Source organism: Sebastes fasciatus, chromosome 12, assembly GCF_043250625.1.
Source record: "Sebastes fasciatus isolate fSebFas1 chromosome 12, fSebFas1.pri, whole genome shotgun sequence".
Classification (NCBI taxonomy): domain Eukaryota; kingdom Metazoa; phylum Chordata; class Actinopteri; order Perciformes; family Sebastidae; genus Sebastes; species Sebastes fasciatus.
In genome coordinates, this window is record NC_133806.1 from 13,266,866 (window position 1) to 13,391,376 (window position 124,511).

Here is a 124,511-nt window from a genome sequence, read left to right on the forward strand (position 1 = left end):
CTAAACAGCATCATATTCATTTATAACTCTTAGGGTTTATTTTAGTTCCCTTAACAAAAGCCTGTCTGTCTTTCAGATACAGACGGCACAGTGATGTGTGATTGAAGGCGACGAGGTGAGCTTAGAGTTGGTTTGAGGCTACATCTTTGTAGTTGAACGTTTTTGATTAGTTTGTTGATTTGATAAAAGAAAATGCATTTAAACAAAATCAACATGATGAGAACGACAGAGCACTAAAGTATCATCTTCAAAACACTTTCTCACTCACATACTGTAGGGTCTACCCTGAAGACAAGCTCAAATCATCCAGAGATGTTTCACCTTCATCCAAAAACGCTGCTTCTGATGCTGAAGATGTCACATGCTTCAAAGTGAGAGAGAGAGATGTGGACTAAAGTAATAATGAATTCTGTCTTTTACTCTTAAAGTTGTTGTACTGTAAATTGCATTAACCACCATTTTGGGAACATTTAGTAAACTTGTCATCACATCCTGATATAGGTCAATCAACTGCTCCTTAAAAAATAATAAGGCCCATGTTATTCTATATTTTTCTTATTGTCAACAAATCCCATCAAAGGAACAAAAGCAATAAGGTGTTTTTTTTAAGCAAATGTTACTCAAACATGAATAAATGGTGCATTTGTTGGTAAAGTATTTTCAGCTGCGGATTAATACACTTTATTTACAGTAACATGTCTATGTGAGTGAGATTGACTCAAAATAGACAATGCCAGTGTTCATTATAATGTAGGAATATGTCACACAGCGCAACAGTGTGGTTAAATTCTGTCTTTATTAGTCTTTATGTCGGTGCCAACAGTAGAAACAGCGGCAACAATGCTGACAGAGAAACAGTACAGGTTGTGTTTCACGGAGTTGCTCAATTGTAGGAAAAAGTCAGCAAGAGTTAGCACACAAACCAATTTACTCCTCAAAACCTTCCTCTTCACCCAGGCTGTTGGTCATCATTAACTACAGTTATTGGGCTTTCTTTGCTTTTTCTGTACTTGTGTTTAAATGCTCTGTTATGTTTTGTCTCTCTACCTCAATGTAAAGTGTCCTTGATTTTCTTGAAAGGCGCTATATAACCGCAAGTTATTATTATTAAACTATCAAAGACAAGAAAGACAAAAGTTGACAACTACACAACCAAAAGGAAACTAAACTGGGTAAAGCAACGGCCATTTAAATTTATGTGGGAAACCAGATTCTAGATGCCCCTTGTAGTTGTTGTTGTTGTTGTTGTTGTTGTTGTTGTTGTTGTTGTTGTTGTTGTCGTCGTCAACTAAACTGGACATCACTCACAATGTTTGGCAACTAAGATGTTTACTTCTCTTACTCAGTTGCTAGCCAGTGTTTGAATTTGAGTCTTATTTGTTGTAGTTGCATCTACAACAGCTTTAAAACCCAAAAGATAATTGCATATTATGATGGAGAACTGTACTGCATGTATTATTTTCCTCTCACCCTGTAGTCTCTATACAGTTTTGTGTATGCTCTGTGATAATGTCAGAATCCTGTACGCAGATGTTAAAGTCTAAGTATGATTTATTATACCCCAAAAAATGTGACAAAATGGTTCTTAAAGATGCTATAAAGATGCACACACATCATCACTGAACATTACCAACAGTCAGGTTTTAATCACTTGCTAGTTTCCAACCAGCGTTTCCTGACAGTGTTATTTGTGGATGTGAGATAATAACTTTTCAAAAACAAGTTACAAAGTGCTTTGCAAAGCCATGAAACCAATATATACCTGATACATTTGGAATTAAATAATTCAATAAGGTTAACACAACACATTCAAATGTGTTACTGATAACATTTTTATGTTGACGAATAATTAAAAAAAAAAAAAAACATCCACAGAGCTTTTAGAAAGGTGCCGAATAAAAGAATTGTTTTTTCTCAAAAAATGATTGTGAATTATTCATTTAAAAAAATGTTGACGGGTCCGGGACGATTGTTTTGTTGATCTCTGTGGAAGATGTCTGACTGTCCATTCCTACTTCTAACAAGGCTTGTCAGCCAATAGTTAACAATGTTGGTATCATGTGGTATCTCTGGGTCGGCAGCGATCAAGTTGCCAGTTAGTGTGGACAAAAGCAATAAATAGCTGAGTTTGATGCAGTGGGCTACCTCCGAGGTCTGAGAAGTGAAGCCAATGCGGAAGTGCCTTAAACTTTCATTCTTTCTAATTACCAGCAGGGGGCGACTCCTTTGGTTGCAAAAAGTCTGATTATGTTATGATTATATTATTATTAGTAGTAAATTATGGTCCCATTTAGAGTCAAATAGACCATACAGCAGGGTATGCTTTAGGGCGTGGCTACCTTGTGATTGACAGGTCGGAAGTTGGAAGTTGTCCATGTTTTCGTCTTCTGTCAACTTCAACCCTTTCACAGTGTGTCTTCAGTTCATGAAAGTTAATCATAACCTTTTTGGTCCCCTGAAAAAGTCTTATTCAGGGTTTGGTTGTACTTTGTTCCACCCTCTCATGTCACTTCTACCTGCAAAAAAATATCATGTTGACGGCCAAATACCAAGATGGGGACGACAAAAATACCAAACACGAGGATTCAAAACCGTAGTCCACAAACCAATGGGTGACGTCACGGTGACTACGTCAACTTCTTTTATACAGTCTATGATTTGACGGTAAGCGTCCGGTACCAATCCCAAGTGCTCCTATTAGCTCTCTTAGCATAATCATCCAAACAACAATAACCCATAAAATCACAATTCAGCATATTTAAACAAAACCAACAACCTTAACTAATGCGTCACCGGTTACATTGTCAAAATGAGAAAAATAACAGCTTCAATCCCGAGGAGCTACGTTAGCATCTTAGCAATAGTGACGGTTGTGTCAAAATGAGATTAAAACATAAATGCACATTATAAAAACAACAAGAACAGTTCGATAGAATGCAATTCAAAAATAATGTGTTTTTTAAGAGAGATTTAAACAAAGAAACAGAGCAGGCCTACCTGATCTCCACCGGCAGGTTGTTCCAGAGTCGAGGGGTCCTCTTCTTATGTCCGGTACTGTCATGGAGGGGAGTGTGACACAGCAGTTCAATGATTAAGTGACAACAGTGAAGATGCAAAGGCTTAAGAGCATGGGCAGAAGGTCCAAACAGAAGTAAATGATAATCCACTGGAATGAGGCAGGAAAAATTTGCAGGCAGATACAGGTGTAGGTTTCAGGATACTTAGGAAGGTCTGAGGGCATCTGGTGGACCGGTAGAGGATGACACGTCTGAGGAGTTAGAGGAGAGCACATGACCTGCAGGGGAAAGTGAGCAGGGAGACAGAGAGCCAGACAAAACAAACTACTAGACAGTCCTCAAATCACTCTGTGCTGTCAGAACATGTGAGATCAACATCAGTTTTCTGCAGTGTAAAAACATTATTTCTGTGTTGTTTCATTTATTTTATGGTGAACTTCAGTGCTTAAGACATTTGATCACAATTACCATCTGTGCTGTTAGTCAAAATACATAAACATACGAAAACATAAGGGCTCATTACATGTTTTAATTTGTTGCGCAGTTACATCTGTTTTGTGCTGAAAGTCGGTGCTTAAGTTTCGTTTACAATCAGTGTAATGCTTTTGAGATAATTCAGTCCTGTTGCTTCACATCATGCTTGCTTGAAATAGAAACAACAGTACACTGTTCCGTAAATTGTTTCTCCTTTTTAAAAATAGAATGTGTTGCTGTGGCTATTGCTTAGTAAAGTTGCACATTTTCACAGACCTTACCCAATCTGTGGTTTCTCATTTTCCGTTAGTACTGTAGAGTTCTGTCACGACAGGAAATAGATGAAGAAAGACAAGACGGAAGTTGTTTGAAGAGAGTAGGGGACATTTTCCTGCAGAATGAGTACTTTAACTTTTGATACTTTAAGTACATTTTGATGATAATACTTTTATACTTTTACTTAAAGGCAGGGTCGGTGATTTTGACAAACTTGCAAGAGTACACTATATTTAAAAAAATGATCCAAACGAAAAACCGAGCCCAGTGTTGCCAACTCTTTCCAATGAAAGTAGCGAGCAGCAGTAGCTCCAAAAGACCCTAAATCTAGAGAGAAAGTCGCCAAGTCGGCAACGCTGACAGTCCGTCTCTTCAGGCCTCCCTCCAAAACCACTCCTCCAAAATTATCATTATGAACATATCATTGATTTATTGATTGCTGTCAGGATGTAATGAGAATTTCAACTAATTTAAACAAAAAATGTTTCTAGATTCTTTACCAACCCTACCTTTAAGTACTTGTTAGATTGTTGTAGTGGCACTTTTACTTCAGTAAAAGATCTGAGTACATCCTCCCCCCTGGCCTTATGACAGTGTTTCCCTATCAGTAAATAATATCACTCAAGACACGAGAGGGAAAAATGCTGCGAACCTTCCACTCAAAAAGTAAAGACGCACGTCACTGTGTGGGACAGTTTGAATATTTTTATTCCAAAAGAAGTTTGTGTGTCTATAGGTTTGAACAACAGGGCGATCTCTCTGAAGAACATCATTGCACCTTCGTCCCAACACCTCCCATCCCCCACCCGTCACCCACAATCACACTATAGAACCTCCTGCTCTTCAATAGGAATAATAACAACAATTTAATCATAATATTCATCATCAGTTTTAATAATCCATTTAGCACTAGTATAGAAATATGAAAAAATACCAAAGAAAAGAACATAAAAGTAAACAAAAAGGTTTGTTTTGTGGAGTGACTGTTCAGACACCCCATCTGATTTGTTTTGTGACCCTCCCTTCCCTTCATACTAGCAGTATTTTGGCTTCTTAGGGTTTGTACCCTCCTCTTGGCTCTCCACAGTAATGCTTTGCAGCTAATAAATGCTTTCAGCTGATGGTTTAAAGCTGTCGACAGCCACTTATTGGCTATGTGGTGCATGGTCACATATCAAGTTTTGTGAATTCGTAAACAGAACAAACCAAAGAAGACACGGAAAAGAGACAAATTTGAAAACAACAAAAACAACCAGCAGGTTTACAACCTTTAGACAACGAGGAAATTAGAAAGGAACATGTTGTGGACGGGTGTGTTTCTGTTTGTGTGAGCGCACTGTGACTTCTTGAGGAAAAGGGGTCGGCTCCTGTTGCCTTGTCAGCATTCTGAACACAAAGGCAGAAGTAAACAGAGGGAAAGAGACACATCACACCAAGGCCTGCTTCTGCTGACAGCAATCATTCAGACAAACGGCATAATGTGTGCAAACAATGTTATCATTCATTATCTGGAGCACAACACTGTCGACAAATCTGTTTCACTGCAAGATGCATAATTTTATACAGCAATGCAATGTTTGCCCAGACAACAATGCCGGTATGTTTTTTTTTCCAGGGGATTTGTAAAGGGCTGAACTGGTGGGTTTGCACACTTTGTATTACTGCTGAATATGGATGGGTGGGAAGCCAGTGAGGGATTGTGTTCCTGCTGTTTGCTGAGATCCGAGATGATAACTTCTCAGTTAAAGGTGAAGCAGCTGGTAACTTTATGTGTACTGGAGGAGACTCATAGGAGTCCAGAGGTTTTTAGAGACAAGGGCTGTATTCAAAACCGCATTCTATAGTAGTAGTATGTACTGATTTGGCCAAACTGTAGCATGTAGTATGCAGTATGCGAACACAAGCTAAATCTACAGTATGCCAAAAGTACCCGGATGTTGTACTAATTCAGAAAAGGCTTCGGACAAGGCTACCTCGCCTACTGTATCCCACAATGCAAAGTGCTGGAATGCTAAAGGCTATGGTCACAACAACAACAGCTTGATTTTTAGAAATCACCTGTGTAGCTTTTGAATATTGGCAGTTTTACGATATTAGATGGCGAATCGAACATTCCCTCCAAATTTTTTTGTTGAGAAACTCCGCAAACTGCTGTGACTGCTAACTAGCGTTTGCCGGGCAGTCACTCTAACAGACCCCGCTATGAGCTGGCTTGAGCTCTCAAGACGCCGGTCTCGTAGACGAGGGGCTTTTTTTCCCTTGTTGACGGATAGTTTGTTTAAATATCACAACACAAATGTCTACTGTAAAATTAACAGGAACCTGTGATTATCTGCCTATTTGGAGTTGAAAAGCTCCACAATTGCCCGAGGGTGTAGCTCACTCGAGAGCCGGCCAGTGATGCTCATAGACCGGCTACAGAGCAGCAAGCAGTGGCGAGGGAAGAGGCGAGGTAAAGCGCTGCGTCTGACGGGGTAGAGAGATACCTGCTGAGACAACACAAACATTACTCTACTTTTGTTTCTGTAACTGAAAAGCAGTTTGAGTACATTTTGTCGAGTAATGTATTATATTTACCGTCTCCCCTTGTTGATGATCCTGTTTCGTGTTACTTCACTATGAGCTGTTAGGATAAATAGTTTAGGGGGTGGTGGAGCTAAACCTGCAGTATTCTATAAAGTAAACAAACAGTGGTCACAAACTGCTCACAGGTCACAGTAGAGTTACGAGTTTTGTTTGTGCTCCTTTTGTAAGAGCTGCTTTAACGGCTAAAGCCTGGTCTAGCATACTGCAAAATACATCACTTTAACTGTTTCATACTGCATACTACTGAGGAACGCAGTATGTACTGTATACTGTATACTGCGTTCATCAGTAGTATGTAGTAGGCGGTTTTGAATACAGCCAAGGACTGTGGCACAAATGGAGAAATCAACATTCATAACCAGAGGCAAAAGAAGGGGGGGGGGAAACGCATTGACAGGTTCAGGAGGCTGGTAACACTGACTTTCGAGAATTGAGAATCAGCTGCTGGAGAGCATTACATTCATAAAATCTGCTGTCAGGAAATCAAACCATAACAGACAAACAATAAGCAAACACGGACACTGAACAGGATGATGGGAATTCAGTAATATCTTGCATTGAAAATGTTGCATCAGCTAACCCTCAAATCTTTTAGCAGGATTTTCGAATTTCCTTGAACACCCCAGAAAGACTTTTTTTTTTTAGAACAAAGAGTATTAACTATAAATAAGGGTGTGTATAAACCCCCTTTGTTCAGTAAGTGCTGAATCACTCAGCGAGTATTTCGGGAACTGATTAGATAACTGATTCAATGAACACCAAGACACTGATGAGTCAATGACCTGCAGTGCAGAAAATGCTAATGCAGCACTTGATAATGATTTCATATAAAAAAATATATATATAATCTATGGGATGGAGGAGTGCAAAAAATCAGGACATTTGCTTCTGAGGGGACCCGTTCACAGAGGTGCTGTACCACAGACAACACAGCTGTAGCACATGAAAGTGATGAGTGTAAACTACTATAAAGGGAACTCATGCTGCTGTAACCAATCACACCTCTTTTTTTTTTTTTTTTTTTACTACAGACTTAAAACTGATCTGCATTGTGACCTAAACATTAATGGAAGCAAGAACACAAATCCATTTGGATTATTAAGATCTGCTCTGATGGGCGGTGATGGTGCAGCCTGGCGGTCTCACCACATTCAGTTTTCTTTTTAAAGCAGACTTAAAGGATAAGGCTGCCAATTTTGTATGTTTTTCTTCCTGTCAACAAATCCCATGAGAAGATCAAAAACCACCAAACGTGACCCGCCAGATGGTTTGTTACACAGAACCATCTGAGAAGCCGTCATTGGACACTGATTGGAAAAGGGCAGGTACTTTTAGAAAGTACTTGGCAGGTGATTGGATGAACCATCTGTTAATCAAACGCTTACCGAAGCCAGTCGGGAGAAAAGCAAAAACATTGCCTTCAGTGCCATACTTTGCTCTTCTTACTGTCCAGTTCTGATATAACTGATGCTATTGCAGCATCTACGCTAACCTCTTCAGGAGCCGCCATTACTGTTGAGAACCAACAGTCGCCTTTCTGTGTCGTCTCACACACCTAAGCCACGCCCGTACTCACGATTCTCGCGTGATCCCATGTCGACGCAAGAATCCCGCTGCCGTGCAAGGTAACCAATGTGTTGGTCTGTCTCTCAATAATTTCCGCCGCTTGTTTGTGGCATTTGGCCCCTTCGGTCCGACTGAAGACGCAACTCTTAAAAAATGGGCACAGATATACATTTCATTTTTTTTTTATTTAAAATAGTTTTCAGCAAATGTTACTCAAACCAGTGCAACGGTGCGACTCATTGTGGTTTATGATAGATTTTAAACAAAGGAGGTCTATACTGTAGCACATAGTAATAAGCTACTTGAGGCTTTAGCTAGGGATGCACGGATACCGATACTGGATCGGATATCGGGCCGATACTGACTCAAATTGCTGGATTGGGTATCGGTGACAATGGAGCCGATCTATTCTATTATACTTTTATAATATATACATTATATACTGGAATTTTCATTCCTGTTTAAGTTTTGAATACTGTAATTTGTTGCTGTGATTGTTTACACTTGAATTGTAATTCCTGTTAATTTTGAAGATTGTTTTTACCAAGTTGCTGGTGTATGATTTATCATTTTAATAATAAATAACAATTCGGTAAATGAAAATATATTTATTTATTTGTTACATTTTGTTTTACAAAGTTAGGAAAGTAATGTTTAAGTCCAGCCTGATGTTGCCTTGCACATAAAATAATAATCCCTGTCACTTCCACACTGGTATCAGATCGCTTCTCGGTATCTGCCGATACCGAAAGCCCAGGTATCGGTATCGGGACTGAAAAAGTCGGATCAGTGCATCCCTAGCTTTAGCTACTTATTAGTCAGATCAATTCATCAGTTCATTGTTGGTTTTGGTCTTTTCATTGGATTTGTTGACAATAAGAAAAATAAACAACGAAACCAGCCTTATTCTTTAATAAATAATAATAAATTGTAATTATACCACAATTACTTGCTGTGAAAGCAGTGAATACTCGGAAATCTGTTTAAAAACATTTGGAATGCTTTGAATAATCATCAGCAATAATGTAAGGTGTCCACCATTTAAAGTTAAAGGCCTAAAATAAGCAAATCCACCAGAGCATTCCCTTTAAGCACCGTGGCTAATAAACTGTAGTGTTTAGATTTAGCAGGAGTTTCACACAACAGTAGGGCTGTAACATTAACAACATAATTAAAAGAGACCAGGTTCCCTTCCCAGCCGGAGTGAAAAACATTTCTTCTAAATCTATTTATCAGCGTGTTTCCCTGTGTTCAACCCCCTCCTGAATGAGTCCCCAGCCACCGAGGGGAGTAATTAGGCGATCAAAAGCTTGAGACAGTATTGACGAGGCTGTGTTGAGTCTATCACTCTGGCAGGAGCCTCCACTGTGGACGGCCAAGTCTGTCTGTTAAACAGAGAGAAGGGGAGAAGCTGTAGCTACAGCCTGCTGGCGCATTAACAAGCCCCTTAAAAGATGCCCAGAATTAACAGATCAGGACAGATCTAATAATGGAAGTAGTTCAGTTAGGGATTTCTCATTCAAATTCAGTAGTGTCCTTTTCACTCTCTGCCTCTTTCTATCTCCTCTCTTTCTGTTCTCCTCTATCTTGCCTCACTGGCTCTGCCTCGCCCGGTCTCTCTATCTCTTCTACGCCGTGTGAACAGAGGTGAAAAAGAAGTAAAAGCTTGGCAAGTGTTACCCAGGATAACGAGGGACATTAATTTCACATTTCAAAGCTTCTTCTCCTCTTCTTTTTTTTGTGGCTGTCTGATTATCTATCATTTGTAGAAGGGTGCTGTTGCTGGGTACATGGTTCTCCTCACTTTGAGTAGTTACAGACAGACTCAACAGGAAGCACAAATTTGTACACACACACGCACAGTGTAAAGAAAGGCCGACAGTTTCCTCTGCTACCGTTTGCATTATGTTGTCTTGAAGTTGTTTCATCCACCTTCCCTGATACCATCCAAAAAGCAGCTACGGGTCACAGGGAGGGACACAAAACTCTTGAAACACAGTCAAGTTTATGTTATAATCCACCATATTGTCACACGTAGTCTGTATTTAACTCTGTAATTCCCACTTAGAACAATGGCAATAAAACAAGAAAGACAACAAAAGAAAAAAAAAACAACAGGAAATAATTCTCTGGAAGTCTTTTTAGTTGCTGTTTTAAATCACATACGGATACAGTATGTCCTCCAACAAAGCTTCATTTTACTAGAGGGCTAGTCAGCGTCCAGCGAAGTGTCTGCGGAGGAAAACCAGCGCCCTCAAATCTAAAGTGAGAGGGGGAGTAAGGAGGAAAAAAAGGAGGCCAATGGAAAACCATCATCCGGTCGTGTGCATTTCCGCTCAGATTTGTCCTAACTGACCTTCGGAGTTGAGTACAGGAGCTTAACTGACGACCATCTCACAGCGTGCCATCAGCCAGTTCTGTATCTGTAAGCCTCGAGCTCGACTGGAGAAAGGTTTTCCCTCTTTATTCTCCTTTTAAAGGTCGTCTCATTTTCTATTGGCTGACCTCGCAGAGTTCAACTCTTTTCCCCTCCATCTCTCCCTCTTTTGTTCTCCGATGAATTTCCCCTGTGTAGTGGAGACAAGCAGTGTTTCTCTCAGCAGGACAAATGTTCCTCAGACACATCACCGGCTCCCTGCAGCCCTCCCACCCCGCCCACTGCTTCGGGTCTCAGTCCTGGTCACCCAGTAGGTCTGTGGTGTTGCTGTTCTGTGGAGGTGGAATGGGTCGAGATGTATGAGGCGGGGGGCTGTGGTGTAGCCGCCTCGGGCTGGGCCCCCCTCCGCCCTCACTGTCTGTGTTGGATGAGGATGGCGGTGGGGGTGGGGGTAGCCTGGGCAGGGGTGCTGTTGAAGGTGGTATTCTTGTTGTGGTTGATCCTATACTGCTGCCTGATCTCAGGCTCTGGATCCTCCGGCACTCCTGGCAGATCCGCACGTGGGTGCAGCTGCGGGCGGGCAGCATCACAGGAGTAGGCATTGGTGGAGGAGGGGTGGTGTTGGCCCCGAGCGGGTCATCCAGGAGCCGCTGAGGCCCAGGGCCTAGATCGGGAGGCCCCGTCCCTCCTCCTCCACCTCCAGCTCCACCTGTCAGCGGGCCAGCTCCACTGTAGAGCTTGCCGTTGCTGAGGCGCATCTCCCGCACCAGGCGCAGGGGCCGAGGGGCACCCAGAGCGATGCGCGTGGGATGGCGCAGGGCCGCCGAGCTGCTTAGGGGCCGACGGCGGCGCATACGGGAGCTCTTCTTACAGGAGACGGCGTTTCTGAACTCTGTGATCATCTCCTGACAGACAGACACCTAAAAAAGGTGGAAAAGGAAGGAGGGAGGAAAGAGGGAAAGACGGAAGGGAAGGAGGCAAAGGTAGGAGGGGCGCCACAGACAAAAAGTAGGCAGGCAGCAGAACAAGACGGTGGTGAGGCAGTACATAAATAGGAGAGCGGAGAAAAAAACAAGGAAATTGAAAGGAAAAGCGGAAAAAAAAAGAAGGCGGGAACAAGGCAGAAAGAACAGACACAGTAAGGCATGGTAAAAGAAAAAGTCGAAGGAGAAGCGAGGGCACAGAGATCAACAAATGGAGGGATGGTTTTAAAACAGGAATGAGGAGGCGATGGGGAAGGATGTGGAGATGGATAGAGATGGGAGAATATCCAAGGAGCAGAGAGAGTTATTACAATCCAAACACACAAAACACCAAAATGTTTTTTAGTGTATGGGCACTTCATTATGGCACTATGCACTATGAACGGACAGGCAGGCCTCAGGTGCACATGTACAACTCACGCACACCCTCCCACACACACACACAGTAAGACACCAAACAAATCTTTTCATCATTCCAACAGCATGACCACTGCAATCTGCACCACACGACGAACAAAATGCATCAACATGTCCACTACAAACATTCTCATTTAAATCAAATAAAGAATGTGTGCTCACATAAACAGAAACAATACTCGTTATCGGAGAACAGACACTGATGACAGGAGGTGTGCGTGTGTGTTTGAGAGAGATACAGAGGGAGACAAACAGTGAAATGGGTGAGAAGTAATCCAAGAATGGAAACGAAGAATACCAGCGTACATGTGAGGCGTGTAAAAGAAGATACATCGTGACATTTAATGCCAGGGAAAAAGATCACACTACTTTTTTATGCAAGCAGATATTGGCATTTCTCAATATTGCTTATCCGTGTAAGTTTAGCTCACAAACACTTGCTGCCATACTGTTAAACACCAAACACTAAAAGGGCACAAGGGCTTCAAAACAGGCAGGACATGCAAAGTGAATCCTCTACTTGTTGTCTACATATCGGACACTACAGCAGTTCAGTGCCACATACTTGAACATTCCTCTCATCTCGCATGCACATAACACATTGAACCTCAAATGTTAGAGCAAACAAACAAACACAAATGGAGGCAAAAGCTTAAAGAAATCAACCCACTCTCACACACAAACACACACACAAAACAACATAATCAAAAGGGTTGGCGGGATGCCATGGGAACCTACTGGGGTGTGTCTGTGGGGTCGGCGAGGGCAGGTATGGGGGCATACCTCATCGGTCTCTGCAGAGCGGCGTGTCGACCACACAAACTCCATAATGGCCACAAACACGGCAATGATGAGGCCACAGATCAGCACCACAAAGATGCCCCCAATGTTCTCCATGCCCAGACCTGAGAGTGGGCCAAAGGAGACAAACATTAGTACGTAAATGCAGAAAGGTTTGAATGTATTACTTTACTTTTAAATGTACTAGTCATGGAGAGTACTACACAGCCTCTGGAAACAGTTGTATAATGTCTTAAGTGACTCTGGAAGAGCTCTGTTAAAGTTAAACATTTTGAGAAAATACAATTGTTCGAGGCGAGAGTTAGATAAGAAGATTGATACCACTCATGTCTGTAACAGTGGTAAAGCGTTTAAAGCGAAGTGCCTTAAACTTGCATTCTTTCTATAGCCAGCAGGGGGCGACTCCTCTGGTTGCAAAAAGAAGTCTGATTGTATAGAAGTCTATGAGAAAATGAGCCTACTTCTCACTTGATTTATTACCTCAGTAAATATTGTAAACATGAGTTTATGGTCTCAATCGCTAGTTTCATGTCTTCTTCAATACAGCATGATGTTCATTTAGTAGATTATGGTCCCATTTAGAGTCAAATAGACCATAAAGCAGGGGATGCTTTAGGGCGTGGCTACCTTGTGATTGACAGGTCCCTACCATGGCGTTGTCCGGTCTGGGTATTGTCCATGTTTTCATCTTAGATCTTTAACCCTTTCACAGTGTGTTTACAGTTCATGAAAGTTAACTGTAAAATGTGTATCACCTAAAAATGTCTTAATCAGCGTTCGGTTGTACGTAGCTCCACCCTCTCGTGTCACTTCTGGTTGCAAAAAAGGTGACGACCAAAATGCCGAACTCGAGGCTTCAAAAGGGCAGTCCACAAACCAAAGTGTGACCACTTCATCCACTACTTATATACAGTCTATGGTCTGTACGATAAATATGAAGCTACTGCCAGTTAGCTTAGCTTAGCACAAGAAACAAGAAACTGGAAACAAGGGAAAACAGCTAGCCTGGCTCCGTCCAAAGGTATCAAAATCTGCCTACCAGCACCTCTAAAGCTTGCCAAGAAACTTTTCATTCTAAAACTTTGATGTTTGTACAGATAAAACAAACAAGATATGACATGATAAATATTGGTGTTCACTTTAGAGGACAAAGCTATCCATTTCCCTGATTCCCGTCATGATGCTAAGCTAAGATAATCAGCTGCTGGATGGGATCAATCTTCTCATCTAACTCTCAGCAAGAAAACAAATAAACGTATTCCTCAAAATGTCAAACTATTCCTTTACGTCTGAGAAAATTACTGAAGTGACCTCACTTTCGTAATCTTAGGTTGGACTTGGAGTCTAATGGCGAGAAGGATTTAATAGTAGTAGTAGTATACTAGTAGTAATATTAAGATCAACAAAGTGTGTGCAGGGAGTAGGTTGTGGTGGATGAATGGGTCAAACTCGGGACATTCATCTAGGAAGCCAGGATTTGAGTCCCATTAAATGCCTATTTTCACACTTAGATGACTTTTTTTTTTACTATTATTTTCAGTTTCAGTTGGTTTTCTACTTGGTTAGGTTTAGGAAATACACACATACAGTAGTACATACACACATACAGTATCTAATGTGTGCCCAGGTCGAGTGCAAACAGCACTGTTTGCTACGGACACCTGCGTGCTTGTCTCTGACATGCTGTATAAACCAGAGTGTAAATAGCCACATTGGCTATTCTGCCCCGGGTGCAAATAGTATTGTTCGCTACAGACACCTGGGTGCTAATACCTTCTGCAGATTTGTAATCGACAGCCTGCGTAACAAACTGCAGGGAGTTTGATAGACATGGGTCTAACCCCTCCGGGAGGGTCTATAAGTGTAGCTAAAAATATGGATTTCTCAGCTTCTGCAGCTCCAATTTTGACCATTCTTTTTAAAAATCTGTCTCTTGCAAGTATCTCAATTTTATATAAGTGCAATACTAAATCTCTGGAGTGCTCTTTCAATTGAATTAAAAAGTTAAAATGGCCCATGATGAAGTGGCTGAGTGATTACCAGAATTATGGGGCCCTGAACGCTTGAGCTGCACAGTACAGATGAAGCTCAATGATGCTGAACAGCAAGGCATAAAGTCTGTTTTTTCCCCACATGCACATCAACACGCACATGTGAGCAGACAGACTCCCTCTAATAAAATTGCCATTACACACCACCTGAGACAAACAGAAGACATTTGGGAGAGTAGATTGTGCTAAGCACCCTTCACAAGGACATTAGGTTAGGCATTAGCCATTAGCTGGACTGTAGCGGAGAGTGAGGAGACTATTACTGGGGAAATTAGAGAGAAGGAGGGAGAGGAGACAGACAGCTGCGGTCGACTGACCCTTGGCACGGTGGTCCTCCTCTTTGGGGCATTGGCCTCCCTCCCACCACCTCCTCTTCAGTATCTCCAGCCGGTTATTCTCCTGCAGCTGGAGGATGGCCAGCGTGAGCTCATCTCTGAACGGAGACCCTGGGAAATGACAGGAAAGCAGGATGAGAGCAAGATGTGGAGGACGAAAAAGGTGCAGCAAAAAGAGCCCGAACAAGAGAGGGGTTATTTGAGAAGAGGAGAAAAACATGAAATGAGGAGAGAAAAGGGCGAAGGACTTGCTGTTGCAGCCTTGAGATGGCTACGAGTGATCTTACTTTGAGAATAAAGAGAGGATTAGTGAGAGATAAAGAGTGAGATTACAACCAGACAGAGCCAGTGGTACAGCTGCTAGTCAGACAGCATACAAAGCATGTCATGAACTAGATAGAGTAGAAAACAATGGGAAGGTTTAAAGGGTCAATTCACCAGAAATTGTAAATATATTTTCTCAGTTATCCTAGTGTCGTCTAGCCTTGAAGATAATCAGCACACCGCAATGTGAGCAGTTTTCATTTGAACTGCTTTCCGCAAAATTGTTGACAGTGTGTTCTGTGAATTGTGACAGGGATAGTGTCTGTAGATCACCTGTTCTAGCCGTTATCCTCTGGGAGGCGATACAAATCACTTCCCACTGTGACAAACCATTTCAAAAATACAATCGTTTTATACCCCACTGCAATACAGAACCTGAGCTCCTCCCTCTACAAGCATATATTACCCTCTGAGGGAGTTGTGGAACTGTTGCTGCAGCGCAATGATGTTGATAGAAACGTTTTACACACTGTACCAAAGTCCACCAGCATATCTGCGTGGTCATCAAAGTGAATTATATGGAATTAAAGGAGTAGTTTAATATTTTTTTTTAAATGTGCTTATTCACTTTCTTGACCAAGAGTTAAGGCCTTTACACACTGGGGGAGGTTTTTTTCGCGTGATTAATTTGCGCATCAATATATTTTATTGAACTGTTATTTTTTGTCATTAATACTTTTATAGAACGGGAATTTTACGTCACAAGGTCGATTTTCTGAGCTTTTGCGCTGTAAATAAAGGTATCAACCAATCAAGTTGTACGGAAGTCCCGCCCCTCCATGGACTACCATGGAACCTTATTTCGGTCGTCGAACAGTAGTCAACGGCGAGAGACAAATATTTTTTTCATCTAGTTTGAATTGCGCCATGAATCACACATATTATGTTTGTCAGTTTAAAAGATACTTTTGTAAGTCAAGAAAGTCGCAGTTATCTGTCGATTATTTTCTTGATCAATTGATTAGTTGTTTGGTCTATAAAATGTCAGAAAATGGTGAAAAATGTCGATCACTTTTCCCAAAGCCAAAGATGACTTCCTCAAATGTCTTGCTTTGTCCACAACTCAAAGATATTCAGTTTACTGTCATAAAACTAGAAAATATTCTGGAAGCTGGAATCAGAGAATTTACACTTTTTTTTTCTTAAAAAAATACTCAAACCGATAAATCGATTATCAAAATAGTTGGAGATTAATTTAATAGTTGGCAACCAATTGATTATGCAGCTCTAGTGGTATCCATCATCTACTGTACCTACCGGCAAGAAAGCAATTAAGCGTATTTCCCAAAATTTTGAACTATTCCTTTAAATTTAACTATGCCTAGAGGTGAGTAAGAAAACATGTTGCTGTTTTTATTTGGATGAACCAACCCTTTAAAAAATATTTCTAAATATTCTCCTTTTGGTCTGCCTCAAGACCTCTTTCTCTCTTTTTCCTGTCTCTTCATATCTGTGTCTGCTCTCCATGCTGATATACAGTAACTCTTTATCTTTCTCCACACCTTTGGTCCCCCATATCTCACTTTCTGTCCTTTTCCTCCCTCTCTCTGGTCATGCCTTCCTCCTGTTCGTTAGAACAGATCACTGTGATGCAGTGACACCACCTCCGTGTGCTAAAAAAGGAGCTTCAGAGGAGCCAGACGTGTGTGGAAAAGCAATTAACGGCATGTTCATTACTTCCAGTTGAAATACTTACTAATCCCTCAGATAAAAAATAAATCAAGCACGTACAAGACATTTTTCAGATCTAATCTCTCACCAATCAGTACTACTACATGTGTCTATTTAGCATAATTGATCTAATGCAGGTGTTTCTGCCTCTCCAACAGTCAATTAAGGTTTCGATGAGGTTTATAGAGAAAGTCCTTTATATCAGCATTTCTACACAATCTTAGTTATATATAACATCTTTATATTTTTAACTACAGTAAATCTGTGACACTACTGATCATAACGGGCCGGATGTCTGACGTGTTTTTGACGGTAAACAAAGCTCAAGAACTTCTTTTAACACAGTGATTCCCCATCTATGGGTCGGGACCCCAACATGGGGCTGCAAGATGAATCTAAGGGGTCATTGACGTGATTACCAGGGGAGGAACATAATGATATGTTATATTTTTCACATGTTTCTCTAATCTTTGCTTTTTTTCTTGTGAAATACAGTATAGTTTTATCTCTCTGGGCTTCAAGAAACAGTCTAATAAAGGGAAGTCTCTCTTTGACTGAACTGCTCACAGATCAAACAAGTGAACTCTGTGACAGGGGGCTGCAAGTACAGTAGATGTTGCTTCATATTGAGGGCTCACAAGCAAAAACAGTTTGAGCATCTGTGATTTAACATCATAATCAACAAACTAACCGATCGAGGCAGCAGGTAGACCAGCAACTCCCGTGTTCTGCGAGGTAAAATTACTGTTTTTTTCCAATGGAGTCTGGTGGCTTTGGCGAGAGCATATATAACGGCTTCAGTTCCCCGTCAGAAACATAGACTGTATAGCTGTCTCACAGCAAGGTAAACTGGCAAAAATATTCTAAATGTAGTGTACACTTAAACTGATATTGTTTTAGATGAGCCTTTCTTTTAGGTGGCTAAAATTTGTTTTGCTACTGCCCTGTCCACAGCAGTACATTGCTTTGCTTCTCCGCGGTAACTCCTGTCTGCTTCTCCAAACTGGGCTCGTGCCGGCCGTCATCTACTATAGATAATACACTGACTATGGGTAAGTACCTCATACAACCCAAAAAACACCCAAACTATCCCTTTAAGTTGTTGTTGTCTTGACACTACATATTCTTTTGAATTAATCCACAAGCTGTGGAAAAACTCCTGTAAAATACTGTAGCAGTGTTTTGTAAAAAAGGATCAGTGTTGCATCCCTTGTGTTTTCACTGCACAGGTCTTTATTGATAAATTATAGGTCTAATCAAAGACATGACAGCCATATTTGTGACCGTCCGTGACCTTAAATCCCTCGACGAGGCCAAACGTAGCGTTGAATCCAAAACCTTACAGCATTAATGAGTGTTTGCCGCAGGAGCTTTGAAATGCTCTGCCTGAAAATTACTAAATCAATATTGATGTTTTCAAAACCAATTTATAGGCTTCAAAGACTTGTGAACGTTTCATTAACATGTTTTAAACTGTATCTATCTCCCATCCTTTTTTATTGATGTTTTTATGCTTTGAGTCAATATTTTCCTTGTTTGTAAATCACAGTAGGAACTCATAATGTATATAATATTAATACAAGAATCTATTTCTCTAAATAGCAAATAGAGTAAAATAGAAAGTAACAAATAGATTGTAGACCAGATAGTACCTATGATTATCTTTAGTGATGTGATAATTGCTTCTTAAGTGTAACATATTATGAAATAACAACATTACAGATCATTTAAGTGACTAATGAATCTCAGTTATTGTTGTGATGTAATTTCCTTTTAAATTTATCAAATTTAATCAATTATTATCGATTATTTAATCAATTTATCAAGTTTACCGGTTTTACTACATGTGTCAAGTAAATAAAAGTGATATGTTTTATGTAACTTGCTGTTTGTTTTAAGTCTGTTGTCTCTTTTATGTGAAAGGTTTTATGTTTCTATGTTGTTTTTAACTTTTTGCTATTCTATTTTTTATGTGATGTTTGTATGAAACAGGATTATCCTTGTAAAATAAAGGTTAGACAAAAATAAAATAAAAAATAAAGTTATTTAAAGTTATGATATTATAAGCTGCTAGAGGCACTTTTTGTGTTCTTTCTAAAATTATATATTAGTATTATTACCCAGGGGCATGCCAATGCCGTAGCCCTTGGTGTCCAGTAGGCCTCCTATCTTTGTGAGATTACAGTTGAGGCCGCGGTAGTACTCGTTCATGGTGCTCTCCATCAGGAAGGCGTACTTGGAGTTGACCACGCGGGCGATGCCTTCCTCTGTGCTTTTCACAAACACACTGGGCTGCTTAGAGTTCATGTAGTTCCACATCCGCTGGTAGGTCTGGTAACGCGAGTTCTGCAGAGGAACAGGAACACAACAATGAGAATTAAACACTGATTACAGATGCGCGTGTTTTTGTACACTCTGGGTTCCTAACATGTCCTATCATATGTCTTTGAAGCAGAAATGAAATGGAAATCGATAAAAATGAAAGAGGGAAGACGGAAAAAAAGAAAGAGAGATGCATCCTCGATAAACAGGGGGGTGTGAATAATGACAAGCAGAGTAAAACATCAATGGCAAATAAACGTGAAATGGAGAGAGGAGAGGAGGGGGGGGGGAAGGCAACGTGAATAAAGGCAACAGATTATTCGCTCATGGCGAAGCTGATGCATCATCGTTCATACAGATGGAGGTAAATCAGCACGCAGGAGGTGGTTCAGCACTTAGCAAAATATGGAAAGCTCTAAAACAGGATTAAGTGTTTAAAGTGTACAATTACATGTGTGTGAGAAGAAAGGAAAAGAGTAGAGAGAGGGCGGCATCTGTGTGTGATAATGCGACTGTGTATTGTATGTGTGTGTGTGGATTAGGCACTGAGTCGGGTAATGTAGCGTTGAAACTGGCTTATGTAGGCAACCACTCTTTCTTATATCCTCAGTATAGACAAACACCACGAGAAGGCAAAGCACACACACACACAATCTGGCATGCTGCCATTTCCCGTGCATGCACACACAAATAAACAGTTTTTTTATACACTCACCTACACACACTCCCACATGCAAACACACCTACACACGGAGACAAAACACACGCGCTCCATGACAAACACAGATGCCGACACAGATGCTGCGAGCGCTCTCATAAGCAAACACAGGCAGTCAGCCACTTAATACAAACAGCCATAAAGAAAACAACAGAGGAGCTCAGAGATATAGTAGCAAATATGAGGACAACAACTCACTCTAGGCACGGCAATAAAGACAAAGAAAAGTGCACTAGCTCACACATGCACACAAAAAAATGTATGCTATAAAGGTAATTCAGGAAATTGTCAGATTCTCGAGTAAATCCATAAAATCAACACAATTTAACACGGATACAAACACACACATAAAACCGTTCAAAAACATAAAGCCACCCAGAGCCATGGCTGCGGCAGTGGTTTGTACCATGAAGAATGTCATGGTACTCCCTCCGTGGATGGTGCCGTACTCGATGTTGGTCTGGTCGGCCAAGTCGTCCGGAGACTCGATGGGAACCTCCATCCTCTGGACGGTCAGGAAGGCTGCCAGGTTGGCCGTGTAGGAGGAGATGATGATCAGGGTGAACGCCCACCTAGGAGGTAGAGAGAAAGGGAAGAAACATGTGAAAAGGGTAAGTAGGGACGGGCGATACAATCTTTTGTATGTATGGAAAGGGTTCTTTCTAAGCATGTAAGAACAGGTACTGATGATGCAACCCTAACTTTAGTTGATACAGGGGCCAAACATCTCCAACTGGCTACACACTAGTTTTATTTATCGATTTTTAGTTCAGCTTTTAATACCAGGAAGACACACATCCTCCTGCAAAGGCTTCTGGATCTAGGAGTGAATCATGGTCTAACCTTGTGGATCAGAGATTTTCTGTCTGACCGTCCACAAAGAGTGTCCTTAAATGGCAACGTGTCAGAAATGATCATTTTAAACACAGCTGCGCCACAAGATACCATTCTATCACTTTTATTATTTTCAGTGTTTACAGATGAATTCAGAACCCAAGATTCAGATTTTAGCTTATTTAAATACGCTGATGATATGGCTCTCATCAGCCTCCTATGTGAAGGAGACACTGGAGGGGGAAGTCTGTATTTTAATCACGTGATGTCCCTCCAGAACTGGTGTCGGTCGAATGCTCTTGAGATTAAATATTAGTAAAACCAAAGAAATGGTCATATCCAGTAAACATTACATTACAGACTTACAGTATGCCAACCCCTAACAATCAAGGGGCACCCTGTTTAAAAGGTTAGCTGTTTTAAATACTTAGGAACTTATAGAGATAGACACCTTTATACAGTAGATAACACTACATATGCTTTTAAAAAAGCTATGCAGAGCGAGGTTGCACCTACTCAGGAAGCTTCATGACTTCGGGGTGAGACAGAATATTCTTGGAGTGGTGTACAAGAATCTGGTGGAAAGCATCTTATCCTTTAACATGGTCGCTTGGTACGCACAGTTGAATGTCAAATGTCAAGAGTGGTTAACAAGACCAGTAAAATTATAGGGAAACCACAGATGCAACTGAGCAGCAGGCATGTACTGAATACCAAAAAAAAGCTCTTGACATAACAAGTGACCCATCCCATCCATTGTACCCACAATTTGAATTGCTTCCCTCAGGAAGCTGCTTTAGACTGCCACGAGCCACCAAAAATGTCTATAAGAAATCATTTGAACTGTATTTGATTGCTTATGATTGAGCTCCAAGCTCCTCCAATGTTTTTATTGCTTCTTACTATTGTCTTTTTTGTAGCTCATGTTGATTGTGGTGAAGCCAAAGACAATGTTCCACATTGTGGACAATAAAGTTTGTAATTAACTAACTTTTATCAGGGTATATGCCATTTCTGGATCACAAAATTCATATACACCGATCAGCCATAACATTAGGACAGCATGGGCACCCTGACCGGTCTGCGGCTGCGCATCCCCATACACAACAAACTGCGATGCATTGTGTGTTCTGACACCTTTCTATCGGAACCAGCATTAACTTTTTCAGCAATTTGAGACCCAGTAGCTCTTCTATTGGATCGGACAACACGGGACAGCCTTCGCTCCCCATGTGCATCAATGAGCCTTGGGTCTGACCCTGTCGCGGTTTCACCAGTTTTGCTTCCTTGGACCACTTTTGGTAAGTCCTGATCACTGCAGACCGGGAACATCCCACAAGAGCTGCAGCTTTGGAGATGCTCTGACCCGGTCGTCTGGCCATCACAATTTGGCCCTTGTCAATGTCACATCCTTACGCTTGCCCATTTTTTCTGCTTCCAACACATCAACTTCAAGGACAAAATGTTCACTTGCCGCCTAATATATCCCACCCACTGCCAGGTGCCATTATAACGAGATAATCTATGTTATTCACTCCACCTGTCAGTGGTCTTAATGTTATGGCTGATCGGTGCATATCATGATATAGTAAATTGGAAAATGTCTGGAACAACCTGACAAATAAAAGATATTTTATCACATTGAAAATCATATAAAAATCCAATATTATTATAAATCAGTCCTGCTTATTTATTTGCAAAATAGCCCAAAATAGCCTAATAGAGAGCTGCAGGGATGACGAATTTGTGTAGGCCAACCAGGAAATTAGCATCGCCCTGGTTCCCCGACAAAAAGCCAATGGGATTTTTTCCATTTGGTTTTGGATTATTGTGGCAAATAAACGTTTATGATGCTTAGACATTTTGTTCAGCAAGATAATCTCCACAAAGGAACACCACTTTTATGATTTTTGAAACGTAAATGCAATCGGCAGAAGTAAAAAGCTAACGTTAGTCTATAAACGAACTATACTATGACTTCACGTCACCACCACTAAGTTAAGGCGGACTGGTGTTCGGCGTGATGACGTGTAGTAGTCTCATTTAGCCCCTTGTTAGGAACCACCTTTTTTTAAGACATGTGAAGGCTTCAACATTCCCGAGTGGGATATTTACTGACGTATTTTATGTCGTCGAATAAAATGTTAAAATCTCTTCTTGTGTTAACCACGGACATTATTTCAAGCATCTAACTAAAAATCCATTCAAAAAGCCCACTGACTTCCAGACGAGTGAACCGGAAGAGCTAAAATGCTAACTCATTTACAGGTTTTAGTACTCCTTCCTGCACCACTCTACATACCTAAAGATGTTAAAGGGAGAGATACCTCAGTATAAAAAGTATAGCAAAAATTCCCAAACATTTATTGTCTCACAGTACTAAATAGTAGCATCATATCACCCTACTCAAACTCTCAGGTTTCCAGGACAAAGAGATAATACTCTACACCCTCAACCTCGAAGATGAGACTCTCCTATGACCTTTTTTGCATATCTAAAAACTTTCTTCAAGAAGAACATCATGTACTCACTGTACTTAATAACATCCCCCTATCCCGTATCTTGCTCAACTCAGTGTAATTTGCTCTTCCTGTCTTCCTCTACCCTTTATCTCCTTAGCTCTTAGCGATTATTATTTCTTTACTGTGTGTGTGTGTGTGTGAGTCTCTTTCACAGTCACTCTGTTGCCACAGGAATATCATCAGGCTACTGTAGTACTTCTGTGAACTTTGCATTTTCTGTACTGTTTGCTTGGTGCTCAGGGACTGAAACTTATGAGCGATATGCTTTAAACTTTAAAATCTAAATGTCATTGTCTCACACAGCGGATGTAAAATGCAGAAATTAGTTAACCAGTGAATTTGCTTTATAAAGGGGACTAAACTTTTGTAAATATGGCCCCTAAAATCTAGAACAGTTTACCATATATTGTTAAATTTTGTTCATAGTCTCATTTGTATGGCTTGGACTTCTTGTTGTAATCTGTATTTACTGCCCCCATTTAAATGTTTTCATCAAATAATCTTGTCTACTAGCCCATTTACCATTTTTATGTGTTTTATTGTATTTTATTAATACTGTATTGCATTCATGTTTTATCTTAACTGTTTCTACCATTCAGCATTTTTTTGTTTCGCACTTTGTAAACCTCTGATTTTGTGCAATACAAATGCATTTTAATATTATTGCTATGGCAACATGTAAATTAAATATATAACATCATATAGCAACATTAGAAGGAACAGTGTGTAACATTTCGGGGGATCTATTGTCAGAAATGGAATATAATATTCACAACTATGTTTTCATTAGTGTATAATCACCTGAAACTAAGAATCGTTAGAAAAAGTTTTCGTTAGCTTAGAATGAGCCCTTCATATCTACATAGGGACAGTTCCTTTTCAAGGTGTCCACCATGTTGTTCCGCCATGTTTCTACAGTAGCACAGAACGGACAAACCAAACACTGGCTCTAGAGAGAGCCTTTCGCTTTTTACGTTACCTGAAGGCCAACGTATTTCTCCGACACGCTTGTGAAACTGCGGTAACGTGAGCCGCAGAGTGCAAAACCATGGAACCGCCAGCCGCCATCTGACTTCCGTTGCTCCTAAAGTAGTGCTATCATGGTAAGGATGAGCTATGAGCGTGGAGAACAAAGTTACAACGGTTTTGCACTCGACAGCTCGCGTTACTGCAGTCTTGGAAAGGGAGGAGTGAGCGGAGGGGTACTCAGTTGGTTGCAATCTGCAACCACACCACTAGATGCTGCCAAATCCTACACACTGTACCTTTAAAATGTAACAACAATTCTTAAAATTGAAAAATCCAGATCCTATAAATATGCAAATATCTTTAATTTCCAATCTCTGTTGAAAAGTCTATTCTCAGTGTGTGTGCACTGGAGGCTTCAGTTTTCCACAACATACTTGTGTAAGTTGCTTATTGGACCATGACTAGCCTCCAAACTAGTTGTGATTATAACAAAATCATTCATCAATAACGTGAGCACAGAGAGACTTTCCCCCCTCTAGCTCAATCTCTGCACAGTGAAGCTCAAACATCCAAGTGAAGTAACAATACTCAAAATGCATTTTATAGTGGAGGGGGACTTTAAACTGGCCGGCATACAAACGTAACCGTCCTGTAACTTACCACACCCCACTGACACATCTGGTGGACAGGGCTCTGGGCATTATCTCTGATCCCTGCTGCATGAAGCCTCCAATAGGGAACCACAGGCTGTTTCCTAGCGTGTACTGGTTCTCCAGCATGTCCTTACGCTCTCGCAGACACGGGTGAGGGTTGTACCACTCATAGGGGCTCAGCCTGGAGGGGAAACACAGGCACAGTGGAATGACCTTGGGGTCAAATGCACCTCTGTCACATCATTCAAGCCACCGCCGATCAGTCATTCGATCCCTGTCAATCTGTCTGCGGGAGGTTGTGTAAGGTAAAGTGAAAAACTATAATATGTGACAGGCAACTCGTGTTCAACAAGATAAATGGCGATAGAGCTGGGTACAGTGTGTGTGATGTAATGTATTGACCTTGCAGCCAGGAAGAGCACACAGCTGACAGCCAGGTAGGCGAGCAGCATGAAGAGCCAGACAGCTGGAGAGAAGGGATCGAGGAAGGAGAAGTAACCCGGCTTCCGACCCTGGTGCAGAGAGAAAGAAGAAGAAGTGAAAGAGAAGTGGAGAGATGGATGGAGCAGAGACAGACAGTGACAGACAGACAGAAAGGTACAGTGTGTTAGAAAACAAGGTGTCATGTCTCAGCAGTCAGGGAGTGTCCCCTCTGCACCACAGGAGGGCAGTGTCCTTCACCACACGCTGGTAGTAAGTCTGCAGTGCTGTGATACGCTAATGCTACAATCCATAAACGCTCCGTTTCACAATGCCTACTGCTGAAGCATACTTGGCTTAGACCCAAAACCTCATTAGCAATGTAAAGCCGCCACTGTTACCCAGTTACAGAGCACTGACTTATTGAGCAATTTAAATTACACCTATAAATTTCACAGTGGATGCAGCATGCAGCATACTACACAAACACAATCCTCAGCTACAAAGATGAGATCAACTCTTATGCAATATTCAGTCTGATTCCATAAGAATCTTCAAACAAGTGTAGCCCGTCGTCTTCTGTGTGACCCTGCCGGCTTAGAAGCAGCGCAAACAAAAATAAATGAAATCCAATACAAGATCTGTGGTGAGTATCACGCGGCGGGCGCCCTGCATCCCCAGATAACACCCTCACCAGTTGAACTCGGTACAAGATGCTGATCCCCAGGGTCATGAACGGCTTAGAGAAGTCGATAACTTTCTCTCTCTCTGACGTGATGGTGAAGCCTGCTACAGCCAGGTCGGCTTTCTGTGGAGTTGGCAAAGATAGATAGGTAATAGATAGAGAGAAAGATAGAGGTAGTGGAGGAGAGTCAGGGAGAAAAACAACAAGTGGTCAGGTAACCCTCTGAGACCCGCAATAGACCCGTTTTGGTCTTTTTTAGGGGGGAACAGGGGTTATTTAGGGGGAGATAGCAGGTCAGCAGTAGATATCATATAGCAGTGGTGTACATCATCTGAAAGCTGGGAACCTGAAGACTAATTTAAGATGCTGCTCAGCACAGTGTGTCAAGTTACTCTATTCATAAATCAGATATAAACATGAATTAATTAATTAAAATACATTGTAAAAGTGTCTAAGGGTTTAGAACATTATGATAGATGTATGTGATTGCCATTCCAATGCTCTATTATATCTCATAAGGTGCTGTGGCAATTTTTTGGGTTGATACCATTTGTTACACAGATTTGGTGCTAAATTTAACCATTTTTCACCTATCGAGAATTGAAAAAAATGATCATTAATCCCTCCAAAATACCACATTAAGACACCAAGACCTTGATGAAACACCATAGAAAAAGCCATGCTGTGATTTGGTTTCAAAAACTTTTAACATTTTGAGATTTTTGCAAGAATAGCTTTTTTCGGCGATCTTATGGCAAGCACTTCTGTTCTGGAAACTGCTCAGAAACCCCCTTATTGTCAATCTACCTAGGAAAGCCATACATCCTCTGCATTAAAAAAAATTGAATGGTTTTTGCCAAAAACTGCATGTGATTATCATAAAGTGGGCATGCCTGTAAAGGGGAGACTCGTGGGTACCCATAGAACCCATTTTCATTCACATATCTTGAGTTCAGAGGTCAAGGGACCCCTTTGAAAATGGCCATGCCAGTTTTTCCTCGCCAAAATTTAGCCTAAACTTGGAGCATTATTTAGCCTCCTTAACGACAAGCTAGTATGATTCCAGTGGATTCATGTGTTTTTCTAGTTTCATATGATATCTGTACTTTCACTCTATCTCTAAAACTGAAGCTGCTACAGCCTCTGAAAGACCGTAAAGTTGGTCAGGATCGCCCATGATTCCTCGGGTCTCAGTGGGTTAAAATGTCGACTATGGCACTTGAAAAATCATTTGGAAAAACATACAGACGTGCACTCTGTCTCTTTCCCTCTTATCCACCATCCAAATGAGGCTAATTGCAAGTAAGCACTGGGTGGCAGGTTTTTCCACCTGTATGAAACCTTGCAGGTCTCTGGTCGCTCTGCCTCCCCTCCATCTCTTCCATTAAAAGCTAATTGATGAACATGGGCCGCTAATTAGAGCTGAGTGATCAGGCAGTAGGGAGGGCATGGAGGGAGAGGAAGCGTGGAGAGCTGGGGGAGCACCAGTGTAGAAGGCAAGGCCCTCACAGGGACCACAGTCTGGTAATTGAAGTATACCGTATGGTAATTAAGCAGAGAGGGGCTCTCATTAGCTTGCTTCAACCAGAATGTCTGTCAAAGGCGCACTAGGCCTGGACAGGGAGAGAAAGAGGGGGGGACAGGCGGGGATAGAGGAGGAAAGATGGTGCTGACAATTTTAGGCAATGCCTCCACTCTCTTCTGGGGAATTATCAAGTCAGCTTTTGTCCTAGATAAGAGTCTTACTCCCCTCTGAGGGCAATTTGAGACATGGGAAGTTACAGCCGAGTTGTGGTTTGGGGCTACAGCGTGACTGAGTGTGTGTGTTCAGCACAAGCTTCTGTTTGTAGTGACACTGGTTAGAACATTTGAGCATGTTTCTGGTGCGTTAGTGAGACAGAGAGACAGAGAGAGTATACTCACCCTGTTGATTAGCTCTCCAACCATGCCAGTCCAAGAGCCGTTGGGCTCTGGAGCCCCATACAGCCCGTCATCCACCAGCTTGATCTTGAAGGAGAATTTCAAGATGTCTGCCAGCTCCTTCAGCATGTCGACGCAGAAGCCCTCGTACTGGTCGTTGCCCTGGAAGTCCTGGTAGTTGTTTCTGCGCATCACATATGGGTTCTCCTGAGCATGGGGGACACATGAGGGGTTTCAATCCAAAACTGAGAATATCCTGTTTGAGGAGGGATTACTGACTGAAATGTTCAGGCTCAATGTCTCAAAAACAGGGATTTCTATTGTACAGTAGAAAATTAACTGTTATGTCAATAATAGATGGTTCAACATTTTAGGAAATTTGCATTCTTTCTGGCAGAGAGTGATGAAAAGATCAATACCACTCTCAGTATTAGTCTGCAAACAGGGTGAAACAGCTCCAAAATCCACCTACACCGCCTCTAAATCTCACTAATTATCATGTTATAGCTTGTTTGTTTAATCCATACAGTCTAGTCTTTCTGCTAACTGGCTCATATTCACTGTACAGACACGAATCTCATCAATCTTCTCCTCTAACTCTTCAGAAATTGCGTATTTCACAAATATCAAAACTATCCCTTTAAAGGTCCAGTGATTTCGGGGGACCTATTAGCAGAAATGGAATATAATATTCATAATTATGTTTTCATTAGTGTATAACAAACTAAGAATCATTGTGTTTTTGTTAGCTTAGAATGAGCCCTTCATATATACATAGGGAACGGGTCCCTATTCACGGAGTCCGCCATGTTGCTCCGCTAAGTTTCTACAGTAGCCCAGAACGGACAAACCAAACACTGGCTCTAGAGAGAGCCTTCCATGGTTACTCTTGTGAAACTGTGGTAACGACGTTAACGATGGCCTCTGAGCAAGGAGAACGGCGTTACCACGATTTTGCACTCGGCAGCTCACGTTACTGCAGTCTTGGAAAGGGAGGAGTGAGCGAAGGGGTACTCAGCTGGTTGAAATATGCAACCACACCCCTAGATGCCGCCAAATCCTACACACTGCCCCTTTAAGATAGCACAAGTTGCTGTTGCATGTCATTGGCAATTTTGTGAAAGCAAGCGTATTCTTTTTTCAAATGTAATGCTCTTTAAAGTATTTTAAGTCTCTCCAGAAATCAAACGTGATGTATTCTAAGGGAAATTCCACAAATTTTACACATCAAAATGGGGAGTACTACAGGAATCAGTCTGTCAGTGCATTTAGCCAGAAAACCTATAAACTGGGTGCATTGAGTTTTAAAGACATGGGCCTTAACCAGGCAGGGAGTGTCTTATATACAGTTGCATCATGGGAATAGTAGGATTCAGCTTCTCTGGAGCTTGAGCAATACTTTGGTCTGAAAGTCAGGATTTCTTCCTGGCTTCTGCAGAATCAATTTAGAGCTTTCTTTATCCGTCTCATGTGGGTCCCCAAACATTGTGGAAGTCCAACACTAAGTTGCTGGAAAACTCCTTTAAAATATATAAAATGGCTTCAAAGAGAACGCAGACTGTGTCCTCATTGTGTTCTGCAAGCCATTGAGACAGTTTCACTTCGACACTGAGTGTATACATTTTGTCCTGAGGAGTTATTTCACAAACCTACGCTATATGGAGAAACCCCCCAGCACACAAACAAGGATACATTTATCTACATCTTGGGAGAAAGCAGCAAAAATAGTTCCCTAGGCTGCAAAATATGAATGAAGGATATATTTTTAGTTTATGTTCTAAACGATTGTACTGTTTAAGATTATTTGTTGTCCTGTGTTTATTTCTTATAACATATAATTATGTTTTGGCAATAATATAACATCAACATTCATGCCAATAAAGCTTACTTGATGTTTTATTATAGCATAATGTGGTGCAGGGGATTTACTGTTATCAGGTGTTTTTACACATCTAGACCAACCTAAAGATGATGGAGCAGCATCATGTAAGGGATTTATTGATTTTCCGATATGACATTACTCACATGGAAACCAGAAGGAGACAACTTGTAGTGTTGTGACATTATCAGAAGAGCAGGATTTTGGCAGTTTGAATTCACTAACATATCTCTCTCTCCATGCTCCGTCTCAGTTTCTATGACAGCTATAGTGACAGCAAAATTAGCAGCAACAGACCACGACACAGCGTGAGCTGCGGCACAGCCAGCACAGAAACACGAAAACAACTCTGACCTCACCAGCGTGGTGGTCCAGAAGGTATCCGTGACCTTACCAGTATGGTGGTGACAATGAGTGTCTTGTTTGCCAGCGTCTCTGAGACATTGATATCCAGACTGGTGGAGTTCATTGCCAGGGTGTTGTTGGAGTACCAGACACCGATCTAACAGAGAGGAGAAAGCAAAAGGAAATCAATGTCTGTTATGGGATAAGTAATGTACTATTAAGCTCCAACTTCACTGCAACTGTTTTACTGTTGTGGCAGGCTACACACCATCTATAGAAAATACGTATTTCAGTGAGTGCATTAACACTATTGTACTATTTTATAGAGTACCTTTACATGTTGAATATTTGATGCTTTGCCTTTGTATCCATGCTGTTACATACTGTATATGCATATGGATTTAATTGCCCCCTTTGGAGCCGTACAACATACCGGCAAGTACCATGCATGGTAAAAAAAAATAAACAAAAAAACTACCGTTTACGAGCAGAGCAATGAGCTGAGACAAGACAGCGAAAATTGAAAAGCATTCATGATCAGGCGTTTCATTGCCATGTCTATTTTCCTTTCTTAAATTGCATAAAAAACAGCTCACATATTTCCTTTTTATGGAGACAGTAAAGTCACTTAGGTACATAAGTGTGTGATTATGACCTAACCAGTGTGCAGGGGTGGAACCGCAGCTCACAGAGGCATTTCTTTTGGAGATATTGCAGTACATTTTTCAATAGGTCAGAGGAGAGGTAATGACTCCTCAGACAGAATCACAGTTTTTCTATAACACTCTTTATCCTGTCTTGACATTTAAGAGGGGTCTTTTCTCTGTGAACCACCACTGCCTGCCTAGAGTGTAGGTGTTGCTGTGCAGAGAGGTGGGCAGAGTTAAAATGGAAATTATGGCAACTCTCCTCATAGAGTTAAAGTCTAGATTTAAGCATGGTTGTCAGTTATCACCATGGTTAGTATTAGCATGGGAGGCAGTTGCAGAAACGTGCAAAGGCGGATTAAAATAAGGTGAAGAGAAAGTGTTTCCTCTATTCAATGAACCGTATCGTAATTCCCTCAGTCTGGATCTGCAGTGATGTGTGTACTTATGCTTCATTTAATCTTGACTTTGAAATGCAGGTGAAATGCATTTTGATCTTTATCTCCCCTCACCTTTCCTTCTAATGCTCACTGGAGGAGTCGGCATTGACAGAATAATGGCACCAAAATTGTCCTAAACACCTCGTTGGATGGGTCTGCCAACATTTTATTTTGGTTCCCTACTTTGTCCAACTACCCTTAACAAATTTGTTGTGGCATGTAACTTGTACATCAAAAAGATGAAATGCCCAGACTGACAGGGGAGGTCTGGTCCAGGGAACTGAATGAAAAGGAATTTATATGTAGAACAAAAACTGGAAAGTGAGACTAAGTCGCTTTTCAAAGAAGAAATGACACATGATTTCTCTTACAAATTAAAGGTCGAAGCCTTAAAGAGATAGTTTGGGTGTTTTGAAATGGGGTTCTATGAGGTACTTATTCATGGTCAGCGTATGACCTACAGTAGATGGCGGTCAGCCCCCAGTTTGGAGAAACAGACAGGAGTTACCGCACTGAAGCAAAGCAATGTATTGCTGCGGACGGGGCCGGCAACAGATGTATTTTAGCCACCTAAAAAGACCCACCTTAAAAAACAATCAATATCAGTTTAAGTGTACGATATATTTAGAGTTTTTTCGGCGGTTTACCTCACCATCAGACAGCCCTTTCCGACGAGGAACCGAAGTCGTTTTATCCATCTATACTCTCGCCAAAGTCACCAGACTCCATTGAAAAAACTTGTAGTTTTACCTCGCAGAGCACAGGGGTTCCTGGTCTACCGGTCCAAGTTTTTTCAGTGGAGTCTGGTTGCTTTGGCGAGAGCATAGATAACGGCTTCAGTTCCCTGTGGGAAACATAGACTATAGCTGTCTCACAGCAAGGTAAACCGGCGAACACTTAAACTGATATTGATTTTCTTTTAGGTGGCTGAAATATGTTTTGCTGCCGGCCCCGTCCACAGCTGTACTTTGCTTTGCTTCCATGCAGAAACTCCTGTCTGCTTCTCCAAACTGGGGACGTGTCGACCGCCATCTACTGTAAGTAATACACTGATTATGGATAAGTACCTCATACAACCCCACTTCAAAACACCCAAACTATCCCTTTAAGCAAGAAAAAACACACACATCTGCTTAATTCAATATATTTTGTGGTTTTGCTGCTTCAGCCTTAATTTGTCTGGTATTACCTGGTAGCCAATGTTAGCAAATCTCAGATAGATAGTGCTTTGTAACTGACATTACTGTGCAGGTTTGCAAACTCTATGATTCTTCACTAATTGTGTTATTGTTAGACTATGTTTTAACATTTATGATTATCCTGTAATTGCCATAGAGGCCGCTGTTCAGCAAAAGTTACATTCCATTAAACCTTTGGTAGTTTTTAATTAATAAGTTTCGTTGGAATCATTCATATAAACAAAAGGGTTTTTGTAAAACAACATCGCTATTTGATCATATTCCACTGAAAGGCGGTAGATGATAATATGAATTCAAATCCAACTGATAATTCGACTCGGGCATACCACTCAGATCCTTGATGTTTATATGTACAATAACAATGTGAAGACATTGCTAGAACATTGCTAAAAAGGAGCAGGCATACTTGGAAAAATCTATTCAATGTAATGACATTTCATTGTTTTAGAAACAATGGAATGGAAACCAAAACGGTGTCAAAACATATGAGTTCAAGAGGAAACAGCACTGAGTCAGGACCACTTTAGTTTTTAGTCTATGTCAACTGCAAGTCCTGATCCAGTAAAGCCCAAGAGAAGACCAAAAGAAACCAAAACCAATACAAACTAAGCCTTAGCAAATCCATTTCTATAGACAAAGAGGAAATTAAACTCCATTAAGCCTTCATATAATACAGTACAGTATATAGAGTATAATATATACAGTAGGATCAGCAGAGATCTCTCTGCACATCCACTCTCTCCTGAGCTTGAGGCCAACTACAAACACTGATTCCTACAAATGAATGTCACTGTTTGTGGGCACAGAAAGAAAATAAACCAACCATTAATAAAATGCCACATGATCAGAAAACATCAAGTCAACATCCAATAAACACACAACAACAAGCAAAGCGGGGTCACTCCAAACATCAAAACACATTGATAAAAACAAAACTTACACTGGCCTCGATGCTACAGATGTTTTAAAATTCAATTGATGAACAATACAAGCAGCTAATGTATTCCAGTAGCCTTCAGATAACATAAAAGTTAACACGCATTTGCAGCTACAACATGACACGCATCTGATGGCAGGTTCCACTAAAGTGCCATCAGGTGAAACACATCAAAACAACTTTGTAGTAAAGCTACTTGGCTACTATGAGGGGCGCCTGCGATGAGGCTGACATCAGTGTTAAACACCTCCTGCGGCGTAGTGAAATCAGACGGGTGACCTGTAACTAACCCACAGCCTACGGGCGGTGTGACCCAGCTGCTGCGTGATAACAGGTGACTCCTGACCTCTTTGTGGCCTCCTCGGTGTTTCTCCAGAATCCGCAGGGTATAGTTGGTCCTCTGACCTTTGCTGTTGAACTCCACACGCCCTGTCAGACCATCGTACTCCACCTGGCAGCCAGACGGAGAAAGGGAGGTGAGAAAGCGTGATAGAGGAAAGGAAAGAAGGATAGGAAAATGAGAGGAGAGTAGATAGAAACAATGAGGACAGATGGAGAAATAAATACAGGCAATCTTCTATATAAGACCAAACATTTTCTATCACGATTAGGCAGACAAGTACTATCTACAGTGATTAGGAGGAAAGAGAGGGTGAAAGAGTAAAAGACAGACAGAGCTAGAGAGACAGAGGAAGTGTCTGAGGCAGCTGGGCCAGACAGGGGCGATCAGTTTTGGATCAACTAGGAGAAAGTGAGTGACTGAGCGAGAGGCTCAGATAGAGCAGCAGAGAGAGTCAACAGCTCCCTAATAAGACTCTGAAGAACTGCACCTCACAGCTCAGCTCTGCCTCTCCAAAACCCAGGTGCTGCTGGCACAGCTAGCGAGATCTATGATGAATGGCACGGTGCTGAAGATGGAGCACACCATGATGTTGACTAACAAAGGCAGATGTCGGGCCGGTGGGAAGGAGGCAATGAGAGATGGGGCTCAGGCTGCCTTGACAACAGGTAGTCGATGAGAGGAGCACACAGACGACCGGAGATGGGAGATGACAAAAGAGTAACAAGAGACAAGAGGTTACATGCGACATGAGACGAGGATGATACAGAATGCAGCTGTACTGTAGTCAATCAATAATCGAGAGAAAATGAATCAATCACAATTGTGATAACGTTTGAGTCATTTTTCAAGCAAAAATGTCAAACATCTGCTAGTACTTTTCTCTGATTTATATCATTACAAATTGAAAATATTTGGGTTTTGGGCTGTTGGACCGACAAGACAGGGCTGCAATGATTATCTTCATCATCAATTGATCTGCAATTTTTTTTTTAAATCAATCACTTAAAGTAAGTAATCTTGAGAAACAAGCAAGAGTACACTAGATTATAAAAATGATCCAATCAAAAAACAAGCCCAGTATTGCCAACTCTTTTCTAATGAAAGTAGCACTAACTCCAAAAGTCCCTAAATCTAGAGAGAAAGTTGCTAAGTCTGCGACACTGACCTTATGTCCCTTCAGGCCTCCCTCCAAAGCCACTCCCCTGAAGTTATCATTATGAGCATAAACAGTGAATATGGCTATTGTTATTGACTCTGGTGACGCACAATGAGTGTACGGGTAGAGCACGCTCAGGTAGAAAGATATCCAATGTCCAATCATTACATCTGGGCCGAATGAAATGATTTGACGAGCTTATTACAATCCTGTGACAGCCACAGATACCCGATTATTTTCTTTTTGTCAGAGCACTTGATTTATCGCACCATGACTTGTCAGAATGTAATGAGAATTTCAACAAATATCACAAAAAAATGTTTTTGAAGAAGATTGCCAACTCTAGCTTTTCATCGTTTTGTCTATGAAATGTCAGAAAATACTGAAAAATACCATCACAATTTCTTTGAGGTTTTTTAAATGTTTTGCTTTATCCAACCAACACTCCAAAACACAAAGATTCAGTTTACTATCACATACAATAAAGAAAAGAGGGGAAAAACCTCACGTTTTAGAGTCTGGAACCAGCAAATATTTGGTATTTTTGCTTGAAAAATGATTTGAACAATTAATCAATTATCAAAAAAGTTGACAATTAATTTTTTGTTGATCATTTCATCTCTAATTTGAAGATGTCACCTTAGGCTTTGGGGAATTGTAATGTGTATTTTCCCTGTTTTTCTAACATTTCATGTGAATATCACAAGTGTGGACTAGGGCTGCAACTAACGATTATTTTCAGTGTCATTAATCTGTCGATTATTTTCTTGATTAACTGATTAGTTGTTAGTTCTATAAAATGGTGAAAAATGTTGATCAGTGTTTCCCAAAGCCCAAGATGACGTCCTCAAATGTCTTGTTTTGTCCACAACTCAAAGATATTCAGTTTACTGTCATAGAAGAGTAAAGGAACCAGAAAATATTCACATTGAAGAAGCTGGAATCAGAGAATTTTTTTTTCTTAAAAAATTACTCAGACTAATTAATCGATTATGAAAATAGTTGGAGATTAATTTAATAGTTGACTAATGGAACTATTAGTTGAACTAATCGATTAATCAATTAATCATTGCAGCTCTAGTGTGGACATCTGAAAAATTTAAAATTCAATCAAACTGGGACCATACATCGAGCTCATATGTTACCTATGTTCCTCATGATGTATTTGTATGCATGTGCATGTGTATGAGCATGTACGTATATCAGCAGGTGATTATACAACACATCAAGTGTTTACCATGCGCAGGTAGTTCATGAGACTGGTCCCGTGTTGCCAGATCTGAGGTGAGGTGCAGCTGAGCGGCTTCACTCCGATTTCCTGACTGCGGTTCAATTCCCTCACCGCCCCCACCACCACATGCACCGCATCAAACATCAGCGCTGACGACAGCTGTGGAAGGGGGAGAGGAAACAAGAGAGAGACGGAGGGGGAGAAAGGCAAAAGGGGAGGAGGGAGAGGGGGAGGGATGGAAACACAGTGAGGACAGACAAGGAGTCAAGGGAGAAGATGCAATGAGGAAAGATGTGCGAGCACAAATGATTGAATGGTTAACAGAGATGGAGGGAGGGAGAGGCAGGGAAAATCAGAGAGAGAAGAGATGTGAGGTATGAGTAAACCAGTGGGGAGGAAACACAGATGGATACATCAATACCCATTAAGTACAAGCAAAAGACTAGCTGAATCTCTTTAACTGCTCCATGAATCAGTGTGAGGAATAAAGTAGCTTAATATTACGTGGCGTACAAAACAAAGCTTTGAAAATGACTCCTGAATGTGCGCATGCATGAGTGATCGAGTGTCAACGAGACTGACCGCAGGGCCGGGGTACGTCAGGTCACATCCCTCCCTCCAAGAGAGGTTGAGGCTCCTGATGAACTCCAAGTAGAAGGGATGGGTGGTGTTAAACATGGAGAAACCCACGATGTTGGACTGCTCATCCACTATGTCATCCAGTCTCAGGAGTGGGAAGTCCTAGAAAAGGAGGAGGAGGAGCAGAGAGAGAGAGAGACAGACAATTCAGGTGGTGACAATGTTGACAGCATAGACCTATAACAGCAGATGTGAAATGTTCTAATGACTTCCCTTTCAGGGATGGAACCATATGGAGGCCATCTTACCTGGGTGCTGTAATTGGAACCTATGGTGAAAAAGGCTTATGTTGTCCTTATAATCCTTGTATTTTTACACCAATATTGTTTTTTATTCAAATAATGAGCATAAGACAACTGTGTCTACAATGATTTTGATAGAATTTTGATTATTATAGCTCCAAGAGAACAAGTCATGCTTTCAATCATGAAGATAATCTCATAATTGTGCATTGATATTGCAGACCATGATTTTATTTTTTCAATTTTGCCTGAACTTAATATGTAAGAACTGTCTTCGGTATTCTGAATGGCTAATATAAAGCAATATCTTTTATGTAGAAATTAGGGCTGTCAATCAATTAAACTATTTCATCAATTTAATTGGATGATTGTCCATAGATAATCGCAATTAATCACACCTTAATCACATTCTTTACCTGTTCAAAACGTACCTTAAAGGGAGATTTGTCAAGTATTTAATACTATTATCAACAAATATGCTGCTTTATGCAAATGTATGTATATATGTATTATTGGAAATCAATCAACAACACAAAACAATAATAAATATTGTCTAGAAACCCTCACAGGTACTGCATTTAGCATAAAAAATATGCTCAAATCATAACATGGCAAACTGCAGCCCAACAGGCAACAACAGCTGTCAGTGTGTCAGTGTGCTGACTTGACTATGACTTGCCCCAAACTGCATGTGATTATCATAAAGTGGGCATGTCTGTAAAGGGGAGACTCGTGGGTACCCATAGAACCCATTTACATTCACATATCTTGAGGTCAGAGGTCAGGGGACCCATTTGAAAATGGCCATGCCAGTTTTTCCTCGCCAAAATGTAGCGCAAGTTTATAGCGTTATTTAGCCTCCTTCTCGACAAGCTAGTACGACACCATTGGTACCAATAGATTCCTTAGGTTTTCTAGTTTCATATGATGCAATGATCTTCACTCTAGCTTCCTAACGTGTTATTATCAGGTTAACTTTAACAGCCCTAGTAGAAATCTTTAATAGATTCTGAATTATAGCCTATAGGCAGCCAATTACAATCAGTCCCTTCCTGTTTTGCCGGTTTTTTTCCCGGTCAACCGGCTTAGGGTTTGTTTTGATGCTGAGAGGAGAGGTTGAAGAGCCTTGCTAACTGTAAATTATGAGTTGTTTTAGTTGATGAAGTGAGTTTTGTTTGGAAAGGCTAAAGCCTTCAGCAGAACTCCCGATGGACTCGTCGCAATTGTCTTTCATTCTCATCGCAAGGTAACGTTATGGACATTAACTTCACGATGATAATGCGAAGAAATCGCGGTAATCTATGGTTGACAGTGTGTCAAATCTGAGCACAGAAGAAAAATACTGTGCAAAGGAGAGTGAGATAAAGAAAAAGAGCGGAGGGTGACAACATCTAATCTCTGATGGAGAGAGAAAAGGGGATATAGACTGCTAGGAAAATGGGAAAGAGAGGTTGATGGCAATGACTCCAGTTGATTTTTCACAGAGATATACACACACAAGACGTGGCATCTAAAGCACAAGAGCACATCATGTAGAGAGGAAAATTTAAAGGAGCACGGCAGAAAGTGACACATTAATTCAAATGGTAGAAGGGGAGGGGAGTGTATCAAAGAGGCAGATGAAAAACACCAGAAGCGTAGAGAAGGTGGCGGGTGGCAGAAGAAAAAGGGCACATCACGTCTGTCATCACCTTCACCTCAGACCCCTTTTCCTTCAGTTTCTTTGCACTCCCACTTCTTTATACAGTGTGTTCACTTCTCAGATCTCTCTCTCTCTCTCTTTACCCCTCCCCATCCTTCATCTCCTCTCTTTTTTCTCTCTCTGTCACCTCTCTCTCTCTCCTCCCTTTATCTCATATACTTTCTCCGCCTTAGCACCTTTGCTTGCTCATAAAGGGACAGGAGAGGAGGAGCAGCAGAGAGGAACAAGTGAAAATGGAGGAATAGAAGAGACAGGAGAGAGGAAGGGGTAGAATTGGTAAAGCTCTTACCATCGTGGTGAGTATGTACTTGTAAAACGCTGATGTCATCCCCAGCTCTGACGCCTGTGGGATAAAGAGAAAGAGAGATGAAAAAATAAAGTAGAAGCAGGAAAATATAGAAGGGGGGAAGATGTACAAAGATTGATGGAGAGAGAGGGGGGTGGGTAAAGAGTTATTGAGAAGCAGGGAGCAAAGAAGACAGTTGGGGGACAAAGTAGAAGGGGATATGGGGGAGGAGAGGGAGCATACGTTAATCACGGTTTTACATCATCAGGCTAACACTAGGACATTTCGCCGAGGGCGGACAGCCGCTCCAATGTGCCCAGTAAAAACATCCCATACACATTCAAACTGTGACTCACTGCGCTGGCTACCGGCGTTACAGGCCGTACTATGAATCAGAACAAGCCTGGGTAACATCTGCACCGCATCCCAGCAAGAAATGTTCCTTTTGTCAGATATTTTCTTTAAGAGTGCAAGTGATTGTTGCTGGCAGACATGCATAGATATTGTTCCCTATGCAGCCCTGGAGGGCAGAGAAGGTAAACTTCTGTTACAGCAACAAACATGCAGCCTTTGAGAGAGATGTTTTATTTTATTTTTTTACAGTTGCTAAGCTGTGCATGCCCTTCATGACTGTAACCTGAATTTCCCAAATGGGTACTTTAAAGCTGCAGTCGGTAACTCTGAGCAAATATGATAAAAACTTATCTTTATAAAACTGTCACTATATCCAGAAGTACATGAGACAGATAATCCGTGAAAAAGATCATGTTCCTCTGCCTCCTCCAAGTGTTCCTAATGGCATTTGCAAGATTTCAATGTGCTGGAAGGAAAACAACCAATCAGAGCCGAGCGGTCTCTACAGCAGCTGTCAGTCACTGCTCACGAAACTCTGATCAAACGGTCAAACTAGGCAGCGCTGATCAAATATGAATCAATATTCTGTTACTGTAATGTCTATTTCTCTTCTCAAATGTTTTCAGAAACATCTTGTAGTGTACTGTTTAGTTGTAAAATTAGGAAGTTTGCTCCGGATGGTGGGCGGTGCTTAGTTTTGTCTCGACTGTTTTCAACATGGCAGCCAGGTCACAAACTTTCTCATTTTACAGTTAAACAGTACTCTAAATTATATTTCTGAAAAGGGCATTACAGTAACAGAATATTGATTCATATTTGATCAGCGCTGCCTAGTTTGACCGTTTGATCAGAGTTCGCAAGCAGTGATTGACAGCTTCCAAGAGACTGCTTGGCTCTGATTGGTTGTTTTCCTTCGGGCATGTTGAAATCTTGCAAATGGCATTGGGAGCACTAGGAGGACACAAAGGAACATGATTTTTTTTCAGATTATCTGTCTCATGCACTACTGTTAGGATATAGTGACCGATTTATAAAAATAACTTTTATCATATTTGCTTAAAGTTATCGACTGCAGCTTTGAAGAGAAAAACGCAAGTCTCTGCGTGTTACTGTGTGCGTTACAACTTCATATACTGGGCGTCTCTGAAGGATGTATTGATGTCTGAGGACTGACCTTCTTGAGGATGAGATAGGAGACAGAAGCGTTGGCGTCAATGATGATGGTGGCCACTTTGTCGTCACGGATCTCCTTCAGCAGTGGCGTAGGGTCCAGGTTGTCATCCAGCATCCTGATTGACAGCGTCTCCCGGGAGATGAGAAAGCGGCGCACCAGTTCCTCCAATCTCAGCAGGCCTGAGGCAGAGCCAAAGCACAGATGAGCTGCATATCAATGTCTGTATCAGGAGACACAACTCATATTTCCAAAATGTGAGCTTTGCAGGACCCTCTGAAGATCTTGATTTATCCTCGGTTGGTCATATATTTGTGTCGTTTTGCAAAACATGATAGATGGTTTGTCTAAATCCCCAGGAAATGAAACATCATTTAATATGGAGTCTACAGTATGTTTGCATTCACTGTTTCTCTTTGAAGGATCTCTTATGACCTCCACCAAGGATGTTTTGTATTCACTGCCATATGCTTGTTTGTTTATCCGTTAATTAGCTGTATATTTACTTGACAGATTTTGTTAGTTGAAAAAGAGTCATGCAGGCTATGGGCCAAATGGATTACTTTGTGATGTAGATAGCGCCACCATATGGCCATTTATAAAGCACTTAACACCTGAACAGTGAGGAACAGAAAGAAAATTCTTCCTCTAGATTCTTTGACTCTACATGAATCTTTCAGACTACATCCTTTTACACCCAGACAGATTTTACACCATCTTGAATTTTTTCCATCACTCCTCCTCTCTTCCATCACACACTGACAAAGGCAAAGGTACAGATACATGTTGGTGTGATTTTTAAGATATCAGACCATATGTATTACTTCTTTTTTAGCTATCTGCTTGAATGTCTGCCGTTTTATATATCACATGTAGAGCTGCAACGATTAATCGATTAGTTGTCAACTATTAAATTAATCGCCAATTATTTTAATAATCGATTAATCTTTTCTTTCTTTTTTTTAAGAAAAAAAAAAGTTAAAAATTCTCTGATTCCAGCTTCTTAAATATGAATATTTTCTAGTTTCTTTACTCCTCTATGACAGTAAACTGAATATCTTTGAGTTGTGGACAAAACAGGACATTTGAGGACGTCGTCTTGGGCTTTGGGAAACACTGATCAACATTTTTCACCATTTTCTGACATTTTATCGACAAAACAACTAATCAATTAATCAAGAAAATAATCAACATTTAACAAACAACAATGAAAGTACTCGTTAGTTGCAGCCCTAATCACATCATACTTGTGGATCCTAACATATTGTTCCTCTTTAATGTTACCCGTACAGATTTTGTCCAATCTTAACTCAATTTGGTCCATAAAATATTTGGATGAGCCCAAAAAAGATCCCCTTCTTCTGAGGATATACAAAAAAATACTCTGCTTGAATAAAAATTTGTGTCTGGTATGTTTTTTCCTCAAAAGAAAAAGTTCCAGGGCACCATGTTAGCTGAACTGGTAGAGCGGGCGCCCCATTTTCATGGACCAAGGCATAACTACTAGACACAAAAGGTCTCCTGTTAAAAGTCTATTCAGTGTTAGTGTGCCGGAGGTTTCAAATGTTCACATCCCATTAGTCCAAGTTGCATATTGGATTATGAGCGGCTTCCCAACTTGCTTTGCTGTCACAAAAAAAATCCAATACGTCCACACTTCTCTATGTTTGACATAAACATATGCCATAACATTTAAATGCAGAGTGCAAATTCAACAAGATGATACTGTAAGTGTACCTGTGAACTCCCAGTGATACAGCAAAATCTGATGACATTTTAGCCATATGGCGCTACACCAACATCGCAAAATATAACTATAACTCAGAGCCTATGAGTCTGACTCAATTGACATTTATCTCTATACAAAGCCCTAATATTCCCAGAGAGGTTTTAGGTGTCCTCCAAAAAATGATGGGTGCCATCATCCAATCAGTATGACAAATTTTGAAACATTTTCTATTAATAGAATAATAAATCTAGAGAGTCGTGCAGCTTTGGCAGAGGCATGCGCTGTTTGAGTGCTTTGTAATTCATTCTGTTGTCCCATCCATCAATGACTGCTTTTCATTTCATTGAGTGATGCATGTACTATGAGCAATATAGTATGATATCCTTAAAGAGGACCTATTATGCTTATTTTCAGGTGCATACTTATAATTTGGGTTTCTACTAAAACATGTTTACATGATTTAATATTCAAATAAATCTTTATTTTTCTCATACCGGCTGCGCTGCAGCACCTCTTTTCACCCTCTGTCTGAAACGCTCAGTTTGAGCTCCTGCCCAGTCTGCTCTGATTGGTCAGCTGGCCCACTGCTTTGATAGGTCAACCGAACCAAACCCTTCAGACTCCGCTCCACCTCCACTCTAAGGGGCCGTTCACATGTTGTGTCTAAAAATGCCAGCAGTGATGCTTTCATACTTTTATCCAAGGTGCTTGGGAGGTTGTTTTCCTGACGCGCCTGCCGTTACTAAGCAATCAAATAAAGTTTAAGTTAAAACCTGCGCGCTGCGATGACAGTGATGATGAAGTTTTGGTAATTTGGCAGCAAGCCTCACTGACAAAACAAAAAGGCAAATCAAAGATAAATGGATTTCCAGCACCATAAATCCCTCAGACTAGCTTTACTGCTTGATTTCTCGGCACCAATTTGGCTGATCTTTCAACCGGATGTTGTGACGTCCTTGGACAGAACGAGTGAAGCAAGTAAAATTGTCCATGGCACAGATTGTAAAGCTCTGGGTAGCCCTGCACTAAAAGGATTCACTTCACCACATTTACCACAGACTGATATTTACAGAGGAAAGAAAAGATATCTGGTGGCTGTGATTGTCACGCCCTGAAAAATAGGAATGCTTGCACACCGCGATGGAGCCGCTCTCACTTTTGAGCGTATGTCTACATTAACAATGGATTTCAGGGTGCAAAAAAAGCATCATGTGAACGGCCCCCAACTAGCTTTGTTTGAGGGCGTGCCAAACTTGCTGCTAGGCAGGTATTATGTAAATGTGTTAGTTGGTGACATCACCACGTTATGGAAAAAAAGGCGGGACTTCAAGCGAGGCGTTTCAGGCAGTTCAGCAGCAGTGTTTCTGTGGGGGATGGTAACTCCCTTTGGCGTTGTCTGTGGGCTTTGTAACTTTGCAGACCTTTTACATACACAAAAAAACTATACAGTATATCACACTAAAGGAAAGGGAAAAAGCACAAAAGCATTATAGGTCCTCTTTAAAAATGAAATAAAAAAACTAGAGATTCAAGGATTCTGCAAACCTCTGGCGAATAAGATGAACAGAAAAAGGAGCAGAACTGCAGAAGCAGAAAGTGTAAAATACAGTACTTGAGACACACTTCAACTGAATTCCCCTCAAAAATGAGTATAATGACTCACTTGACATTGTGTGCGGAATGAGCCTTTACCAGAAAGTCTACCCTGATGCTTCCTAATTGTAATTCCATAGTAAAGCACCCCTAGCTATGTAAATAAGTGGTGGGGCAGGCATCTGGGGGACGGAGGGGAGGGGGAGAGGGAGGAGAGGAGGAGGAGGAGGAGGAGAGAGGTAGCGCACAGAGCCCTTCAGCAGGAGAAAGCCTCTGTAAGCAGTGGGGTAATCACTGAACCAGGCCAAAACTTTAATTAGTTTGAGGAAGGAGGGGAAAAAATCAATGCACTTTACAGCTTCCTCTCCTCCCCTCTCCCTCATATTCTCTCTCTCACACATAAGCTCTAACCTCTCTATCTCTCTCGTCTTAGCCCTGTGCTCTAGTTACCTCCCTCTGTCTTTATCCATCTCGCTCTTACGCCGCCACCATCTCCCACTCCTTGCGCTCCGTCTCTCCCTCTCGCAGTCCTTAACCTCATCCATCTCGTGAAAACTGCATAATGGAATTAGGCACAGATAGCGCGTTGTGACCCAGGCATAGCGAGGGAAACGATACGTCGGAAATGACCCAAAATCTCTGACTCGCTCTCTTCTTACAGAATATCTACTTCCACGGGCTAAAGAGGGAAAAATGTAATTAATGCAATTAACATGCAATAATGACCAGTTTCTAAATACGTCACTTAATTGGGATGCGCGCATGGTGGGTGTCAATGAAATGTGGGACTTCACGCGTTACACGCCTCGCTGACAAAGAAGAGAGAATGTCTACTTCACTTGAACACAACACTCTACACCGGGGTAAACAAGATGAATAAAACAAGTGAGCTGGTGGTAAACATTGTCTGATGTTGAACCTCTGCAGCACCACAGCACAGCCGCACACACAATCACACAAATACCCCAAAACCCCCACTAACACATATACAGACATACATCACACTCAGGGGGCAACAATACTCACACACACACACATGCATAAACCAGCACATGTGCGGACAAAGTGAAGCAAGCACTCGACAAAAATATATCAAACACACACATACCGCGCGCCACACGCACCCACACAGTCGTTCAGAGTGTGGAACAAGCCTGTTGAGTGGCAGTTAGCACCTATTCCGCAGCCATGGCAACCGGCTCCATGGCGATAGATAGCGCAGCCAAGTGGGTCAGAGTCTGTGAGTGTGATAACCTTGTAAAGATCACCTTCAAGCAAAATATATTACACACACACGCACCCCTCAGTCTCCGCACCAGTATGAAAGCTGCATCTTTTGGTCCCGGACGGTAACGATGATGCTATCTGTTGCCTCTAATTCTTATGACGGGGAAAGCCTTGTGAAAGACAGGGCTCTTATCTACACATCCAACAGATGATCAAAACCGGGAGAAGGTGTCTGATGCTATTTCAAAGCTTTTTTTTTTAGTTCAATGAAACGACGAGTCCACAAGGAATTCAGCTTACTTTCAGGAAACTGCAGGAAGGCTGGATACCTGCTGGGGAGATAATGAAAGCATCTTCAATGATTGAATCAATTTCTCATAATGTCACAGCGTTTTGTTTGTCGAAATCTACCCTTTTCACACTGCCACAAGAAGTGTTCACAGACTTCAATGGTCCCACTTATTCTTTATGTAATTGCCCTTCAGTTCTTGCATGGTTCATAGTTGGCTGGTGTGAGCAGCCGACAGCTACACAACAGCTCAGTTTCACTCACACAAAACAGTCATGACTATTCAGTGGAAGAAAATGAGAATTTTGCCACCTCCTACAGCACACAGTGTATTATTTCATGCATTCACATAAGCTTTGTTTGAATACTACAGCCACCATCCGACCAATCCCTTTAATTCTTGTGACTCTCGATGGGGCAGTGCATAATAAATCAATAACGCACTCTTCCAAAATGAAAATAAAGAGGGCTAGCGACTAAGCCCTGAATCCCCTGTGATGTTAAAGCTCTCTGAGTGCCTGGCAAGTTAAATCAAATGTGCCCTAAGTTCTTCCAATACTGGAAAGCATTTCAAACACGAATATTTATTAAATTGGTTTGGCCTAAAAACCCTCTGAGGTGGATAAGAGACAGTGTGCAAGAGCATGAGTAAAATATAAAAGGCAGGCTGCAGCAGGAGCCATGTTCTGAACTCTGACAACAGACAGAACTTTACGACCAGACTGTCAAAATGAGTGTCCAACAGTGCAAAACAGTCATATCCGCCCAAACAGTGTGAATGTGCCAACACTCCCACAGAAGCATTTGCACACACAAACACACATATACTAGGTGAATAAGCTCGCAGGAACACCCACCTAAACAACAAACACAGCCGTGCAGTCGCACATAATGTACTATATATCTATAAAAGAGGCTGCGTGTGTACTCACACTCAGCCTTGGCACAGACCAGGCTGGCTGATGGGTAACTGAACGAGCGCAAGATGGCTTCGATGGCCAGGCTCAGGTCCTCGTTGCTAGGGTACAGAGTGACAGAGGCGAAGCGCAGGTACGGCAAGCGGGGAGTTTCCTCTGGACCGATCTTTACGTGAGGGATCTGACAGAAGGAGAGAGGAGAGAAAAACATTAAGGAAGGCAAATGTGTCGTGATTAACTCCCCTCCAAACACACAGCAGGGAAAAAAACTGTGAATAAGGAAGCTCCATTAGAGAGGCTACAGGGTGAAAAGAGAAGATAAGAGAGATGGCAGAGAACAGAGAGACCTTAAGGATAAAAGGCTACGGGAAGAAAGGAGAAAACAGTAGGAAGAAGTGGATGATGGTTAATTATAAGAGAAGGAGTTCAATAGGCAAGGGAAACCAAATCTTTAGATACACTCGTCATGACGTCTATGACGGATATTCTTTATTAGGAATAACCCCTTGAGATGTGCCATCTCGTTTTCAAGGAGCTCCTTAACGACAATAATACAAAATAACCTCTTCCACTCCTCGAGGGCGCTGACTTTACTGTCTTTCAGAGGCTGTAGCGGGCTCAGTTTTAGAGCTGGAGTGAAAGTACTGGTATCACATGAAACTAGAAAACCTAAGGAATCCATCGTTACCACGTCGGGAAGGAGACTAAATAACTCTCTGAAGTTAGGCTAAATTATGGCAAGGAAAAACTGGCATGACCATTTTCACAGGGGTCCCTTGACCTCTGATAGATATATGAATGAAATGGGTTCTATGGGTATTCCCGAGTCGCCCCAGTTTGGGGCAAAGGCAACGCAGTTTTTTTGAATGCAGTAGAAATGTTATTTTTACCCATTCAAAAAATTTAATTACATAAATGGGTATGTCTTGTGGATCCAATGAGCCCAATTATATTCATGTGTGATGATGTTAGTCCCCAGAGTAGCCATTTCATGGTAATGAGACAATTTTTTCTAAATTTGACCTCACTGTATAAAATTACCTGTTGTGACTTCTAGGATAATCACAGCCTCATGAAACTTTACAGTCACAAACTAGAGACTGCAGGTTTAAGGCACTTTCACGTTGGCTTCACTTCTCAGACCCGGAGTTGCCCGCTGGTCTCAACTGATAAATACCTCCGCCAAGGCCGAAGGCCTAGCAAGGAGATTATGCTTTCACCGGCGTTGGTTTGTTGGTTTGTTGGTTTGTCCGTTTGAAAGATTACTCCCAAAGTCCAAGTCAAATGACATTTTTTGAAGGGGTGGGGTGTGGCACAATGAACAATCCATTAGATTTTGGTGGCGATCCGGATCATGGTCCGGATTCAGGAATTTTTTTAAGCATTACGATCAGCCAGAACATTAAGACCTCTGGGTATAACACATGCGCAGTGTAACTGATGATGCATTGATGACGCATGACCCCGCCTTCTTCCTTCAGAGAGAGAGACAGAGAGAGAGCTTGGGGTGGGGGGTCGGGGGGAACAACTGTAGAATCAGCGTTTTTTCACATTAAACTCTGAAATTACAGTTGAGTTCGACCAAAGCACACCTGGTGATTGTTGGAAAGAGTAACGACGACGATTAAGGTTTATTTTGTTACTGTCAAGTTTGAATGAAGTGTTTTACGATGCTCCGCTACGTACAGCTGATCTCAACATAAACAAAAATACACGTGGATGATGGAGAAAGCTGAACGGAGAGGGGGGCGGAGGTCTGCGCTCTCTGAGTTCTAGTTAGAGGAGAAATGTACCATAAGCTGTTTTAAATAGTGAGGGTGATTGAAATGTATACATTTAAAAATAAACTGCAGCCAATGTCGCTGTCTTCTTATGATGGGAGAGGACACATCGTACATTGTACAATGACAGGTTATGAAAGGACGGCCAAGAACAAACCTGCATTGTCTATTATAAAGTATATTGGGTGGGAGGGGTGGTAAGTCAGAGAGGAAGAGGTACTAGACTGTCTGTAGGCACACACAAGACACCGATACACACAGATCTGTACATATTTGTGTGTGTGTGTGTGTGTGTGTGTGTGTGTGTGTGTGTGTGTGTGTGTGTGTGTTCATCTTCCACACTCACCTCCTTCTCTCCACATATATGACTGACAGTAGAGCCGGAGGCGGGGCTGGAGGCGGGACCTATCACAGAGACAACGCCTTTGGGTAGAATCTGACACACTGAAAGGGAAAAGGGAAAATAAACAGTGAATATGAGACACATCCCTTTCCCTCGGCTTCGTTTTGATGGCAGCACAGAGTTGGCATACAGTAGGGGCTGAAGTCAGGGGAACGAGTGGAAATTTAAAATGCAGCAAAAACTCAGAGGATGCATTAGGATTTCACTTTAACCGCTTATTCTATTGTCGCAGCACAATCTGTCTCATTATAATCCGATTTATTTTGAGATAAATACTCAAAGGACTACAGCAGGGCTGCTGCCATTATTCCCTTGTTTAGACAGTTGCTTTTAATGATTTTTAAGATGTTTTTCTGTAATTATATCTCTGGCATTAGAACAGATTGGTGGTCACCTTCAATTAGCAAATGCCAGTTTGTATCATTATCCTTTTTGCGGGAAGACATTAATGTGGGCGACACTGTTTTACTCATTTGTCTTTTAAATACTTAAATGCTCAGGAATGGCTCAAGTAAACACCATCTTTGTGATTCAGTATACAATCTGTTCAAGCAGATTTCACTGTTCAAAACATCCACATGACAACAAAAATCTCCACTGTATCCATACCATGTTGGCAGTGACGACACAGCCTAACTCACGCCAAGGCCTATTGAAAGAGGCTGGGACATGGGTCTTGGGGTATGGGGTATAACACATGCGCAGTGTAACTGGAGCTGCAGTCGTGCGTTGTGATTGGCTCAATTTCGGCGAGTGCAGACTAGATTTTACTGCGCATGTGTTGTACTCCAAAGATATGACGCGTTGCTGACGCGTGACATCTCCTCTTTTCACCCTCCTTGACTCACAGCTAATCCAAAAATGGGCAAAGAGGTGGATCGTCGGTGGAGCTGAGGCGGGCCCGGGTGACCTTGCAGAGCAGATGGTACGGCATCCGCCTGTCACTCAAAGCAGCCACGCCCTCAATTGTGTCTAACTTTAAGCCTTAATATAATATAAACGGGTGAGTTATATAAAATTTGTCAGTTGTCATGAAAGGGGAAATTAGCTATAAAGACTAAAACCATTTTTTGTACCAGGCTGTAAACATGTTTATTTCTGCTGTAAAGTTGGGCATTTTAACATGGGGGTCAATGGGGAGGGATTAACTCGCTTTTGGAGGCAGCTTTATGTGGCCATTTGAAGAACTGCAGTGTTTTTGGCACTTCCGCTTTGGCTTCATTTCTCAGCACCAAAGGTCGCGCTTGGTAAAAAAGGTGAGGCTCAGGTATTGTCTCTTCATTTGAGCCCTGACAAAGATCAGGTCATTTTTTTAAATGTTTCATCAAGAAGACATGTCACTAATAATACGTACGTCTCCACTATGTTGGGTAGATACTTTAATAATTATGTAACAGGACAGGTTGTGTTCATCATCTGTCTTATACTTGACTAACTGACCGGCCTTCAGTTTGTGTTACTGATCAATTATTCACTTTCATGGCAGGAGTAAGACAAAAAGACCCACGTCTTAAATATGAAGCTACGCCTAGCTAACCGGCTGCAGTCTGTAGTTTTGTATTCATCTTACACATATGAGAGTGGTCTCATCTAACTCCAACTCTTGGCAAGAAAGCAAACAAGCATATTTCCCTTGAAAATCAAACATCTGCGTTTGAACAGTATTCATAACAGACAACATCACATCACCCCAATCCTGGCTTCTCTCCACTGGCTCCCTGTTCGTTTTAGAACTGATTTTAAGATCTTACTGATCACTTTTAAAGCACGTCTGGGTCTGGCCCCAAGCTATATAGCGGCAATGTTGAGCCCATATCAGCCAGCTCGTAGCCTTACAGTAGATCCTCAGATGGAGCCCATCTGGCTGTTCAGAAGTCGAGGCTTAAAGGGGAACACCACCTAAATTAAGAATTCCAATATGTTATTTCCATGGCCGAGGAAAGTTCAATCAATATTTGTGAACATGAGCTACTCTCTCACAAAGCCAGAAACCAGAGAAGTAAGTCTCAAACTTGTGATGTCATAGGGTATGAAGTCTGGAGCTGCTCCGTAGACAATGAATGGGAGACTGATTTCGTGGACCCACAGGATGTTTGTTTTCTTTTTTATACCTTAATGAGCTTTATTCTATTGTAATGTTGTCAGCTGTGAAACAGAAAATGTTCCCCTATACTCAGAACATCTCCCTCCCATCTCTCAGTGTCATCTAGATCATCTCTCCCTATTCATTGCTGGAGTAGCTCCAGACTTTATACCCTATGACATCACAAATTTGAGTTTTAGCACTCTAGTTTTTGGATTTGGGAGAGAGTTGTTCATGTTTACTAATATTTCTTGTTCTGTCTGAGACCACAGGAATAACATGTATACATTTTGAAAATGTGTGTAGTTCCCCTTTAAATCTAAAGATGAACGTGCTTTTGCCATCAGGGCCCCTCGGCTTTGGATCGACCTTCCTGAGATAAGAACCGGTAATCTCTTTTAAATCACTTCTTAAAGCCCATTTTTATAGACCTGCTTTTATGCGATGTCGTCTTTTTTATCTTCTTTTTATTGTTTTTATTGCTTTTTTTCTTTTTATTTGTATTTATTTAATTGATGTGTTTTTCATTGTTTTTATCTGTTTAATTTTACCTTAGTTTTTGTCTTGCTTTTGTATGGCCTCACTGTTATTACATTGCCTTGTATGCTGCTCTTTGCTTTGCTTTGTCTGTCAAAGCACTTTGTAAACTCTGTTTTTAAAGGTGCTATATAAATAAAGATAATATCATCCTTTAGCGTACAGAAATAATAACCTGTTTTTGTACAGTATGTCTTGGATGTGCAGTGAGTTCATTTTTATTGATGTTTTCTGTCTACCCACCTGAAAAATGCTTTCACAGATACAGCGGGAATGAGTCTGGTGACTCAACCGTGTTATTCTGATAGTCATAAAGCTCTTTTCTTGCTGCTACATTTGGTTGGTATTTTAATTCATCCCAATTAGTCCTCCTCAGTCCCTGTGTGTGTGAGTGTGCCCACACTGTGCCCGTGTGTGAATGTGTGTGTATATGTGTGGCGTGTGTGTGTGTGCCCGGGTGTGTGCGCACAAGCGTGCTTCAGACAGCTGTAGCTCTAAGATGATGAGCTCTCTGATCCAGAGACGAAAAAAACGCTGAGAGCAAACAAGCCTATCAGAGTCTCCTGCCCATCGGTCAAGGGCACACACACACACACACACAAACACATCAGACACATCAGACACACACAACTCAAGCATGCACACATGTACACAACCCTTCTCAAGCACACAGACATTTTGCCAGTAGCTTGTGGCAGGGTCAGCGGCCTATTAGAATAGGAGCAGGGAGCCTCGTCTCCTAGTGACGGATTCAACAGCACTTCTTTACAGACTCCATACATACTGTTTTAACTCTGTATATCAATACAAATTTCATGCAGTGACCTCTGTGCTGCTGCTTTCTGCTGGCCTGCGATGCCGATCTGTATTAGTATTTGATGATTTGTTTTTGTCGTGGCCTGCGCAGTGGGCAGTGCCAGCTGTTACTGGAGGGCACTGGTCCACTGTTTTTAATGAGACAGGCTTACTGGCCCATTACTGGTCTCCAATGACGTGTAAACTAATCAGCACGAGCCCTTACTGGTTCCTAATCACATGAAAGTGGTGGTGTTTTATCGTTCCAGTCATCATTTGGGGTTTTTGCTCACAAAAGGCAGCTTTTTAGGAAATGTAATTATCTTTTTTTGTAAAATATCAGCACCCTTTTTAAGTGGAATAAAACCTGCAGTATTCAGTAGACTACTGTCCTTTTCTACTCCATACCGGCCACTATTAATATTAATAGTCCATATTAATAATGAGATCTACTGGTATTTTTAGTGGTCACTCTCTGTCTGTGCTAATTAGACACTATGCCCTACTGGGCTATAAAGGATTTATCACTCTGATGGGTTGGGTGAATCAGCTCCACTGGTTTCCTTTGGCATGCATCGGCTCTACTCACTGGTGTCAGTAGTGTCGTACTGGGAGTCTTTTTGCAGCTCGTATATGTCCACCTCCACTCGGGCTCGGGACGGACCCTCCATCACGCTGTTGATGTTCTCCCTGGCCAGGGCCAGCGCCAGCCGCTCCCCGCGCCCACACACAGACTGGTCATCCAGGATTGCCGCTAGAGAGGCAGAGAGGGAAGGAGAGATTGGTGAAGGCCTCATTTAATTTAGTCTTAATGTTTATAGTTGTGATTAAGATGCTGCAAAACTCAAGCCCTTTTAGTCTATGATATGTTTACATTATTTTGTCTAGCCTCTGTGTACATGAGCTGTTTTGGTCAAACAAAAATCTTTAGTGCTTACGGAAGATTTCTTATTTAAATACATTTTATTGGACTTAGTCTTACAGCTGAATCCAAGAAATCCACTGATATTTAAAAAAAATATATATGTACATATGTATTATTATTATTATTATTATAACACAAAACAATTCCAAAAACTGTCCAGAAACCCTCACAGGTACTGCATTTAGCATAAAAGATATGTTCAATCATAACATGGCAAACTGCAGCCCAACAGGCAACAACAGCTCTCAGTGTGCTGACTTGACTATGACTTGTCCCAAACTGCATGTGATTATCATAAAGTGGGCATGTCTGTAAAGGGGAGACTCGTAGGTACCCATAGAACCCATTTTCATTCACATATCTTGAGGTCAGAGGTCAAGAGACCCCTTTGAAAATGGCCATGCAAGTTTTCCCTCACCAAAATTTAGCATAACTTTGAAGCGTTATTTAACCTCCTTCTAGACAAGCTAGTATGACATGAGCCCGCTACAACCTACAATCGCAAGTTGTGTTAATGCATTCAAGAAATTAGTGGCGTTAAAACAAATTTGCGTTAACGCGTTATCACGTTAACTTTGACAGCCCTAATTATTTAATTAAGTTTTCTAATCAAAAGGTTTTAAAAGCTTTTACTATTTTTTATAATGGCATTGCCTCTTCTCTGTTAGTATATTTCATTGTAGTTGTTTTGTTTTCCTATTCTTTGTTTTTGTAATTGACTCAGTGTCATGGCAAAACCCACTTTGAGGCACCAAAGCAGGCCAAAACCAAATCATGAGAAAAGTATGTTGAGAAACGTTTTGATCCAGGTGTAGTAGGGATGGAGGGATTTTTTGGCCACCTACCCATGCGGACGGAGGAGAGCAAAGGGGCCTGACTGAGGGAGCGTGGCGCCATGGTGACTAGCAGGAAGGAGAGGACGTGTATTGACAGCAGCAGTGCTGGCAGAGCCGGCATCTTCTACTGCTCCTCATGGAGAATGGTCTGCTGGCTGCCTGTACCACCACCTGCAGGATCGGAGGACACGCCGCACGTTATTGGACACACACTCAACAATTCGCCTGGTACAAGATGTCTCTCTTTAAACTGTCATCCTGCGGCTTATCTTCAGTTTGCTCTGTCACATTTCCATGTAGTGGGAGCACCTGTAATTTGACATCACATACAATAGACTTTCATGCTGAGCTATGAAGATGTTCACTGTCATATCACAGCCAGGTCCCATGCACACTGCCTGTCTAATATTAAAATACAGTACACACACACATCTTCATTCATGTCTCCCGTGGAAAGTCTGCTGCTTAGAAGTGACAGGATTCAGCCTTTAAGGGATCTCCAGGGGGTTCAAAGACGACATCACAACAGCTGGCACTTTCACTCATACACATCTACACTGCATGTAAACGTACATATGAACTAAAGGCATACAAACAGATACACACTAGAAACACTTCCCGAACATGCACAAAAAGACTCACAAGTACAAAGACAACTGCCTTACAATACACACAAGACCATGTACTACACACCCACACACGCCTGAATCCACTTACATGTTTTCCATAACCTAACCCCCCACCCCCCACCTCCAAACAGACACACAAACACCGAAAAGAGAGCTCAGCTGAGCTCCACTGGTGCTAAGCAGCCCTCTCGAGGAGTGACAAGGCCCTGCTCTGACAGACATGTTGACAAGGCGGTGTGAAAGGATGGAGATGAAGGGAGGGATGAAGACAGGAGGAGAGGAGGAGTGTTGTGTGACAGACAGGGAGGTTGAGGTGGTGGTGGTGGTGGTGGGGGGCTGTTGACCTGGGAATGTTGCAAACGTCTGGTTCACTGGTCTGAGCTTTAGACAGGTCTGACAGACAGCTGAAAGAGTCAGTCCATGACCTTCAATTGACCCTTGCAGCTGTAAACACGGGGATGCTGGAGTGGTAGAAAGGCTGACCTTTGACCCTGACAAGTACATGAGGGGATGAGATGAGTTGGCGCTGTGTGTGTGTGTATGTACATCAAAGAGGCAGATGATGCAGATTGTCGGTCACTGTGTTGAACGTCTCTCCTCCATTCTTCCTTTACAGCCTTTTCACTTTGAGATCTTCATTATTCCGCCCCGCTCACCTCTCCATCACTTATTTAGCTTTGATGTTTAAAGCACATAAAAAAAAAAATCCTGCAACCCTGTGCTTTAAATCTCTCTTCACGTCCCATAAACCAAACACACTTCCCCTTTTCTCCTTCCTTCCTTTGCCCTCTATGCAATTACCGACCTCCCCTTTCTTCCAGCCTAACTATACTTTCACTTTCTCGGGTTTGCTGTGTCAAAGGGTGGGCAAGCGTGTGCGCGAACATGTTTGTAATACTAATAGCATGCGCCATACTGTGCAGATGGCTGTGTTGCTCTCATTATGGTTACCGCAGCTCAAAGTGAGCAGAGGCAGGGCTTATGCGGGGCCATCTGTATGTGAGACACAACATAGAATAACTGGTACATGGTGGGAGTAATTGTTTTTCGTTCTTTACAATAAATCGTTCTTGTTTTAACACAATAAAGGTGAAAATACTGTAAATAATGACTGAAACAAAGGGTTAACAGTTCTATGCTGTTGTCATTTTTGTGTGCATGTGTATCATGTAACATAGACAGTTATGCAACAGCTGATTATTGTGACCAGAGATCAAGATCACTACGGCACACTGCTGTCACACAGCTGTGGTATGCACTGCACGGTACTCCATTGTGCTGGCTGTTACTGTATTCTGTTTGCTCCCCACATCAGTCGCCTCTTTCTCAATTTTCTCTTCACCAAAGTATGTGTGTGTGTGTGTGTGTGTGTGTGTGTGTGTCCGTACCTGTTTATTAGAGGGCATGTGTGGGGGGGTGTGTGTGTGATGGCGTATTGATCCCAGCCCAGCTGAAGTGGCAGGCCTTCAGGTGCAGTCGATCAAAACAACAGGGAGCCTATCACGGGAAGCGCTGCATTTCACAGGAGCCATCTGATTGGCTATTACCGAGCAACGTGATGACGAATAAGATCCTAACTGAGGATATGCCTTCATCAATGAATGGGATGGAACCGGTGCTATTTCATTGTTATTGAGAGCTATTGACAGCATTAAACAGAGAAGATTACAGCATCTATACTCCCAGGAGGAGAGGAGGAGGAGGAGATGGAAAGCTGTGATAGAAGTAAGGAGAATGAGAAGCACAGGGAATGGGGACGGGGACGATGGGGGAATAAAAGAACAAAATTGAATACAGAGAGAAGAGATTGGAAAGTGTTTCTGCAGAAAGAGAGAAGCAGAGCAGGATAGAGATAGAAAGACACAAGAGCAGCAGTGCAAAGTAACAAAGTGCATTTACTGAAGTGCTGTACTCAGGTATACTCACTACACTTCAGAGGGAAATATTAGTTTTTACTCCACCACCACCACCACCATTTACTTGACAGCTAGATTAACCTACAAAATATATGATCAACTTCTAAAATATGATGATTGTTGTTAGGGCTGTCACAGTTAACGCGATAATAATGCATTAACGTAAATTTGTTTTAACGTCACTAATTTCTTTAACGTATTAATGCAACTAGCTGAATCGGTTTTAAAGCTGGTGTGAAGATACTGGCATCATATGAAACTCCGTTGGTACCAACCATGTCATACTAGCTTGTTTCAAAGGAGGTTATATAACGCTCCAAACTTGCGCTAAATTTTGGCGAGGAAAAACTTGCATGGCCATTTTCAAAGGGGTCCCTTGACCTCTGACCTCAAGATATGTGAATGAAAGTGGGTTCTATGGTTACCCACGAGTCTCCCCTTTACAGACATGCCCACTTTATGATAATCACATGCAGTTGTGGGGCAAGTCATAGTCAAGTCAGCACACTGACACACTGACAGCTGTTGTTGCCTGTTGGGCTTGAGTTTGCCATGTTATGATTTGAGCATATTTTTTATGCTAAATGCAGTACCTGTGAGGGTTTCTGGACAATATTTGTCATTGTTTTGTGTTAATTGATTTCCAGTAATAAATATTTACATACATTTGCATAAAGCAAGCATATTTGCCCACTCCCATGTTGATAAGAGTATTAAATACTTGACAAATCTCCCTTTAAGGTACATTTTAAACAGATAAAAAAATGTGCGATTAATCACGATTAACTATGGACAATCATGTGATAAATCGCAATTAAACATTTTAATTGATTGACAGCCCTAATTGTTATAGATTAGGCTCCTAACAGTAAGTAGGATGCATCTCATCAAGCCGCCACATTCAAATGCTGCTTATACATTACAGTAATTCATCAGTGATCAATAATAAAATATATACTATATTGGGGACATTCTGTACGGTCACGATGCCCCATCATTACTTATTACAGCGGCTAAACCCTGTTTATCACAGTGTGTTCCGCTTTATCGCTAATGACAAATTTCGTACTCCTCACTGCTCTCTGTGTAATAAATGAGGATGGACTTCCTTACTGACAAGAAGAAATAATCATCTCATGGTATTTATTTCTAAAGCACTACTGTCAAAGCTTCCAAACTATTTCACATATCTTCTCTCTCCACAACTTCATTCAAGTCTCGTAACGACATTACATGATCCAATAACTATTTAAATGTGGTGTTGGATTGTAAATCTAATAGCTGGTGGGTAGGCTGAGGGAGTCCAAGGTTATTTTAATTTTAATTTCTTTGTAGATTTCTTTATACATCTGTTTGAGTGTGTGGTTGGAGCTCTGCAAAGAGAGAACTAAATTATTAAGATTAAATCAAATTTCTCGTCAGAAATAGTATGCAATAATAAAAGTCAATAAGGAAATTCACTTACAGGACACACACAACATGCCTGAAGTAAAAAAAAAAAAAGCAAGGCACATATACTATTTAGTATGCCAGAAAAAAAGATGTATATGTTCCAATACATAATATGTCAAATGCAGTACGCCAAAAATACCAGGATGTCCTATCACATCTGGTAAAATGTTGCAGTATGGAAGTCAGCATGCTTTTCTGGCTATTCTGACCCACAATATATGATATATGAGCAAGAAGGTCAAAGTTCAAGGAAAATGTTATGAAGAATGTTTTTAGGTTTTCCTTTTTTTACAGAAATAAAACTCATTTAGTTCATTTGCGTGTATCAGCACTGTGTTATAAATACATATGCGGATGACGGACGCTACAAACGTGAAAGTGAATGTGTCTGCTCCCTACGGAGTCTCAGCACAGAGCAGCAGGAGTCAGATTTCACACACGGGACGAGAGTTGACAGACAAGACGATGGCGGAGGATTTGGTGTCGAGGCGAAAAGCAAAAGCGCCTATTTTGCAATATTTCAGATTTAAACACAATGCTATAAGGGAATCATAACGTCAATGAGGCAATCGTTGTGAGGAGGACGGAGCAGTCACAGCCGGTGTGCGCGGCGCAGCAACACTGGGTGGAAAGCGAAAGCTCTACCGAAGGGGCCAGACACACCGCCACCCGACATTAAAGATCAAAGTAAGCACGCTACACGTATTGACCGTCATCTTTTCTTGTAAAATGTCCGGTGTAATCGGTAACACCGGTGTTGTCACAAGTTTATTAACTGTCAGATCCCTAGTATGAACTAAAAGTAAATAGAAAAAGTATGAAATTCGTAACGTATCCATAGCCTCTCGGTTGGATGATATGATTGCACCTGAGGGGGGCGTGTCTTGTGCTGTCCTCCCTGCCTCAGGTGAGCTCATGTGAGCTCTTAATGGGGACTTCTGACACCTATTAGATATCTCATATGTATAGTGCTTAGTAACCTATATGCACCATTTGAATGGAATAAACTGCAAACTGCCCTCAGGCTAAATTTTCATGCAAGATTTACGATCCAATGATTTTTTATGACTCTTGTAATTGCTTTTATTGATTCAATTTGTCGTTTGATTATAAGCTGTTTAACTTTAGATGTGCTGTTCTTTTATGCAAGTTAAGTGGTTACCTGCTCTCAGGTCTCTCCTGAAAAAAAAAATCTAAATGAGACTACCTGATTGAAAATAATTATGAAGTAATTCTAATACTTTTGCACTTTTCAAATTTTAAAAGCAGGACTATATTTTTAACATTCTTCCACCGCTGCAGGAGAGTGATAGAAAGCAAGTGTGGTGTTGAAGGTCAGATGAAATACAGTCAAGAGAGAAAGAGAGAGAGCAAACGGTGAGATACTATTGCCGTGTTTAATCTGCGAGGACTGTGTGTCTGGCTGCTCTACGTGCTCTGTTGCTGTACTAGTACACGGCTGAGTCCCCGCAGCAGCCGCGCGTCAGTCTGCAGGGAGCTGGAACAGCGAGAGGGCCGAGCGGAGCCAGACTAGTGTGAGCCGTACAGAAAAACACTGCTTCTAGCCCCCCTCGCTCGCTTTCATTCTGCACCCTGCTGTAAGTCACCCGGCACGCTGGCACTACTGAGAAATACACAAAAGCAAAAATACATAAATATCCTGACTCGCTGTGTGCGAGTGTGTGTGTGCAGGAGAGAGTATAAAATAGAGAATTGAGAGTGAGAGAGGGGACATTCATCCTAGTTCGAGATTTAGCTGTTTGGTGCATGTATTCATCTTAGTGTGTGTATTAAGGCATATGCATATTTGTGTGTTTGCTGCTTTGTGTGTGTGTGTGTGTGTGTGTGTGTGTGTGTGTGTGTGTGTGTGTGTGTGTGTGTGTGTGTGTGTGTGTGTGTGTGTGTTTGTGTGTGTGTGTGCGTGCAGGAGACTTGGCGGCTTGCTTATAGTGTCTGCAGTGCCTAATATGAAAAGAGAAAACCGTAAAATCAGAGATCTTAATTATCTAGAGAGAGCGTGAGGAAGAAGGGGGGAGTGTGTGGTGGGAGAGGGAGGAGGAAGCAAAGGGAGGACCAGAGAGGGATGAACGGAGGGAGGGAGGGATGGAGGGACGGAGGTAGGGAGGGAGATATGGAGAAAATCGGAAAACGAGGGAACGCTATCTCGCCTCACACCCCCGGGCAGATGAGGAGAGGATGAACGGAGACTAAGGCAGAGGAAGCAGGATGAGCGATAGCGAGGGAGGAGGAGTGGAGGAAGACAGGGATGTGGAGAAAGACAAAAAGAAGTCAGATGGAGAAAAGCAGCTTGAGGTGGAGGGGGAGGGAGGGTGAGGAGAAGGGTGTCGGTGGGGGGGCTGGCAAATCATTTGTTTTCCCCCTTCTGCCTTATTGTATGACACAAGAAAATCTGACAGTTATCATAATGGAAGGATGAATCATTCCCGTAATTGAATTTGCAAGTGGAACGGCTTCCGTGGCTGTGGATTTAAGACGACTGTACCGCCGGCCATTATGAGACAGACGTGTTATTTTGCTCGTTCTTCTCACAATTAAAAGTCATTGTTGACGAGAGACAGGCGTGCCTGCTGAAGACAGCTGGGCTGCTGTCCCTGAATGAGCGCGGTCGGTCAGGCCATTTCAGAGCATTTGTTGACCCGCCACACAATATGGATGAGCTGGGAGGTCGGTTTGTGTGAGTGTGTATAAGAAGAAAAATACCAAGGGTCCTTCATTCAACCCTTTTGGCTTTTTGTAGGATTAAGTGTTTAGTACTTTGTGTCTGCATCTAATATCAAAGCAGCAGCACATGTTCTCGGTTGACTCAGCATTTTCACTTTGCACCCATTCGCACTTTCTCCCTCTCCTCTCCCCTTACATGTACCTCTCTAATCTCACCATCTATCTTACCTTTGTCCTCCTCTCTATACCACCGTCTCCCCGTTCCTCTTATCCCTTTTGTTTCCACATCTTTTTTAAGGATTTCTACCCTCACTTTTCCTTCCTGTTGCTGTCCTCAGTGTTATAGGGCCCTTTGAGAATTTGGATTTGAGGCATGCCAGACTTTAAAGCAAGGTTAAACATTTTGAGCGAATATGATTTATTCATGTCATGTTGCCTACCAGGAAGCTGGTACGTATATCTTAAATAAGATTTTTTAAAGTGTTTACTTGCCTGCAGAATGTTGGGTAAAAGGTATAATATTAGCTCGGCCAGATGGAATAAGAAACCACAACAACTTGAACAGCTATAGTAAATAATGCAATTCAATACAAGTGGTGCAATAAACACAACCTTGTGAAGCTTATACTGTTGAATTGGTGTCTGAGAAGAGTTCCTCTTACTCTGTCTAGTAAGGAGGAAAATAAAGTGACCATCTGACAATGTAGTGCAATCTAATACAGCAACATCACAAACTGTAGCCTCAATAATTGGTTGACTCAACACCTGTCAGACCAACAATACTGCCAGACACAACTTGGATGATACTGGATGAGTCTGCAAAACCCCAAACTCTTCTCCTGCAGTCTCCCACACAGAGGTCACAAGTGCTACAAAAAAAGCTTCTTTGCTAGAATAAAGCTGCAGTCGGTAACTTTGATAATAAAAAGTTTATAAAACTGTCACTATATCCTGACCAGAAGTCCAGTAGCAGTTTGCTCTGGCCGGTGAGCGGTAAGCTAAACAGCTCACTAAAATATGTTTCTGAAAACATTTGAGGTGAGAAATAGGCATTACAGTAACACAATATTGATTCATATTTGATCAGCGATGCCTAGTTTGATCGGAGTTCACAAGTTTCGCAAGCAGTGATTGACAGCTGCTGGAGAGACCGCTCGGCTCTGATTGGTTGTTTTGATTTGGGCGCGGTGAAATCTTGCAAATGCCTTTAGGAACACTAGGAGGACACAGAGGAACAGGATTTTTCATTGATCATCGGTCTCATGAACCTCTGTCAGGATATAATGACTGTTTTATAAAAATAACTTTTTATCACATTTGCTCAAAGTTACCGACTGCAGCTTTAAAGGGAACGCTACTTCCTGCATTGTTACCATATGATTGGCACTGAAAACTGGCAGTGGACGTACATTATGCACCACAGAATCCAGGAAATGTGTTTGGGCTACAATAAACTCTTTTTCCCTGATACTGCTACACTGTGAACAACAAATCCATGTTGAAATCTGCAAGACGGGAGCTAGTTAACGTCCTGCTGGTTTCGACACGGGAGGTGCCACTGATTTCAAATGTTATCTTGTAAAATGTCGTTTTTGGCCAGAAACTTTAGTTGAAGATTGAAGATTCACAGCAATATAAATTAGATAATAGAGAAGGAATTATGATCTGTTTAACTTGTGCAAACGGTAATAAAGATGCGTATGTTGAAGTACATGGGATTTATTTTTTATTTTTATTTTACCGTGGTATCGAATTGTTATCGAGAATCGTGGAATTTCACTGGTATTGGTATCGACTACTATTATCAATAATTTCATAGTTTACTAAATGTATCAATCATTTAAGAAGCAAAAACGTCAAATGTGCTGTTTCCAGCTACTAAATGTGAGGATTTGTTGCATTACTGTTTCAAATCATTGTAATTTGAGTTTCTTTGGGTTTGGGACAGTCTGTCGGACAAAACAAGCAGTTTGAAGACGTCACCTTGGGATCTGGGAAAGTGCATTTATAAGTTCAAGAAATAGTAGAATAGTGATGAAGAGTTACGCTTGCACATTGAATCCAAACGACACATTTATCTGTTTAAGTAGACAATGTTTCAATCCCAGTCAGATCGTCTTTAGGTCAAGAACAAAAAAAGTCGAACGCAGACCCAACTGGGATCGAAACATTGTCTACTTGGATAAAGAAGTGTGCAGACTTTTCATCAATGCTGATTTCTAATAGCCTTGCACCCACGTGTGATGTGCACCCAACTAATTTGTAGAATAAACATTAGTCGCAACCCTTCTTATGAGCATTATTTCATGACAATCGTTTGGTGAGGTGCATCAGGTGTTCGTGTTATTGTGTCCGACCGAAGTAACTCCGGTCTCTGGCTTTTCTGTCTCGCTTTTACTCCCACCCATTTCCTATATGTTTTCACCTTGTCCTCCCTCAGCAGGGCAGAAGACACTTTGATCTCTCATTTTCAGCCTCTCTGCCCTCTCTCTCTCTCTCTCTCTCTCTCCGTCCTCCCCTAACTCTGTATCTCCACTCACTCAGCCTCTATCTATTTTGTCTCAGGAACACTCTATACCCCTGTCTCTTTACTGACCTCTCTCTCCTCTCTCTCTCTCTCCCTATCTTAGCTCTCACCGGTCTCTTCAATCTCGATGGTGCACTTTCTCTGTTACAGTCCCCCCCTCTCCCTCTCCTCTCCCTGTTCATTGGACATGGATAAATTCTTCCCCGTGTTCTCCTTGACAAAGAGGCCCTCAGTCAGTGACACCGCCTGCTTGGGGAACCACCGTGCTCCTGTGACACTGTCACATCTGAGTATGTCACGCACAACACACAAACACACCCACACACACAAGCATCCGCTAGCTGAACACTCATACACCAACTCTCGAGGAAGCTTCAAAGAACATTGCGCGTGTTTGCTTATTCATAAGTGTGCGTCTTTTCGGTGTCTCCGCGTCTGCGTACCCCGATGAACGCCCGCGTGTTATGTGTTCGTACAAGCCGGCAGTGAGTTTGCATTTCAGCCTTCCTGCATGCATATGTACCACCCGCTGTTCAGATCAGTACAGTTGGGGGTTGGTTGGGAAGGGGGTGAAGCTCAGTGCACCGCTTTTCCCCAGGAGCTGTTTAAAAAAGATGTGCTGTTCAGTGTCACTAGCTGTCGACGCATGGTCCCACTTGTTGCAGCTGTGTGGCTTATGTAAGCACAGCAGTTTAATCACAATTAGGAAGCTCTCCTTGAACTCACTCGCCCCCTGGCTTGTTTGGAGAGCTAAAATTTGCATTCAGAACAAAAGCTTTGGAAATATAAGAGTGATATTATTACGAATGGCAGTGCAAAGAGAACAATGTCTGAGTGAGAAAAGAGTGCTGTCAGTTTAAATCAGCGTTAGCCATCAGGTGACAGTGAATGTTTGCACTTTCATCATGGTATGGGTTTAGTTATAGGAGTTTATATAATATTATAATCCCATTGTTGGACTAGAAACCCCTTGTGATTTGAATTATTATTAACTGTTTCAATTTCTTGCTCTTCTTTGTGTCTTTTTCCCCCAACAACTGCTTCGACTGTACAGGCGGCCATCCGAGGAGGAGGGATGTCTTTTTGAATTGCCTCTCCTGAGGCTTCTTTCAATTCTTTTCGCTCATGTAGTGAAGGGTTTCTGTATGTGTGTGAGTAGTAGCTTCCTTGTCTTCTTGGCGAGTTGAGACCAGTTGTGAAAGAAATACTCAAATCTTTTACTTAAGTAAAAGTAGTAATACCAGTAAAAATACTCTGTTATAAATAAAAGTTCTGCATTCAAAATCTTACTTGAGTAAGTACAAAAGTATTAGAATCAAAATATACTTAAAGTATCAAAATTAAAAGTACTTATTATTATGCAGAATGGGCCATGTCAGAATGATATATATTATATTATTGGATTATAATTATTGATGTCTTACTGTATACATCACATTAATATTGCAGCTGATTATGGTGTGGCAGATTTTAAATACTTAACTGCTGGGCAGCTTAATCTATGATAATATATCATAATTTATTAGTTGATTCAGATTATTAATAGACAATATAAATCTGTAAAGTAACTAAAGCTGTCAGGTGAATGTAGTGCAGTAAAAAGTACAATATTTCCTCTGAGATGTAGTGAAGTAGAAGTATAAAGCAGATAATGGAAATACTCAAGTAAAATACAAGTACCTCAAAATTGAATTTAAGTACAGTATTTGAGTAAATGTACTTTGTTATATTACATCACTGTTTGAAACCAGTGGTGTGAGTCTGTGAAGCCCATTGAGATGAGTAAAAGTTCTGCATTCAAACTTTTACTTGAGTAAAGTACAAAAGTATTAGAATCAAGATTTATCATGCAGAATAACAAATAAATCTGACTTGATTTGATGCAGCGGCATCACGACCTTGTATCAACACAGACATCTTCTGTAATGTTTCATCTGACTATTTAAATTATGTCTGTTACTGTACGGTGAGACAAGCCTTTGTTACATCAAGAAAGCACTTCAGAGTCAGAAGTTGACTTTGTTCGCTCAGTCAGAGCACAAAGGCTTCACAACACAGAAGATGTTTTCTGAATCACTTCGAGGGCATATTGCTTCAAAATAACCAGATATTTGCAGTGAACATGAAATAGAAAACGGAAACAGCACTGCTATATGCAGTGAGACAGACAAAGGTAGAGTGTTTGCCTTCGCACTGCCATAGCTCTGTGATGAACCGATGAACCGACTCCACACAGCTCTCCCACTTAGACACCCACGCTCCGCACACACACACACACACATCACACACACACAGCAGATACATAGAGACGTACACAAACATATCCAACACACACACACACACACACAGGTTGTGGATTAAATGACTCAGATGGCATTTGCTCTCTCTGTCTCTCTCTCCCTCTCTCTCTCTCTCATTGTCAGGTTTTGCTGCCGTGGCAACAGAGTCGAGGATGAGAGGAGGAGGGAGTGGGAGTGGGGAGGAGTGTGTGAGGGAGACGGAGATGGAGGAGAGGAGCCGGTGATGGAACAGGTAAATGAGAGATCGGGGGAGTCAGAGCTCACTGGTCATGTGAGGCGGGGCTTCGTCGCTGCTGCAGTTTCTCTGTGTGTGTGTGTGTGTGTGTGTGTGATTGACTGTGCTCTAGTAGTGAGAGGCAGAAACACAAGGGATGTGTTAGTGCTACGTGACTGGAAACAAGTGTGCACGCTGCGCATGATTCGGGTGTGTGTGCTGCATGACTAGGACATGTTGCGTGTCCACTCAGATTGTTGTATAATCTGGCCACCCATGACTACGTCTGAAATTGGTCATCTGAGATCGAGCCATCATACTATGAGCGCTAATAGAGAGCGACTGGAAGGAGAGACGAACCCCCCTCCCCGAAAAACATAAAAAGGGGCAACTGAGTGCTGTGAAAGTGCTCTTGTGATTCATGTTTACATGTGGGGCTTCTGGTTTGTTTTTTCGTCTGTACTAATTTGCTCTGCAGAAAGCAGCATGCTCAAATTTGGTTTGTTTTCAGCTGCCCCGGGCAAGAGACAAATTCTCTGTGACTGCACTCCTCAGACTCGGTTCAACATCTGAAAAGGATTCACTTGCAACTATGCAAAGTAACTATGCAAAGACCAGAATATGTAGGGCAAGCCACTGTTTCTCATTCAGGACAGGGATGATCATGCTAGAGTTAAATTTTCGAGTATTAATATTTTTGTTTTTCTGAGGATTTGTATCAGATCTTTCATTCGAGACACAAAGAAATCTATGTGCACGGATGTGTAATGTATGAGCAAGACTTGAATCATCTCTGAGTTAGATGAAGTGTATTTCTATGATTGCTAACAGAATAACGAAGGACTTTCATCAATATGATAAAATGAAAACATCATTATGAGTTTGCAGTAAATGTCCTTCGGTGAACAGATTTTAACTTGATCATTCAGACAAGGTGATGATTTCACATCAACAACAGCATAAGAACAGTGTGTTATTAGTACAGTAATTGCCATTTGAGTCCAGTTCAGCCTCCCGGCTGAATCAAAGCCTTCTTCCCTTCTTAATCTGTTACTGTAATACATTTTTAAGTTAAGTAGGCACCAGGCAGTGGATGGAAAAATTATTTAATTTAATTTAATGAGAACAAATGTAGTAATTATCTTGTTTACTCCATGTTTCTCCGTCTGACATTGTTTTCTGGGTGTGCTTTGGATTGCGTGCCTTTGGGATAAATGCATGGAAAATATTTTTTTTTACTTTTGATGCTGCTGCTAAAATAGCTGAGAACTTTGCATTTGGTGCCAGACGGTGAATATAAGCCATGAATAATGGCATGCGACTCGAGACAGCGCCAATCCATGTTGACTCAGCGACAATCTCAAGTCTGCGTCTTAATAGATAATACTGACTTTGGCCTTCATGTCACTATAGCGGGGAAATCTGACTGTCACCGAATTCTAAATATGGTATCTACAATTAAATGAATAAATAACTCTATTTATTATCCCTAAATGTGCATGTGCACAGATAAAAGAACAAAAACTGTGGGCGCTACTGGTGGCTGTATTGGATTACATAATTGATCAAATTGTTTATGAGCAATTTCATTGCAACAGAAAAAAACACAACACCATCCATTTTAAAAAGGTCACAGAAGCGATAGGATAACACAGTGGAGCCCTGAGGGATTTATTTTCATTGTGTCTCATGTTGAAAACAACATGGGTATGAATATAGCTCATGACCTTGGTCGATGTCATTCCCTCTTTCCCGTGTTGTCTTTCATTCTGCACTCTGCAATATCCAGCACACTGGAAATGCCAGAAGAATAATTTTTAATAATGTCCTTTGCCAGATTGTGGAGTTGCTCCGACGCATAGAAAATGTTGCTGGAGGAAGCAACAAAATTACTTTTCAGTATTCTATTTGTGTTGAGCCATAAATTATCCTTTTAATCAAATGATCAGTTTTACTGAATGAGCCTACAGAGCATAAATACATTAAAATCTGTATTGTAACACTGACCGTGAAAAACTGCTTTCACCCGAACATATTTTATCATACTAATCCTAAAGCTGAGCATGTGTTCTCTCATGGCTGCTTGTTTCAGATTATAACTGTGCATTATGAAAGAAAAGTTTCATTTATGGGTATTTATGTCATGTAAATCACCCGCAGATAGTTTGTCCAACTCTGATGGATGTTAGCTCGGCTGAGCGATCCAAACGGCTGCGTTACATATTAATCAGATCAAATTAGTCATATAATTATGTTTTTAGATATGTGGTCTAACCAGGGGCTAATGGTCGATATTTATTTGAATTTGATTCCCTTCAAATTATTTCACAGTTTTCCTGAATATGTTGTATGACTCCTCAGGATGTCCTATAATTCTGTCACCCATGACTGAGTCAATAATTGGTCATCGCCACTCAACACTCAACATCATATTATTAGGCCTGATAGGGAGTGAGAGGACAGGGGAGAGGGGAGACGGAGGGGCGGTGAGATTCAGCAAAATACAGAAATATTTCCGTGTTTTGCTGAATCCCGCTGAGTGACTGAGCACTTTCAAAAATGTTGTTGTGCATCAGTTTTGCATAAAAAGCTTGTTATTTGTGTATTCATCTGTGCTAAATGCATTACCGACAACAGTGTTCAAAAATTGTTTTCAGATGCCCCGGGCAAGAGGCATTTTCTCCTTTTCTGTACCTCTCAGGCCCAGTTAAGAGACAAAAAAAAGGACATCATGCATGAAGCAGAAGTGACGACTTTTTGAGGATTCAAACACTTAGTGTGATTAATGAACACAAGTTTTGCTTCCATGCTGTGATAAGATTCTTTTTTCTATCGTTAATGAGTAAGCATCAGATCTCTTCACTCTAAAACAACAGTTGTGAAAACTTCCAAAGAAGACTTTTTTTTACAACATGCCACAAACTGCTGTACTGTATACTACTTACAATCTTTAAATAAATATTCAAGGAAATAATTAAATGAATGCAAACTGATAAAGTAATACTGTTTAAATCTTTGACTGTATATAAGAAATGGACGTAGCCACCGTGAGGTCACTCATTGGTTTTTGGACTGCTGTTTTGAAGACTCGAGTTCGACATTTAGGCCATCGCCATCTTGGTTGTTTGCAACCAGAAGTGACACAAGAGGGTGGAGCTAAGTACAACCGAACGCTGAATAAGACATTTTTGGATGAGCAAAATGTTAATATTACCTTTCATGAACTGAAAACACACCATGAAAGGGTTAAAGTTCTAAGATGAAAACACGGACAACTCCCAGACCGGACAATGTTGTGGTAGCGACCTGTCAATCACAAGGTATCCACACCCTAAAGCATACCCTGCTTTATGGTCTATTTGACTCTAAATGGGACCATAATCTACTAAATGAACATCATGCTGTATTGAAGAAGACTTGGAACTGGTGATTGAGACCATAAACTCATGTTTACAATGTTTACTGAGGTAATAAATCAAGTGAGAAGTAGGCTCATTTTCTCATAGACTTCTATACAATCAGACCTTTTTTTGTAACCAGAGGAGTCGCCCCCTGCTGGCTATTAGAAAGAATGCAAGTTTAAGGCACTTCAGCATTGGCTTCACTTTCCAGACGCGAAGGTTGTCCACTGTTTTCAATAAAGACTTTGCTTAGCTACCAACAGTAATTACAAACATTGGATTTAGAAATCAGAAATGTATTTCGCTGTGAGCATTTGCAACCACCTTTTGTCAACAATTAAGTATAAATAAAGGTCAAAGACAGTGTTTTATTATGAGTAAATCCCTCATATTCTCCCAGCGTACCAGATGAGGGTTTTATCCGTGTTTTCAGCTGCTCAGTTTTAAGAAGTAAGCTGTCAACTTCAATATGTTCTTCCATTTTAACATGGGTATGATGGGGATTCAGTCCGAGGTCAGCAGCAGAACAGTCGAGGCCAAAGGTCTGAAACATAACAATGGCTACGATGATCAAAAACATCGTATCAGACAAATGATGAATAATTTCTCGCCATTTGGGCCTTGATTCTGTCTGTAAGTCAATATTTAATGTCCCTCACCAGCAGGACAGATAGTCTCTTCAAACATCTCCACAAACCAGCTCAGTAGGGGAGCGTCCTCGCTGCAGAAATACAAAATGAAAACAAAGTGATGTCCTGCTTATTTTTAGCAAAAACTGCAGGTCACTTTCAGGATGTGTGTGCGTGTTTGTGTGTGTCACCATGACCGGACTGTCACCTTCACAAGGTCAATTAAGTGATTCAGTGTGCCATTCAGTGGTCAAACACTGCTGTACTACATCACTTCAGCTTTGTCATGCTAAATCAATGGTTATCCGTCCGCCGGCTCTATGCTAATGGATGGTAGCATATGCTAAAAACAATGTCTGTTAGAATATTTATGCAATAGCAGCGTATTTAATGCAGGATTAGCATTTGTTTGCTCCATTGTTCAGTAAATCAGTACCAGGCACCGGTGAATAAATGCATAATACATTTAGTTAGCCCATGGTACATTAGCCTTAGAAGTTCCACAACTTACTACAGAATTATGAATATCCACATTCATTTTTTATACGCCGTACAACTGGCATCTCAAATTAGAATCACTCATTCACGTTGCTTAATCTAGGTCAGGTTTGACTTAATTATGCATTAGAGATGTGTGTTTTTTCAAGTGCTTATTTATTTGAATTTGTAGTGTGGTATCACCTTTTTCCTCGCATAACAGCTGTGATGATGTGGTTTGAGGATGAAAGTGATATGATACACGCTATAATGCCTCATCACACAATGTGATTTCATGTGTATTAGCATGCATTTATGTACTATATGTGCAGCACATTATGCCAGCGGGAATGATGATAAGATTTAATATGTGTGCTATGTTAGTAATGATACACACCGCATTGTACTGCTTTGTATAGAATGTACATAATTAGGCTGTTGGCATGCAGCACATGAACAGTACAGTATTTATAATAGCTTCCGGCCTGAACCCAAATGTCACCGGCTCTCTCCAGTAGATCAGCACCATGACACAAAAGCTATTCCACTGTCAAAGCAGCCGCAGCATAAAGCTCTGCAATCATTATGACATTGTCCAAAAACTGCCTGAGAGAAGAGACAACAAAACACTATGTTTTCATAATAATCCATAAAAGAGTGGACACAAAACGGTGTTATGGGCGATAGAGAAGAGATCGTTTTAATTGAATCGCCCATATTAGCATTTTAACTGGAGCGTATGTCTTACAGTGTGTTGCTGTCCGTGCTGCAGTGGCGATTATTGAGGAGCACGGCTCAGGATTTTGGCAACAACAAAGCACACTGTGTTTTCTGAAAACGGCAATTTTGATATCCTGCATGTCTGAGATAAATGGAAAACAATAACGTATGACGGCGAGGGAGACTAGTCACCGCAGTTTCTGAATTTACTCGTCTGTTTTATTGCCAGTGTTTCCACATGGTCAAAAACGCGTTTCCCCCGGGGGAAGAAATAGGGTGTGATTTGAAAGTTGCCCTATATTTGGCTCAGCTGCTTTTCAAATGCAGCCTGTCAAGTTGCCCGGCGTGCTGCAGCACCACTCACTCTGCGTGCCTGCCTGCCTGCCTGCCTGTCTGCCTGCCTGCCCGGCAGCGGTCCGCTTGGTCAGGTGAGTTATTGCCAGGACTGTTCCTTAAACACCCCCCTCCACCACACACACGCACACACACACACACACACACGCTCCAAGTCGTCCATTACTGTGCCTGTCAGCCAAGCGTGCAATCAATACTCCCCCTCCGACAGCGTGCACACATGTGATGGAAGGCAAAACAGCGAGCAGAGGAGGAGGACAGCAAGGGTAAAGACGGGATGTTGGAGGGAGGAGAAGGGCAGGAAGGCTGGGGAGGAGGGAAGTGCTAGTGATGGGGAGCGTAGGGCTCGGGGGTCAGCGGGGTGAAGCCACAGGGGGGGAAAAAGAGAGATGACAAGAAAAATGTCCAGAGAGCGGAGACAAACAACAGAGAGCAGTAATATATAACAAAACACAGAGATAGAGTGAGTGTGGGAGTAGGAGATGGAGGACAGAGATGAGGAGTGGCAGAGGCAGAGGAGGGATGGAAAATAGAGGGAGAAAAACAGAGAAAATGTGTGTGTGAAGAAGAGAAATGGAGAGAGGTTGTGGGTGGATGAGGAGAATGCTATATATAATGGCAGAGGTTCAGGAATAGATCAGAGTGATTGTGTTTTGTCATTACCTAACGTTCACATCTGCAAAACAGTAGCAGCCACCAGCTGACATCAACAAGACCACACACACAATTACTCTACATACACACATTGACACACACACATACACGCAGGAATACACTCGGCAAAGTAACGCTGGCACATGCGGGCCCGCCAAACCTCATCTTCATGCTAAACTGAACTAACTCTCTACTAAAGAGCTTCTGTCGTCTGGCCCGGGTTGATAACAGCAGCAAACAAACACAAACACTCGGACACAAACACACTCTCGCCGTGCTACGAACACATCTCGTACACATAAAAGATTCATTATCACACATAAACACACAGACACGGCCGTGTTGTAAACACTCCACCCAAAACAGCCATGCCACTCTCCTGCCACACACACATGCGGACATAAAACGCACACAATGAGCCATGGCAAGGGCCTAAATTGTTTATTTTCAGCCCTGCAAGAACTATAACCTTGAGGGGTAAGAAAGGTTGAATACTGACAATGGAGAACCCGTTATTATCTGAAATTCTAGCCAAAATCTACACAATCGTTCAAGGGAAAAGCAGCTGTGAGAACTCGCTCTGCTTGTGTGTGTGTGCATGCCGAAATGTTCACATCCTGACGACATTCATAATGAAACAAAGAAACTCCGAGGCTCATTAATGCTACCATGTAAAGTCCAACCTTCAGATGGCATTATTATGGTAATATAACTGAGTGGCTCAATCAGACATGCTGGCCTCTCTCCTCAGATCAGTGCTTTTCAACAAGTTGAGCGTCAAGTGCATAAGACAGTCACTGTGTTATGACTAAATATCAAATATATAGTTAATATATATATCATATATATATCAAACCACTAAAACCCTGCTACTGCACGCAGTAATAACCTCAGGTCAGCACTATAAAATTCTTCATACGCTCCCATGGTCCCATACTCAGATGTATTAAAACTGGTAAGAGGCTTTATTGAAAAGCATTAGAACTAAACGATTCTGTATGGTTTGGTAGACTCAAAGATAGCGTAAATTTAAGAACAAAAAACAACATTTTATGATTAATAATCTGCAGTTCTGTGTTTAAAATCTAACGATAACGTGAGGAATCTCGGTCTGTCTGTTGGTCTGTCTGTTGGTCTGTCCCTCCCTCTGTGTGTTATTCGCATATCTCGAGAACCGCTCATCCGATCAACTTCACACTTGGCAGGTGTATTGCTGGGGACCCAAGGGCGTGCAGTGACAAATTTGTAGCAATTTGGACATGCGACATGTTTAATGTGAATACATTTTGAATAAACAAGCACACAGTGCTCTGTGCAGCATCGGGGTAGGGGCTTCAGGGCTCTGCAGACTGAGACGAGCATGTTGTCCACAGCAGGCAGACCGCGGTTCCGCGCTCCGAACGGGCACAAGCCCCCGACAACACAGGAACGAGCTCCCGACAACACGGGCACGAGCCCCCGACAACTCTGCAAGCAGCAATACCTGGAGCCTACCAGGAGCCAAGCAATCGTTCCGAACAGCCGCGGCTCATTGACTGCCATTCACTTTACAACCGAACTCATCTTCACCCCCCTAGAGTCAACACGAGTGGACAGCCAACTTGACGCAGAATCAAACCAGAATGTATTTCACCCTGACGCACCAAGCCGACAGCTGACGGCCGCTCACCAAAGGCCTAGTTTTTGCGGTGTGTCCCGCACTGTCGGCTCTAGTCTTCAGCATGTTGAATCGGCGGCACCCGTCAGGTGAGAAAAATTACTCTGATTGGCGGTTCAGTTTAAACAAATCAGTGCACGAGAAAAGAAACAGATGTGAGGAAAGCAAGTCAACGACGAAAGTCAAGAGGAAAAATACAGAAGGCTCATTTTTTACCTTCATCTCATCTGATCATTCCAACACACGGATATTTTCACAGCAACATGGCCATCTGGAATGAAGCTAAGTGGTGAGTGAGAGTGGTGTGAAAATGGTCGGCAAACACCGCTTTGTTTCATGTACGTATCGTAACATCTGGTATATACGCCGTCTTTGCAGTGTGTTTGAGTGCAACTTGTCGGCAAAAACAAAGTCAACGTGAGGCAACGCAGCTGGTGGCCTTCGTCGCCGCTAGTTCTTTGATGTGTCCCCAGCTTAAGCCGCAACCTGTGTGTTTTTCCCCCGTAAGATGGTATTCTCTGGTGACAGACTGATACTAACTTATAACACTACTGGAATAACGTTACTGCCAGCAAAATACCTCCGCTAATTAAATCCAAGCTGTACTTTACAACCACAGTGGTTATGTCAAAGCAAGCGACTAATACGGCAACTTGGAAATTGTCTCAGCTAAGTGTATTTCACAGATGTTTCTGACCGAGAGTAACCGCCACCTGGGTGTGTTGGGCAGGCATGTTTTGAACGGGCACTGCACTAGACAAACTAAAATCAGGAGTGATACTCATGGAAAATAATCATTTTAAAATCAAGGGAAAACATTCAACCCTAGTACAAGAGCGCGCGTGTGTGTGTGTGTGTGTGTGTGTGTGTGTGTGTGTGTGTGTGTGTGTGTGTGTGTGTGTGTGTGTGTGTGTGTGGATCCCAAACAGCTTCCTTCAGCCTCAGGAAGACCTGCTCCCAGCTGGCCCAGTACTCAGCTAGATACTCCTCCTCCTTTGATTCATAGCAATTGGGGAAATTAAATAGTTTCTGACTGTGTGTGTGTCTGTGTGTGTAAGTGTGCGAGTCTTTTACAGTATGCCTCTGTTTGTGGGTGTGAACAGTGTGTGTGTGTGTGTGTGTGTGTGTGTGTGTGTGTGTGTGTGTGTGTGTGTGTGTGTGTGTGTGTGTGTTTTCTTCCCGTCTGAGTCGGTGAGAGGGAAGGCTTAGGGCTCAGAGGGAATGTTATAGCCGGGGCACAGGAGGAGCCTCTCTCCTCTCTACTTAGACACCAAATTACTTACAAAAGTCAACTATCGCTGTGTGTCTCCTTAGCAAGCTGTGGAGTCCAAGAATATCTGAGTGGGGAGATAGGTGTGGAGGTGCTCCAGTTTCATGCCTGCACAGAGCAGGCGGTGAGCTGCACGCAGCCAAGGTGATCCCTGCCAGCCATTTTGCCCTGCATTTAGTATTCATTTTCCAGGCGATCAAACCCGCTGCCAGGAGGTGGAGAGAGTATGTGTGTGTGTGTGAGTATTAACACGCTCACACAAATTGAGTGTGCGCTCCTGCATTTACAAACACACGGGTGTGGGTGTGCAGATGTAGGCTTAACACCCTCGTAGACTCACACAGAACAGAAGTGTCGGTGCACATGCGTGAGGATGTGCGTAAGTTAATGAATTTTGCAGACACGTGTGCACCGTGCAGCAGGGCTGATTAGGAACACAGGGATGGAGCCAGAATAGGCCAGGGGCCAGCAGACCACGGCTCCCTGCACGCCGCCAGTGGAGTAAACCTGGATGCGCACAGCTTCCTGCTGGGGAAGGATAAGGCAGTAAAGGGGGAGCACGGGAAGTAATGAGAAGGGAAAGAACAAAGGAAGCAGTAAAGAAGGGGTGAAGCGAGGATGAGCGGAAGAAGAAGTGGGTTTGGGGGAGAAAAGACAAAACAGTGCAGTAACAGGATGAGCAGGAGAGAAGGGGGGGAGAGGAGGGGAAACGAGTGATAAGGGGCAGAGTGAGCAGAAAGAGAAACCAAGAGGGGGATGAGAAGTGTTCTGGTGGTGGAGGAGGAGAACACAGAAGAAATGGGGATAGACGACAAGAGAGGGAAGGAGCTGAGCAGCAGTGCCCTGGCAGCATGCAGTGGAGGCAGGCAAGATGGCTGCAGGGGCAGAGCACCCGGCCAAATATGGTCATCAGGACCCGACTCTGTCCTACTTTCTCTAATGGGCTAAACCAAAGCCCGGATGATGGAGGAAGAACCATGTATGGTCAACGTGCAGCAGCTCCTGTCTCTTTGATGCATCGTGCTGGAATGAGTGATGCAGGACTTGGGCCTAATATACAAACAAAGCCCTGCAGCGTGCTTACACACACACACACACACACACACACACACGGTACACATGGTGAGCTAGTTGACATGCCGACCCCATCTAGAAAACGGCGATGAGGGATGCTTCTAGAGCGCGTGAGGGCGACTGAGCAGGTGGCGGATACGTTGTACTTGTCCGTTTGTGTTTGTGTGTGCCTGCTCGCTTTTGTGCGTCTGTGTCACGCCACCCGCGGCTCCACCAAGCCGTGTGAACACTCATCAACCTATGGAAGGCTACCCTCAGGTTTCACTGCAGGCTGCGGTGTAATAGAGTGGAGACAGGTACCATGCACACACCATGTGGCCGGGTCAACAACTCTCAGCTGTAACATCTGCATGCATGGCGGGCGATCAGGGATGTACAAATACGGATTGACCGAGGGCATCGCTGCAAGTGGCTCTCTCCCTGTTGTTGTTTGTGTCCTCTCTAGCTTTACAAGTGAAGGCAGCGCTCTCACATAAAAGCAACAGTGCATCTGTGTTGTAAACATTTTTCTTTTGAATTATTTCCTCTCCTAATTAGCTCATTTCGACCACAGTGTTTTTCTTGGCAACGCTGTCCACCCCAGAATGTGACTGACAAACAGTGATTATAAAGGCGTCGCCACGGCCAGGAGATAAAGCGTGCCAAACAGTTAAAGCGCTGCTACTGATTCATCTCATTTATTTCAGTTGTCCTACGCAGGTCTTGTTGCTATGTGAGTTGCTATGATTGACCAGCAGGTCTCACATCCGTACGCGCGGCAAATTCCATTTCTGCCTGAAAATAAGTCATTATAGGAGAAGCAGCGCTTCAAAAGAAGGGGTTTCTTTCATTATGGCTTTGGTGTCAGGAGCTGCAGAAACAATCACAATGCTTGCAGCTGTGAAAACAAGTTAAACAACTGGTATACTGTACGGTAAAGCCAAACAGGCTGCAAGAAATGCCTTCAAAGAGCACGGCTGCTAGGTGAGATGGCTCTAAATGTGACAAAGTGAAGTCCCCTTACACTGCTCCATATGAACACATAAAAAGGAGGTGTCACTCTCGCTGTCATTGAAGCGAATAAGTCTTAAACGATCCCATCACAAGGGCCTGCAGGCTAAAACAACAACAACTGAAAACAAGCTGTTGGGGCAGTCAGGAAGGCGGCATATGGTTTCAAAGAATTGTGACTTTATTATTAAGATTCAGAGGAGTGAACATATATCTCATGGGGAAACTGAAACATACACCCACGATGTATCTGCCAGCATGCTGTAAACACTGGCACACCAAAGAGATGCTGTATACAGTCGGTGTGTTTTGTGACAGCCCACACACACAAATGTACAAAATATGCGCAATAACAGCACATTTTCGAATCCCAGCCCTCCACCCAGGAAATGTTTCAACAACAACACTGGGAATTGTTCGAGTGCTCAAATGTCACTTGTGCTCTTCTGCAAGGCACCGTCTTCTTCATCAGCCGCTCATCTGGTGTGCACTTGAAACAGGCCCCATGTGTGGGGCTTAGTCCCTGTTCTTCCTGACAGCTAGACTTACAATGAGGCCTGTTGGCATCACGGTGTTGGTTAACATTCAGTTACAATGCTTCTTAACAACTCCGCTGTGGCTGCTAAGCCCCCGTATTAAAGCATAGATAGCACGCCAAAATAGTTCTCTGCATGCCATGTTAGACAGTCATGCTTCCATTCAGAGTCCCGCTGAGCTGGGAAAATTACAGTCTTCCTGAAAACAAAATGACCAATTTCAAGTAAGCAATTGCATGTCCAGAGTTTCCTGGCAACTGGTTGGGTTTTATACATTAAAAATCCCCCAGTGGTCAGGTGTAACCGAGGAACTACATAAGGAAGAGAGACAGCGACAAGAAATGTGTCAATGTTAAGTGAGTATGCGTCAACTTCAGTTGGATTTAAGTGCCGCGGTAAAGAGCCGGCCTCAGGATGAATGAGGTTGGACTGCAGGAAAATGGGATAGCGAGGGAGGAAGACAGCCCTCTGTTCCTGTCAGGTGAGCTGACACACACTCACCATTTCTGACAGTGTTTTGTTACGAGTTTGCATAACACGGACACTCACCGGCGGCCAGAGGGAGAGAGCAGGAAGCATGCGCGTGCACGTGGGAGCATGTGCGTGTCCTGTTATTTGTCTATCCTCGCAGAGTAGGAGAACACGCAACTGTGTGTGTATTTATGCACATTTAAATATTTGTGAAGGTGTGTCCGTCTCTGTCAGCCTTCAGCCAGCAGTGCGCTGATGGCTGCGCTGCGTGGATGACACCTCCCGTTGACAGTGGGCTCGGAGCGAGGACGCTAGTCATAACATAACAGCAGGAAGGTGGGAGGACATCACCTCCAAGCACACACACACACACACTGACACACTATGACACAGCGTTAAAGTCATATCAAGGTCCTTATTTAGATTGGTTATCATCTCTGACCTCTCTCTCCATCCTCATTAGTCGGACTAGACAGCCTCTGCAGGCCTGACGCTGCCGCGGGCCCACACACAAGATGTCACATTGCTTCATCAGTGGTACAGTAGCTAACGCACACAGCCCGTAGGTTTCATCCTGCTCATGTGTTGTGCCATAATTGACTGTTTGATTGACATGCAGTCTGGTTCTTATGATAGCCTTTTTGCTTATCTGGAACCAGGTTCCAAATAAACTCAACATTGATCTCCAAGAATCAACTTCACCAGCATTTTCTCAGAATGTGACCTGAAGCAGATTACAGTAAAGTATTATACAGCGTCAGATCAGGGTGGTCAAATTTGACGACTCCTGTTGTCATTGGAGGAACAGTTAGAGGTGCAGAATGACTGGAGAGCAGACATTAAGTCTGGCAATGCTCCAGTACTGACATGAGAGCCAGAAATGGGTTCAAATCAGGCCTGGGTCACATTTCTCTCTTCACATTTTAGCTTCAATGTACTACTTCAAAAAAAAAAATAAAAATAAAATGCCAGTGAAGTCCACTGCCTACTCCTTTTAAATGTCAGATGTCAAGATGTCAAATGCCCCTCGAGTACGACCTTAAAAATCAAAATGAAGGTTGAAACAAGCATTATCTAAGTACGTCATCTGCCCTTATCTCGGGACCCCATCCAGCCTGCCTAGCCTTAAATTATTAATGATAGGAAATGGCAGGTCTTTACCTGGAGGACAAAACCTTTCATTATCTCTTTCTTTCTTTCTTGCCGTCTTTGTTCCTAATTCCATTTCTCTTTCACTTTTCCCTTCTCCTCCCCCTTTCTCCGCATGTCTCAAGTCAATTCGGTTCAGTTCAAAGGGTCTTTATTAGCGTGACCAGCCCTGTGGCGAAGTGCCAGCTCACTGAGCGGGAACGCTATGATGGAACATCAGCAAACCACAGGAATCTCAGCACCGCTACGTAAACACACATCAGGTGAAGGACGATCAACATAAGGATGAGAAAATCCATGTGTGTGTGTTTGCGCGCGCAGTGTGAGGTCTGCGCACGAGATCTTGTACATGTTATAATCCAGGTTTATGTATATTTAGCGAATTATTTTATTAAGCATACACAAAAGGTAAATGTGAGAACGCTCTCGCCCACACGCGTCTAGCTTGCTTTGACTGGCAGTTATATTGTGTATTCCATGCATTAGTCATGTCTGCAAAAGAGGACACATCCACAGCATGCCAAGCAGCTTCTGCTGGAGTCGGAGAGAGAGACAGAGAGAGAGAGAAAGAGGAGGTAGTGATTGGCTGGACTCATTGACTGTAGGAGAACAGAGGATTAGCATCTGTGACATCACTTTAAGGTGTCTGATGGGAGGTTTTAAACCCTGAAGTTGGATTAATTACCATCAGATACCAAAGCCAGAAATTCCATATTTTGGCAAAGGCCCAGAAGCTGTGTGGAGCTGACATGGTTTAAGCAAGTAGCAGCTGAGTGCAGTAGCTTTAGAAACTTCAATTATAACCTTAATATCCCCTTCAATGGAACAATAATTTTCAGAATCACCACAGAGAAACACTTTGGATAAAGTACAATTAGCTGACTGACTGTGTACTAACTTTGGATTTCTAAATAGGAGTTCAATAGGGAGTTGGAGTCCTGATGTGACATTCAAGCTGTAGCTGCTGTTTCACTAGCTTCTGTAAATCAATGCAATGTCCTACTGAGGGTTTCTTTCATCTGTCTTTCTGAAAAAAACAACACAACATGCTCTTTGTTTGTGTGTTTTATACGCTCTGTTTCTTCCTCATCCTTTCCTTCCTTATCTTTGCCTCTTTTTATGCCTTTTAGATCGTCTGTGGTGCCATTGTTACAGCCACGTCTCAACTGGAGATTGACAAGTCCATTAGCTCGCCACGCCACTAGCCTCCGTCTCTCAAGCTGGTAACCTTTAAAGGTATAATTTGATATTTTAGGAAACAACTTGTCATTTATACATTTCAGTTGATGTTGACACAAGATACACAAAAAAGATACGTCTTAATTACTGAGCTTCAAAGGTGCGAGTCAGTGGGCTACCTCCGGGTCTGAAAAGTGAAGCTAATGCGTAATTTCTCGCTGTTGTAATGTTACACACTAGGTTTCTCTATCAAATACGTATAAATATTATCTGGCCACTGAATATTGGGCCACTTGCTAATGTCTTCTACCCACTCACTAATAGCACATGGATCTGGAAAATTGATTTGTTTAGGTTGCATACACGATCTTTGGTGGTTAATGCCCTTGCATAATTTGACAAGCTATAGCACTCCGCCGTACTTCCGTTGCCAAACTGCGTAGGAGCAGGATTTATAAGTTCTGGTTCAACTTCAGCCGTCTTTACAGTGTAAATGTTCATTATGTAGTGGCCATTATAAGAATTGTATAAAGGGCACTTCTGCATTGGCTTCAGAGACAGTTGCGACATAGTTCAACTTGTGCAGTCAAGGCTCTTTGATCTCAATACGCGTTTCAACCACTCATGGTACAAGCGGACAAATCATGTGCTGCATATTCTATATTACCTTCCTCGGTGACCTTATGTCAGATACTATGGCGGCTCTGGTGAATCTCAACTTGGTAATGAGCACATACCATCCACATAATAGCCTAATGAGCATATCCAAGGGCGAACGCAGCTACACACCCTCACACATCTGCACACCCTCACACATCTACACACTGCTATCAGACATGCCATGAAATACACGTGCACATACAGACACCCAGGTGGTCCCTTATCCTCGGGTGTGTCTCAAGCCACCGCACCCATTAGAAAACCAATCATGTTCTGCACCTGGGCCTATCAGCGGTAGGGATTTGGAGCAATGCTAGAAATCTGACTTGTTTTCCTGCAATCTGCTTATTTCCTGTCCTACAAATGTTCCATTTGTCATAGAAGGAAAAGCATGAATACTGCTGGAAATCCTGAGCAGCATTTGGAAGATTGTTTATATATTGGAGTAAATGGTTTGTGTCAGGCGCGTGCATTTTTGTGTGTTTGTGTGTGAGAAAGCGAGTGTAATAGAGAGAGAGAGGCTAAACAGGGCAGAGAAAAAAGCACACAGTTTATGTGTACAGAATCACTTTACACTCATAAATGATAACCAAGGAGATGGTCAACAAAGGTCAAAGTGGTGAACATCCTCTCTTTTTTGAGAGGGAGAAGTGACTTATTCAAACATTATGGCAAATATAGGGGTCACAATAACATGCACAGTATATTATAATTCAACTCTGGGGCCTATGAATAAACACATTTCTGACAGAATCAACTAGGGCTGTGTATTGGCAAGAATCTGGCGGTACGATACGTATCATGATACAGAGGTTATGATTTAATATATTGCAATATATTGCGATACTGTAAGCAAGGCGATATATTACATATGTATTTAATCAAATCTAATTTTAGGAAAACTGTCATAGTATAAAAACACTGCCATATGCATAAAATCACACTATCTGAACTTTACATATAGCGGCGGCTTAGTCTCAGTGGTGACAGAAGTACTCAGATCTTTTACTTAGGTAAAAGTACAAATACCACAGTGTAAAAATACTCTGTTACAAATAACAGTCCATAATTCATAATGTTAATAAGTAAAAGAACAGAAGTGTTATCAGCAAAATGTACTGAAAGTATCAAAAGTAAAAGTACTCATTATGCAGAACGCCTCCTTTCAAAGTGTTATACTCTTATAGAAAAATACATTCTTCCGTTTTATCACTAACAAATACATTTTAATGTTGTGTTTCTTCAATATGGAGTCAATTTAGATACTTAGGTTTATATACTACTGGGTAGATTAATAGCACAGTGCTGCATCATATCATAAAAGCATATCATATGTTTTTTATGTAAAAAGTGACTTGTAGCTAAAGTGTCAAATAAATATAGTGCAGTAATAATCACAATATTTGCCTCTGAGATAAAGTGGAGTAGAAGTATAAAGTAGCATAAAAAGAAAATACTCAAGTAAAGTACAAGTACCTCAAAATTGTACTTGAGTAAATGTACTTGGTTACATTCCACCACTGCTTAGTCTGTTCATACCGCTAAACCCTGATGTTCATGTAACAATATGAGCACCCTCAAGCCAAATAATAATTTTTCCTCCCACCACTTTGTTCACTGGTTCGCAATGAGCTGTACAACCTCACAGAATTCAATACTACACACTAGGGCTGTCATTATTTATTCCAAATTCAAATTACCATTCAAGTGTGGGTAAATATTGGATCTGGGATGATTTGAGTGTATAAGGGCAACAGGCTGTGCCTTCGACTCCAGCAGGGAGCTTTACTAAAATGCACTCTCTTTTTTTGTACTGACAGAATATGATGCGATATGTATTCAACTCCTCCATTTCTTTTGTGCATTGCATTGGGAATAGTGTACATGACGCACATGATGCATTAACTGGATAACATGTTCAAAGAGGGCGCCCCATTCATACCAATTTAAGTCGATAAGTGGGCGGATTTTTGGACCCATAGAGCATGCCAGTCAGTGACTTCTGCTGGCAGAGCTGGCTGACTTCCTTTTGGCTCCCCACACACTAAAATAATTAAATCAAAAGGCTCTTCTAGACATTTTAAATGTTACTGGACCAAATGGATCAAATTCTGCCAATACAAAGAGTCATTTCGGGGGGGGGGGTTGTGATGCTCAGAAAAATGTATTCACCTTTTTACAAGCTCTGCTTTTTCCTATGACAGTGTAGCTATTTAGGCCAGTGTGCGTCATGTGATGATCCTAGAAGTTGGTACATCAACAGTTCAAAAAAATCAAACAATCTTTGAATGCTGACTGTTTATGAGTATACTTAATGTCACTTTTCCAGTGTGCATACACTACATTATCCTATAGAATAGTGGCAGTCTTGCTTTACTATTACTGTACAAACAGATCATTATCAAACCGCAGAGGCGTGAATATGAAGGTGCAGTACCAGCAGGGGGCAACAAAACCACTCACTTAGGTTTAGGAAAAACGTCATGGTTAGCCTTAAAGTGGGGGTAGGCAGTATATTTTTGGCATTATTGGGCAAAAATTCCATAATAACCTTTCAGCATATTGTGATTCAAGTGTTCTGAGAGAAAACTAGATTTCTGCACCTCCTCATGGCTCTGTTTTCAGGCTTTAGAAAATCTAGCCTGTGATGGGAGACTTTGGCCAATCACAGGTCATTTCGGAGAGAGAACGTTCCAATTGAGCGTTCCTATTGGCTGTGCTCCGGCTGGTGGGCGGTGCTTGGTATTTCCTCAACTGATCTCAACATGGCTGCCGGTTCACAAACTTTCTCATTTTACAGCTAAACAGTACACTACAAGATGTTTCTGAAAACATTTGAGGTGAGAAATAGGCATTACAGTAACAGAATATTGATTCATATTTGATCAGCGCTGCCTAGTTTGACCATTTGATCGAAGTTCGCAAGTGATTGACAGATACTCAGAGATGGCAGCTGGACGGCAGACTCCAGATCAGCTCTGATTGGTTGTTTTCCTCCAGTCTGTGAAATCTTGCAGATGCCATTAGGAGCACCGGAGGACACAGAGTTACTTGATTTTTTTCAAATTACCTCTCTCATGCATTACTGTCAGGATATAGTGTTTTAGTGTTTTTTTAATCATATATTTGCGCCATTTCTACCTACTGCAGCTTTAAAATAAGTACATAAACTAAGTAAAATACTTACGAAAACAATGTAACATAAGTAAGGAAAACACGTCACAAACATCACTAAAAAACACGTGACAAACGTCACTTACGTAACTTATAAATTAAAACACCGGTCTCGATCAACGGCCTCCTGGTTGAAAGTCCTGTATTTGTTGGACCCATCCACCTCACTACCCGCCTGCTATAAGCCTGTCTTTCTCACTTTTTATTTTACATCACTAGCTCTGAGTGTAGCATATTTCAGCGGATGTATTTACATTGCAGACAGTACAGACTACACGGCATACAAATGACACAACAAAAGCAAGAATGGCGTTCATAATGCACGCTTTTGCCTTGCGCATTATCGTGTCATTCACACACCTTTTCATGCGACCCGGCTGTCTAAATATTAAAGTCTGACTAAATCCAGACATGTAAGTGTGTCTGCGTCCTCGACAGTGACTCTTTGATAGCTGACTGCAGCCCTCTAATTATCCCGGGCTGTAAATATTCCACATGGAGCTACACTGGGGCAACACACCCGGTACTAAATACTGCTGATAGGAGATGACACACTGACGCCTCCGCCTGTAGCCGCGCCCCGTGCCTCACCTTTCACCTGCCTCTCAACATGCATGATCATCATCACGCCCACACAAACCCACCCAGCGCGCCATCCACCATAATCACTTTCACACCACAGAAGGGACAGAGAGAGAGAAGAGAAGCGGAAGAGAAAACACTGGCAGAGTGATTAGCTTGACATCACAGAAAATAAGGGTGTGATAGAGGAGGGAGCAAGAGAAAAATGAAGAACAGGTGAGAGGCAGGGATTGAGAACAAAGCTAATAAGACTGTGAGACGGAGAACAGACGCATAGAAATGAGAGAGAGAAAAAAAGAGATGGGCAGTTGGCGCTAAAATACAGATGGGACATGGAGACACAGACAATGAAAATCAACACCATTTCATTATTATTTAACAGAGAGAGGCGAAAGAGAGAAGAATTCCTTAATGGTCGAGGAAAAAAAGAGCGATAGATAGAACATGCCTGGAGGATGTCACTATATTTATACTTTACTATGCCATTATTTATTTATTTCTCTCCCTCTCTCCCCTGCTCCGTTGCTCCCTTTGACGGCCCTGATTTTTAATAACATGCAATTCTTTGTTCTTCTTCTCGATTAAGGGATGGAGATTAGGAAGACAGTGCCGCAGGGGCTAGTGAAGACCACACTCCTACTTCGATGGAGGACAAATCCCCCTCTTTCCAACAATCCCTCCATCCTTTGCCCCACTCCTTCACAACATGCCTCCACCCTTCCCTCCGGCCTTATGTATCTTCATCCTATCATCAGCATTCCCTCTTGCTTCCTCAGTCTTGACTTCTCTCCCCTCCCTCATCCTGGGTAGCCTCCTTCTGCCCCTCCTTCTCTCCCTCATTCCCCCGTCTACACACCCCTCATCTTCATCTCATCAACCATTTCCTGCATCCACTATCATTTACATAGGAGGGCCTCTATTCCACACCGCTGTTTATTCATTGTGTGGGAATACATCTCGACCTGAAGTTGATCCTTCTGTAATAGAGCTGGAAAGTATGCTTTAAAGGGTCAATCTGTATTCTGCTCCGTTTTTTTCAAAAGGAAACGTAACTCAGCCGTTAGCAAAAAGCAGTGATGTCGGTTATCAAAGTAAGCCAACGTTAGCTGTGCAAAGTTTGGAAATAACTAAAAGGGTTAGTTAAATGACTGTTTTGTGAATGGAGCCGGGTTTGGTCTTGAAGACTGCGATATAACGGCTTAGAACTGGCAGTCTGACGGTGAGGTAAAGCAGCTGTGGATGGGAGCAGCAAAAATATATTTTTAGCCGCCTAAAAAAAAAATCAACATCAGTTTATCAGTTATATTTAGAATATTTTCACAGCTTTACCTTACCATCAGACGTCCCTTTCCGATGGGGTACTGAAGCCGTTATATCGCTCTCTTCAAAGCCAAACCAGACTCCATTCATAAAAACAGTAATTTCACCTCGCAGACCACGGGAGTTGCTGGTCTACCGCTGCATCGATCGGTTAGTTTGTTTGTGTTATTGTGTGACTTTTGGACTAACGTGGCATCCACACAGCAATACATTACTTTGCTTCCGTGTCTGCTTCTCCAAACTGGGAGCCTGCCGACCGCCATCTAAGTTACTGTATGTAACGTTAATACACTGACTATAAGGATGTATATATACTGTATATGTAGCAGCGTCATCGTGCAGAAACCTATGTCAAGTCAAGTGGGAAAACGTTTTTAGAAGGACTTGAGAAAATAGCATTTTGACGCTAAAACATACATACTTCAACCATCAAATGTTCATATTTGAATACATAAGGAACACCACTGGGAAGCAACAACATGATATAAAAAGCTAAAAAAAAAACTCAAAAATAATGGACCTCCCCTTTAAATCAGTAAAAGGATATTAGTAACAGTATTTTTCACATGTTAATATGTATCACAATGTATATGCAAAACCACATAAAACTGTCAAATTGATGTCCAGCAATTGCAATCCAGCAATGGTCCACAAGAGGACCATGACCAAAAACAGTAACTAATGATTAAGTAATTAGTAATTAATGAGCCGTTACTAGTTTGTGCCGCTCAGCTGGTTCAGAGTTAATCAGGAACGACTCATGAAGAAAGTTGTCGATCCAATTCACAGATTCTTATGAACTGATTCATTATCTTCCAGTCTTTTCTCCAGTAACTCATAATTATCTATCATATAGACCTCAAATCAGAGTTATTCAGGAGCTACTCATTAACCACTCGTTAATCATTAGGTCGTTTCTTAGTAACTACTCATTTTTGTGTTCCACAGTTTGAAGGATCTCTCCACTCTCCACCTCGCCTAGATCTTTTACCAAGAAAAATAAAAAGCTTTTTGTGCACTTAATCACTTTGCAAGACTAGATGTCACTCTTTGTAAAAGAGCTGGATAAATAATTAAAAGTTTTTGTTTCCCCCCTACACCACCACCTCCTCCCTCTTCTCTTCTCTACTCCTCCAACTCATCCTGCTGGTAACAACCCAATCCTCCAGCCTCCCTGGCATATTAACATGACAGCCGTCAGCACCTCTGTGCAGCGTGGCCTTTGCGCTGGGAGTCTGTAAGGATGCGTGGATGCCTGTGTATCTGCAAAGATGTGTCACGGCGCATGTGGTTCAGTCAAGTGTGAGGGAGTTGCAGGCGCAAGCATGAATGCTTATTCATTGAGAGTTGTGTATTTTCAGCTGTTTGCTGCTTTTTGGTTTATTATACCTTTTAATCCACTACTTTACTTTGACAGCTATAATAACCTGTTACTTTCCAAAATACAATTTTAATTCAAAACATATAAACACATTGTTAAATGTGATGCACTGTGAATTCAACAGTTTAGAAAGTGCCTGTAGTTAAAATTAGACACACTTCTACCAGTTACAACATTAAAGGTGCAGTGTGTAGGATCTGGCGGCATCTAGCGGTGAGGTTGCAGATTGCAACCAACTGAAACTTCTCCCGCGTACCGAGCGTGTAGGAGAAACAAGGTGGCCGAAACGAAAATGTGAAAATGCGAATGGCCCTCCCTAGAGTCAGTGTTTGGTTTGTCCGTTCTGTAGATATAAACGGCTCATTCTAAGGAAGCGAAAACACAAGTCATATTTTCAGGTGATTATACACTAAAGAAAACATAGTTATTATTTAGGGCTGTCAAAGTTAACGCGATAACGCGGCATTATATGGCATTATATGAAACTAGTTTGCCACGTTATGATTTGAGCATATATTCTATGCTAAATGCAGTACCTGTGAGGGTTTCTGGAAAATATTTGTCATTTTTTGTGTTGATAATTGATTTCCAACGATAAATATATTCTTGCATTTGCCCCCACGTTGATAAGAGTATTAAATACTTGACAAATCTCCCTTTAAGGTACATTTTGAACAGATAAAAAATGTGCGATGCTAATTATGGACAATCATGCGATTTATCACGATTAAATATTTTAATTGATTGACAGCCATAATAACAACTCTATGTAAGGGACAATTTTGCATAATGACTTTTAACTATGTACTTACAATTTGATTTTGATAGTTTTGGCTTTGGTTGGTTGGAGCTTACGGTCAGTGGTTTTAGTAGAGACTATTTCTTGATTAGACAGACAGTGGTTCCAAACTGTCCACTGTAAAGTCTGTGGATCATCCAGAATAATTGGGACATTGTTCCTGGAAGGACACTTTGCTGCTGAATTTTTTAAAGGTAATATTTTATTGCTGTGAGCAGCAGCACACCAACATAGTATAATGGAAATGGAAGCAGAAATCTCAGGGACGGATATCTCGGGCGACCAAACTATCTGCCAGAAGCAAGTGAAAAGTTATGTACTGTAAGATCTGAAATGCAGGAATTTTGTCAGTAATAGAGTATTTGCGGTATTGCTACTTCTATTCACAGATCTAAATACTTCCTCCATCACTGCTTTCTGCCATGTACCTTGGCAGGCGTCACCACAGCAACCAAACACAGACAGGCCTCGGCTGGCTTTTATTTTATTGGTCCAATAAAGCTTGAACAACGCACCGTTGCCTGCAATCAGCTGCTGTAACTAAATATGTGTGCGCCTGGATGTGTGTGTATCTATGCATTCGTCTTCTGTGAATGAGTATAGAAGATGCTGTGTGTGTCTACAAAATGTATGTCTCTGTGTCAAATCACATTTAACGCGTCACTTCACTCGCCACCCATTGTTGCACATTTCCTACTACCACGATGATCTCCCTACACTCCTTTCTTTTTGCTATTTTGCGCTATCTGTCCCACTGTGACGCATTTTTCTCTTTCCCCCCCTTAAGCCTGTAATGCACGCGTGTATATACACACACACACACACACACACACACACAAACGGATAGCAGATGTGCTGACACAAGGATATTCTTCCTTCCGCATGAGCCTTCTCCTCTAAGCTTCTGGTCAGGACGGAGCATCCACACACCAGTAACAGCTTAAAAGACTGGATCTCATTCACTGAAATCAACAACTACACAGAAACAACTACACACACATACACAGTAATGTATGTGCTTTATTTATTTTCCCATTATCCTTCACCTTCTCTGGAAGCTTCTGTTTCCCCCCACACAACACTTGCCTTTCCCTCCCTCGTTCCCTCCTGGAACAAAGGTGAAGGGCACAGAAAAGAGCAGATGAGGAAGGGAAAGAGAGGGGGACTATAATGGTGATGTTTTTCAATTGGGTTGATTTATGGCTGGCTGTTACCATTATTTCACCATTTACTCCAGCAAGGCTGGAGGAACCAGGCTGGACAGCTCAAGCCAGAGGGCGGATAGAGAGGTGGAAGAGGGAAAACCGGAGCTACAGGAAACATACAGTATAGGTCGCACACAATGAAGAAAAATGCAGCCAGGCTTTTAGGATGAAGACAACCAGGGCAGAGAAAGATAGCAGAGAATGGAGGAATAAAGGAGTGAGAGGGAGAGTGATAAAGAGAGGCAGAGGGGGCTTAATGAATGTAAAGGCTATAACAATGAGGTGAGGTAAATTGTCCATTAACTCAAGAGTTGCCTCACCATAACATTCCAATTTAGCAGGTTACACTCTGATGCTTCCTGGCCAGAGACATGCAAAGCGTCTTTAGGACCCCGAGTTAAACTAAAGTGAGACAGCAGAGAGCGATTGAGTTAGACAGATAACAGAGGAGAGAAAGGAGAAGGTAAGACGGAGAGAGAGCAAGATGGAGGAAATGTAGTGCTGAAGCAGAGATAAGGGTGAAGCCGGTGAGGAAATATTGAAAGTTGAGAAAGAGAGGAGCGGTAGGGGACGAATGGTTAATTCAGCTGGAGGGGAGGGAATTCACAGGGGGAGGGAGATACCATCAGTTCTTCAGATACAGAGGGAGACAGCCACTGCAGAGGGACAGGATCGAGATTTCAATACAGACCCGAAAGGAACAGAGAGCGTCGCATTATCACACAGCGAGAAACACAATTATTAGTTTGGACAGCCCCTGAGAGAGAGGAACAGAAAACAAAGAGTGAGCCCGGGCAGCCATGATGCTCGACAAAATGACACAACAATTTGGTGGCAGAAAAAGGGGAGAACTGGATGGGAGGTTAATCCGTTTTAATTGGCCTGTGCAATCACAGGGTGCGATGAGGAAGATAATGACGGGAGGGACAAAACGACTTCTTCCTCTGATGTGGCCTAACTGGCTAAATTGAGTCTGTCACATCAATGTCATTAAAGCGATTCAACAATGGATATCAAATGTCACATATCAATTAATTTTTAATGAGTTGAACAAGTGCGCGGCGATAGATAAGGCACCTCATGCTAGAAGAATATTTGCACACCGGCAGCGCTTGACGCTAGTGATGGCAGGAATTTGGCCACGTTTCCGAACCGCAAACCAAACACAAAGGGACACCTGTCATTAGCACTTATTATGAGTCAATTTGGTGTCTAAGTAGCTTGTAGTGCCGTGCCAGGAATAGCACCTCCACCACCACCACCTTAGCTGCTAACATGACTTGCAATCTTTATTTGGCTACGGTGGCCTGAGCAGTTTTGACAGATGTCAAGTTGAAATGTCGAAACACGTCGAGAAATTACCAACAGTTCAAAGGCCTCTTCGTTCATCAGTTCAGCCAAGATGCGATGTGTGTTTATGTACTGTTTTGTGTTTATGAATGTGTGTGTCTGAGCATGCTTTGTGGTGGTATTTGTGTGTGTGTCTGGAGGTTGCCAATGTGTGTAGGAAAGGAACACAGACAGACACACACTGTATAAAAAGGATTAGCTCACTATTATGGAGGAGCTGTCAAATGCCTATAAGACCAAAACACATTTCCCCTCCCGTCTCCCTTTAACCGATGTTGCTTAATCTCCACCCAGATCCGCCTCAGAAAGACTTAAGGGCTGTTACTGATTCCTCTAATGCTTTCAGATGAACCCTATGCTCTGACATGTATTCAGTTAGCAAGAAAAAAAAGACCTTTAAGTGCACAGCATCTAACACTGCAGGAAAAGGCAGTGAAAGCTGTGTATTTCAGCCTGAGTGATGTGGGGGAGGGTCGGTTATGCAGAGGGTTATTCATAACCAGCAGCCTGCTGTACTGGAGGCGATCAAACTCCAGTGAGCGTATTAGCACTTCACCAGGCAGGGTTTCTAATCACACCACGGCTGCACAGGGCTGCATGGGCTTATAAGGTGCTGGTTCATTTTCTCAGCCTTGGGGGAGCACTGGGTTAATATTCTGAGTGCCTATAGAAGAGTTATGATTTGGAGTGGAGGTGCAGGGAGAGTTATGTAATTGGCGCTATCATTACAGCAGTGATGTACATTATCATGAGTTTGTTTCCAGCAACTTAAAAATGGGAAAACATACCTATCACTACTAGGCTTGCAGTGGTAGTCGGTGTTACCGGTGTTACGCGATGTTCGGGCACACACCGATTACATTTCTTGCCCCACCCGCATTTTGCTTTTTTTAATACAAATTAGGGATGTCAAAGCTAACGGAATAATAACGCATTAACACAAATTTGTTTTAACGCCACTAATTTCTTTAATGCAACTTGCAATTTGTAGGCTTCATCAGGCTCAGTTTAACAGCGAGAGTGAAGACACTGGTATTATATGAAACTTGAAAACCTAATTAATCCATTGGTACCAACCATGTCATACTAGCTTGTTGAGATAACGCTCCAAACTTAACACTTAATTTTGGCGAGAACAAAACTGGCATGGCCATTTTCAAAGGGGTCCCTTGACCTCTGACCTCAAGATATGTGAATGTAAATGGGTTCTATGGGTACCCACGAGTCTCCTCTTTACAGACATGCCCACTTTATGATAATCACATGCAGTTCGGGGCAAGTCATAGTCAAGTCAGCACACTGACACACTGACAGCTGTTGTTGCCTGTTGGGCTGCAGTTTGCCATGTTATGATTTGAGCATATTGTTTTATGCTAAATGCAGTACCTGTGAGGGTTTCTGGACAATATTTGTCATTGTTTTGTGTTGGTAATATATTTCCATTGATAAATATATACATATATTTGAATAAAGCAAACATATTTGCCCACTCCCATGTTGATAAGAGTATTAAATACTTGACAAATCCTCCTTTAAGGTACATTTTGAACAGATAAAAAAATGTGCGATTAAACGCAATTAACTGTGGACAATCACAATTAAGTATTTGAATCGATTGACAGCCCTAATAGAAATAAAACTAATTTAGTTCATTTTCGCATATCAGCGCCATGTTATCAAAACATAGTCTGACGATGGACGCTACGGTGCGGCGGCGCCGGGTGGAAACCTGCGGCCCCCAGGGAAAGCTCGACCGGAGAAGCCAGACACACATCCATCCAACGTTAAAGATCAAAGTAAGCATAAAATGTCCGGTGTAATCGCTAACACTGGTGTTGTCACAAGTTCATTATCTGGAGGGAATATTTCCTCACCGTGACATCCCTAATCCCTACAAATAAGCATTACAGTGAAACTCTTCAGACTAATGGTTTTCTTAATAAATGTACTGACAAAATAGCATAATTAAGTAGTTGACAACATAATTGCTAGGTTATTTTGAAATACTGACTAATGAAAAGATAATACGGTACAGTGGATGATCTCAGATGTTTTCCTGTCTACATGGTGCACTTAAGCTTTGTGGAATTGTCTTTTTAATTAGTGACTCCATTCATTCTCATTAGAGCGTGCACGATTAGACGAAGACGAGGGTTCAAATCATAATAAATATTACCGGATGAACTTGCAGCACTTTTCAGTAAATGATCGTGGCCACAGTTCTTTTTCATCAACATGGCCTCTTGGTCTCTAATGAGCCTCACACCTTCAGCTCTGCTTTGCTCGAAAGCAAACATCGCTCATGTTTATTCATGATATGCCAATATGTGCCACTTCAAAAGATTGTCCGGTTGGCACTTTAAAAGAGAGTTCCTCAAACTCTTCCTCCCTCTCTCTCCCTCTCTCTCTCTCTCTCTCTCTCTCTCTCCATCTCTCTCTCTCTTCCTGAGTTACAGTAGCTCTCCTTTGGCCCAGCCTGCTGCACCTGTCTCCCTGCCAGGACTCGAGCTTTATTTACCGTAAAGCTTTCACACAGATAAACACAGCAACTCAGCAGCTGCCGTGCACACACACACATACCCACACTCGCGCAGACACCAGCACGCTCTCAGATTTTGGCTTATGATCAGAGCAAAACAAAACGCGGCTGTTTCTGGGCTCGCCTGTTTGTTTGATTCCTGTCTTTCTTTTTTTGTCAATTGTTCTCGCTCAAACACACCTTCCTCATTTTTCTTCCTCCTCATTTTTTGATTGCTTTTCTTCCATCTTCAATCTCCTCTCTGATGTACCCGTATGTTCCCGTGAGAAAGCATGTGGCCTGAGCTGGAGGAGGTGGAGGGAGAGGGAGAGGGAGAGGGAGAGGGAGAGGGAGAGGGTGAGGGAGAGGGAGAGGGAGAGGGAGAGGGAAAGGGAGAGGGAGAGGGAGAGGGAGAGGGAGAGGGAGAGGGAGAGGGAGAGGGAGAGGGTGAGGGAGAGGGAGAGGGAGAGGGAGAGGGAAAGGGAGAGGGAGAGGGAGAGGGAGAGGGAGAGGGAGAGGGAGAGGGAGAGGGAGAGGGAGAGGGAGAGGGAGAGGGAGAGGGAGAGGGGAGGATAGAGAGAACCCCTCCCTCACTGTCTTCCCCACTTTCCTGACGGCTAATCGATGTGTTTGGGTTTCCCCCTGTGGCTGTGGCCCAGGCGCCTTGAAAGGTGAGCCCCAAAGAGCTTTTGCCATCCGCCATGAGGGCACAGGAAAACCAGCCGCCCTAAGCCTGGCAGATTAGCTATCCACTGGAGGACTTTACAACTTTCTGCTGAGCTATCGCTTCCTATCTCCTCTCCCCCCACACCTCCTCCCCTCTGCCTCCAACATCCCCTCACTAGAGAAGCCTCGGAGGATACGGTTGTACACACACTTCCCTTTCATTAGCATATTTCTGAATTTGGGTTTTCTCTTAAAATGGATTATTGTACAGCAGTGTTTTAATACCAAAGCCTTAGTGGGAGAATAAATCAGGTTGCTGTTGTAATGGCCTGGTCTCCCGTGAAAGGAGCCCTACGTTTGCTGCTTCACAGCAACACTGAGTGAGATGGATACGTGGCGGCAGAAAAGATGATGGCCCACAGGTAAGCATTTAGGTGAATTACACACACACACACACACACACACACACACACACATTCACACACACATGCAGACAATCACACACATTACAATCATCCAAATGGTACATTGATCTCTGCAGCAGCATGGCCCGACAGGCCTGATTGCCAAATGAAAACAAAGGCTGCATGTACGGTGCTGACACACACCATCAGTCACAGATAGCCTGCGGCCTTAATGATTACCTGCTGTATGTAAATCCATTGAGCAATAAGGCAGGTTATCCCCTTATGAGACGCCGTCGTTATTATCGTGGACAGGATATCACCGGCAAGCGCCACTGGCCAACTGCTTGCCACTGATTATGTCCCATTGAGGCGAGATGGAGAAATTGGAAAGTGGTGATATCAGGGGGCCGAGGTTACACAAATCTTCAGGCGGTGCAAATGATGGCTGTGCCTTTTGTCCTCCCTCATTTGTCGAATTGGGCAAAGGTCTGACATTGTTGGGTAAACAATGAATCTTCACAGGGGAGACATAGAACTGCTAATTAGCTACCTGGGATGTATTTCCACCAGGATACAATCAGCCACACAACAAGCCCAACATCTTATTTTCTGATGTATTATGCGTTGTTTTCTAAATGCAGCATGCAGCTGTTACAGCAACAATACATCAAAACCCTACTACGTTAACTGCCGAGCTCCAAACGGCACACACACACAGGTAGGCATTGGTACAGAGTAAAAACAGAGCTGAAAGAAGAGTAAAAATAGGACTTACATTCATCAGGTGGCCAGACGACTTAAACTGAATGCTGGATGTTTAAATAAGCAACTGTTTGCTAACAAGTCTGTCATATCAACTTTCATATCAACAAATTTTAATTCTGGTCCAGTTCCTGTTCACACTGACTTTTTACAAATGAACCAGAGGAGTAAACATGAAGTTATACAGACCGACAGGTAAATCAGTGATTGGACTGTTCTGGCGATTGTCATCCTGCATCATTAGGACCCACGTGGGGAAATCAAAGTCCGATGAGTGACAGGAGTTTATGCAGCACGTTAACGCTCCCAGATGACTGGTGCGAACGCGTATTCCGAACTTGCGGCAACGCACGGACACACGCATGATCGGCATACTGTGGGATCGCTGTCATACACTTTTTAATAGAGTAAATGAACTGACTGAAAATACCCGCGCTGACGTGCATACGTACATGGCCTTAAATACAGATCGCTTCCTGAACAGATTTCACGATCAGCAGATGGATTTATTAGTAGTTTATCTTTTGAAATCATGTTAAAATCACATATCTGCTATCATAAAATCCTGTGGTTGGTTCGTTTTCACACCTCAAACGAACCGGATCCACCTTTTCAGACGGTCTCGGTTCAGTTGTTTGGTCAATACCAGGATTCGATTGACAGCTTTCAAACCAGCTCAAACGAACCGTACTAACCAGGCAAACGGATTTACCAAACAGGTTAGGTGTGAAAGTACCCTAAGTCGACTAAGACCAAAATGACCGATTAGTTGACTAATCAACTAGGAGAGTATGTCAGTGTTGTGTTTAGAGCTTGTTTCTGCTGTTATTGCGGGTTTAGATGCCATTAAATAAAATTAAAGTCAATACAACACCTGGTACATAATACCTACAATCTACTCCTAATCCACAATATGCTCACTAACACCCAATGCTTAACAGCATCTTTTTAAGTAAGACGCACAACATGTTGTTTTCCACACTATCCCACTGACTTTCTATATATTATCTTCTACTACTGGAAACTGCAAACAGCAGAGCTGAGGCTGGCTGCGGCTTCTAATAGGCTGCTATCACCTGTGTGGATCAGCAGAGGATCTGCTCGCTCAGCCTGTTTCAGTCTCAGATCAAAGACCGTCTCATGAGCAGTCTGAAATCGCCTGTGCTTCTCAGCATGATAGTACACAATGCATTGATTCTGGCAGCGTTAACCATGACATCGACAGAATGCACAGATGAAGCCCTCCACCCTCCTCTTCTTCCCCCATAGGGTTTCATCATGTATGGGATTCAAAGGAATTATAAACACATACGGGCAGCACAATATTGCTCCTATGACTTATGATAACTCATCTTGACACAGACGGAAAAGACGCCTACGCAACATGTATATTGTGCATACAAGCATGGTATGCCTAAACATGACACACACATGCACACAGGCTACAAATGTTCATGTATAAACAGACATACAATACGCTCACACATGCAAAAACAAAAAACAAGCTCCTTGTCAATCTTCTTCTAGCATTTTGTTTTCGTGCGACGATGTGAATATAACATTTCAGGGTTTGGTGAAAAGTGGGAAAATCGCCGCAGCACTTGGTTACATCAAGTACCACTGAAGCAGAGACAAAAAAAATGTTTTTCATTTGAACTGAGCCTCTTAGATGATGTGCTGCTATTGTTTAGCTTAAGTGAAGCAGAAAAGTATCACCCTCAGGAAGGTGTCAAGCCGTTTAAAGAGTTGCTTTGCTTTAGCGAAGCTTTTTTACTTGATGTCACGCACACCTTCATATGAGCCTAATTACAGTCAACACTTCCTTCCCTGTGTGTCTGAGTTTACATTACACGCACGCTACCATTTTAAATCTGAGTTAGTCTGAAAGTTATACCCAGAAAAGGTTATGATGCAGATAATTTTGTACTATTTTGTGACATTTGTGTATATGTGATTGGTAGGGGGCAGTGGTGGGGGGTTGTCATCGCAGCCAAGTTTAGACTCAGTGGAAAAAAAACGCTGCGATATTTCCCAAACACACCACACGTGAGTGGAAATCTAAAGTACATACAACCACAAGTGACTTAATTAATCACATCTGTTGTTTTTTTGTTTTGTTTTTTTCAAATTCAGTTATAATGACATGACACGAGCCCATTTGGAGTGTTACGTTTCACTGACTCGATTAAATATTCAGCAGTTTAAAATCAAGCAGTAGCCCATAATCAACTGCTGCATCACCATTTGGGCCGAGGCAGCGGAGGTGAGACCGACTCGCATGTAAATACTTCTGATTGGTGGAGCTGATTACAGGCTCTTGACTCACAATCCCAAAATACCAGTTCTGTGGGAAACAATGAGCCACGGGGCAAAAAACATCCAAAACATGGAAGGGGTGATGAATTGTAGCCTTAGACTATATTTTAGGAGCAAGAAGCAGAGACGTCATGTTCTGTATTTAAGACACTAAATTTAGTTTTATTAATACACACTGGACTTCATGCAGGAAGCAATTTAAGAACACCATCCATCCATCCATCTTCAACCGCTTATCCGGGATCGGGTCGCGGGGGCAACAGCTCCAGCAGGGGACCCCAAACTTCCCTTTCCCGGGCCACATTAACCAGCTCTGACTGGGGGATCCCGAGGCGTTCCCAGGCCAGAGTAGAGATATAATCTCTCCACCTAGTCCTGGGTCTTCCCCGTGGTCTCCTCCCAGCTGGTCGTGCCTGGAACACCTCCCAAGGGAGGCGCCCAGGAGGCATCCGTGCTAGATGCCCGAACCACCTCAACTGGCTCCTTTAAGAACACATTTTCTCTTATTTTTGTTCATATCCGTGATTTGTTCTTATTTTGTTAGTACACATTGATTTCCGGGATTCACAAATGTTTTCTTATTTTTGCTCTTCTCTTAGGTAAGAGAACATTTTACGAGTGGTTGAGGGCGCTCTTACCAAGATAAGAAAAACATGTTTTCACAGTCCACAAATTGTTTGTCCAAGGCAAGGAAATATACATTTTAAAAAACACATGAATATCATATAATCAAATGTACATTATTATATGTTTTAGATTAATTAGAATGATTGGAATAATACATTTGCGGACAAAAGAAATACTATTGGTCCACTGATCATAATTAAGAAACCCTTGATTAATATTGCGTGCGTTCAGCTTCTGAATGGCTTACATACATTACTGCTCTTACTGTAGATGCTTTTTGATTTTCCTGTAACGCCATTACTGACGCTCTGGAAAATCACACGTTTATTTTGTTTAACTTTATTTAACAGCATCTCTATTTCACTAATGCTGAAGTTCTTCTTCTTCTTAAAGCCTTTTTGTTGGCATCTCTGAGGCCCACTGTTTTTTGGTAACATGTCACTGCCAAATATAGATGTAAGCTGCTGTATATACTGAATATACTGTAAACTGACATGTATACATGCATATACTGTACATATCCACCTACGTCATGTATATAAAGCAACCTGTTACATTCCTCATTCAATAATTATTGTTTACAGTTTATAGAAACAGCCTGACTTATAAACAATGTATGTTGTTGTTCATTGTTAATATACAGTGTATATATATACATATACTTTTTATATATATATATCTTTTTTCACCTACTTGTCCATACATAACAGCTAAATGTTTACTCTTGTTCAGTTTTATTGTCCTTGTTTTTTATTCTGATTCTGAACATTAGGTCTTTGACAAGCAAATCATTTTTATTTTATTAATTATCAAGCCCAATCTTTTGTTTTATGTTTTCAAACTAAAACTTAACTGGACCAAGATAACAGTGCGGCTGTTTTTATAACTTCAGTTTTATGAGGGAAGCTAGAGTGCATAACAAAGGAGGCGGAGTTGCCATTTTGTTTAATAATTCTATCCAGAGAAAGCAGATGTCTTTTGGGAAATTCGCCCCCTTTTGAATATGTTGCTCCTCATTTGAATTCCTCATGTCGAGCTGCATCTTTAAACACCAACAGGAACCCTGAATACAGTACAGACTTTTTTGTTCAACATCTACATGCTCCCACAAGGCCAGATTATGAATCAGACAACACACTGATTCATATCGCAACATCATCAGGTGACTGTGGTCCCATACAAGCAGAGTCTGAGTTGACTTTGGACCCAAAGAAGAACGCTAATGGCTAACATTAAAGACCACAAACCAGGCCAGAAATCTTGGTGTAGTCACCTACAGTTTAACATCCACATTAAGACAGTTACAAAAATCAGTGTACTATCACCTTAAGAAGAAGAATTTAAGGATTTATATCTCAGCGGGATTTAGAAATAACGTGTCCATATGTGTATCTTCAGTAGGCCCGAGTTGCTGGTATATATAAAACACTTAATAGTTTACGGTCAAAATACATTTCTGTTCTGCTGCTCCATTATGAACCGTCCAGGTCTGCTTACTGTGCCCAGAGTCAAAACTAAACATGGAGAAACAGCGTTCAGTTTTTATGCACCACATATATGAAACAAACCCCAAGAAAACCTGAGATGTGCTCCAACTCTGTTCTTTTCAATCAGTGAGTCATAACTTGCACTACAGCCACACTGTAATTGTTATTACTCATTCTATTTGAGCTTATTTTTATCTTCTATTTTATTGTTTTAGTATTTGTAAAATCCTGTTGCGTCTTTTTAAATTGCCTTGTGTTTCTTTTATATCTCGTTTTAATGCCTTATGTAAAGCACTTTGAATTGCCTTGTTGTTGAAAGGTTCTATACTAATAAACTCGCCTTGCCTTAATGTGCTATATATCAGCAGGCTGCAGTTTTGGCTGTTTACAGTTTTAATTAACGCATGCTGGAAAAAACCTCGGTGGCTGACTAATTGAAGAGTCCCGAATCCCCAATGGGTGACAACTTCTTGCTAATTGAATTAACATTTTACTGATTATTTAACAGAGGATGATGCACGATGCTGACGTCTGTCCAGGTAAATAAAAAACATAAATAAGGAGGATTTCACACCAAACTACTTCGATAATGACGTAAGATATGAAAACTCTCAGCTGGGTGATTTCATTAACATCATAGAATGATATGTACATTTAAAACATGCTGTTCAAGTTGAAATGAAACTGATACGAGATGGGAACGTTCAAATGTAAAACTTTGACTGTGACATTTTGCAAAGACATCCTTGGACTAGTGAGGCAAAATCTTTATTTCTTATGATTAACGGATTTTCTATTCTACAAAACTGAGCACAGTGTAATATTCACGACAGTGCAAATTTAGCCACGCCTTAAAATCCTCTGCTTTATAGTCTATTTGACTCTAAATTGGACCATAATTTACTAAATGAACATCATGCTGTATTGAAGAAGACTTGAAACTAGCGATTGAGACCATAAACTCATGTTTACAATGTTTACTGAGGTAATAAATCAAGTGAGAAGTAGGCTCATTTTCTCATAGACTTCTATACAATCAGACTTCTTTTTGCAACCAGAGGAGTCGCCCCCTGCTGGCTATTAGAAAGAATGCAAGTTTAAGGAAGTTCAGCATTGGCTTCACTTCTCAGATCCGGTGGTTGCCCACTGTACACTACCTTATGAAAAACATATTGAACCACAAGCCAAAGATCTCTCTGTGCACAGTTATGTTCAGGTACGTTACCATTATTTATAGAAACAGGCAGGTTTAATGGTCTCCTAGAGGAGAACAGGCTTTGTTTGTTATGTGATTCAGGTGACACTGAAGACCATTTTATGTTCTGTTGTTCATTATATAATGATGTAAGGCCTACTCTTTCTCTTGCTGCAACAGTATATTTGGTACATCCACAAGGGCTGAGCACAACAACTACTTCTTTACTGCTTTACCTCACCTGCAAACACGACACAGGTGGTCCTCAACTACACTAGTATTTTAACAGCATTTTTTTGTTAAAATATGTGGAAATTCTATCTGATCCAGGTCCACCTTGGAGTCCTGCAGAGTCTAGCCGAGCTGAGCCGAGTCCTTCGTATATTAATGATCGGCTTCAGAGAGAGGCGATACCTGTAGATAGCATGATGAGTGCCATTATTACGCTGTCAGGCAAACTGCCGCTCAGCAAGAGCCACAGTGAAATATTAAAATAGACTCACTAGACCAAGGCTGACAACGTTGTAACCAGAATGACTTCTGAACAATTTTTCACACAAAAGCAATTATGTAGAAATCTACCAGACTGGATGAACAGTACAAGACTGCTTGCAGAGTGCTTCAGCTCAAACGCCTGTAATAAAACGATGTTTTACGCTCTTCAACTGTAGTAACACTAAGTATTTCACTTTTACTAAGAGTTTTCAAACATCTTCACCAAAAAGGCTTCTCAGACAGAGGACTAGGACCTTCCTTAACCACCTAAATTCTTATGCTACATTTACACTACAAGCAACACAAGCAACAAAAGCAACAAAAGGCCAGCATAGCCAGCTACATTGTCCAGTTACAAGTGTTGTTCAAGCACTCATTGACTGTTATGTCATTAAATAGCACTGGGAACTGGCTAACGGCATTTTGTCAGCAGCGCCTAGATGTAACGGAACAGGGTACGCAGCGACAAGTGTCAGTTTGTAGCATCATGTCACCGGCTTCCATTGAAAATGACGTGTAGCTGTAGGCGGTTGCTGTGTAGCTCATAGAGTGAACACAGCATTAGTCGGCTAACTCTTTTTCACAATTTTGTCGACCAATCGATTAGTTGATTTAATCGACAGATCTGTAAAACTGCGAAAACTCCACAAAGAATCTCACAAAAGCACCACTTTAATTCTTGTGTTTACCAGAGATGTGCTCATAAATCATTCAGCATGAAAAAAAGACTAATGGAATAAAGAAATCTTAGTCATCTCAGACCAAAACGACCGATTAGTTGACTAATTTACTAAGAGGGGGCAAGGCCATAATCCACTATAGTTTACAACTGTTTATACTGTGTCGACTAATGATAATGAAATATCTGATTGCAACAGAGACTCCCATAATATGCCCTCACTATCCTTTCTCAAAATAAAATCATCACAGTGAAATTAAACCAGTTTTCCTTATTTTGCAGCATGACCCCCTCATGCCTCCTCGGGGGTCTGCAGACAGGTTTGATCAGTGATTGCGGTATGACATCCCCTGCTGAGACTCCATTTTCCAGCTTCGCCTGCTCAGTAACTGATTAGATTAAAAAGGTGCGCTCTTTGACTCTGAAATTTATTTTCTGATCTTCTGATACATGGACTGACACCATTTGACAGATAAATGTGGTTATTACCCCTGAGGCTGAGGCGGAATATTTCGGAGCGTGAAATATTGTAAACAGTGGAGTAAAATACAGCTCTATTTTTGAGTTTTTTCTTTTAAACGTACTTTGCAAAGTTGAGAAAAACTATTGTGAATATACACAAAGTTTAGCAGCCAAACTATTGACTCTCTCTCCGGGCTAATTATAAATAGTTTTCTATACTGTTTTAAAGGGGACCCATTACGCTTTTGCACTTTTTCCCTTTCGTTTAGTGTGTTGTATAGTTTTTTGTGCATGTAAAAGGTCTGCAAAGTTACAAAGCCAAAGTTCACACCAAAGGGAGTTACTCTGCCCCACAGAAACACTGCTCCTGAACTGCCTGAAACGCCTTGATTGAAGTCCCGCCTTTTCTTCCGTAACGTGGTGATGTCACCAAGTCACACGCTTTGCCTAGCGGCTACTTTGGCATGCCCTCAAACAAAGCTAGTTAGAGTGGAGCTGGAGCGGAGTCCGCAGAGTTTGGTTTGGTCGACCAATAACAACAGAGGGCCAGCTGACCAATCAGAGCAGACTGGGCAGCAGCTCAAACAGAGTGTTTCAGACAGAGAGTGAAAAGAGGTGCTGCAACACAGACGATATGAGAAAAGCAAAGCATTTTTTGAACATTAAAGCATGTAAACATCTTCTAGTAGAAACCCAAAATACAAGTATGCATCTGAAAATGAGCATAATAGGTCCTCTTTCATGATTTCATCATGTGATTTAATGTTAATTCTTCCCCTTGTGGTGCAATAAAGGCTGCATTTCATTGAATACAACAAGTGAATTGGACCGCAGCTGAAGTTTAAAACACGATGAGCACAGTGACATAAGCAAACCCTCCGGGGGGAATCAAGAAATTGACATAGAATTAATGAGCAGTCAGTCATGCCACCATGAAAACAACAAGCAACACTACCCAGAATGCCTTTCGCACGCCTTGCCATATTCTCTCGGGGACACGTCCTGAAATGACCTCAAATCAAGCCCTTCAGCCTTTGTCACGACATTCACACGCTCACACACGGCAGCGGCAATCTAGCGGTGAGACATTAAAGCTGTGACTTTCTGAGCCCCCCGCCAGACGGCTGATTAGGACGAGCCGGGCCGGGACTGATCACCTGAGCCTCCGACCGTATTACAATTACACTGATAGAATACTGACCTTTTTCTACTAACGCTAATGCAGAAGAGTGTCTCTGCCTCCTTTAGTGTTGTCCTGGGTGTATCTACTGAAGCTCTGAGAAATGCACAAAGCGGTTACAGTAACAGTACACATATACAAACGATCACACTTCCATCCGGTTCACACACATTATACACATTGCTTTTATCTTCTTGCAATCCAATCTTAATGACTCCATTAACTGAGAGGCCATTAGCGGCATTCACTTTATGGCCATCCAAACAGCACAGCCGGGAGCACATTATGGAAAGGGCATGTGTGTCCCGATGTCCATTTCTTGTCATCCTCCTCTCTCGGACACACACACACACACACACACATACACTCATACTCTCACTCAATATCCCCACCCTGCCCCCCCAAGGCCAGCTAGCCTGAAGCAAGCAGGAGTGGACAAACGGCTAAGCAAACAGGGCCATTTTTTGTGCACCATTAGGCAATGAGGAGCAAAGGTTTAGTGCAGGCTGCAGTGCCTCGCGCTGGTGGTCAAGGGGCGGAGGATTGAATGCAGAGGAAGCTGAAGTGCTGCTCGGCGTTAGAAGAGATCTCATATCCCAAATTAGCCCGGCTCTCATTGGAGCAAGGGCTGTCTGAGACACTTCAGGGGTGAACTAACACGCGAGAGGGATCATGTGGGCATGATAGCAGAAGCCAGTCATAAAAAATGAAGGACTCAGCGTTGATAACAGTCTAACAATTATCTATTCCTGTGATAAATGTACCTTTTTGAGAAGCGTTTCCAGCACATTTAAAGAAATAACAGCTGTCGACCACCTTAGAAGAAAGAACAGCTGTTCCCACCAAAGAACTGTAAAATGATTAATGATGCAGACGATGTGGAAATGTGTTTTTGCCTTAACAGTAAGTGGAGAATCATCAAGGAACGATATTGTCAACTAGCAAATAAAAGTCTACAGCAGCGATTAGAAACCCTGAGGGATGATGGGATCACTGATCTGAAAAAGACCCAACTGGTAACAAACAGGGGCAATGGAGAAGCTCTGAAACCCCACGCGAAAGATTATCTTATGAACCGTGTGCATTTCTGCCATAATTTAAACCAAGTCGAGTGAAATGATTAGAGCATACTGTACCAACACAGTATAATGCTGCTGTGAAAAGCACTTTAAAAAGAGGGGGATACTGAACGACACAAGCACGCAACTGATAATTTGGCGCATCATCTCCATATTCTGCTTCTGCATGTCTGGACTCGCCGGGCAGAGATTCAACATGGATGCTTTTTGACTGGAGCTGAACTGGTTCCACAGGGTGACTCATACAGTTATTTTGTGACTGTGGGGCTCAGCTGGGGAGGGCCCGGGGTCAAAGTTCATTTGATGTCAGCGAAGCAAATACACTCCGTGACATGTACATGAAAACCTCCGCTAGATGACAAATGCGCTGCACGGGAACGGAAACTGAAATGAATGGTTGCCAACTTGCAGTGGTTTGGGGCTGTTTGAAGCTGCATGTTTGTGCCGCGTGTCATATTTCATTGATTCTGTTTGTGCCCTCCGCTCTGGTTTGTTATTTGTTACTCTCTTGTACTATAGCATCACATGCTAAATGCGTCTTTTCTATTTCCTACTCCGAGCTAATATTTAGCTCTGCAGGCAAATGGTTGCTCCTGCTGAGAGGAGAGTGGAGATACTTCATATATATACCCCCCACCTCCTTTGATATATGTCTCATAGGTGGTGGTTTGAGCCCAGCCCAAGCCTGACATTAGCTCACTACTCTGGGAGCTGTGGGTTTCAGTCTATTACTTCCGCTGAGCAGGACTGGACAGCGGTTTCTGCTGCCTGCTTGTTTTTCCACTCTCCGGAGGGGTGTGAGACCATTTATCAGCTACCAGAAGAACACGTATCGATGTGCAACACAGCCTGGGAATTCAGCTTTTATTACACTTTAAACTGCAAGGTCAACTTGGCAGGAATCCGTGTCAAAGCTGTCAAGCGTGGAAACATGAAACAAATAGCCCACGCAGAGGACGCGGTGTAAAACATCGAGATAAGGGGCCGACGTCTCACCATGAGAGCCCTGGTTTATGTTTACACGTGTGGAATCAGGGGAGGTTTCTCCGTTTAGTTGGTTTTTTTTAGTCCCTTTTGGAGCCGACAGCACAACGTTAACAACTGCAGGAAAATATTTTTTAATTAGGGCTGACCCGAATGCTTCGAAACTTCGACCGTTGCCATGGTAATCAACCTCCAAATCAGTATTCAAATGCTCAGTTGTTGTTTTTTTAAATATATAACTATGTAAAAATAATGTATAAATCCCAAAATAGACCATGAAATAAGGAATAATCCCACAACATTGTTCATTAATCATTTTCAACATGTAAGAGATAATGTACAGAGAGCCGGTCATTACTGTGAAATAAATCCCGACAGGGTGATGCCGCAACCCTGACACGGAGCTGGGGGGGTCTTGCATCGTCCTGAAGGGGTTTATTTTACAACAATGACCCGCTAGCTGGGCATTATACCGCTTATTAGACAGCTACTTACTTAAGAAATCAATAATTTGACACAAAAACGGTCCTCCAGAGTCCGAGATCAGAACTGAGCCCATAGCAACGGTCTGTTATACATAGCAACAGTCTGCTATAAAGAAATAACAGACCGTAGAACGCAGCGAATGACCATTCAGAATCGAGTATTCAACAATGCCGTGTAATAAGAATAATTATTAGTTATTCTCAGACGGATATTGCTGCTTGTTATGTGTAGAGGTGTGTGTGCATGTACAGTAGTACGGCAGCGGCACTGTCCCAAAGCTTCGAATACCTTCGAATATTTCTCCCCAAAGCTTCAAAAAACACAAAAAAATGCTATCTGGAACAGCCCTTGAAAATATAAGGCGAGTCAAAATTTACGTCACATTATTGAACATAAGGACAACATCCATCAATTTGAGGAGAATATCTAACGTTATTTTTGCCCGAGCGTCCTTTTGTTTATGGCCACTTGTCATATTAAAAGTCACACCACGTCTTTCCACTTTCACTCAGCAGCGAGCCGGCAGAGGAGCCATGTTGCGAAGCATGGGCCCTTGTGACAGTGTAATGTAGTCAGTTCTGTCATGCCTTTGATGCCATCATATGCCAGTCCTCCTCTCTTCACTGGGTTTTTCTGACAGTGACAAAGGGGATCGGCAGCAGCGTGTTATCAGCGTGCAGCGGCAATAATCGTATTATTTAGTAATCTTAATTCTGAGAGGCTGACCAATAGTGTGAACAAAGCGGGGCCTTGCTAAGCCCATCAGAGTGCTCCCATGGAGCAGAGGTCTTTTCCTGCTCCGCGGCCCCTCTAGACCCACACTCTCTCTTTTCCCTGTCTGTTTCTCACCCTCCCTCCTCTATGTGTCCTCCTCCTCTCTGTTGCTTTCTGTCTCCTCTCTCATTCCCCGTCTGTTCTTCAATCTCCACAATGTTTCTCATTCTCTCTCTAGCGCGCGCCTTTTTCCCTTCCCTTTTTCTCCACCCTCCCAATCTTTCTGTCTCTGTAACGCTCTGAGCTGGGAGTTTGTGTAATGGCGTTATTCACAGTTCATTGGTCTGTTTGAAGGGACTATCTTGATTGAGCGTCTCCCGTTGCAGGGCCTGGTGACTGTGGGAGTGTATAAAGATGTGGATGTGTCCGCGGAGATAGATGGGCTTAGTAATATGCAGGACATTGCAGAGGCTGGGTCTCAGTGTACGGTTTCATCCAAGGCAACACATGGGGAGATAAAAAGGAGGCTGAAATGATATGCAGCCGGGGTTGTAATGCTCAGGGCGTTGGACGTGTAATGGAGGCAACAAAGAACTAGTCAGGGAATCAGAGTCATTCTCATTAGCTGGTTCACCCTCTTCAGTTTTAGCCCCTTTCCATCTCAACCTAATGAATGCAAGTACACTGACACAGAACCAAAAAACTGCTCTGAGAAGCAAAAATACTCACCACTAATTAGTTCAAATTAACCTCAGGACCAATATGTAGGCGTGCACACACACACAGATCCACGCACACACACACACACACACACAGAGAGAGGCACCTCCTTCGCCTCTTTCTGACACCACTCTGATGCTGTTGTAAGCTTGGCTGTAAGATCAAAATCTCTTTCTTTGGCAGAGACACACACACACACACACACACACACACACACACACACACATGCTCAAATTGCCTGGAGCAGAGGAAGCACAAGGAAAGCAAATCCGCTGTGAAGGCACCATAAAACCAACACTGCAGAAAGACGGACCACGTCCGCGTTTCTGCATTCAAGAGGCGAATACACGCTAATGACATGCAGAGTACATGTGAACACATACATCACACACACACGTAGAAGGAGAGAGAGTCCTACTTACAGAATGAATCAGACGGTATCAGAAGCGCTGTGCCATATCATCGCTGTAGTAGTGAGTCAACGCAGGCATGGAGATCTGAGGCCACAGGATTTTCAGCCTGGGGGGGGGGGGTTGGTAGACGCCGTTGGGGAGTGAGAGGGGTTCACACTGTGTCACTGGGGGGTGAGGGCAATCTGGAGGATTCCTGTGTTTATACTCTCAGATGGAGAAAATAATCCCTTTGGAGCAAGGCGAGAAAAATCAACAATTGATGAAAGGAGAGGTTCAATTCTGTGTACAAAGAAAATGAGGGATTGATTGGGCTTTTGTTTTTCCTCTTTCTATCTCTTACTTTCAGAAAAAAAAAGTGAAAAAAAAATAACAGCCCGTATTGACAAATAAGTAAAGCGAGGGGGGGAAAATTAGTCAATCAAAATGGGGCTCCACCTTTCCTTTTATGCTGTCTTTTGTTTTTATTTGGCTTTCCTCTGTCTGCCCGCCTCTTGTTTTTCTCTGGGTTGCGGCGGGCCTAAGAGCAGAGGAACGCCGGCATCAGAAAACCAATCACCTCGCCAGACGACGAGAGAAGATAAAGGAGTAAATGACAAGCAGATGAAGGGGAGGATTTCCGACACCTGCTCTCTCCCTCTGTTTCTCTGCCTGCCTCCTCTCTCTCTCTCTCTCTCTCTCTGTCCACTGTGTATTTCCTTTCTAGTAACAGCCTCCTCCCTCCCAGCCTGTTCTTTTTAGTGCATGGGCTTGCCACAGTACTGACTGAGGTGGATGCAGATGAAGTGAGATTCAAACAGAGGGACGTTCCTCTTCTTTCTTTCTTTCTGTCTCTGCTTTCTTTCCTTCTCTCTGTCTCTTCCTCACACGCTGCATAGAATGACAATGAATCGCAAGCTGTCTACTGTGCCGGCTCTGGGTGTCTGTCTGGCTCTCTGCCTGACACTTGGAATAGGCTGTGTACCCGTCTTCCTGTCTGTCTATCTTCCTGTCTGTCTGTCTCTCCAGCCTCAGAGCTTGACTGTCAGTATAGCTGTCTGTTTACCGGGCCATCTTTCAGTCTGTCTTCCTGCCAAACACTAAGATACAGACCAGGCAGGTGCAGGGGGGGACATAACCCTACTCTCCTGCTCAAGAGCCCCCCCTGGTGTAAATCCTGACCCTCCCCATGGCGCCAACTAGCCTCCAACACGGCACAGGTGAATTAGAAAGGGATTCTCCGAGAGGATTTCAAACAATCCTAGTTAATTCTTGATTTTTCTTTTCTTGCCTCCTCTCGCTCTACTGGTGTCCTTCTATTTTCTGCTTTTTTCCCCCCTTCTCCTCTCCTCGGTGCCAGTCTCCTTCCTCGTTATCTATTCTGGACAGTCTGTCCCTCCTCTCTCTCCGTCACCGAGGGAGGATGAAGAAGAATGGTGCTGCTTCATAATGTATTTCTTCGCAATGTGTGAGAAAGATGGCGAAAAAGAAAAAAAAAATAGTATATGTGGGTTAAAGGGAGGTTTCTTTTTTTTTAATTGTTCCTTAAAAAAAAAAAAAAAAAAAGCTCTCCTCCCCCACAGAAAATCAGAGCAGAGACCCTCTCGAGAGGGGATTTTCAATTACTCGCTTTTGCCCACAAGCCTATTTGGAGAAGTGGCCCAGCTCTGAGGTGTGCACCAAAGTGTCGTAATCTCGATAGGATATCCGGGCGATAAATCCGGACATGTCCGAAAGCTCCATACCATTGCTCAAGCATCACTGCAGCCTATTTCATTTCAGATGAAGTCCAATAAGCTCAATCGCATGCTCAACAGGTTGATTGGTTCGCTGTAAGTCGACTCCTCTGAGGCTTGTCACCCTCTGCTTTTCTCTACTTCCCGTCGACGGCTTCTGGTGTTTCAGTCGAGCTTGTCCGGGCCTCAACTCTGCAGGTTCAGTCCTCGCTGATGGCTGGAGATGGTGGAGGCGGTTAGGTGTGGAAAGCTAGTCGCTGGAGGGTGCGTGTTGGCTTCCATGCTGCCCATTTGGTGTCCATCTCTGCGAGGCTTCAGATCTAGAAGGAGAGGGAGAAGTCGAGAGGAGAGAGAGTGAGAGTGCATGAAAGGTTAGCATGGTGACATTTGTGTCACTCCGCCTTATCGCGTACGTCATTCTCCTCCTCATCACACTCCACCCTGCCTGTCGTCCTGCTGTCTATTCCGTCCTTGTCACTCTTCCTCCTACTTGGCTGCTTGTTTGCTCCTTCCTCCTCTCCACTAACTCTATGATTTGATCCTTTCACTCTCTCCCCAAACAAGCTCATCTCCAAACACTCTCCCCCTCTCGTCACAGCTCTCTCTTCTATTCCCTCTATCCAATCTTATATCTGCACCTAGTCTGCTTTCATTCAATCATTTCTCCTGTCTTTTTCTTCAATTCCAAGTTAGCTGTCCATCACACTCCATAGTATCCAAGATGCATGTGATGGAGCACACTGGAGGCCGGAGAGAGACCTCTGACGGGTGAATGTGCCTGAGGCAGCTGGAGGACTGCAGTCCAGGCTCAAAGCATTGGTTAGGTACAAGTAGTCAAACTTGACGGGTGTAGACAGCATGGTGTCATTTTTATTCCAAATTCAAACTAGCATTCGAACTTGGGAATACATAAAATGTTTGATCTGCTGGAATGTATTAGAACTTGAAAATGTCTGCGGTGTAGAGGTGCAGTAGTTGTAATCCAGCGGGGTCGTTCCTAAAACACACCGTCCCTCTGATCCACTGATACCCTCGGTGAACTGTTGTTGCTCTCTTTGCTGAAGTAAAAAGGAAATGAGACACACGAGAGCTGTGCTGAATGGATAATCATGACACCATCTCAGAGGTAATTGGAGGAAGCACTTTGGATTCAACACCATAGAAGGAGAAATGGTGGAAAAAGATATGGCTATTTGCAAACTTTGTCAACGGCCTCAAAGCAACGCGAGCTTGTCACTCAAGTGAGGCATCTGAGGCGCCACGAGTGAGCGAAGTCAATTCTACAATGTATTCAAGGACAAGGGTACATGGTTGCGTTCAAACAAATTACATGTCAGTTTGAAGTCGTTGAGTCGTGAAAATGTGACAGCCCTGGTATAGATGTATCACTTTGGCTCTCAAACTAATAGGAAGGTAATAGTCAGCTCATGTTTCGGTATAATACACGATACAGGGATCAGAGTTTGAGGCTGTAGGCCTAAACAAAGTTGAACTTGTTTGGGGTAAAGCTTTGGAGTTTTAATATTCACACATTTTCTTTTAGGTTCTAGGGCAAATGCAAATAATAGAAGTCATCAAACAGCACTGAATTGTTCAAGAAATATAATTCTACATATAAATAAACAAAGGATTAAAAATGTCCTCATAAAGAAGAGGTACAAATGTCTGAACTTGTTTCCATGTTATTTCACAAAACGATTTTAGATTTGGGAGTAACACAAGGACATCTTTTTAAACTTTAAGATATTCAGGCAGCAATCGAGACCTCTGCCAGGTCATTAGGGCTGCAACTAATGATTATTTTCATTGTCAATTATTTTTCGATTAGTTGTTTGGTCTATGAAATGTCGGAAAATGGTGAAAAATGACGATCAGTGTTTCCCAAAGCCCAAAATGACGTCCTCAAATGTCTTGTTTTGTCCACAACAATAAAGATATTCAGTTTACTGTCATAGAGGAGTAAAGAAACCAGAAAATATTCACATTTAAGAAGCTGGAATTTTGACTTTATTATATTGATTATGAAAGTAGTTGGCGATTAATCTAATAGTTGACAACTAAGTGATTAATCGATTAATCGTTGCAGCTCTACAGGTTATAACGTTGGCATTTGATTGTGCTCTCTTGCATTTAATGTATGCAAATATAGATTAGTGCCTTTTGGGATCAAATTTAATTTACACTTTGATAAATCTTTCACCTCCACGATGCATATTGTGGTAAGACATATTCTTACATCCCTTCAAACTGACAATGTCCCAGGCAGACTCGTATGCATGCAGATGCCCTTTGAGTGTCTTCTTTTTCCATTTCCTAATAAATCGTACCACCTTTTGTTAAATAAAGATTGCCTAAATCGGAAAATAGCCGCAGCATGTCAAATCCTAACAGGTAGTCTCGCTTCTGTTACTATGCAACAGTTTGCACCTGTTGAATATAGAAAAGTCATTTTTGAATTTTAAACAAAAAGCTCACAGCTGAATGATGAATACGTCTCTTAATTCAGAACAGCACAGAGAAAGCACACAATGCTTCAAACGTACATGTGAACTCAGAGCCATGCAGTGACTAAATCGTCTCTTTTAACAGAACAAATCAAAATCATTGAATAGGTTTAGTGACTCCTTCTCTTTTCCAGAGTCTACTGAGGTGATGGTCCATTTAAAATGAAACATTAGAGGCCATTCAATGTATCAGCTCCAATCAATACCGCTGTGTGGATAGATGTGACCCTCCTGTGACACCCTTATCCACCAAGGACTATTTAGGATGAGACCATGTGTGTGTGTGTGTGTGTTCACTCACTGGTTATGTGTGTGTCACATGTGTGAAAAGATGGAGGTGGGTGTGAATTGGTGTGCAGAAGGTAGATCAGCAAGGAGTGCAAAGACGAAGGTGCGTGTCAAACGAGAGACAGCGTGCGTCTCTGTGCGTATGTGTGTGTGTGTGTGTGTGTACATGTCACAGCTGTCATGCCTGGAGCAATTAAACACATTGATCTACTTCATAACCCTCTGTTCCACCAATCCTACACACTGCCGAGGCTGAACACACACCTCTGCCCTCTCTGCATCGTGTCACAGAGACGCACACACACATGAAACGCCATCAAAATGATTGACACAGACACAGAAATAGCAATCCTTTCACTCAGACACACACACACATAGAAACACAGCAACTCCATTCATCGCCTGTGTCAGGAAAGAGACTCTTCGGTGAGTCTGAATTCAAACAGAATGTGGAGAGGAGCTTGAAGAGACCAAGAGAGGGATGGAGGCAAGGAGGAGGAGGAAGTGGAGGAGGAGGAGGAGGAGGAGGGGGAGGGGTGACACAGCCGAAGAGGGGAGGAGGAGGAGAGAGAAGCAAAGAGGGAATGGGGGGGGAGAGAAGCAACAATTTGAAGTGAGCCATTCAGATTTCTTCCAGATCCATCAAACTGGACAGGCCTGTTTATGTCTCGATGTGGGGGTGAGGAGAGATGGATGAAAAGAGGACGGAAGGAGGGATGGAGGGAAACAGGTGGGGGAGTGGTAGGGAGGTGGGATGGACAGCGGGAGTGGGTGAGAGACACAAGAAAACGAAAGGGAAGACCCATCAGTGGATGTCTGAAGACGAGGAAGCAGACGAGGAGGTATAAGAAACAAGAAAACGAGTAAATGTGAAAGAGGAAAAAAAACGAGGAAGAGGAGGACGGACACTCACCCATTTCAGCGGGCTCTCAACAGGCGAGCACAATCCCCGCTCTGTGATCCCATCCTGGGGAAAAGGCGCAGCGAGATCCTGGAGCTCCCTCCGCTGAATACCAATGGGGCTGCTAATATCAGCACACACACACATACACACACAAACACTCACTCACACACCGGCACTGTGGAGCAAAAAGGCACAAACACACAGAGTCAAGTCTGGGCTAGTTGTTTAAATTAGAAGAAAGCTGTTCAGTGATGCAAACAGCATATCACAATACAGAAGAGATGTTGCAGCGCAAGTGCATTTGCATCCCTTTCTTCCTCTCTTATTTTCTCTTTCTTCATGAAAAAAGAAAGCATCAGTGGCAGCGCACAAGCCAGAGGCATCAATACACACACACACACATGCTCATACGCTGATATTTGCAGCCTATACAAATACTTACTGAGCATATATTCAGCGAGTCCCAAAGTCGACTCTGTTCTGGCTCACAGCTCCACGGCTTCCGAGGGTGTTGGAGAGAAATGAGTTGTCCGCTGTTTTTCCTTTTCCCTCCCCGTGGGTTCTTCACAGCAGTATCTGATGCAGAGATAAAAAGGATATGAAGGCTTCGTCCTCCCTTATTGTCTCCTCATATGCAGCGTACATCCAGTTTTTTCAGTATCCATTTGTTGATTCAGGTCCAATCCGTCCCCCCTGCCTGCCCGTGGACTTCGCTGTGATTTCGGCGACACGCAACGGCAAACTGCATTCACTTAGTCACCCTCCCCTCTGCCTCTCTCCTCTCTGTCTCTCTCCTTGCTCAATAGTATACCCGTACCCCCTTGGCTTTCTCCAATCTAATCAGCTCTCTCTCTCTCTCCCTGCACCCTCCCACTCTCTCCCCTCCCTCCCTCCATCCTTTCCCAACACCCACTCCTTTACTCTCTCTCTCCTAGGTATTTTTTCTCAAAGATGAATATCAACTCACCCCCCCACCCTCTCTCTCTTCTCTCTGTCAGTCTCTGCGATAAGCATTTGAAATAAGGGGGAAAGGCAAAAAACTGGCCATGAAGGAAACACACACTATCTGAAACACACACATACACGCCAACAGAGAGAGTAATCATTGGGATGTGTTAGATCCCTAGCCAGAGTAAAGTACCCTGACAGAGTTTGACATGGCTACATGCTCAGGGTGACAAACACTATCACACCACCACGCGACTCGCCTCAAACCCTATGACACACATCACTTACTGACACACACACATATACATATCTACACACACACACACACACACACAGCAGAATCAGATGTAAACACACAATTGGGCTCACATGCCGAGGCACATATTGACATAATGTCACTGATACGCACAAACAAGCGGGGGAAAGTCGAAGTAAACACACACACACACGCACACACAGAGAGGCATAAATCCTATCAGAGCATGAGGTTAGATCAAACATGTATGCAGGCGTTCACAGTGGTGCAAAGTAGCTCAGTGTATTTACTCAAGTACTGTACAATTCTGAAGTATTCGGTGCTATTTGTACTTTACCTGCATGTGCAGTTCCATTTTATACTACATAATACTGCAGCTGCATTACATTTCAGAGGGAAATGTAGTCTTTATCTCCATGTTTATTAATTAACAATTATTTTCATTGTTGATTAATCTGTTGATTATTTTCTTGATTAATCGATTAGTTGTTTGGTCTATAAAATGTCAGAAAATGGTGAAAAATGTTGATCAGTGTTTGTTTTGTCCACAACTCAAAGATATTCAGTTTACTGTCACAGAGTAAAGAAACCAGAAAATATTCACATTTAAATGAGAATTTTGACTTTTTTTCTTTAAAAAAATAACTAAAACCGATTAATCAAATATCAAAATAGTTGCCGATTAATTTAATAGACAACTCATTGATTAACCGTTGCAGCTTTAGACAGCAATAGCTACGAGTTACATTTTAGATTGTTTATTTTTTGTTTGATTTGGGCATTTAATGCCTCTATATAAAAACATGTTATCAGCTTAAAAAATACGATGCGTTTTTATAGATTTACCATACAGCTTGGGCTGGGCGATATGGCCAAAACCTGACATCCCCATACAGGTGATTTCATTTCTCGATAACGATATATATCACAATATAGCATGCTTTCTAGTAATTCAATAAATAAGTAATCTATATGAAATAACCACATGGTAAAGCCTATTTTTGTATACTCATGATAAACGGTAATCGTGTATCATGACATCTTGATATATGATTTCATCACAATATGATTCCATTGAAAGACGATAAATTATCATATTGAATTATCACCCAGCCCTACATACAGCTGTACAGTTTATATACTATACAGTATGTGAAGTAGTTAAAATGATCTCCACTTTAACCGACTACAAAATTAACATGCTGTTTACACATTAATGCAATATATAATAGTAATGCAATACTCTAGAGAGGGCCTTACTGCACAGTGAGTACTTAGTGAGTACATTTTACATTGTTGTTCTTTCACTTTTGCTTAAATAAATCATTTGAATGCTATATACTCTACTATATAATATATATACTTCTTCTACCGCTGCTGGGCGTACACATGCACAGATACTGTAAGCTCACACATTGCTGAAAATCATCCCTCCTCTCACCAGAGCACCCTGACACTTCATGTGGGACTCCCTTGAATGGAGCTGACATCCTTCTCACTATTTATAATGTTCACTCATATAAAGGCACAACTCCACAACAGCGTGAGCCCACTGCGAGCAGACAGCAGTCTCCGGAGAAGCCGCTCATACTACGTGATGTCACTGCCGAACTCCCATATCCCACTTCTATCACGCTACGCTGTCTCATCCCGCCTAACGAGACCGGGGACGTTGGCCTTACGATGCCCTTGTTCCTCTCTGGTACTCCGGTCGGTCCAAGTCGCCTTTTCAATATAGATCTTTTTCTTAACCTTGCAGCCCTGCTGCTCCCTTAGCATTTCATGTCCTCCAAGGCTATTAAACTCACCACAGTGTGTTGAATCATTGATTTTGTCACTCTGTGCATGAGGTGGCTCTTTAATTGCCAGTGACAACACTGTGTTGCCCTACAGTGATATCTGTAAGCTAAGATTTTAAAAGAGATGTTCAGTTACAAGATTGCTCTTAGATTTCAAATCAACAAAAAATCTGCCATGTGTCTGTTACTAATTAATCCACATCGCCCCAGTCTGACCTAAAATCGTATATATACACAGTGACGTGATGTAAAGTTAGGGCCTATTTGTGTCTCCCGTATTGACTAATACCCTCTGATTTGAGCCTTTGGATACATCAACTCTGGTTCGTCCACTAAGCTGTCCCCCAATCAAACAGGGAAGCAAATATAGTATGTGACAATGCTGAGCTGTCTCCTCTGCTTTGGTCTCAAACAGTCCCCCCACCCACCCAATGCTTCATCATGTTTTCACCTATTCACTTTGCATCTCATAAAATAATGCGCATCTCAAGATGTCTTTGTCTAGTGGGCGGACAGTGCTGGAACACCTATTACTCACTCATGTTTGAGCCTATTAGACTGCAGCCATGTCACGCCACAGGATCCCTCAGGCCATAGTGTTTTTTTTGTGTTTGTGTGTCTGTGTGGACATTTGGATATGACTGTTTCTGCATCTTGCAAATTTAAAAAATCTTTATTAGGCTCTGTGCACATGCTGTGTGTGTGTGTGTGTGTGTGTGTGTGTGTGTGTGTGTGTGTGTGTGTGTGAGGGTTAGGAGGGTTGCTTGCACGGCTCACCCCTGACTGTGACCCACAGCTGCAGTTTTTAGGAAGTCAGGAGGAGTCTCCATGTGCTGTCTCTCCCATTCCATCACACACACTGACACACGCCCCGCAGTCCCAGTGTGTGTGTGTGTGTGTGTATGTGTGTGTGTGTGTAGTCTAATTTACCCCTCTCTTGGATCTCAGCACGATTAGGTGACACTGAATCTGCTCTGTGAGAGTCTGCGTGTTATACCTCAGTCTTTTTATGTTTAAAGGAACAGTCAGTGTGTCACAATTAGGGGGATCTATTGACAGAAATGGAATATAATATTAAGAAGTACGTTTTCTTTAGTGTATAATCACCTGAAAATAAGAATCATGTTTTTGTTATCTTAGAATGAGCCGTTTATATCTACATAGGGAGCGGGTCCTCTTCACCGGAGCCGGCCGTCATGTTTCTACGGTAGCCCAGAACAGACAAACCACTGTGATAACATTACTCGCTACGGAGTTAACCTCCGTCCACTCACACAAGACACTAGGGTGTAAGAAAATATTGATATACATGAGTATCGGGATATTATGTCGTGTGATATTGTATTGATTCCACAAAACGATGTATAGATTTTTTATTAACCTCTTAAAAATCTGACGGCATATATATGAAACTACAAAACCTAAAGAATCCATCGGTACAGTGTCATACTAGCTTGACCTCTGACCTCAAGATATGTGAATGAAAATGGGTTCTATGGGTGCCCACAGTACGGTCTCCTTTACAAATATGCCCACTTTATGATAATCACATGCAGTTTGGGGCAAAAACCATGCAGTTTTTTTGCATGCAGTATAAATGTGTTATTTTTTCCTTCACTAAAAGGGATTATTTCTTGTGTGTTCTTTATACTAAGACAGTTTTCCTAAAATTAAACTTGAAAAATCGCAATATATCGCCTTACTTACAGTATCGCAATATATTGAATCGTTACCCCTGTATCATGATACATATCGTATCGCCAGATTCTTGCCAATACACAGCCCTACAAGACACAGGAAACCTCTGTAGGTCTTGAGGAGCTGCAGCGTTTATTTCTGCACACACACATTCGCCACCGCTCTCTCTCTCTTGCTTTACCACACACTTCCCACGCACACACACACACTCTACGCACCGACTCTGCTATTCTCCAAATGACCTATGCTATTCTTATGCCTCATTTCCACATAGCTCTGTGTATGTAGGTATCAATCGGAAGTTCATTCATTCCAATGGGAACCTACATGATCACCGATGTGTTTGCGAAACTATGAAAAGTGAACATTTTGACAGCATATTTAGCAGTATTGTTAAAAGACGTATGAACCACTATATACACTCGCATGCTTCCAATGTTAGCTAAATATGCCGTCAAACTTTTCATTTCGAAAAATGTGACTCGTCTAGGGCTGACCCGAATGCTTCGAAGCTTCGACCATGGTATTGGACATCCAAATCACTATTTGAATGCTTCGTTTTTTAAATCTTTTATTTTTTATTATACAAGTATGTAATAATAATGTATAAATCCCCAAATAGCTCATGAAAAAAGGAACAATCCCACAACATTAATCATATTTAATGTTAATTATTATTAATTATTCTCAGACAGATATCGCTGTTTGTTGTTTGTAGAGGTGAGAACCAGGCACTGAAACAGTGGAGATGGAGACAGACAGACAGACAGAAGAACAAAGCTTCGAATACCTTTGAATATTTCTCACCGAAGCTTCAAAGCCCAAAAAATGGTATTCAGGACAGCCTTAGACTTCTCCAACGTTAGACTGGACGGCAAAAAACAGACAGTAACTCATAGATATAAAAACACAGTTTTATATGCAATAACTTCTCCCCCATATCTGTGGTGGTGTTTCCATCCGTAAAGAGAGGCATTTCCTTGCGTTGAACACTGGGGGTCGTAATCTGTATACTATACGGATTTACGGACACAAACAAAAACCCTGTGCAACGAGGCGTTACAACAACTGTCTTTAGATATAGGGTCATTTGTGTTTTCACGTCGGCCACCGTAGTTGTCCTACACGCTTGGCACACTTGCAATCTGCAACCTCTCCTCTAGTTGCCGCCAGATGTTACACACCGTAGCTTTAAACTATATATTGACAATCTAACAAGCAGAAACACTATAAGGAAATATAACTTAACGTTTACTGGTGATTTCGGCCTCGCTGCATCCACTGAAAGTCATTCTGTTTTACTCTCCCTCCTTTCTCTAAATATGCATCTAACAGCTGTCTCTCTCTCATCTCCATCCCACACCACTTTGCTCTTGACAAATTGATGTGGAGCGCTTTTACATAACAACTACGTATCACGCACTCCAAATACCATCCACAGCGCAAATGTAAACCTCACTCAACCATTACACATAAACTACGCTGCAGGTGTTCAGGGCCTAGTGTTATTTACGAATGTGTGTTTCCTTACTTTTCTCTTTGTAGAACACAAATGTGGCTCCCGTGTTAACTATTGCTTGGAAAGCATGCAAAGGAGGGGAGGGAGAGGAAGACCGAGGGAGGGGGGGGGAATTGACATTCTGCCCGAGCACTGCGCTCTGCTCGTGGAATAATGATTAGCTCCTCAGTATTCTGGTCACAAATGCTTCACTATCAATGAGAGAGAGAGAGAGAGAGAGAGGGAGGAAGGAGGAAACATGAGGGAGGGGACAGAGAGGGAGGAGACAAACAGAGGGAGGTGGGAGGAGAGAGGATGGAGCACGAGGGAACAGGGAGAAACAAGGTGAGTAAGGGATGAAAAAAGTGAGGAGTAATGGAGGACAGAACAGATGAGTGTATAGTATGACATAAGCGGTGGACGTAGGTGCTGGTATGCTGCAGTATGCACACACACACATATAGAGAGGCACGCTGCATGTGTTCAATGTGCACAATTAAACAAATTTGCAAGCTAAATATGAAGCTAGTGCATGCACACAAATACTCTTGTGCACCCTTGCATCTCCACACACACACACACACACACACACACACACACAAAGAGAAATACACCACTACACGCGTGGAGACTACTTTGTCAAAGTCACAGCAGGTACAGCCACCTCAGCAAAGAGAGAGACAGAGGCTATGTCGCAGGGGGGGAAGAGAGACGGAACGGGGGAGTGATGATGAAAAAGGAGAAAAAGAAAATAAGAGAAGGACAGAGGGCGGGAGAGGAAGCATGTGCAAGCAATAAATAGGTAATCACAAAGCACAGAGGATGATAAATGTATACCATTACTTAAATAGGTCAATCATACATTAATAACTGCAATATGTTAATAGAGTTGGGAAGTCAGCTGTAGCAGACTGAGCAAGTTTGCATAAGTGTGCTCACTTAGTCAAATACAAAGAACTACATTATGTTCTTGCACGCCCCCCTAGCTCAGACTTTATTTTTTTAAAGACGGATTATAATAAGAGAAGTGAAATGTTTTTTCAATTAAGATGGAAAATCTTGAGCTACGGTATTATAATTTACTTGTAGACTAGAGCAAAGCAAATAGCATCAATCACTGTAATATATAACATTAATATTTAATGGTATGATGAACAATAGATAAACCAAATGTTGATGCTTTGATTTTACAACCAAAACAGTCTTAAATATAGTATAATATACAGTATTTAAGTCTTGTAAAGTGCATGTACAACTTCATGATGTTGCAGATGGGATTGCATCATCTCAATCATTAGAGATGCAATGATTAATCAATTAGTTGTCAACTATTAAAGTAATTGGCAACTATTTTTATAGTCAATTAATCGGTTTGAGTCATTTTTTTAAGAAACAATGTGAATATTTTCTGGTTTCTTTACTCCTCTATGACACTAAACTGAATATCTTTGAGTTGTGGACAAAACCTAACATCTCCTGGGCTGCATTTGTAAGAGAAAGTCATAGTATTGTAGAGCTGCTAAGGTTAATATAAATATGGATGAATGATTTTGACCAACATATTTAACACACCCCAAGCAGAGGTCACCGTTATCATTTGAGATTCTGCATGTGTCTACACAAATATAACTTAATAAAACATGCTGTCTCCCATATAAAAAACAGTATTATTTGTCTTGCAGGGACATATTGTGTAGCACTGTACATACAGTGCATTGACCTTAACATGATTTATGATATTTTCCTCCTTTAGCATTACCGCTATATGTGATTTCCACTGGCAAAATGTTTGACCTTTAATGGGTGATAGTTTTGCTGTGATATGTATATTGCATCCCTGAGAAATACAGAATATTGCAGTGTTACTTTAGTTATTTGTTTAAGGAATGGATGACATCAGTTCCCTCTCCATCACGTCCAACATGAAATGCTAAAGGCAAAAATGATTAGTGTATATAAATACATCAATCAATCCATTGAGAATAACAATACAGCACTTGAAGACTTTAGACTACATTTTACTTTAAAGATAACACAATGCAATTACTATTTATGAAGAAAAGAGCAAACTGAATTTTAAATCACGTAACCTTGGAAACAAAGCAGTGCCCAGCATCTCCAAATTTGCCAAGATGTCAATAAAATTGCCATCAACAAAACATGACTTTAATACTTCTCTGGAGACTCAGTGGTTAGTGGGTTTACACAGATTGCATAGAAGTTTTCAGTGAGTCTATATTTCTTATCTCCAATGATTTACTATAATATACCTCCAGGATATTGTAGCCGAGTCTTGCACTAACATTTGCAGTGTATTCAGACAATGACAGATCATTATAGCATTACTGTGTAGACTTTGTACTAGAAGCCCATATTGCAGACTGAGGGAAGGCAAGAGTACTGATAATACAGCAGAATCTGCTCATTTAATGGTGTTTTTGTAAGTAAATCTACAGAAATAAAGGATAAGAGTTTACACCAGTGATTCCCAACCAGGGGTTACTTGCACCCCAGGGGGTTCTTCTGCAGTTGCCAAAGGGTAAGCTCAAGCTCAACTCATTTAAAAAAAAAAAAAAGTTTATTATTTAATAGAGCAACGATGCCTGAACCTCACATTGTGATAATTGTGTGTGCAAAAACCTTTTAGCAAGGAAGCAGAGAAGCTAAAATGTAATGGATAAGAGGTTGAAATCTAGCTAAAATGATGGATAACTGCTTAATAGTGAAATTGCAAAAACAAGTAATAGATAAATGGTTGAAGAAGTACTCAGATCTTCAGTAAAAGTATCAATACTACGGTGTAAAAAAACTCAGTGAAAGTCCAGCATTCAAAAACTTACTCAAGTAAAAGCACACAAGTATTAGCATAATAATATACTCAAAGTATCAAAGATAAAAGTACTCATTATACAGAATTGCCCATTTAAGAATAATATATGGCCCTATTGTATTATTTTACTGGATTACTAATTTGTACATCACTTTAATATTGCGGCTGGTAAAGGTGGTACAGATTTTAATTACTTTATATACTGCTGAATAGCTTAACCTTTAAAAGGGACTGTTTGTAACTTCTTACACGTATAAATCAATCCGGGTCGGTGTCCCATGCACGCTCGCGTGTGGCTACGCTGTTCAGACTCAGACTCCAACACAAACTACACGGAAGCCCAAAAAAACGCAAAGTTATAACAAGTGAAGCCCGTCTGTTAAACAGTGTTGGCCGCGGTCGGAGGACTCGGGGGAGACAGTAGCTTTGGTCTCCAGGGCCGGAGTCACTGCTGTACTCTGCTCCTCTGCCTGCTTGTCTTCACTCACACGCTGCGCTCGTTCTCACTATTTCGCTCCACTCTCACGTGCAGGCGCACACACTGCACACTGCAGGAGAGTTAGTAGCTATGAGACTATCTAGTGAATGTAGAGTGGACGTTTGTGCAGAAATAAATGCTGCAGCTCCTCCAGACCAACAGAGGTTTTCCGTGTCTTGTGAAGTGACGGGGCTCCGCAGCAAGAAACGTTATTGTCTCTGACCAAAACTCCGGTGTCTCCCCTGTTCCCTCCGACCGCGGTCGGGAGGCTGAGGCAGGAAAAACCAACACTAGGATCAGCATTGATTCATGGAGAGACATCCGTCTGGTCAGCTAACATTACTGCCAAGCAAGTGAAATATAGAGTGAGATTGTGGTTTTAGCTGACGTGTGTCGCCTCACTGTTTTGAGCGATGCTCGTTCATGTCTATTTAGAGCGAGCACAAGCGCGACGCTGACTTTCGTTGACTTAACGGCCACAGGTGTCGTTGTTAACAAGCATTTCTGACAAACAGTACCTTTAATAATATATCATAATTTACTACTTGATTTTATATTTTGTATTAATAATAAAAAATCTGCAAAGTAGCCTAACCAAAGCTTTAAAAAAATAAATGCAGTGGAGTAAAAACTACAATATTTACCTCCAAAGTGTAGTCTTAGTGGAGTAGAAGTATAAAATAGCATAAAATGGAAATATTCAAGTAAAGTACAAGTAGCCCACCACAAAATTTAGCTTTAAGGGGTAACTTTGATATGTTTTTGTGTAAAACAAAAAAGACTAATGGGGACAATAATATTCTAAATTTTTCATGGTAACATTTTGTATAGGTGGTCCAGTATTGAGGAATAACCATAGGGGATGGTATAACCATACGAACCCTTTTATGTAGAAGTCTTTACTAAAAGAGCTTGTTTTTCGCCACTGACAGGCTCGGATGGTTATTAAGTCTGACAACATTATTGAAAGGACCCTACAGAGACTTACCTTTCACTTGATCCGGGTCTGTTTGTTATTGTGTCATCTAAATATTCAGTGACAATGAGATTGAACACGTGTTCTGTTCTCCAACACAACAAACTGCCCGGCTGTCGCAGTTCCTTGTTGCCATGGTTCCTCGATTCCACTCGATTACGCCATTTCCAACGTCTTCCGAGTACACGACATCTCGCGAGATTTTCAAGGTCGCTAGAAGGGAGCCCGCAAATTGCGAAATCTGATCTATTTATATTTATATTATATATATATTTATAATTTAGCCCCTCTCAAGCGGCTCCCTGTGGATTTTTAAAAATGGAAATGAATGACTGTTTTTTTGTTAACATTTTCCATTTTATTTATCATTGTTGAAGGTCTATGGTACGATGGTACGGAAAAAAAATGTATCTGAGATTTCGAGAATAAAGTCATAATATTACAAGAATAAAGTCATAAGTTAACGAGAAAAAGTCGGAATATTATGAGAATAAAGTCATAATATTACAAGAATAAAGTCATAAGTTTACGAGAAAAAAAGTCATATTATGTGAAAAAAGTCATATTACAAGAATAAAGTCATAACTTTACGAAAAAAGTCGTAATATTATGAAAATAAAGTTATAATATTATAGCAGTATAGTAGTAGTAGTATAAGTAGTAATTGTACGTGTTATTTTCTTTTTTTTCTCGTAAAGTTATGATTTTTTTTCTCATAAAGTTATGACTTTATTCTCATAATATTACGACTTTTTTCTGGAAATCTCAGATTTTTTCCCCCTCAATGTGGCCCTAATACTCTGAGTACATTTGCACTTTGGCCCTCACTGCATTAGACTTATATACTATATACTTAGACTATAAACTGTGTTACCTTCATCACAATGATCAAATGTTTTGTGGCTCCAGACAGATTTTTTTTTTTTTTTTTTTGCCTAAAATGGCTCTTTTGATAGTAAAGGTTGCTGACCCCTGGTCTAGGTCGATGTCTAACCTGGACAAACTCGAAAGAGTTTCTCATTATAGCCAACTACTTGAGTAATTAGTTAGCGGAGAGGATATTTGGTTGAA

The 124,511-nt window shown here is 42.0% G+C and overlaps 1 protein-coding gene and 1 long non-coding RNA gene across 6 annotated transcripts in view; both read right to left on the bottom strand.

Moving 5' to 3' along the window:
* The window catches only part of LOC141778771 (uncharacterized), a 7,255-nt gene extending 4,128 nt beyond the window's left edge, over positions 1-3,127 (bottom strand). The window contains exons 1-2 of the long non-coding RNA XR_012596134.1: positions 2,998-3,127; positions 269-364 (exon numbers count right to left, since the gene is read on the bottom strand). This is a non-coding gene — a long non-coding RNA (uncharacterized LOC141778771). The remainder of the gene's footprint in view (positions 1-268; positions 365-2,997) is intronic.
* Positions 3,128-6,488: 3,361 nt separating this feature from the next.
* Positions 6,489-113,810, bottom strand: grik5 (glutamate receptor, ionotropic, kainate 5). Of its 5 annotated transcripts, XM_074653214.1 has the most exons (23): positions 113,400-113,810; positions 112,967-113,132; positions 107,559-109,581; positions 53,617-53,778; positions 52,436-52,600; positions 48,375-48,472; positions 46,263-46,428; positions 40,496-40,674; positions 38,971-39,024; positions 36,681-36,839; positions 36,105-36,257; positions 33,715-33,819; positions 30,195-30,302; positions 27,925-28,128; positions 26,011-26,124; positions 25,299-25,408; positions 24,904-25,077; positions 20,325-20,490; positions 18,999-19,224; positions 14,866-14,994; positions 12,435-12,601; positions 11,859-11,895; positions 11,033-11,216 (listed from the first exon to the last, which is right to left on the bottom strand). In XM_074653214.1, the coding sequence occupies exons 4-23, from the start codon at positions 53,726-53,728 to the stop codon at positions 11,164-11,166; spliced, it is 2,679 nt and encodes an 892-aa protein (XP_074509315.1). In that variant the 5' UTR covers positions 53,729-53,778; positions 107,559-109,581; positions 112,967-113,132; positions 113,400-113,810; the 3' UTR covers positions 11,033-11,163. The 5 variants fall into 5 exon arrangements, 4 of the variants coding, with proteins under 4 accessions (XP_074509314.1, XP_074509313.1, XP_074509315.1 ...); XM_074653213.1 differs by lacking the exon at positions 11,859-11,895 and having other exon boundaries at positions 6,489-11,216; positions 12,480-12,601; XM_074653212.1 differs by lacking the exon at positions 11,859-11,895 and having other exon boundaries at positions 6,489-11,216.
* Between the last annotated feature and the right edge of the window lie 10,701 nt (positions 113,811-124,511).

Excerpts from the sequence above, each read along its gene's own strand:
- grik5 (XM_074653212.1), bottom strand. The coding sequence starts at position 53,728 with ATGCCGGCTCTGCCAGCACTGCTGCTGTCAATACACGTCCTCTCCTTC. Across the intron at positions 39,025-40,495 it reads CCTATCTCATCCTCAAGAAG|GCGTCAGAGCTGGGGATGAC; the intron begins GTCAGTCCTCAG and ends TTTATCCCACAG. Across the intron at positions 33,820-36,104 it reads TCATGAACTACCTGCGCATG|GTGGAGTACGATGGTCTGAC; the intron begins GTAAACACTTGA and ends TCTGGCTGCCAG.